General features: G+C 29.5%; 4 protein-coding genes and 1 long non-coding RNA gene across 6 annotated transcripts; 2 read left to right on the top strand and 3 right to left on the bottom strand.

Annotated features, from left to right (window-relative positions):
* Positions 1–4,384: 4,384 nt before the first annotated feature.
* Positions 4,385–97,381, top strand: LOC122505079. 2 transcript variants are annotated; one of them, XR_006301890.1, is made up of 2 exons: positions 4,385–4,522; positions 9,704–10,639. XR_006301890.1 is itself a non-coding variant. In XM_043616513.1 (2 exons), exon 2 carries the CDS (start codon positions 95,438–95,440, stop codon positions 96,458–96,460), a length of 1,023 nt encoding a protein of 340 aa, XP_043472448.1. In that variant the 5' UTR covers positions 4,425–4,522; positions 94,918–95,437; the 3' UTR covers positions 96,461–97,381. The 2 variants fall into 2 exon arrangements, 1 of the variants encoding a protein (XP_043472448.1); XM_043616513.1 differs by lacking the exon at positions 9,704–10,639 and adding an exon at positions 94,918–97,381 and having other exon boundaries at positions 4,425–4,522.
* Positions 18,291–22,395, bottom strand: LOC122505080. The gene is made up of 5 exons (XM_043616514.1): positions 22,149–22,395; positions 21,887–22,060; positions 21,635–21,790; positions 19,182–19,334; positions 18,291–18,744 (listed from the first exon to the last, which is right to left on the bottom strand). The coding sequence occupies exons 1-5, from the start codon at positions 22,384–22,386 to the stop codon at positions 18,512–18,514; spliced, it is 954 nt and encodes a 317-aa protein (XP_043472449.1). The 5' UTR covers positions 22,387–22,395; the 3' UTR covers positions 18,291–18,511.
* LOC122505071 (uncharacterized protein K02A2.6-like) lies at positions 26,703–27,335 on the bottom strand. The gene has a single exon (XM_043616491.1). It carries the CDS (start codon positions 27,333–27,335, stop codon positions 26,703–26,705), a length of 633 nt encoding a protein of 210 aa, XP_043472426.1.
* On the top strand, positions 29,884–30,394 carry LOC122505081. The gene is made up of 2 exons (XM_043616515.1): positions 29,884–30,167; positions 30,259–30,394. The coding sequence occupies exons 1-2, from the start codon at positions 29,884–29,886 to the stop codon at positions 30,392–30,394; spliced, it is 420 nt and encodes a 139-aa protein (XP_043472450.1).
* LOC122505082 lies at positions 61,865–63,385 on the bottom strand. Its single transcript, XR_006301891.1, has 3 exons — positions 63,176–63,385; positions 62,348–62,492; positions 61,865–62,034 (listed from the first exon to the last, which is right to left on the bottom strand). It is a non-coding gene; the product is annotated as an uncharacterized LOC122505082 (long non-coding RNA).
* Positions 97,382–121,896: the final 24,515 nt, after the last annotated feature.

The following is a 121,896-nucleotide window of genomic DNA, read 5'->3' as shown; positions in this document are numbered from 1 at the left end:
TTAATTTTGCTTATTTTGAATATTATTTTGAAGTTAGATTATCGCTAGTATTGTTACATTATTTCATTGAAATTGAGATTTTTTTATGTTATTATGAAATTTGGTTTGATGTGTGAGTATTTTATTGAACGAAAATTATTAATTTACTATTTTGTTAAGAATTGTAATTTTCAAATTTGAATGAATTTGCCGCCGCGGCGCTGCCTCGAAATAATGGCGCGCGCGACCGCCGTAGGTCAGGTTAGCTAGGAAACACGACGCTACCGGCGAATTAATGAGAAAACGTGACAAACACCGGCACTTGCGTTTTGGACTCGCTCAGCGATCATTTATTTTGTGGGCTTCTCCCTTTTAAATTTTGTACTTTTGTGAGATCGACGATTAAAAGGTGTCCAGGACGAGAAGACGACCCGGTTCTGAGTTGCTTCCCGTCCACGTCTAGTCTCGAAATCGGTGAGTCGACAGTATTGTTTAAAAGAATGCATATTCTCAATTTTTCGTTTGTTTTCTTTGATTAAATTTAGATTATTTCGCGTAGAGAATATAAATTCTTGCTTTCTTTTCGAAGTGACGCCACTTTTCGACCTCATGGTCTCTTCTTTGCGACAATTTTCGGTTTTGTCATTTGATTTCTAATTTCAAGCTTAAATTAAAAGGCTTCATTCCGAATCATTGTTCCAATTTTGTGATATTATTATGTATTTTACGAGTTTGTTAAAATTTCGTAATGCCTCGCGGTTTCCCTCCAAACTTTCTTGCTGTGATTAAATTCAAAATGTCGCGTATTAATTAGTTAGAAATAATTAGAGAATTGATTGTGTGTAATGAGTGAGTTTAGAACCAAGTCATTTTGCGTTAAATTTAGTTTATTTTGCGTATTAAATTTTGTTGAGTAGCAGAGATTTTTTTTGTTTTATAATGAAATTTCACAATTTTGTTTGATTATTTTGCGTACATTTTTGTAATTATTTGAGACGAATATTAAGTTCGAGAATTATGTCGGAAATTATTAGTTTAGATTTTATTTTGTTATTTTGTTTGAATTGAGCGAATATTTTGTTCTTTTTTTGTAAACTGAACATGATTACTTATTGAATATATTTTTTATTGTCAATTTTAATTATGTTTCTTTATTTTTGCCTTGAAAATACTCTCACCAAAGCCCTAGCCCAATGCTTCTTCATTTTTGAGTTAGTCCGAGCAACATTTTGCTGTGAAAATCCGGTAAATCATACTTAAGTATTATTTTGTAGATTTTGACTAAATTCCATTTTGATGCTTTGATTTGATATTCGCTTCTGTTCGATGATTCGCGAATTTTGTTTGATTTTGTGATTAAGTTTTGAAGTAGAATTTGGTGAAGAGAAATTAGCCTGGTGGTCTTGTTTCCTCCAAAACAATAATTTTGCTAATTTTGTTGCTGCTGACGATGGCTCATCGGTGAGCCTGGCGCCCAACAATTTTGTAGTTTTTGCCCCTTTTCGCTTAAGTATGATTCCGAAGGTGATTGCGCTATATCTCTGAACGGCACTGAGATAGCAATTATTAAGAATTTTGCAAATTTTGAATTATTTTGATTTATTTTTGATTTTGTAAATTATTTAAGCCATTGTAAAATTTTTAATCTCACAATATTATTAGAGGAAAATAAATAACAAAATTAAGTAAACAAAAATATTTATTTAAATGAACCAAATACGTTTACTAAAACTGTTTATTTGAATCAAACAAATCTTTTCTCTTAAAATAAACAAATTTTTTAGTTATATTAAATAAAAATTTTTGGTTAAGTGTAATAGCCAATTGCGGTAAGACAAACAAACGTATTGGAAGAAATTATTTGGTTGAATCAAACAAACGTTTGGTTGACTGTATAGCAATGCATTTATTTGGTTGATTCAACCAAAATTTAGTTGTTTCGAACAAATTTTTTTCTGAGTGCATGTATTATTTTGCTGTAACTCGATTCTGTTCCGAACTGCAGCGATTTTACGGATTTTTTTTATGTCGAAAAAACGAAGGGCGTAACTATTCTTGCAGCTATTAATGATATAAGGATTATTAATGATATAATTTTTTTTAAAATTGTTTAACGTTTTTGTTTTTGTAATCAAGAACAAAATGTTCTTGATTAGTTTATTATTTTATAATATATTAAAAAAATGCTGCCTAAAATTCTTTCAGTGTAATTGAAAATAACATGCATTTCAGTTAAAATATCTAAGGATGCCTGTCGTCGACGGGCGAAAGCTCATAAATAAAATTTTTTAAATTATTAAAATTATGGATTTTTATAAAAACAATATAATATCACACTAAAATTGTAAATCCAAACAAAATAACAGCACAATATTACCCAATGGAAAATTGCCAATGGTCACCATTGGCTAAATAATGGACCAATATTGGCTGCCAACAGTTTTTTCTTGGTCAAACATTGGCAACTAATATCGGGCTATTATTGCCAGAGTCTTGGTATGATCACGACTTTGCCAAGCATTGGCAGCCAATATTGGATCACTATTGGCTGCCAAGGCAAATGCCGGACATTCCAAGCCTTGGTTATTCATTGGCAACAAAGATTGGACCAATATTAATGACCAATGCTTTTAAATTAAATTAATGCTTGGTTATTACTTGGTTACCAATATTGAACCAACGTTTGAAATCAATATTTTACAAATACCAACACATATCAAAAATTTTTCAAAAAAAAAATTGAATTACTAATCTAGAAAAGGAAAAATAATTAATTTAATTAGAATACTCTGTTAAAAACAGAATGTGATAAAAATCAGACAAAGACAAAATTTGTCTAAGTTTGAGAATGCAAGCGTCTCTTCTTATATAGAACTGGTAATACAACTTGCTAGTGAGTGAAAGAAGCTCTGGCGCACTCTGGTGTTCGATTTTGAAATGTCCCGCGCTGCTTCAAAGTATATGCTCGAAATTATTTTGAATAAGTGCCACCAGGGTGCGCCAAAGTTTCTTCCTCTCGTTAGCAAGTTGTGTTACCACTTTATTAAACATTGCGGAGTGGTTTAAAAATCGTTTTTGAACTTCAATATTCTAAAACGTGTCTCGAGTTAAGACAATTTACACGAACGTCTCAGAGTTACTACAGAATACCAGCACGCGTCAGAGTTGAGATAATGTCATTCGGAGCCATCGAAATATTCAAGGAGATAATATTTCTATCCCTTTACCTCCAGCAGGGAGGTATAAAGCGGGATAAAAGTATGTAGTGACATTGAAATTAGTATATAAAGTTGTCTTTGGGTATAGAAAAGGATTCAATGGGATAAAATAAAGCTTATTTAAAAAGATTAAGAAAAAATATAATATAAAAGATGTGATTCATTGACATCTACAACTTTTGTCTAAAACATTTTAAAATATTTTTTATATTTACGAAGAGAATTACGAAAAACTATGTTTTTGGGTTTTTAATGTTTTCACCATAAAATTGTGCTAGTCGACAACTTTCACTTTAATTTTCGTAATCAGCAGCCAAAATTACGTAGGTATACCAAGTTCTAAAAAGATCAGAGGTAAGGCTGCGGTTACACCTCTGCAGGCAGCCTGCCTGCCTGCAGGTTGTCATGGTAACGTACAAGAGTAAGAGAGTCAGTGACTTCAAACTTCTCCCTTACTCTCGTTGCTCCTGCCTGCGCAGGCAGGCAGCCTGCAGAGGTGTAACCGCAGCTTAACTCGCTTTCTGAAGTATATCCCCGGCTTTTGTCTAACGTCATAAAAACTTATCTTTAAATTTCGACTGTTTTTTAAAGTTTGACTCAAAAGTTGACTGAAAATTGCATGGAAGTTTAAATTTTCTTGAACTCTCATGCAATGTTCAGTCAACTTTCACGTCAAACATTGAATAACAAGCGGTCATTTAAAGAACAACTTCAAGTTTGTCGGAGTCCATGTACTCCACAAATATCGCTTTCCTAGAGAGGCAGACATTGGGGAGCAGGGTAGAGTCCCGAAACAGTCTCCTCAAACTTAATATCAACAGCCACCCTAAGTTGGTCAAAATGCTTCATCGGCATTGCGACTCCAGCTCTCGGCAATGACGGCCCAGACAGAGTGAGACGTTTTTAATACATAAGAAAAGGAAGAGGTTTCTACCTCAGAATATTTTTTTGCATAAAAATCCATTTAAAAACACTACGTCTATTGACAAATCTATTGACAAAAATCATACAGAGAAGTGTTGTACATACATTTACTTATGGAATTTTAATATATTTACATTTTCCTATTTCAAAACAATACCCACAATAGTATTTGAATTACCTATAATTTATTAAAATATTTTCAGATTATGGCAAAACCTTCAGCTGAGACTTTACAGCATGCCATTAAGAATTTAAAGGAACCTGTTTTATTCCGTAATATACTTAAAACGTTCAATGGAGAGCATATATGGGAGATTCTTAATTGGGATTTAGAAACATTTTCTGCAAAGTTTGGAGAGAAAGTTTTACCTTTTAGAACAGGACATAAAGCAAAAACTACGGTAACAATTTAAATTTCTCTTTGACTAAAAATGCGTTTATAGTACAAAATTTTACCAATATATTTTACATGAATCTGTAATTAGAAGCTAACATTTATAAAATATATTGAATTCTTAAGCTAATTATAAATTACTTCAACAGTTAAAAAGGGTCCACAGTGGGATAGATTTCAAATCTCTCTCACCTTCAGTAAACGAAAGGTTACATGCTTTTAAGGAGGTTCTATCGCTTGACGCAGCTAGTCAAAACAGTGAGAAATATTTAATGTTTTGACTCACTTGGTAACGTCAAACGTTTGGCAACGTCGAATTATTTCTAACCTGTGATGAAAATTATCATTTAAATTTCGCGCTCAAATTTAATGTGTATAGTGCATGCAACGTTGCCAAACGTTATAAGTGTTGTTTATATTTTCAGATGAAACGTAAATTTTGTTTACAAATTGATTTATTGTAAATCTCACAGGTACCTATTGACAATTGTTTTAACAGATATGTAATTATTGCATATCTGTTTAGTATTTAAAAAATTTAGATCAATATCTGTTCATTTAATACTTTGCAGTTTGTAAATATATATGACAAACTACTCAATTCCCATAAGACTCAATGTTAAATGTTGAAAATCAAAAATGTTTATAACTTTTTTCATAGGTACCTAGAGGTAACAAAAATTTAACTACGCCTTTATATTAACTTTATCTAGCTGCTCATCAAGTTTTATCAAAATCTGTTCATTAAATCAATTATCGATAGAACCTCCTTAACTGGACCACATTGATGCATCCTGACTGTCGGTTTTTAACTCTTTGAGTAAGAATTTCTTAAACGTGCCACCTAAAACTTGAAAATTTTTTCCTGAATATTAATTTTCATACAGCATTTCATATGAAAAATCACAATGTAAAAGGATTTTGCAAAAAAAATACTCTTGTTATTATCAATTGAATATTTTTATTTTTTTTAAATAAAATTTCAAAAAAACTTGTTGACCAATCGCCCTGGCAAACCTCACTAACGGTCCAATAGCATCCTCTATTTCCTTTTGTGAAAAGAAAGGAATGACGCCGTTCGGATCGGGAGACTTGACAAAATCTTCAAACCGAAGATTTTGTCCTTTAAAATATAATTGAAAAAAATATAATTTACTAACTTTATTCCTACATTATATGTGTCAGGAGAAAATTTCCGAAAAATTTTGTAAGGACAAAATCCTAGGAATACTTTTCTAACAAATCCAAATCCAAGGTCATTTTGCACTTGAACAAAGATAATATAGTTAAAATGCTTTTGACAAACGTTTTGTCCAGTCCCAAACAATCAGCAAATTTTTTAGGTTGATCAAAACATTTTCTTGTCAAGTTCATCCCTGTATTAGTTGTACCATGGCCCTGCAGAACTTGGTCGACTCTTATTTCAAAAGAATCAGACAAACGTTTCTGTATTACAGTTTTTTGAGTGACAAATATGTCTAGAAATATACAACATTTATATGCTTTATTTACAATATTGCTATTAATAAATATTTTTTGTAGATAGAACGATTTGTAACTATAAATTTTTTTAAATAATTCCAGAAATGAATGTTTCAATTTTATGCAAAATACGAATACAAGACAATGCATCTCTTTATGTATTAATTAGTAAATAATTGATCTCTAGATTAAATTATTTAAAATTTCTATAATTTTGAAAAAAATTTGAAAACTACATAAAATAATGAAATTTTATTAAAAAGTGTATTTTTACTTTAAAAATAACTTAAGTATTTAAAAATAGTATATGTAATATCCTGAGGAATAAGAACTCAATAGTTAACAATATAGTCTTTATTGTTTGTACATAACTTGTGACTAGTCAGTAGGGTGTCCCAAAAAAATAAAGTTTTTTTTATTGGGTCTCATCCCCTAAAATTCTTTCAAATTGTGTAAAAATAAGAACACAATATTTGGAAATAAAAAATTTTAATATTAACCCGTGGTTCAGAGCCTTTGAACCATAAAAACGCTAAAAAAGTAGTGTTTTTTCATTTTTAACATAAATATAAATGTCAAAATATAATGAATGTCATTGTAAAGATAATTAAATTGCCTTTCGATCCATATGTCATAGTTTAAGATTCAATGAAAATTAAGAGTGTTACAGTCGATTAAAGATCAAATTTTATGAAAATTTTGATGATTTTTATTTTTTAGAAACTTAAGTAACTTGTACTTTTTTCACATTAAACAGTAAAAAATATTTAGGTTTTAATTTTTTTATTGAGAGTCTAACATTACGAAAATTTTTAGCCCTTGCCCAGATAGCACCGTGTTTTGCAGGAAGTTAACGGGAAGTTAACCATGTTAAATTCGAAACTTAACGCGGTTAACTTCCCGTTAATTTCCCAGAACCTCTAAATGTCCTCCGATTGTTATTTTCCGGTGTTAACTTCCTTGACGTTCTCCCCGTAAATTTCCTGAGAAATTACAAGGGAAAATTTATACAGTTTTAACGTGTAAGTGTACAAAAAAATTATTTTGTATTTTTCTCTAAACTTATATTCGTAAAGAACCCTAAAGAATTATAAGGAAATTTTCCCTAAAATAAATGTTAACTAACATAGTTTATACTTATATTTAAAAAATATGAAAAAATTTATTTCTTGAGTTTCGAATCTCATATTTAACCTCACCGTTTTTCAAGAACCTAACAAATACGAAAATATGTTTGAAAATAAATTTGGGGGAACCGAGAATCGAACACGGGTTCGACGGACGCAAAACGCAATAACCTAACCAACTGAGCTAAACTACCAATCGTTAAGGAAAAAAAAAATCTTGCCCTTAAGCTACAAGTACATTTATTGGTTGAAAAAAGCCGGTAAATTCAAATTGCTTTTTTATTTAAAATCATGCATTTATTTTAAATTTTATGAACTTTCTTTATTTTTATTTTTGTGTATATTTTTGTATACATTAATTTTAATCTCTTAAGATTAATGCATAAGATAAAACATATTTTTAATAAATTTTGTTAATTAATCATAGAATGAATTTGATCAAAAATAATTATCAACTTGAATGTAAAATATTTTTTATTAAATAAATCAACTTTCGAGTTCCACTGGAACAATCATGTTAATAAGATTAATTCTAAATTTGTTTAAATTCAATCATTTTGTCTAAATTTTTGAGGAAGAATTAATTATTCAAAAATACAATTATATTTCAAAATAATTTTTAAAAGAAAATTAATTAAAATAGAAAATTTTACAAAACTTTCAATTGTTTCAATTGAAATAATTTTCAGAAATACAAATAATTTTTAAAAAAATTTTATTTAATTTTTACAAGAAAGAATTTTTTTCCGAATTTCTAAATTAAATTATTCAAAATTTCAATACTTTTTGCTAAACAAAAATTTAAAAACTTATTCTTATTTACTTTTACATAGGAATTAGAATTTAAAATAATTACAATGAAAATTTTATAAAAATTGCAAATGTAATTCCTTCAAAATTTAATTATTTATTTAGAATTTTTGAATAAAATTATTTAAAACTTTAAAGATTTCTAAAGAAAAATAATGTAATTAATAATTGTTTGAAACAAAACTTTATATATATATTTTTATACTTTTGCTTCCTTTAACTTTTCAAAAAATTTAATTTAAACATTATTTCGAATTTAATTAATTCCTACGATTTCTTTTATAATTCTTTATATAATCCATTATTTTCTAAAATTTTAACTGAATGGTGTTTTTATCTATTCCTATCAAAATTAAATCAATTCTTGAAAATATAAAATTTTACAAAATTTCTAATTGTTTCAATTTTTTAAAAATTATATAAAAACTATTTTCGGGAATTCAATTATATTTTTTTAAAAACTAATAATTACTATTTTTGAAAAACCTATTTTTTCAGAATTTACAAATTAAATGTTTTAAATTTCAATAGTTTTTGTAAAATAAATATTTAAGTAATAAATAGTGAAAATTAACGATCACTCCGAGTCATGGAAAATAAAAATAAAAGAAATTCAATTCTTTTTACGTTTCGGCAGCACAGCTGTCCTCTTCAGAACTATAATTTATTATAAAAACAAAATATTAAAAAAAAAAGATTTTTTACAATTTTTTACAATTTTTTGATTAACAATAAAAAATTAAAAATAAAATATTTACCGAAAAAAAAGAAAATTAGATAAATTAAAATTATAAATTAAGATAGGTACATCTTTGTCGCTACGATTACAATATGACACTAAACAAATATACAGACAAGTACGAGTGAACGATGTACAATTTTTCAGGGTCAATGCCCCATCGATAAACAAAACTAAGAAAGAGAAATGTCAAGGTAAACTGAAAAGACAGCTGATTATAAATCCTTCTTTTCATTAAGAAAATGAGTATAATAACTACTAAGTTTTAATGTGTCATCTTTTTTATTAATTGAATTTTTTTGTAAGTTAATGTGGATCATTTCAGAAATTAAGCGTTTTTTAAATGAACCTTCTTTATCTAGTACTAAAAATCCATCCCAATCAAAATCATGACCAAGTGAATTGATATGTTCAGCAACAACATTTGTTTTTGAAATTTTGTGCTCATTAATACGAACACCCACCATTCTTTTCGTTTGTCCAACATAAGATGCAGAACAGTTTTTGCATCCTATTTTATATACCGAGTTTGTGATTTCAGATTTTTTACTTATATCTTTTCCTTTAATTACCAAGTTATGATTCATGTTCTTATTATTGGTTGGGATAGTTAGAATACTGTACTTATTTAGGAAAGATGAAGTTTTTTCATAAAGATTGGGAACATAAGGCAAGAAAACTTTCGGTAATATTTTGTAAACCGAATTACTTTTGTTACATTGTGAATTTGACTCAATGGAACACATGCGTTTCTTAATGTGCTTATTAATAAATTCGATGGGTTAATTATTATTAATTAATATTTTTTCGACAAATTTAATGTTTTTCTTATGGAATTTTTTATTCGAAAGTTTTATTGCCCTATCGACAAGATTGGATACTATGGCAATTTTTTGAGAAAAAGGATGTTTCGATTCATAGTTAATTGTTCGTCCGGAGAAAGTTGGTTTTTTATACCAGTCAGTTATAAGTTTATTATTTTCTTTAATTATAAGAACATCTAAGAAGTTAATTGTATTATTTGTTTCAGTCTCGTATGTAAATTGTAGTCTCTCGTCATAATTATTAAACGTGTCAATCATCTCATGAACTCCATTTTCCGGTATGCAAGCAATAATGTCGTCAACGTACCTAAAAAAGAAAATCGGTTTAAACGATAATTTATCATTACAAACCGTTTCAAGGTCATCCATGACAATATCTGCAAACAATCCAGAAATGGATGAGCCCATCGGTGTACCATATATTTGATGATAATATTTGTTGTTAAATTTAAAAAAAGTGTTGTTAAAAAGAAATTGACAAGCGTCTAATAAGTCATCTAGAGGTATATTTACATTTTGTGCAATTACTGAATAACGTTTAATGATAGAGTCACATACATGGTTGGAGCCAACATTCGTAAATAAAGAAGCGACATCAAGGCTAATCAGAATGTGACCGTCAGGAATATCAAGATTTTTTATTCTTTCTATGAAATCAAAACTATTTCGTATATGAGATTTGGCTTTTGGAAAAGAATCATTTAATATGTTATATACATGCTTGGAAAAGAAAAATGTTGGGGAACCAATAGTGGAGACAACAGGTCTAAGGGGGTTGTCTTTTTTGTGTGTTTTTGGTAAACCATAAAATTTTGAAAGATTTGCATTAGTTTGTGTAAATTCAATATCATTATATTTCCTATTCAAAAAACCACTATTGTTCCAATGTTTTAAAATTTTATAAGTTTCAGTTTTTAGTTTTGGTAACGGATTTTTTTAAAAAATTTTATAAGTTTTAGTATCGGATAATAAGTTTTCAACTTTACTAATATAGTCTACCTTGTCTAATGCTACCGTGACATTTCCCTTATCCGCAGTGGTGAATATAACATTCCTATGATTTTTAACAAACATTTTTGCATCGGATAACTTTTTAGTATAAATACGTTCGTTTATATTAATATGTCGTGGAGTATTATTTTCAAAATAACGTAGATTTTTAATTAGTTTGTTTCTTACATCATTAGAAATTTCATCATTTAATTAAAGAAATTAATTTTAATTTCAAAATACTTTCAATGTAAAAACATTTGAAAAATTGTTTGGATAGAAAAGAATAAATCTGTTTCAAAGGATTTAAATAAACTGCTAATATGAAGACTTTCAGAAAAATACATTTAATTACTTAATCGATTTGCTGAAATTGTTTTTTAAAAACTTTACAAACGCTAAGTACATCGTCAATTTGAAAGGAAAATATATTGTTTTAAATTAATATGTTAATATTAATGTTTATAATATGTTAATGTGATTGCAAATACATAAAAATGAATTAAATTTAATAGCCATACAATTTATAACTCTGTTTCTTCATCGCTTTTATCATCCCCATCGTGTGCACCGTCGTCGGAGTCGTCTTCCAATTCCAATTTCTCTTCCACTGCTCTCCTATTTTGTTTCTCTAATTTTTTCCTATTATAACAAATATTTAAGATAATCATAGAAGTATCGTTAATATTATAAAGTGCGAAACTATATTAAGAGAACCTTCTCTGATACTTACTGTAAGCGACTTTGACTATTTTTGCAGGTATATAGCCACCTTTTAACTGCCTCATCTATTTCCTTTCGTGTAAATTTTTCTTCGCATAGTTTGTTTATTCTGCCGTACTTGGTAAAAACTTAGTTAAGTCATATTTTAGTGAATCCGAGAAAATGATGAAAAACTGTTTGTATTAATAAACCTAATGTAGTATAAAAAATTATTTAATTTAACTTCACTTCCTAGGTAAATTGATAGAGTTCTTTTTAATTCTGCAGTCAAAAATTAATTATTTAAACAAATTATATTAAAAAATGGACTTAAGTGTTATTTTTTAAAAGCAAAACTTAGTTAAATTAACTTAAGGAGTGCTCAGCGAAAAGGTAGTCGAGTTCAGGCCGCCGATCAGAAGCAAGAACTTAGTTAACTCCACACGTGGCGTGGTGGGGGAATAACGTCTATATAATAAAATTAATACGTATATATTTAACAATAATTGTAAGAATTTCAGTTTAAAGAATTAAATTCTAAACTGATATTACAGGTTAAATTAAGGATTGGGATTAGCTGAAATTTGTTGCTAAAATTATTAAACAAAATAAAAATTAAGTTGAAAAAAAATAAAAAATTAAAAGTGTTTCTCAAAAACATTGATTTTAAGTTTAATTTTTAAGGTATTTTCATTGCAGATATGTTATTTTTGATTCCATATTTAAAAAATTAAGGAAATTTTCTATAAATTTTATGCAGTTTATTATTTACATTCTACTGACATTAAAGGAAAAAAACGCGTTAGAAAATTGCTCTGTTTTCGAAAACAGTGTAATTCTAATTTTTGAATTAAAATATAATTGTGGAGGATGCCCCATAAATAACTGTTGTAAGTAATTAAATTTAAATCAAAATGTTTCAATGTACAATTTATTGCGGATAAAAAGGTGTGGAAGGATTGTAAATGAAAAAACTATATTATGAATAGAAAAATATGGAATATATTTTTTATTGTAATATTCACATGAATGAATTAATTAACATAATTCAATATCCGAAAGAAATAAAATTCGATGAAAATTTTGTACTTTTATTCATTATCGTAGTTATCAATTAAATCGAGACTATCAGAAGTTTTCAAATTTAGCCAAAAAGGACGTCTACTTTGCGGCATAAGAGGAAGAAGTTTCAGGACAATATCATCTTTCTTTTTTTGGGAAATTCCACGAGGACAACCGTAGGGTTCAGGAAGGGAAATACCGTTCTTTATTGATTTCACTTTTAAAAAATTAAACTCTGGTAGAGTTTCTTTTTCTTCATAGCTTAAATTGTAACTGAAGCTGTTGCTTCCCCGAGTTACTCTTATTTGTTTGATATCGTGCAGATGAGGCCTAGTTTTGTTATTCAATTTAGTTTGGGATGAATGGTCTTCCCATTTTCGAAAATTTGAATGACTTTGGGATTTTACAATTACTTTTCCGGAATTACAACTCTGCACTGCATTTAAATAATCATCAAAATCGTAGACTTTTTTCATTTTTTTTAACGATTGTTCTACTTGATGGTGAAACGCATCTGCCGACATGAATGTGTCGAATCTGTTTCAAAATAATTTAACTCTATAAAATCCGTTTCAACTTCAATAGAATTGACAATATAAATTAAAAATGAAATTAGACACCAATTTTTGTTTTGGCCTGTGCAGTTGTCGAGGCAAAGAACAATTCGCTTCGAGTCCCGTAATTTTAAGAAAAATGAGTGATAACAGCTCACAATGTCCTCCTTCTTGCGGCCTGATATTTCCTCGTTCCAAACAACTGCTATGGGTGCCTGGCTCTTTTGATTCGCACCAATAGGAACGAAACTTTGGTTAAATGCAATTATACGTCGCGTGAAGGCAGCAACTTTAAACTCCTCCATCCGTGGTAACATTATCACCTTTTGCAGGTCCGCAGAAAAATAAACAGTATCTGTTGCTGTTAAAGATTTTTCATTATCTTTATTATATTTTACTCGAGCTTCTTTCACTCTTGCATAATGATTTTTCCACTCTTGACAATCATTGCAGTCCGGATTCAAATTTTCCTTAGAATGAGTCTTGTCGTGAAGTTCGAACTTTTCACATTTTTCACATTCTTCATGCCCCAGCTTAGTAAATGAAATATTTAGTTCCTGAAAAACGGACCTATATAAGTCGTAACTACAAGATTGAAATGGATTTTTGTCCGTATAATCTTTATGCATTTCGTTAATGCTTAAAGTGTCCGGCAAATAACGTCTATTGGGGGCATGAGCGCGACGATAATGTGAAACGTTTGGATGGAACGATTCTACGTGTTCTTTTATTAAAGTATTCCGAATATCCTTCCTCGTATCTGTTGATTTTCCTCTCCTGTCAGGCTGTGCTTGTGAAGTGATCGGTTAAATATTCTTTAACGCGTTTTTAATTATAAAATCGTTTCCTCCCTTTAAACCCAACGTCGCTAAAAAAATGACTTACAAACTTGTTTGTCACATTTATTGATCTTACTGAAGAAGAAATAGTTATAACTGTTATTTCGAACAGATTCTGCAGTAGTTTTTCGCTGTTTTACAGGAACGCTTTTGACGTGTTTTATTATAAAATTCCTTCTTTCCAAAAAATTTAATCCCCAAAAAGCAGTATTAACTTCTTCTCGCTCTTCGTCAGTTAGGCTTTCGGTACACTTGAGACGACACTTATTACAAGGAGGAAGGATATCATGTTTTTTAAATTCTCTCACTGATCTTGTAGATTTTGATTTAGTGGTATTTACAATGTTACTAGATTCGTCAGTTATATTTTCATTTAAATTAATATCACAAGTTTGTTCCGTATCCTGTGATGAGTGACTAACACTAGAGTTCTGTCGAATAACCTGCTCATCTTTTGAAGATAAATTTATAACTTCGGACTCATCTTGATTATCTGGTGGTGACTGACTAACACTACAGTTTTGGCGAATAACTTGATCATCTTTTGAAGATAAATTTAGAACTTCGGACTCATTCTGATTAAACTCGCTATATTTAACATTTGATGAATTGACAACTGTGTCATTATTTTCGAATGATGGGCACCAGTGATATGAAGATTGTGTAAAAATATCGTTATTGGTTGACGATTGTAAACTTTCAAAATGCGAAGAAGTATTTCGCATTTCTTGCATATTATAGTCAATCAAACTAGAATTTGAATTTGATGTAAAGTTGTTGCTCGAAACAAACGTATTATTTGCAACTGATGAACTTTTCGACGTTGATCCCAAATGACCATCATATGTTTCTACAATGACAATTAATATTTATTGTAATAAAATTTAATATATAAAGTAAAATGATTCAATGCATTTGAATAGAAAATAAATCAAAGAATGAGCTTCAAAATTCTTAATGTGCAAATTTGAAGTATATTTGTTCATAGTAAAAATATATTATCATTAAATAAAAATTCCACTAATTTGTTATTAAAGAATTTATAAACAATCGTATTTATTTAAGTGACAAAATTATTTTAATTTAAATTGAATATTTTATATTAAAATAATTTAAGGCACAAAAAATTGTTGTCAAAAAAATTCGGAAATTTTCTATTCTTGGTAGTAACAAACCAACATTTTTGATAATATATATACTTCAATACAAAAAAATCATTACATACCATTGATATTTTTACAAATCGTTTCATTCATATTGTGAGTTCCAGGTCCATTATATTCGTTCCACTGATAGCAGTAATTCGAAGGTTCCGTGTAATTATCGTTACTGGTTGACGATTGTAAATTTCCAAAATGCGAAGAAGTATTTCCCATTTCTTGCATATTATAATTATTAAAATCATAATTTAAATTTGATGCCAATCCGTTTCTCGAAACAAAGGTATTTGCAACTGAAGAAATTTTCGACGTTGACCCTAAATGACCATCATATGTGACGCGACACGAGAAAAGGGACCTATCGTTAAAAAAATCGATTTTGAGATTATGGTGCTATTCGACAGATTATTCTTTGCTCTTTCACGTGAAAAAATCAAAAGTTGAAAAACTTAAATAGTGTTAATAATATAAAGCCCGAATTTTAAGCATGTACGCGTAATATATTTACGCGTATTTACGCTCGAAACAAATGTATTAGCGACTGACAGGCTAGTTGACGTCGATTCATCACACTCTGCTAAATTAATAATTCAACATTTTATAAACACTTTAGAATGTAACATTTATTTTAAAAAATCACTTTATGTAAAAGTTTATATTTAGTTACTATGTAATGTGCAAACTGCATTATTTGAAGTGGAAATAAATTTAATATTTATTTTAGTCAATGAACATAACCTTAAATTGAATTTTACTAAAAAGTCAGTTTTGTCTAAAGAATTAATAGACCAAGCCAAGTTAAATACTGTGATAAAATTAATTCCTTTCAAATTATTTATTTTATTCATTATTTTATTCTTAAACTAATACAATATTTGTAAATTACACTAATTTATTTTCACCAATTTCATTTTTACATAAAAAATAATTACTTACCATTTAACAAACTCTGCCACATTGTGTGTAGCTCTTATTTATTATAATACACAACAATTCTCTATTATTATATTATAAATATATTTATATTTATTATTATCTTTTTTTAAAGTGCCGGCAAAACTTTGCAAATACTAATATAACGTGCCGGCATGAAAAACGACGTGATTCCGAATCGGCCCGACGAGAATCCGAATTTAGACGAAGTTGACTTAAGGAGTCTGCTTTCGAAACACAGTGTCTGGCTCATGCCACTTTTCGAAAGAAGAACTCAGTTAACTCGACTTAAGGTTTTTGCTTCGAAACGAAAACTGAGTTTTCACTATGTTTTTGATACACGGTGGTCTTCAAGCACTTTTAGGTTTACCTAAAATGAGTCAAAATTGTGCTAACGCAGTTTTATCTGGAATCGTCCCAAGATTCCAAATTTTCATTTCCGAAAATCGTAGCTGATTCTTTTTTCGAAAAAAACATATATAGAGTAATGTCACCTTGAGTGGACCGCTGAAGCTTTTTTTCTAAAAAATTCTGTATAAAAGCAAATTAATCGGAGGTTTCTATTTCAAGCTTTAGTTTAAATCCCTAGATAAGTGTTTATACCATAATAGCTTTGATTTTTTTTATTGGAAAAAACAATCGACTTTTAAAAAAAGCTAATTTTTAAGGAATGAAAAAAGTGTAACCTTGAGTTGACCACTCCTAAAAAATTGTAAAAGTTATTTTAAATTCTTTAATGTATATAATATTTCTGATATATTGAAACAAAATTTATGCTTATGCAGCTTCAGACCATGTATGTGTCGCAATGTTTACAAGTGAAACCATTTTTAATAATTTTGTCACATATCACATCAATATCACAAAAAAATTAATAAAGAACATAAATCATAGTTTCAAACTAATTTATTGTCAATTTATATCTAAAGAAATGTTAAACTGACATTAAAAATGGAAAAAGCAGGCAGTCCACTCATGGTTATAAACTGTGGTCCACTCATGGTGACAAACAACTTTTTATGGCAGCCACCACAATTTTTTTTGAGTCAAAATTATCACTAAATTAAACTAAGACAATCAATTTCAATGTCCAAAGTAGTAGGAAAAAAATAAGTTACCTTTTAAAACTTAAATTTTACACTACTTTCACACTTCTAAATCACTTTACTCATTGAAAGAGCGACTTCTTTTTTGGTTTGTGTTCTCAAAAATGCGTTACATCAAACGGTAACGTATATGATTATCGCGGAACTTAATTTCTTACGGTTTCTAGGTGCGGTGCTGCTATTCGCACTATTTATTTCACGTTTCCGCTGTCAGATAACTTAAAAGCTCAGGCGGTCCACTCAAGGTGACATTACCCTTTGGGAAATTCCACGTGAGATTTTAGTCGATAGTGGGATTTTTTTACAATTAACTTTTTAAAACTATCTACAGCGTAGACCCTTTAATTTAAAACAAAGAACACAAATAGATTAAAATTTATACGCTGCAGACAGTTCTAAAAAGTTAATTGTAAAAATATCCCATGTGATGCTTGCAAGTGATTTTTGAAAATGTTTTAAAACTCATTTAACACATCAGGCCCATTTCGGTACTTTTTGGAAACTTCCTCTATATTATAAGGTATAAATAAATTTAAAAAAAAATTTTTTAAATCCGGCCCAAAGTTAAAAACAATTAATTTGTTTATAAAAAAAATTTTTTGTTTACATTTCTTAAAACTCGAAAGAAAACTAAAACTTTCATTCTTTGACAACTTTTTCCTAAACTCAATATTTTCGGAATTATAAGCTACTGAATATAGGTCTTCAATTACAAGTCAAAAATTTCGAAAATTTATAACTCGAAAATTTGTACAATTAAACAAAAATAAAAAAATACGAATCTAATTTGTTTCGATACAGAATAGAAAAAGAAATATTTTTTGGCCGATTTTAAGAGGTGGACTTAAATCTCACGTGGAATTGCCCATATATATGTTTTTTTTCGAAAAAAGAATCAGCTATGATTTTCGGAAATGAAAATTTGGAATCTTGGGACGATTACAGATAAAACTGCGTTAGCACAATTTTGACTCATTTTAGGTAAACCTAAAAGTGCTTGAAGACCACCGTGGATAGCAGAAATACTTATGTCGACTTGACTAAGTTTTTGTTTCTTATCTTATGCTCGAGCTCATTGCCTTCTACGATTTTTACACTACGTAACTCGAGTTACTATACTTTTTCTCAAGTATTTCCTTATTTTCTCGATTATCGCAGATTTTTAATAATTATTTTTTGCAATAAATAATTAAAATAAAATTTTTTAATAACATAATTAGATGCAGTTTTTTTTACGAATCCATTGATATAAAAAACTCATTTTTCACAAAAAAGTGACTTAACCAAGTTTTTACCAAGTACGGCAGTATTGCCCCTAGTAGAAAATAACGAAATATAGTTTAAGTAAATTGTTTTCTTATTTTATGATAAATAAGGAATTGGGTCATTGAATTCAAAATAACTATAAATTGTAGTTGATATTTACTTCGTATTACGGTATTGAGTTTTAACTTGTTAAATGCTTCTTTTTTATTTGATCTTCCTGTGAAGCTATAGTTTTGTCCAACATCATAAGTTAAAAGTTGATTCATCATGCCTCGTACAGTTATAAATATATTACAATTGAATCCTAACTTAGCAACAGCTCCAATTTAAAAAAATATTTATTATTTTACAAATAAATTATGTATTGAATATCTGTATTCATATTTAAAATTATGCAGTGAATCAGTGTTTATAAGAGGTACAAACCACTTTTTGAAGAAAAGTTTTTGATGACTTGAGTTTATTTTCAATATTCTCAACTTCTTCTTTAGTTTTTGCAGGAAATATTGACAAGTCATTGTCATCGGAATCAAAATTTGCACAATTGTTTGAAGTTCCTTCTTCATTGGTAGATATAGCTTTTATCATCATCTTTAACTCATTTAATGAATTTAACAGCAGTCTTGAGTCAATCGCTATAAGAAAAAAATGAACAATAGCTTGTTGATATTGACAAATATCATGTAATAATACGTAAAAAAATTAGTTTACCAACTCTAAGCTATATAATTTCAGATCGAAAAATAAATAATTCAAAAAAAATCGAAAATCGTAATTTATTCTTTTTAATGTTTTTCAGCAATAAATAAACATTTTATATGAAAAATGATTTAAGAATATAATAGATTTATTAAAAACAAAAAAATTTACTTTTACATATTACGTAAAAACAAATTTAAAAACTAATTTAGCTTACGTGCCTCACTTTAAGTTAATTTTACCTAAATTCATTTAAATTATTTGTCAATAAAAATTAATTATTTTATGCTTAATTTTTTTTAATTACTCGGTTTACTATCATTACACAAATTTTCTTTGTGAAATTTTAAAATTTCAATGTTATAAAGCATACCATCTGTTTTCTTGCTTCGTGATTTAGATGTACCAGAAGCATCCAAATTCTCGGAAAGATTATTACGAGCGTTGATCTGTCTCGATTCATTGAAAGAATTAAATTCATCCAAACATGTTTGTAAAACATTCTTTCCAGATCGGTTTGAACGATCTGTAACAAATTTATATAAGAATTAATCCATTATTTATCACCAAATTTTGAAGTATGCCTTTACAAAAATTCAAAAAAAAAAAAAAATTCCAAAATTTCAATAATATTTTGTTAAATTAATATTTGAATACCTACTGTTATTTTTTCCAAAAGAATTAAAATTTTAAACAATTGGGACTTAAAAGCTCTTAAAATCTAATTACAACTCAGCAATCCTTCCAAAATTAAATTACTTTTTTGAAATTTTTAATAAAATTATTCAAAACTTAAACAATTGTTTGTAAAACTAATTAATTATTAATCTTTAAGAACAAAAATTACAAAATTATTATTCTTTACAGGAATTAAAATCTTTAAAGATTTTAATTTATTTTATTCTTATTTTTATAAAATAAGAAATTTAATCATTTTTAACAATATCCACTACTCAAATTCCTTCATTATTCAATTAACTTCAAAAATTTTTACACAAATTTAGAAGAATTTATTTTTTGAGAGTGTTTTAAAGTATTTTATTATTTTTAAAGATAATTGAGTGTTACAAAATTCTAATAAAAAAATTTATATTGAATTTGTATTTGAAAAATATTAAAATGCATTTTTTTAATTATTAACCCTTTAACGCCCAGTGGTACATACGCTGTACCACAAATGCATTAAAGTCATCATAACTTTGAAACTAATACATATTACTAAAAATTTTAAATTCTTAGCTCTAGTAAAACTCTTCTAGCAGATAATTTAAAAAAACAAAAGTAAAAAAATAATAATAAATAATAAAAATAATAATAAATAAAAAAAGTGTCAAGATACATTTTCTCCTATGACGGACGAAAAAATTTTAAAAAATTAATCAGATTCTTTTAAAACTTGTTACTCGGGGGTTTTTGGGGTCGCTGATTACGAATATGAAGTTAAAATTGCAAAATTCAAAATGGCGGATCCAATATGGCGGACGAAAAAATAAAAATTAATAGGATTTATATGAAACTTGTCACTTGGGGGTTTTTGGTGTCGCTGATTACGAATATGAAGTCAAAATTGCAAAATTCAAAATGGCGGATCCAATATGGAGGACAAAAAAAATAAAAAATAATGGGAGATATATGAAACTTGTCACTCGGGGGTTTTTGGGGTCGCTGATTACGAATATGAAGTCAAAATTGCAAAATTCAAAATGGCGGATCCAATATGGAGGACAAAAAAATAAAAAATAATGGGAGATATATGAAACTTGTCACTCGGGGGTTTTTGGGGTCGCTGATTACGAATATGAAGTCAAAATTGCAAAATTCAAAATAGCGGATACAATATGAAAAACAAAAAAATAACAAATTAATGGGATTTACATTAAATTTGATGCTTTGGGTTTTTGGGGTTTCTGAGGTTAAAATGTTAAGAATCATAATGGTGGATTTAATAGGGCGAATTATGTTTAATAAAAGTAAGAAATTTAATCCATTTGTGAAAGGAAACCTGGAACGCTTGACTCAAACGAAAAAGAACAAATGATAATCAGCTGGCCAATCAATAAAAACAATTGACAACCCTGGAGCGCATGACTTGAATGAAAAAGAATAAATGATAGTCAGCTGGTAACAATATTCAAGTAAATCCTATTTAATTTTTAATTCTTGTCCGCCATTTTGGATCCGCCATTTTGAATTTTGCAATTTTGACTTCATATTCGCAATCAGCGACCCAAAAAACCCCCGAGTGACAAGTTTCATATAAATCCCATTATTTTTTATTTTTTTGTCCGCCATATTAGATCCGCCATTTTAAATTTTGCAATTTCGACTTCATATTCGTAATCAGCGACCCCAAAAACCCCCGAGTGACAAGTTTTATATAAATCCCATTATTTTTTATTTTTTCGTCCGCCATATTGGATCCGCCATTTTGAATTTTGCAATTTTGACTTCAGATTCGTAATCAGCGACCTCAAAAACCATTATATACCAAGTGTGGTTGAAATCGAATCGGTGGAAATAATTCGGGCTTTAAAGGGTTAAATTTCTTAAAAATACTTTTAGACAATTTAAAAATCAGTCAATTTGTTTTGAACAGTGTTAATAATAATTCTAAAAGAAGTAAATTTTTAAAAGTAATTTAAAGTAATTATTTAAAAAAAAATTTCTATAACTCAAAAGTTTTTTAAGTAAATAATATATATTAAAAAATTAAATTATTGTCAAAAAAGTTTTCGTTTCTACTTTTTTATAAGTTTTTAATTAAAAATAATAAAAATTTAAATTAGCAAACATACTTTAAGGATGAATTAAAAAGTTTTAACATACCTAATTGATTTGGCATTTTTGATTGCTCAATTGCATCATCACCGGACAATTTCTCTTCGTTACTGTCATCTGTGACAGTTTTAGTGCGTTTTTCTAATCCTGAGCTAACTGATGATCCACTTACAGTTGGTTTTAACAGTGAATTTTTGAAATCCGCTAAAAAAATTATTAAATTGAATTAACTTTTCAGAAATTAAGAAACACTATTTTTTAACAAACAATACAATAATTGAATACAAAAACAATACGTACTGAAAGGGTTTAGCTTTTGAATTTTCGTGCCGTCTGCAGCATCATCATCTCCTTTCTTCATACACCTGGAGTGTCTGCTTCTTTTCAATTTCTCCATATTTGTATCGTCGTCACTGCTAATTTCGGATAATTTAATTTGCAAATCAACCCTTTTATTTGCTTTATCGAGGTTATCTACAAAATAAAATTACCTTATTAAATTATATTCTCTTATTGAAAATTATTCAAAAATAAGATTGAAACATAGTGAAAATATACGAACTGTCAAAACCATGTACTTTGCGTACAAGATACGGGTTTCCATCTTTATCAGACCATGCTTTCTTATCAAACGTAGTGGAATTTTTTGAATTCAATAATAGTTTGCGAAGTTGAATAGCAGTTACATTTGATGGAAAATAACTTGAAATTATTTCTCGGTTCTCGTCATAAAGGACCCAATCTTTTCGCACTACTTCAACGCCATCATCAAATGAAACAATTACATACGTTTTATCCATAATTAAAACGAGTGAAGTATCGATTCTCTTCTGCAAGATCAATATTTGTAAATCACATTATCAAAAATTTTTTAAATCAATTTTAGTGCACTATTTATATCAATTTGTATAAATATTTTCATAAATTAGTAAAATAACAAAATAAATAAATTTCTGAAGATAACTGTCCAGTAAAAAAGGATTTTTTAATATAGCATTTTGGACGATTGAGCAAGCCGTCTGCTCAATTGTCCAAACGGCATTTGGACAATTGGACTGGTTGCTCAATTATCCGATGCATTAGGTCCAATCATCCCAAATGTTTTTCGTGGCTAAAAAACTGCTGAATTAAGAAAAAAAGTACTGAAATGTTACAGAAACTTTAGAGAATTCTTAATTCCAGACAAATACAGAAAAATTAGGTATAAAAATACCTCGAGTGAGGAAAAAGAACAAGATTTTTAAAATATCACTTTTTAACTGACAGTGCAATGCTGTACTTGAAATTTAGTTGGCAAAGAAGTGAGGATTCTGATAAAGAGAAAAACTTCATTATCCATTTTCAATACTCCTCATGTGGTAATATGTATATTTGTAGATTTTCAATAATAGTGTATTAACAATAATATTTTATTTTGCTGAATTATCTCTTTTTTAAAATGAGAAACCGAAATCTACAATATATTACCACATGAGGAGTATTGAGAGTGGATAATGAAGTGTTTCTCTTTATCAGAATTTTCACTTCTTTGCCAACTAAATTTCAAGTACAGCATTACACTGTCAGTTAAAAAGTGATATTTTAGAAATCTTGTTCTTTTTCCTCACTCTAGGTATTTTTATACCTAATTTTTCTGTATTTGTCTGGAATTAAGAATTCTCTAAAGTTTCTGTAACATTTCAGTACTTTTTTTCTTAATTCAGCAGTTTTTTAGCCACGAAAAACATTTGGGATAATTGGACCTAATGCATCGGATAATTGAGCAACCAGTCCAATTGTCCAAATGCCGTTTGGACAATTGAGCAGACGGCTTGCTCAATCGTCCAAAATGCTATATTAAAAAATCCTTTTTTACTGGGTGCTTACATTAATAAGTAAAAGATATACATAATGTTTTGAAAGATTTTATTTTAAAAAGTTGATAAAATTCATTATAAACTATAATTTGCAAAATATGTAAAATTAATTTGAATGTAAGAATCACTTGTAAATATAGTTTTTAAAATCTGGAACTCGAGACATGATTCAAGGCATGAAAAGTGAAAATTCAACATACTTTAATAACAAATTGAGAAAATCAAGTTTATTACACATCTACATATAACATTGTTATAGCAAATGTTTCAGAAACAAGTAAGGTTCATATTTATGTACATTTATATAGAATTTAAAAGCACGTTTTAATGTAATATTCTATAAAAAAAATAAAACGTACAAATTTAAAGGACACCCAACTATAATTAATGAAAAGAAAACAATTACTATGCATCTATATAAAATAATGTCGCATATCAAATTTTCTCATAGATTCCGAAAAATCCTTAACACATGCAGAAGAAATATAGAAAAAGTTACTTACTTTTATCACTCACTTTTATTGAAAGCACTTTATTTTAGTAAATAATCTTTAGTACAAATTAATAATAATCCTTATCCTTATATAAAAAATAACTGAAAGTAATTTTTGGACGAATAAACACTATTCTATAATAATTAAATAAACTGTAACCGACTTCTCAAATGCATGAGGCACATGAATCGAAGCACAAGTAGTACAATGGAGAAGTCCGCCAATAAGAAATCTCATTTGCTACAAAGTCACGTGACGTCCGCGTCCGTCGCCAAATTATAAAATTCCGATTTAATCTGGGTGTCACTATGATAATCACTTGCTTCCATAAGGCTATTCAAGTTGGGTGGGGGAAAATTCAAGATGGATGCTAACTGGTGCACCAACATTGTATAGAAAGTGTATGGGATAGAGTCTAATTTTTTAAATATCTCGCTTAAACGAAATTTTTAACCATAAGTTTATTAGGATTTTATGTTTCATTTTTAAAGAACTATTTTTTGCAATAATAAAAATCTATTTTATTTTTTTAATGATTTTATTATTGCAAAAAATAGTTCTTTAAAAATGAAACATAAAATCCTAATAAACTTATGGTTAAAAATTTCGTTTAAGCGAGATATTTAAAAAATTAGACTCTATCCCATACACTTTCCATACAATGTTGGTGCACCAGTTAGCATCCATCTTGAATTTTCCCCCACCCAACTTGAATAGCCTTATTATTTTGTGTGCATGCAGAAACGACACTTTAAGATATGGTATATATGTAATATATTTTGATTAATAAATATGCACTTCAGAACGCTGCTAGACAATACCAGAACATAAAATCTTCAAAAGCGATCGAAAGGTAATTTTAAAAAAATTCGAACCTTACTTCAGGTTGAAAAATGTCTCGCTAGTCTATATATCGATACTTGATGTATATAAAGGTTTTTCCACAGCTCGTCTGCGCCTCGAGACGCATGCATATCCCCTAATCGCCAAGTTTTCGAATGATCAAATAGTCAAATGCCAAGTAATCGAATGGACAAAACGTCGAATGTTAAAAACATCGAATCGGCATTTAGTCGAATGCTAAAAACATCGAATTGTCAATACGTCGAATGTTCGAAACGTCGAATTATCAATTCGTCGAATGATAAAAACATCGAATCGTCAACATGTCGAATGTTCAAAACGTCGAATTATTAATTTTTCGAATGCTCAAAAAATCGAACTGTCAATACGTCGAATGTTTAAAACGTCGAATGCTAAAAACATCGAATCGTCATTTAGTCGAATGATAAAAACATCGAATCGTCAATTCTTCGAATGCTAAAAACATTGAATTGTTAATTCATCGAATGCTTAAATCATCGAATTTTCCATTCGTCGAATGTACAAAACGTCGAATGCGAAAAACATTGAATTCTCAAATCGTCGAATGCTCAGAACATAGAATAGTCAGGGCGTCGAATGCTTAAATAGTCGAAACGCCATCTGTTCGAAATGTCAAGTAGTCGAATGGTAAAGTTGTCGAAACGACTACTTTACCATTCTACTACTTGGCAATTCGAATAGATGGCGTTTCGACTACTTTACCATTCTACTACTTGACATTTCGAACAGATGGCGTTTCGACTATTTAAGCATTCGACGCCCTGACTATTCTATGTTCTGAGCATTCGACGATTTGAGAATTCAATGTTTTTCGCATTCGACGTTTTGAACATTCGACGAATGGAAAATTCGATGATTTAAGCATTCGATGAATTAACAATTCGATGTTTTTAGCATTCGAAGAATTGACGATTCGATGTTTTTATCATTCGACTAAATGACGATTCGATGTTTTTAGCATTCGACGTTTTTATCATTCGACGTTTGGAACATTCGACGTATTGACAATTCGATTTTTTGAGCATTCAACAAATTGATAATTCGACGTTTTGAACATTCGACATGTTGACGATTCGATGTTTTTAACATTCGATGAATTGATAATTCGACGTTTTGAGTATTCGACGAATTGAGAATTCGATGTTTTTAGCATTCGATTAAATGAAGATTCGATGTTTTGAACATTCGACAACTTTACCATTCTACTACTTGATAATTCGAACAGATGGCGTTTCGACTTTTTGTCCATTCGACTACTTTACCATTCTACTACTTGGCAATTGGAACAGATGACGATTCGACAACTTTACCATTCTACTACTTGACAATTCGAACAGATGGCGTTTCGACTATTCGAGCATTCGACGAATGGACTATTCGATGGTTTTACCATTCGACTAAATGACGATTCGACGTTTTGAGCATTCGACGAATTGAGAATTCGATGTTTTTAGCATTCGAAGAATTGACGATTCGATGTTTTTATCATTCGACTAAATGACGATTCGACATTTTTATCATTCGACGTTTTGAACATTCGACGTATTGACAATTCGATGTTTTTAACATTCGACGAATAATTTCCTCGCTAAATTTGGAATGAATTTCGCATAATAATTTACCATTCCTACAAAGGCTTTAACCTGCGTTACATTTTTTGGATCTGACATTTTAACAATTGCATCCACTTTACTCATATTTTTTCTTAAACCTTCTCTATTAATGACATGTCCCAAGTATTCCACTTTATCTTGAAAAAATTTACATTTTGCTAGATTTAATTTAAATCCTGCTCTTTGCAATCGTTTAAAAACTTCTACCAAATTTTTAATATGTTCTTCTGAATTTTTACCCGTTACAATTACGTCATCAAGAAAATTTTTAACCATATCTAAGCCTTGCAAAACTTTTGTCCATAATTCGCTGAAATATTGCTACTGCTGGTTTAGTACCAAAAGGAAACCTATTCATCGCATAAATGCCACGATGAATACTCCACGCCAACAATAATCGCGTTGTTTCGGAAACTTTTAATTGATTATAAGCTCTCGACAAATCTAAAATCGTAAAATGCTCACCTCCCTGAAGCGTCGCAAATAATTCGTCAATTCTAGGCAATAGATATTTAATATCCTCTAAAGCTTTATTAACAGTCATTTTATAATCGGCACCAACCCGTATTTTTCCGTCAGGTTTTAAAATAGGAACCAAGGGCGTTCCCCACTCCGCATTATCAACCTTTGTAATTACTTTCAATTTTTCTAATCGGTCCAATTCACTCTCTACAGTACATTTAAATGCAAACGCTATAGGTCGTGGTTTCATAAAAATCGGTTTAACCCCTTCTTTAATCTTTAAGTCAATTATTTCACCATTATATTCTCCCAATTCGTTATTAAAAAGTTCTTTATACTCCTCCAATAATTTGTTTACTTTTTCATGTTGATTAATCATGTTAATTTCTGCAATATAAAAACCAAAAATTTTCATCAAATCACGTCCCATTAACGCCATTTCTGTTACGACCCGAGCTAAGGTTCAGATTAGTTTACTAATTTATTAGTAAAATGGAGACAAGTTGCTGATTTGTCAAGTTGGTAAGACCTGACATTTATTTTTAAGTGTGGATTCGTTAGACTTTAAAGAAACTACGGGTTTCCGTTAATTAATTATATGCATATTCCTTTTTATAATATGTGTTTATTAACAATATTCAAATTAAACGTTACATTTACTTACAATTTTGAAGTTTGTCGATGATGAAATTACAGAATGAGCGGCAACCGGTAATACGTTGTAACGCTGCAGGTTGCAATATTTTATAAGATTTTCAGTTCGTTTTTAGACACTTTTAACACTAAAAACAACTATTTTAACATTCAATTTAACAACTCTAAGTGTTCTTTTTGACACTGGACCTTAATACCAAAAGAAAACTTGTTTTCTTAGCGTTTCGAAAGAACTTGCACTAATTTTAATAAACTAGAAAGAGAATATTAAAATGAACTGTTATACGACGAAAGTATTAATTTAAATTGTTGAACCCTAGTGCAATTTATTCCTTACAAGAAAACAAGTCTTCTTAAGTTTTATCACTGATTCTAACAATACAATTAAACAATCGAAGGGCCGACTCAACGATACCGTTCGGGCAGAAACTCACCGGAGTAATTGACATTTTGGCTGTAAGAACAGGGGTTTATATAGTAGTTAAAAGCTACTTGATTGGGGATGATTTTGCTTAAAAGGCACGCAATCGGGCCAAAATCTAGAAGTCACGTAGTCACGTATTCTGGCCGATTTCTAGAAAGCACGTATTTAGTATTAATTTCGTTTATAACAATTACTAGCATCTATTATTAACATAGACAGTAATATGACACTCGCCTTTTAATTAATTAGTCATGCGTTTTATACATATTTTCTATGTTTCATCTAAGTCAAGAATAATATTTGAATCTCTAGTCTAGTGTTTAAATTGAGAAGCTTCATATAGTCATATCACTTGTCGCGATTCATGATAAGTGAACGATGGAAGATTAATTACCATGAGAGTAGGTAATCAACCGGCCGCCGACCACTTATCGCACCGCTCTAGATCACGGTCGATTATAACTTCAATTATCTTAGGTGGTAACTTATTCGTGCAACTTACTAATTTATCATACAGGGTTTCTATGTTCATTCCATGTGTGTATATATATATACACATGCATAGACAATTGTTAATTATAATGCAATATTATAATTATAATTATGTTTCTTTTGATAGATTTTACAACATATAATATATTATTTGCAATAATAACAACTATTTATAAAAATTATATATATATATACCAAAAGGTTATATCTGGGGATGTAACAGTCCTCCCCCCTTAGATTATTCATCGCCCCGATGAATTTTGAATTTCGAAGAATTTTACAAAGTATTTAATTTTTACAATGGAATTTCTATTTTGATTAAATGGTGACATAAGAAGTGTATGGTGTAATGTGATCTGTTCATGTTTTTGAAATAATGAAATTGTGCCTGTGATGTGTTTTGTCTGAGACGTGATGTGTAACTTTTATCCGTTCTTCTGAGGTAAGTATTTTTGATCTTTTCTGTACTTTGTTCTTTTCTCCCTCTATGATCTGTGAATTTGTCTAGGGTCATCAATTTGTGATCACGTAGGCATGTCTTCCCTTCCAAGGTGCAGTCTAAAGACGTCTTCAGTCATCATCGTGGGCTCTAAAAGTGTTGGTCGCGTTTTATTAGAAGTTTGTTACATTTTGCGTAGAGTTCCCCCTTTTCTTTTTTTTTTTTTTTTGTTTTATCATGGAAGGAGAATATTCGTCCTCTGCTTCTACTGTCCTTTACGAAGATCGCAAGGAAGGGGATAATTCTGGCACTATAAATGGAGATCTCAGGATTCCAAGTGAGTATTGTTTATTGAATTTTAATGGTGTTAAGTTGGTGAAACATTGTCGAAATCCTTCTTCTTTAATTGTGATTAATGTGATAGTTTTAAATGGAAGATAATATTTCGGATAATTGTCCTGGAGCAAGTAATGAGAATCCTTGTGATGAGTTTGATGACTTTACTCTTTACATTCAAAGTTTTGATTTATCCTTATTAAATTTTTCTAATAGTGGAAATGAAACATCTGATTCTAAAAGCAATGTTATCGATACTTCCATTACTAAATTAAACGGATTAGCATGTAGATTGCGCCGAATTGAAGAACATTTAGGATTTTTCTATGTAGCTTTTTGGAAAATTAAAGTTGAAGATGCTGTGAATACTATTGTTACAGTGTGTCGAGAACGTTTTAATTGGGATGTTTCGGTGAATGATTTTGAAGTAATGCAATCTCTTGAATGTAAACGTGCTGGTGTTTTGTTGCGGGTATCCTCCATGTTGTTAAGAGATAAAATTTTAAAATCTTCATATCTTTTTTTACGAGAAGGATTTCACGTGTCTCGAGATTAATGTAATAAAATATATATATAAGCTTAACATAATTGTTGCTTTCAGACACACGTGATTTTGAAATTAGAAGACTACTTGGCAATATCATGGATTTTTTGCTTTCTTTGATATTTGGATTGCAAATAGCTAATACTATACATCAAAAAACGGTTGAAGAGAGTCATCAAAAACGAAAAAGAGGTCGTCCCAAAAAGAATGCTCATTTCCTTCCTGCTCCTGTTATGAGGAATATTCGACAGGATCAATTGACGCGCTTAATAACGAGTAACATTATGGATGCGGAGAGAATTAAAGAATTATTGACGGAGCTCATAAATTTGTCGCAGTCAATTAATATATCTTCTACAACTGAAATTCCAGATTTTCAATGGTTTGTTTACTGCCGAATATTTTTCTCTTAATTTTTTATTCTTGTATTTAAATTTCCTTTCACCATTTTCTTTCTCTTCTCTTTTTTTTAGTGCTGGGACCTCTCGTTCGCAATTTTGTAGTTGTGGGCGTGTCCTCTCCGTGGATGATGGCATGATTCGCTGTGCTTGTGAGGCTTCTATTACAAATGAATCTTCAATAATAAAAGAGGAATTAGATTTGGATTAATTTGTAAAATGTAATTTTTGTAAAAATTTTTTTTTTTTTTTGATATAATGTTTGAATGATTCTAATGATTACAATCATAATTATGCTTAACCATTGTACTTGTCTTGTAGGCGTGTATTGTGTTTTGATATTAATGTATTATTATCAGTCTTACAGCAAATGCCATTATAAAAATTGATTACTTTGAATTTTTCTTGTCATAATTTTTATTCTTTGTTGTAATAAAGTGATTTATTCTGTATTGCATATCATGAATTAATAATTTTTGTTAACTTAGAATAAAACAATTAGCAATTGTTATACCAATTTTAATTTGATCATCAATTTTAGTTTTGAATATTTTAAAAATTTTTGTTTGTTTATTACATATATACATATATCTATATATATGTATACTTAATCGATTCGTTATAGTAAAGATATAATTTTAATGATACTTATCATTTATTAATGAATTTGATATTTTAATTATTCATTATAACTATTGAATATAGTTTTTCTTTTATTTGTTTCCCCTTTTTTTTATTTATTTTAATATTTATTTTAAAGTCATTACATGAGTTAACGTTTAGTTGTTATTATTGTCGTGACAAATAGCACGATGATCGATTAGGTTTTACTTATAGGTAACGTCATAATGTCGCGTGAGTACAAGGCGCTGTGATCTATCGATAGTCGCGGTCGATGTACGTATGACGTCAAGGACGGTGTGCGCACAGTGATGCAGTCGTTGATACGCAAGACGGAAAGTGAGACAGAGTATAAGCGTCGAGGCGTGTCTTGCGTTATACTAAGTCAAGAATAATATTTGAATCTCTAGTCTAGTGTTTAAATTGAGAAGCTTCATATAGTCATATCACTTGTCGCGATTCATGATAAGTGAACGACGGAAGATTAATTACCATGAGAGTAGGTAATCAACCGGCCGCCGACCACTTATCGCACCGCTCTAGATCACGGTCGATTATAACTTCAATTATCTTAGGTGGTAACTTATTCGTGCAACTTACTAATTTATCATACAGGGTTTCTATGTTCATTCCATGTGTGTATATATATATACACACATGCATAGACAATTGTTAATTATAATGCAATATTATAATTATAATTATGTTTCTTTTGATAGATTTTACAACATATAATATATTATTTGCAATAATAACAACTATTTATAAAAATTATATATATATATATATATACCAAAAGGTTATATCTGGGGATGTAACAATTTTTCCCTTTCTTTGCACAACAATTATTGAACAACCATTTTTAATTTCTTAATACTCAATTTCAATGTTAATCTCTCCTACAATTTTTAAAGGAGTTTCATCATAATTTGACAAAATTTTTGAACATTTTTTTAACTCAATATGGGAAAAATACTTTTGATATAAAGTCTCGGGAACAACAGATAAACCGGCTCCACTATCTATTTCCATTTTAACATTTTTTCCTGACATTTTAACTTCTACCACCGTTGGTAATACCTTGTTTACTTTATTTTGATTAATCGAATACAATTCATATTTACTTTCGTCTTCCGACTCATTTTCGGAAACGTAATTATTTCTACTTTTATTTTCAGAATTATTTTCTTTCTGTGGTTTCGTACAAACTGATTTCAAATGACCTACTACCTTAAAATTATTACACTTGTAATGTTTATACCTACATTTTGAAAACTCGTGATTAATACCTCCACAATTTTTACATCTCATCGCTGACCTTGAAGCTGCTTTCGATCCTTCACCAGTATTCCGTTCCTCGTTCTTTGATTCGTTTGACCTTGCCTTGATTGAAATTTTATTTACACTCATCGATAAATTTTCCGTTGGCGTTGACTCTATGGTGAATTCCTTTTTCAAAGCTATTTCTAAAATATCTTTGAAACTCGTTTGATGACTCTCTTCACAAACACGATCTAAAACTTTCCCTGGCTTTAATCCGGTTACAAATTTATCTTTAAGTCTTTCTTCCAAACTGGATCCAAATTTACAATTCACAGCACTTTTTTTTATTCTAGCATACCAATCACTAACAGTTTCATTGGTCATTTGTTTCAGTTCATGAAAATTTCTTCGCTCTCTAAATACTGAAATTCGCGGTGAAAACTGTTGTTTTTGGCACTTACACAAATCCAAATAAGTCTTATCCTTTGGCAATACTGCATCACACAGATCTCTTAATGTTTTATATGCTTCCTCTCCAATTGTTGTTAACAAAACCGACACTTTTCTGTCATCATGCACATAGTTTGCAATATAATATTGTTCCAGTCTTTCCACATACACATTCCAGTCATCTCCAGGCCTGAATTCCTTGATGGTTTTAACTGCTACACCAACATTAATAACCGATTGAAAATTATTACCATTCACTGCTGGATTTGCCATATTATTAGAATTCTGTTCCACTACTTGGATTCTTTCTAATATTTGATTATTGTGTAAAAGACTCTGTTCTACAAACTGTCCGGCTTGCAATGACAACAATCCTTGTGCGATCTCTGCTAATTCGTTCTCACGCGAGTAGATAAATTATTCCTCTCCATTCTCTATATCCATCCGGTTATCATCTTCTGACATCGTATCTTAACGTGACACATAATTACAGTTTAACCTCGTCGCCAAATGTAATATCCTGAGGAATAAGAACTCAATAGTTAACAATATAGTCTTTATTGTTTGTACATAACTTGTGACTAGTCAGCTTACAAGCTTAACAGCAACTGACTTGTGAATACATCTTCTCAGTCTCACATGTAACACGCAATGAACTATTATAGGTGGCAGCACCTTACGGACCATATACACACTATACTACAGTATATAATTTTGATGTTACCTTTTAAATGCTTATTAATATCTCAAATTTTTATATCTTTTGTATTTCTATATGCTCGATGTAACAAATGCTAAAAAGAATTAATTTCGCAATGCAAGAGATCCAGTCCTAATTTTAAGAATGATAAGGTTGAAGTAAAATCATCTTCTGAATTTCCAAATGCATAATTTGTTCGGTTACATAATGGAAACATAATAATTACTGCAATTTCGATTTCTGATACTTTATATTGAGATTCTTCAAGTTGACATTTTGTCATAGCTTCAAGAAGTTTATTATAGCAAGGATATAAATTGCAATTTCTAGATAAACTATTGGCGACTTAAGTATTGGATATTCAAATTATTTTTCACATAAAAAGCAAAAGCACTTTTTTCAGAATGTCTTAAAATCTTATTAGCATCATCATTTTTCATTTTGTCAAAATTTTCTGTTTCAGCATTTTCTTATTGTTTACATAATTTTAGGGTTAATTGAACACAAAGCTCGAATCATTGTTTGATAATTTCATTAAATTCAATGCTCTTCTGTATTTTGTATACGTCTGGAAACTTTGTCAAGAGCAACTGCCCGTGTCGAAAAGGAAGTATGGGCAAAGTCCATCAAAGTACAGAATAGTATGGGCAAAGTACAGTAAAGTACGGCTTATGAGCGTTTCCCAAACTTTGGAATGTACATGGTTAACAACGATATTTAAAGTACGGGGACAGTTCGGCAAAGTACGGGAACAAGAAAAAAGGGTTTTCGGGAATATTTTCGAATGGAGAAGTACACCAAAGTATTAGAGCCAAGTTTTTTGAGAAATATTAAATCAGAAAATTCAAAATCTGAATTTTTGGAGTTCGGCAAAGTACGGGAAACTACAGCAAAGTATGGGAGAGTCAAAAAAAATAGTATTTTTTAAAATCTTAAATCTCAAAATTCAAAATCTGAATTTTTGAAGTTTGGCAAAGTACGGTAAAGTACAGAAAAGTATGGGAGAGTAAAAAAATAGTTTTTTGGGAAATATTAAATCTGAAAATTTAAATTTTGACTTTCCGGAATTACATAAAGTACGGAAAGTACAGCTAAGTATGGGTGAGTAATAAAATAGTTTTTTGGGAAATATTAAATTTAAATTAAAATTTTGACTTTTCGGAATTACATAAAGTACGAAAAGTACAGCAAAGTATGTGAGGCGGTCTTTTCTTTTTGGATAAAAGGAGAAATTTAAATTAAATAATTCATGTTGATCTCCTTCTATATAGTTATGTACGTTGAGAAGATAACATTTAGGGACGTCTCATGTGATCGTCGAGTTGGTGGGAAAGACGTTGGTTTTTGGGAAGACGGACGACGATTCTGGAGAATTTGCGTATGACCAATTACTTGGTCATCGTAACTCCATACCGACGTACGGATCCGCGCCACGCTTCTGAGTGCCGGCCGAGGACACTGAGATGTAGGAGTTTTGTTGAATATTTCTTTCTTATAAATTAACGGTTGTTGTTTCTTTTTTAAATTTCATTTGGTTTTTATAATTGTAACTTTTTTTATAATAAGTAAAATCGTTGTTTAGTATGGCGATTTGAAGTGGACGGGTTTTAAAACAAAATAAGGACGGAATATATGATTTATGATTTTCCCTTTTAATAAAAATAAAGAGAAAATCGTTACATATGGGTGAGTAAAAAAGGTTTTTTTGAAATATTAAAACAGAAAATTCAAATGCTGTCTTTTTAAAGTCCGTCAAAGTACGGGAAAGTACATCAAAGTATGGGAGAGTAAAAAAATGGTTTTTTTAGAAATATTAAATCTGACAATTGAAATTTTGACTTTTCGGAATTACATAAAGTACGGAAAAGTACAGCAAAGTATGGGTGAGAAAAAAAGGGTTTTTTGGAAATATTAAAACAGAATTTTTTTTTTAAAAGCCTTTTTTTAATCTTGCATACTTTGCTGTACTTTTCCGTACTTTGCCCCTGGCGGTCATGTTTTTCTAAAAATATACCGAATTGGGTATACGTTCGGTATAGGTTCGGTAATTGGTCGAATAATTCAATATAAAAGCATAGAATGTTGAAATAAACTATTGAAAATAATAAATGGAGTATTAAAGTGTAAATTTATCCAATATTTAGGGTAAATTGTGTTGTAAATAATTAAATATTAATGTCTAAAGTGTAAAAGTGCTAATATGACAGTTGAAGTAGTATGTGAAATTTATTAATTTGTAATGAAAATAAGAATAGAATGCTAAAAAAAGCCATCAATATATATTTTTTGATATTTAATGTATTTGATTTATTACATAGTTTTCTTAATTATTGCATACTAGCAAAATCCTTTAAAGAATTATCACGGTAGCAATTTACCTGCCTGTCTTACCACAGAAAAAGTACATACGGGAAAATGTTCATGATTAATAAAATGAAGAATATATTTCAGAACTATGGATACGGAAAATTTTTTAAAAATCCTACAAAACCGTAGGTTGAAAATGTACGGAAGAAATTTTTCAGGGAAAGTTCTCGAACTGTACCTGAACACCTGAACAGTGAGAAAAGAACATGAGAAAAAGTTGGGGTCTAATCCTGCATTACACTAAAGAAATTCTTGAACTTTTTAGGAATCTACTGTGTAGAGCAGGAGAAATTCTCGAAGTTCACGGCAGATTTTTGAAAAATTCAGGGACATCTTTAGGTACAGTTCGGGAACTTTGACTGAAAAAATGTTTTCCGTGTGCTAAGAGTTTTCGATAAAAATTATAATGAATTTAATGGAAACTTTCTATACTTTAGATAGAATAATTGTTGAACTACTGAACAATCGCAAAATTTTAAATTTTTTCTCAGTTTTCCCTTTTTTACTAATTAATATTGGTATATATTGTAATTTTTTGTAACTTCTCTAAAAAATTTTCCGTATTCACCATTTCAGAATAAATTCTCGATTTTTGTGAGACAACATTTTTCTGTGTTCCTTTTACAAATTGAAACATATCGATTATAATATCGATATGTTTAAAATTCTTTTCAAGAAATTTATTTAAATTTTTTGAAAATAATCAGGGGAAGTTAGTCACCATAATTATAATTTTATTTTTTTAAATTTCTTTACAATATATTTAATTATTTTCATAAATAGTAAAACTCATTGCAGAATTTCAATTATTTTTAAGACAATTTTAATCAAATTCCTGGAAAAATGTAATTATTCTTAAAAATTTTATTAAAATTCGTCGAAAGAATTATTCAATTATTTCTAGAAACAGTAAAAAATTTTCTCAAGAATTTAATTATTTCTATAAGTTGCAAAATTCTTTAGATTTACTAAATTCTTTTGAATACTTTTTTTTACTTTTCTTTTTAATACTTTTTTTCTATAAAATTCTAAAAAACAACTCAATTATTTTCAAATGTAATAAAATTCTTCGCAGAAATTCAATTATATTTAAAAATTTGTTTAAATTCTTATCAAAATTTTAATTATTTTTATAAATAATTAAATTGTTCTGTACAATTAATTTTTTCAAAAATTTTAATAAAATTCTACGCAAACATTAAATTATTTTCATAAATAATAACATTCTTTGGAAGTATTCAATTACTTTCATAAATAGTAAAATTCTTTGCAGAAATTCAATTATTATCAATAACATTTTAATAAAATTAAATAATCAAATTTTCATTTAAAATTATTAAAAAAACATTTTCAAAAAATTTTAAGAAACTCGCCAAAATAATTATTTATCATTCATAAAAACTCTAATAGAAATTTTTGAAGCCATTTGTAGATTTATTTATATTTAAAATCAAATAAATTTAAATTTGATTAGAAAAAAAACCGGAAATAATTAGGACAAAGTCGTGAAAAAACCGGGAATTTTGTTAAATATAGCGCACAAAAAAATTATTATTACAAATTTTTAATTCCTTAAATTGTCAATATTTAGGGACGTATGACTCTCCCCAAATTTAACTCTATATCCTCCTTAATATGAAACGAGTAGATATGCAAATTTGGTAAAGAGAGACATTCTTATTTATATTGTCTTTAGAGAAAGAGAGAAACCAGAGCCGGCATTACTGGCGCCGTTACCCAGACGTTACCTTTTGTGTTTCAATTATAAAAGTTTATATATATATCCTTATTAATAAAATCAGACTTTTGTCTGTACATTGCATAGAATTCAAAATTTCTATTATATTCCTTCTTTTTACACTCTAAGGAATGCGAAAATACTATTAAGAAAATTATGTGTGTATGTGTATATGTGTGTATGTGTGTATGTGTGTATGTATGTCCGCAAATTTTCGATCGCGTATCACGGAAAAACGGTTCGATCGTTTGAAGTGAAACTTGGCAGTCTTTTAGGCATTAGCCTAACTTAAAATCCTAGCGATAGTAGATTAAAAAATATTAATATGGACGAAAGTTATGCCATTTTTTCAAAAATTCGAAAATTCGAAATTTTTAGTTTTTTCATATACTTTAGTGAATTGTACTTAAACTTGGTACAGGGTTAATTTTAGTGTTTTTTATGAAGATTTAATCGTCAGAATAATAAAATTTTGAATAACAAATAAAAAGTGTTAGATTTAAATATTGAAAAATTAAAAAGTTTAAAAATTGAAATTTTTTTGTAATTAATTTTTATACGGTTGTATTTCTTAGGTCAACAATAAAAATTTGTTGTTGAAATCATAAGTTTACTTTCTTAAAAGAATTCTATTAGGTCAGAATATTAACAATATCCATATAATTAATATGAGACTTTTGTCAGTATGTTGCACAGAATTCAAAATTGCTATTATATTTTATTAATTAATGATCAAAAAATGAAAAACTCAAATTTCATTCTGATGACTAAATTGTAATAAAAAATACTAAAATTAACCCTGTATAAAATTTAAGTAAAATTAATGACAATAATTATTTCAAAAGATAAATTTTGAATTTTAAAAATTTTGAAAATATATAGCACTAGCTGTCATGTCGTACCCGTCTTCGACGGGTTTTAGTTTCTACCAATACATTTAACAATGTTTCTACCAATCTGCGGAAAATCAAAAATACCCGGGATAAATTAATTAATAATTAATAATTAGTTAATTAATAATAATTAATAATTAGTTAATTAATAATAATTAATAATTAGTTAATAATTAATTAATTAATAATTAGTTACCATTAGCTATTTCGGTAGTATAATTATACTATTTGAATAGTCTCCACCCTTTAGCAAAAAATAAAAAATTATCAAAAATTCGAGAAACCGAATTTCTTAAAATTTAACATTTTTTTCTTCTCTTTTATATCATTAAGCTTCATTATTTTTGTACTCTTCAAAAATACTTTACTTATATTTAATAGTCTCCACCCTTTGGTAAAAAATCTAAAATTATGGAAAATTAGCAAAAATTCATAAAACCGAATTTATTAAAATTCAACATTTTTTCTTCTCTTTTATGGCTTTTGGCTTCATTATTTTTGGGCTCTTCAAAAATACTTTACCTAATTTGTTATCTCCACCCTTTGGTAAAAAATCTAAAATTATGGAAAAATAGCAAAAATGCAAAAAAATGAATTTCTTAAAATTAAACATGTTTCCTTCTTTTTATGGCATTTAGCTTTATTATTTTTGTGCTCTTAAAAAATACTTTACTTATTCAATAGTCTCCACCCTTCGGTAAAAAATCTAAAATTATGGAAAATTATCAAAAATTCAAAAAACCGAATTTCTTAAAATTCAACATTTTTCCTTCTTTTTTATAGCATTTAGCTTTATTATTTTTGTGCTCTTAAAAAATACTTTACCTAATTTGTTATCTCCACCCTTCGGTAAAAAATCTAAAATTATGGAAAATTAGCAAAAATTCAAAAAACCGAATTTCTTAAAATTCAACATTTTTCCTTCTTTTTTATGGCATTTAGCTAATTATTTTTGTTTAATGTAGCAAATTTTTTACTTTACATACTGATCTTTAAATAAAAAACTTTAATAACTTTTCCTGAAAAGCTTGCTTAAAGATTAAAAATCACTATTTTCTTAGAAAAAAGTTGATCTAAAAAAACGAAAAAAAATTTCAAAATACATCTTTTTTAAAAATTTTATCGTAGAAATGGGTTGTATTTATCTGAAAAAGTTAGCTAAGGATAGTTTTTTCATTCATTTTACAAAAGATAAAAAATTTGCATTTTTTTGTTTTTTTGAATTTTTTGGAAAAATGTCATAACTTTTGTTCAAGTTAATATTTTTTAATCGGATAAGGCTATGATTGTAAGTTACTTTAATACCTAATAGACTGCCAAATTTCACTTTAATTGGTTGAACCGTTTTCAATTGATGCGCGAACAAAGTTTTGCATACAGACAGAGACAGACAGACAGAAATTTTTTTTACATTTTTAGAATTCTAATGTCTCAAAACGAAAAAATATATAAAAATTTTCAAGTTTGGAGCAATGTACAGATAGTAATCTGATTTTATTAATATAGATAATGTTCGTTCACATTAATAACTTTTAGTTTACTATAGCTACACTAAAAAAAGTTATATGATTCAAGTAATTATAATTATTTGAAAAATAATATCTTATTTAAAAAGTTTTTATTTCGATCTAATAAGAATTTATTTCGTTTAAATAATTTTATTTAGTTGAATCAAATAAATCTTAATTGGATTAATTAAATAAATACTTGACTCTAATAAATAAATTTATTTAACACAAATCATTTCTAAATTTTATATTTTTTCATGGATTGCTTCTAAACTTTCTATAGTTGAGTATTACATGTTATTTAGTCACATTTTAGCATAATTTTTCAAAAATACTTTCTTATAACGAAGATGTAAGTATAAAAATGTTTTGAATATCAAAAAATTGAAAAAATTATAATTGATACCAATTGCTATGAAGCTTAATTCAGTAGTATTTGTGGGCTCTCTGATTTAACTTTTAGAGATATCTTGATCAATGTAAAGACAAAAGTTAAACACGGTGTTTATTTTGGTTTAAAACAATTTCCGGCTTTGTCCAAATTTTTCCTGGTTTACTGGACGGGTTTTTTTTAATAATACATTTAACAGGGTGTTTACCAACCAGAAAAGACGTAAAATATCAGGGAATTTAATGTAACCGAGAAAAACTGGATCTACTTGCTATACAATTAGTTCGAATTAGACTGTACTATAACTCAAAAAACTGGAGGAAATTTTAGATTGATTTTAATACATTATATTGATTGAAGTACTACAAATTGAGAAATATTGTTTTCTGCATTTGAATTAGTTAAAAATAACTAATTTGATAATAAAAAGTCGGTCACTGTTTCAAATGGTATTATTTTCCTAATGCAATAGACAATAGTAACTAATTATTATTTTTTCCCTGTCAAATCAAATTCCCGGCTATTTTCCGGTTTTCTAGGTTGGTAGATACACTGTTAAGTGCATTATCAGAAACTACAACCCGTCGAAGACGGGTACGACAGCTAGTATATATATATATATATATATATATATATGTGTGTGTGACTGTCCACGAGAAAACAAGACTTAGCTCCCAAACGTGAATTTCACAGGGCGAGCGATTGAAGTACTACGATTGAAGTTAACTACGCTTGACATACCCATCTTTAAAACGATATATTGTCGAAAGTAATTGATATTTTTAACTTCTGACTTTTGCATTTGAAAAAGCAACATAAAATCTGTCGATTACCATAAAAAACTCAAATTGATTTTTTCGACCTAAGCCGTGTTTTATCGTGGAGAGTCAACGATTGAGGTTAACTACGCTTAACATACCCATCTTTAAAACGATATATTGTCGAAAGTAATTGATATTTTTAACTTTTGACTTTTGCATTTGAAAAAGCAACATAAAATCTGTCGATTACCATAAAAAAATCAAAATTGATTTTTTGGACCTAAGCCTTGTTTTCTCGTGGACAGTCACATATATATATATATATATATATATATATATATATATATATATATATATATATATATATATATATATATATATATATATATATATATATATATATATATTGACTTTTATCTATAGTTTTCCTTGCGAAGAAGGAAGAAAGAAAATATTATTACCTGGGTCCCTCATTTACAAAGGCTATTGTTCAAGGGTTCGTATTGTTTGTGGTATTCGTAGGGTCTAATACAGGTCTAATATATATTTATTTATTTATTTAGATATATATATTTATATAATATATTGGCCTCAGAATCAATCTGCGAGTGCGAAAAAGACACTCACGCTTAGGGCCCACCACCTAAATATAAGAACGAATATTTTTTTTTTAATTTAAAAATCATATCGTAGATTATTTTCCTCGGGACACGTTCTACGTGTCTTCAACGAAAATTAAATTAAAAAATCTTTATAATTCACTGGTGAATTTACTCACTATATGTGAGTGAATATAAAGTTAAATAAGTGAATTACCCAGTAAAAAGAAAAGTATTCAGAATAGAGAAAAAGTATTGGTGGAGACGTTCGGTGAATGCGTTTTCCCGACAAAACCGTATTGGTGGGTTACGGTAAATAGATTTTGCTTACCGTGAATACTTTTTTTTTAAAACTTTTGATTTAAAGATTCCTAAGCAAAGTTGAGAATATTTATAAAGAGCGTAAGTGATCTGAAGTATGAAAATGACTATTGTGAGAAGGAAATAAGAAATTTTGGGAAAAAACGAAAAATTAAATATGACAAACAGATTGTCAAATGTTGATCAATTACCATATGCTTTTCTGTGCCTACAACGTATGATGATTAAAAGGAACTTTGACGTTACCGACGGAACTTACTGTTTCACATACATTTACTTGGATTTCTCAAGTTTCTGTCGGTATCGTCAAAGTTCCTTTTCATCATCATACGTTGTAGGTTTGTCACATTTAATTTTTAGTTTTTTCTCAAAATTTCTTATTTCCTTCTCGCAATCGTCATTTTTATACTTCAGGTCACTTACGCTCTTTATAAATATTCTCAACTTTGCTTAGGAATCTTGAAATCGAGAGTTTAAAGAAAAAGTATTCACGGTAAGCAAAATGTATTCACCGTAACCCACCAATACGGTTTTGTCGCGAAAACGCATTCACCGAACGTCTCCACCATACTTTTTCTCTATTCTGAATACTTTTCTTTTTACTGGGTATTAGTGAATACATCGTGAATTAGTAAATAGTGATTTAGTGAATAGTAAGTATTAGTGAATATAATTAGTGTTAATAAGTGAATAGTAAATTATAATAGAATTACATTAAGATACTGCTTTCTAAATTTTTTCAATCATTAAATAATTAATTGAGTTGTGTTTTGTTTTTGATGTTAATTATTAATAAAGTTAAAAAATTTGTTATAATTTTTTTGATGTTTATTAATAAATTAAAAATTTTGTTATAATTTGAAAATCGTCTGTAATTGGATTAAAGGCAAATTTAGAAATTGGGTTATATTGGATAAAAGTCAAAATTAAAAATTGGTTATATTGGTTAAAAGGCAAAATTGGAAATTGGTTCTATTTGATAATATATGAAAGCTGGAAATTGTTTAAATTGGATGAAAGGAAAAATTGGAAATTGGTTATATTGGATAAAAGCAAAGCTGGAAATGAGTTAAATTGGTTAAAAAAGCTAGAAATTGGTTAAATTGGATAAAAGGCAAAATTAGAAATTGGTTATATTGGATAAAAGGCAAAATTGGAAATTGGTTCTATTGGATAAAAACAAAGCTGGAAATTGATTAAATTGAATGAAAGGTAAAATTGGAAATTGGTTATATTGGATAAAAACAAAGCTGGAAATTGTTTAAATTGGATAAAAAAAGCTGGAAATTAGTTAAATTAGATAAAAGGCAAAATTAAAAATTGGTTTTATTGGATAAAATGCAAAATTAGAAGTTGGTTATAATGGATAAAAGACAAAATTGGAAATTGGTTCTATTGGATAAAAACAAAGCTGAAAATTAATTAAATTGGTTAAAAGGAAAAATTGAAAATTAGTTAAATTGGATAAAAGGCAAAATTGGAAATTGGTTATATTGGATAAAACAAAGCTGGAAATTGGTTAAATTAGATAAAAGGCAAAATTGGTAATTGGTTATAGTGGATAAAAACAAAGCTGGAAATTGGTTAAATTGGTCAAATTGGATAAAAGGAAAAATACTAAATTATTTATATTGGATAAAAACAAAGCTGGAAGTTTGTTAAATTGCAGAAAAGGGAAAATTGTAAATTGGTTAAAAATTGGATAAGAGGCAAAATTGGAAATTAGTTAAATTGGATGAAAGAAAAAATTGGACATTGATTATATTTGATAGAAGGAAAAACTTGAAAGTTTTGAATACGGAGAGAATTGTAAATTTGTTGTTATTTTCTATAAGAGGCAAAATTTGGTTACATTTGATAAAAGGAAATTATAAAATTTATAATTTAATGTATAAAACTTGATGTTAAAATTCTAATGTAATATTACTATTTTTAAAATTATAATTTCTTGATATAAGGAAATTTTATCAAATAAAAGAACAATATCTAACAAAGGAGAAACTGTTAATTCGACTACTCATGATTTAAGTATTGTTGTCACTGAAGGAGCAATGCTAAATAATAATCATATGTATGAATTTCAAAAGCTATTGGGAAGACAATCAAATTTTTCTTATAATATGCAAAATACTTTGTGTTTACAAGCAATTGATTTGATAGTTCCAATCGAGAAAAGTAAGCAACACATTTAAATACTTTTTAGTGGATCTTATAAATCTGGTCATTGGATTTGTACTTATTATGATGGAATAAGCCTTTACATTTTTGATAGTCTTAATAGAAAATGTTTAAATTATGATCAAAGAGATTATTTAATTAGATTATATCCTTTTGAACCACCAGAAATTTTCGCAACTGTTGATCAACAACCAGAATACAGTCTTTCTTATGGAGTATATGCAATAGCATTTGCAACATCGTTGTTTTTTAATATTCTGCCCGACTCTGTCAATTATTTTATTGTAATATTAGAAATCATTTAATGTTAATGTTCGAAAACAATAGTTTATGTAAATTTCCCTCTGCACAACTTTCTAATAGTAGATCTTGCATAGTTGTGTATGACTGAAAGTGCCTTTTAAATGAAAAAGATATTCAACTTCAGTATGGAGAATCAAACTTTTCTAAAAACTCTATTAAGAAAGAAATTTCTTTCTCGAGAATAATAAATGAAATAAATGAAGGAAATATTGCATCAACAACACTTAAACAAAGTAGGGCTGAAATTCAAAAAAGTTATCGTGAGAGGCAAAAATTAAAACGTACAATTGATAACGTAAATTATTAAGTGAAAAAACACACTTTAACTAAGAAAAAACTTCAAGTCGAATCCAAAATAGAATATGCTAAGAAACTTAAATTAAAAATTAAAAATAGTGATACAAGTTCTTTGTCAAAAACAAAGAATACTCGATGTCAAAGAAATTATTGTGAAGGAGTATTAAAGCATCAAATTCAAAATGAGTTGAATGTTGAGAATTATCTAGGTCCGATAAATAATTACTGCACACATTGTTAAGCTAAACATTTTAAAGATGAAAAAGTTATTGGTAAAAAAGTTAGTTTTAATGACTGCTGTAGTCATGGAGGTGTTGTGTTAACTTTAATACAATGTCCAGATGAATTAAGGCTTTTGTTAGAAGGGTTTCGTAAAAAATCAGGTCATTTTAAAAAGAATATAAGGCTGTATAATAATTCTTTTTTTTGCATCTTTAAATGCTAATGTAATTAATTTTAATGGCAGAAGAAGAGGACCATTCTGTTACAAAATTCAAGGTCAGATTTACTATCAAATTAATAGTGCTTTTTATCCGGATAAAGGTCAGGATCCATGTTTTGGTGAATTATTTATTTATGACCCAGAGGAATCAATCAGATACAGATTAAAAAGTAACGAAAATTTGGATGAAGACGGTTTAAAATCTATAGAAAATATTATAAGAAATTCTAATGCACACTGAGAAAAGAAATTATTTGATTCAAACAAATTTTGTTTAAATCAAACTTAAAATATCTTTGCTATACAGTCAAACATATTTAACTTTAATTCAAACATATTTTCTGGTTCAGTTTAAGAGATTATATATTAAAATCAAACATAAATTGTGATTGATTTTAAATTATCTGTAGTCAACTTTTAGGTTTGATTCAAACATAAAATTTTTAAACATAATTTTTGTTTAAACCGTATCAGAAAATATGTTTGAATTAAATATAATTATTCAAACAAATAATACTTTTAAATCGATGCAGTAGATATTTTCTATATATTGAGATTAAACTTACAAACTAATTTCAATTAAACAAAATCGTTTAACATTATTTTTGTGTTTCATTTAAGTATAATGTTTTCTCAGTGCATACACAAAATCTCACATGATGATGTCAGATGTAATTTAAATAGATGCTGAATTAGCAAGACAAATAATGAAGAAATTTCTGAGTTATAATTATTGTTCACGTTAAAAAAAGGCTTTGATGAAAATAGATACAATTATCAAAGTATTAATGAAGTTGCTGCAATTTTTAATACAAACTCTGAAGGAGAAATACCAGAATCTTATGAAACGGTTTATAATAAATCTACAACCCGGCTGAAAATCCTTGCTCAAGACCATACGTAAGAACATGTGCAAGAACGTTGATAAGATGATCTTGCACACAAACTTGTGTATGTTCAGCCCAAGGATTTGGAACAAAGAACATGTGCTAGAACATGCATAAGAGTCTATACCGAGAGTAAGTAAAACTATCTATTAGACTCATGAACTTGTACAAATCATATATAAGTTCATATGCAAAATCCTGTACAATTTAATTAAAAACTTTAAAGGCTGCGCAGTAGTTTTCTATGGCTTCTGCAGCTGCGCAGTTATTTTTAGATCGTACATGTGGAGAGTGACTAAAGACAATGTTAAAAATTTCATTCTATTTTGTATAAATAAAAAAGTTAATAAAAGATAATAATAAGATAATATTATTAATTATACATGAACTTATAGATGATCTTGTACGAGTATACAAGAGAGAACTCGTGTTTTTCGTTATCTTGAGTTATATTTGCAAGAACATTTGCATATTCTTGTATAGGTTCATTGTTCCAAATCCTTGGGCCGAACGTGTGTAAGTTCATACAAAGTACTTGTCAATGTTCTTGCATAAGTTCTTACGTATGATCTTGTACACGGTTTTTTAGCCGGGAAAGGAACTAAAATTGGTTAGTAATTTAGATCCGAATGATGAACCATGGATTTATCCCATATTTTATCCACTTGGAAATAAGAGTTATAATATTAATATGATTCGTAGTGATAGTGATTACAGAATTAGAAATCATACTATTTCTAGGCCTGCCTACATTAAATACAAAATTGCTGTAAGAGATGAAGAATTTAATTAATTTTTATATGGAGGTAGATTGTTTCAACAGTGGGTGGTTGAAAATGATGTAAAAATAGAAAAATATAGATTAAGATTTTGTGCAAATAATCAAGCTAAGTGAGAAGTGAAAGATATAGAGGACTGATGGATTATTTACACAATCATGTGTTGGAAAATGATGTACACGTGTGAAAAACGCTTATATTGCCTTCTACTTTTATAGGATCTACTTAAAACCTATTGTTGATAATAACTTATTTGGAGAAGTCAAATCTTATGTTTATGTTATTGAATTTCAAAAGCGAGGATTGCCACACATTCATTTGTTAGTTATATTGTAAGAAAATTCTAAAATATTAACAGTTGAAAGTGTTGATCGTTATATTTCTGCAGAAATTCCTGATGAAAATATCAATCCTATTTTACATAAAATAATAATGCAAAATAATATTCACGGACCTTGTGGAGATTGGTGTTAAATTGATGGAAAATGTTCAAAAAAATTTCCAAAAAGTTACTAAGAAGAAACTATAATTGAAGAAAATTGCTATGTTCATTGAATTTATTGTTGATAATTCTAATGTTGTTCCTATTGCCCTAAACTTTCAGAAGTATTTAATTGACATATTAATGTAGAAATAGTTTCGAGTATCAAGTCTGTTAAATATTTATATAAATATATTCTCAAAGGGCATGATGATGCATCTATTGTTATCACAAATGCGAATGGTGAGGTAACTGTTAATCATAATGAAATACATCATTATGAAGAAAATAGATATGTTGGTCCAGTTGAGGCACTTTGGAGAATTCTAAGTAAACCTTTAGAGAAAAAGAGTCATAGCGTTAATCGCTTACCCATACATTTGCCAAATGAACAGAATGTTATTATTCTAGAAGAAAAAGATAGTAACGGCATTTCTTTTGATTTAAATACAAAACTTTTGGATTATTTTAAACTTAACCAACGAGATAGTAATGCTCAAAATTATTATTGTTCAGATATACCAGAGCATTATACATAGGTAACAAAATCTCTTGAATGGAAACAAAGAATTCGTAAAGTAAAAGTATAGGGAAGAATGTATTCAGTTAATCCACATCAATTGGAGTTATTTCATCTTAGATTATTGTTGCTTACATTAAAAGGAGCAACTTCTTTTGAAAGTTTGAGAACAGTTAATGGAGTTGTTCATGAATCTTTTACAACTGCTTGTTTGGCATTTGGACTTGTAGAAGATGATAGTGAGTGGATTAGGACAATTAAAGAAGCTGCATTATGGATGATGCCTCATTCACTTCGCCAATTATTCACAAGAATTTTAATTCAATGTCATCATGTACATCCGGATAAACTATATGTGGGAACAATTTAAGGGTCAATTGTCAGAAGATTATTAAAAAATAAACGACATTGAAGCTGAACAAAGGGCTTGTAGAAATATTAAAACAATGTTATTTAACGAAGGATATAATTTAACTGACTTTCAGGGGTTATTAGATATACAAGATAAAATTTTTACTGAACAAGTTAATGACATAAATATTGCAGAACATATTAACATAGGAGAACAGAATTATGCTAAATTAAATGTAAAACAAAAACTTGTAGTTGATTATGTACTTGATGCCCTAAAGGATTCTTCTTTTGATGGTTCTATGGCAATTGTTAAGAAGTAAAGGAATAAATGTTTGCAACATGGCATTTACAGGTATAGCTGCGACTCTACTTCCTAATGGAAAAACTGTTCATAAAGTTTTAGGCTTACCCGTTCCATTATACAGTGATTCATCTTTAAACATTAAAGTTCAATCTTTAGAAGTCCTCTGAGGCATTTCACGTCAGAAATATCACGATTTGTAAAGGGTATGCCCATTTTTGCAAAACTTTGTGGGATTATAGTTCTATATAAAAGACTTCTTTCCCCCAAATTTTTTCAAAAAAAATTCAAAATTGTTGAAGATACGCCATTTTGAATTTTAATATTAATTTTATAAAAATTTGAATTTCTCGAAATATTGTTTATGGATTTTTATGAAATTCACACATTTTTCAGGAAAAAGTATGTACTTTAAAATGCAAATAAAGTTAATAAAAAAATTTAATTTTTAATTAAAAAAATTTTAAAAAAATTTTTTAACCAATTTTTTGTTTATTTACTCCTTTCTGAGAAAAATGTTATTAACATATTTGGATTCCTTGTGAATTCACCTTTAATTTCGTAAAAAAGAATTGATGGAGACTCAACTGGTTCCGGAGATATTGAATTTTTTGTAAAAAAAGCGTCGCCGCGCCATAGCACCAAACTGCACAAGTCGCGTAGTACGTTACCGCAGTCGTGCATTGCTGCTGTAACTATGACTATTTTTTACAAGAAATTCAATATCTCCGGAATTAGTTGAGTCTCTATTAATTTTTTTTTATGAAATTAAAGGTGAATTCACAAGGAATCCAAATATGTTAATACCATTTTACTCAGAGAGGAGTAAATAAACAAAAAATTGTTTAAAAACATTTTTTAAATTTTTTTATTTAAAAATTAATTTTTTTTATTAACTTTATTTGCATTCTAAAGTACATACTTTTACCTGAAAAATGTGTAAATTTCATAAAAATCCATAAACAATATTTCGAGATATTAAAAATTTTATAAAATTAATATTAAAATTCAAAATGGCGTATCTTCAACAATTTTGAATTTTTTTAAAAAAAATTTGGGGGAAAGAAGTCTCTTATATAGGACTATAATCCCACGAAGTTTTGCAAAAATCGGCAGCCCCTTTGCAAATCGTGATATTTCTGACGTGAAATGCCTCCTCTTTTTAAAAAATATAGATGTTTTTATTTGGTATGAAGCACCAATGGCTCCAAAATATGCTTTAGAAATTATGGATTATCTATTCCAACGAACCTTTTGGTGGTAAAATTGTAATTCTAGGCGGAGATTGTCGACAAACTTTACCAATTAAAGAACGGGGTACTAAATCAGAAATAGTAAATTTATCAATAAAAAATAGTAAACTATAGAAATATTTCAAAAAATACATATTAACAGATAATATGAGAGCTTTACCACAAGAAACAGAATTTTTAGATTTTTTACCTTAAGTTGTCAATGGTGAATTAAATGATGCAGATGATAATGTTATATTACCAGAACATATTATTCAAAAAGGGAATAGGTACACAAAATTTAAAATAAAATTTAATCCTTTAAAAATAAAATGTTTTTAATAACTATGTGTGTATCTTTAGAGTAATATTAGAAACTTTTCGGTTTAAAAACATTTCTATTTTTAATAGCAGAAAGAAAAGGGGCGTGCGTAACGCGCAAAAATAGTGACTAGTAATTGTTATTTCATGGAATTTTAAACTTTATAATTATTATTTACTCAAAAGGTAGATATCTAAAATTTAATGATAACATTATTGCTTAGTTTTTATTTTATGTCACTGAATACGTAATTCATAGAATATTCTATGAATTAATGAAAATCTATTGTTGATTATATGCAATAGAGATTATAAAAAATTAAATCTTTCATTAAATTAAAATTATGTAAAATATTATTTCACGTATTTAAATTTATGTTATTTGAAAAATATCCTGTAAAACCATCATTATTTCAAATAAAAAAAAATAATTCATAAAAATTATGAGAAATAAATATTATATTTTTAACGATTGTATTTAAAAAATAAAATATTATAGCCATTAAGTCATTACATTATAGCCACTCACCTTAAGAGTAATTGGTGTTTATAAATTTTAAAATTCTATATAATTATTAACTATGATAATCGTCGTATTGTGTCCATTCTGTCCAGTCTGTCCTGGTCTGTCCAGGTCTGTCCAGTCTGTCCACACTTGAAGTTAGACTATTGTGCATGCTTTTGTTTTTTGATATATTCTGATAGATAATATTATACGTCATTATTTTTTCACTAATTTTTTAATTTAATAATATTATTTTTATTTCTCAAATAATTCAAAAATATTTTTATTAATTTAAAAAAATTATTAATGTTATTATATTATTCATTATTTCCTTTGTTTCTAAAAAATAAATCTTACAAAATATTTTCTTTTTTTTATATGAAAAACTTTTTTTTTTTTGCTTAGGGACTTTTGGGAAATCTGCCTACAGATACCTTGGATTCCGCACTCCAAGGTTATGTGGGGTTGGTATGATAAAAAAAACAAAAGGAAATATAAAAAAAAAGAAAAATAAATAAATGTTATAATAAATTTAACAAACTGGCGACCTACTACCAGCCCGACCCACTAAAACCCGTAACCCTTCTTTTGGAGCCCTTTACCCTCCCTCGGAACTGTCGTAAGACTTTAGCCTTCGAGGGTGGCGCTCCAACTCTTTCGCTAATGCGACTTTCTGCTTTTCTCTGCGGTTATCCTGCGTTAATAGTTGAAAACTTAAAACTATTTCAATATAAAAGCGGAATTAACAGCACAGCAATAATAAAAAAAATGTTTAATCAAGTGTAAACAGTCAAAACATAAAATTGCAAACGGATATATGAAAAAAAAAACCGCGTATATAATATTAAAAACATAAAACGGAATAAATTAAAATTGTATAAGGACAAATAAATCACAAAATAAATTAATAAAAAACAAACAAAACAAATTAAAAGCTGTTTAAATTACGCTTTTTTGGCGCCCGTCGAGATCTTTTCTCGACATAACCGAGATTATAAAGTTCTCGACTTGCCGCCAATTCTCTTCTGACTTGGTCATCAGCGATACCATGTTCTCCGGTGTAACTTGACTGTTTACACTTTCGAACATGGCCCGCCTCTCCAAGTCCCATTTCTTGCATGAGAAGAGGGTGTGCTTTGCGTTGTCCTCAGGGAACTGGCAATATGCACACACCTCGTTCTTGCGTAATTTAAAGCGACACAGGTACGAGTTAAAACACCCGTGACCTGTGAACGCCTGAGTCAAGTAATAGGAAACCTGACCGTGTTTCCTATTTATCCAGGTGGCGAGTGCCGGGATAAGGCGATAAGTCCATCGACCTTTTTCCTCACCATCCCATCTTTCCTGCCATCTTTCTATGAGCCTGTGCCTCGCTTCTTTGCGGATCCGGCCCTTGCTTGGTCTTATTTCCTCATCTAAGGAACTGCTTTCTTTAGAAAAGAGAAACATTTCTTCCCTTTCCCTCGCCAAAAGATCTGCTGGCGGGACACTTGCAAGGACCTGGACAGCACTCGTAGATACCGTCTTATATGCAGAGATGATACGCGTTGTTATCGATCTCTGCGCAGACAGTACCTTTTCACAGATGGTTACACATCTTTTACTCCTTAGGGATGGGACCCACGCTGGTGCTGCATAGAGCATTTTAGCGTGGGCGACACTCGCCACCAGTCTCCGTTTTTGTTCACGGGGTCCGCCAACATTTGGCATTAGCCGTGAAAGATTAGCCGCACACTCGATCGCCTTATTTGACGCCGTAGCCATGTGGTGGTGGAAGTTTAACCTTCCATCCAATTCCACACCAAGATATTTAATTTGTTGACTCCACTTGACCTCGAATCCGTCTATCACGATTCGTGGAAGCTTATAACCACGTCTGTCTGTGACTAGCAGTGCCTCGGTCTTTTCCAGGGCCATTTCAAGACCTCTGGTATCCAGCCAGCTTTTTGCAAGTCGCAGACATTCGTTCACCAATGTCCCAAGAGCCTCCTCACTTTTGGCAGTGCACACGAACAACGCGTCGTCCGCAAAGCCGATGATCACCGCACCTTCGGGCAGATCCATTCGCAGAAAATCATCATAAGATACATTCCATACAAATGGACCCACCCTCGAGCCTTGAGGAGCCCCACGCTGCATCTCTTCCCTGAGAGTGCAGGTGTCTCCCTCATATATAACCCACCTGTCGCTAAGATAATTATCCATTATCCGCAACAAGTAGGGCGGCATGTTTTTCTTTTTCATCGACTCGATGAGATCTTTTCATCTTGCGGAATTAAACGCGTTGCGTATGTCAATTGCTACCAACGCGCAGAAGCTCTTCTTTTTTCCAGGTCCCAACTTGTTTTTTCCTGCTTTGGCTATGTCCACAACTGCCTGGATGGCATCAACTGTGGACTTGCCTTTACGGAAACCAAATTGGTGATCGGATAGACTATTCTCTCCGGTCAAGTGGCTTTGCATTCTCTGCAGAACCATATTCTCTAGAAGTTTACCCATCGTATCCAACAGGCATATAGGCCTGTACGATGAAACCTTATCTAGAGGTTTTTCACCTTTCCTTAGGAGGACTAACCTCTGTCGCTTCCAGTCGCGGAAGAACTCTCCTCTCTCAAGGCAAAGATTGAAGCATCGAAGCAGAATCTGGGGTGAAGTGTCGATTACCAACTTTAGGATCTCGTTACTTATCCCATCGATTCCAGGCGCTTTGCCTGTTTTCAATCTTTTGCCTGCTTTTTGCAGTTCACTAAGTGTGAAGAGTTCTTCCTCTTCGACTTTGCAAAAACTCCAGTCCCTTCTAAGGTATGGTTCCGCAGGAGGAAACAAAGAATTTATTATCTTTCTGACCCAATCGGGATTGTCCAAGCCGGGGGTCTTTTGCCTCGTCGCTAATTTCTTAGTAACGATTTTAAAAGCCAGACCCCATGGGTCCTTATCGACTTCCTCGATTAGGTCCTTCCAGCTACGGCGTCGCGACTTGCGGATCTCTTTCTTGAGGTTCTTTTTCGCCTCCTTAAAAGCCTCTTTCAGCAAGGGATCTCCCTTAGATCGGGTATATGTCCTTCTTGCTTTGAGGTGACTATCATGTTTCTCACCGCTCGCACCTTCCCATCCAGACTGCTCGGCCTCTTCACCCAGCCCAAGTCCTCAATCAAAAGGGCTTCTCTTAGGGACCGGCCGAACTTTTCCTTGTCGAGTCTCTTCATATTCCACGAGGAGGTTTTGCGACTAGGAACATCCTGTCTTTTTTCTCCTCGTGTGTCCCCCATCGAGACTGAGAACTCAATGTACTGGTGGTCACTTGCGGTATATTCCTCTGAGACCCGCCAGTCGCTTATGCGGCTAAATAGTTTAGACGATGCGATCGTTAGATCTATAATTGATCCGATCGCACCTCGTCTAAAAGTCCATGTATTGCCTCGGTTCACAGCTAATAAGTCGTTTCTGGAGATCATTTCTCCAATACGAATTCCTCTCTTGTCGAGTCTCGTCTCACCCCACTCTGGCGACTTTGCGTTAAAATCGCCAGTGATGATGACATCCAGCCTGGATTCTGTGAGGCTCGCTTCTAGGTCTTCGATATTGGCTTCGAAGTTTGTCAGTGGGACGTTGGGTGAGAAGTAGCAGCTATACATACGTATATTAGCTACCTCTATCCACACGAACCCACTGCTCGTCTCCAGAAACTTGTCAACCCGCAATTCTGGGTTGCACAGCTTTATGGCGGCTCTCTTCGCCTTATCCTGATACCAAGGGGCGAGGTCGCTTCCTTGATACTGCTCACTGCAGAGCAGGATATCGACCTCATTTTCCCTTGCCGTTTGCATTAGGAGCAACTGTGCATCCTTACTTGTATGCAGGTTGACCTGCAAAAATTTTAAGGATTTGCCCTTTTAATCTTTTGCAGTTCTTCCCAGTAAACCGGGCAGGCTCTCTTTCCGGACTCATGATTTGTTTCTGGCTTTCCCAGGTCCAAGCATGTAAGGCACTTCGGCTTAACGTTACAGCTCTTCGCGAGGTGTCCCTCTCCGCCGCATCTCCGACAGTTTTTACTTCTGTCGGGGCCTTTGCAGAATAGGGTTCTGTGTCCGTAACCTATGCACTTTTGGCACCTAGCTACTTCAACATGCTCGCGAATTTGAGCATATATGAAAAACTTAATTACTTGACCAAATTTTGACTTCTTTCTTAACCCTAAAGAAAATTCTGATACACTCTAAAAATGATTAGACACTTAAGAAATGTTCTATTACATTTATTTACCAATTTCTGAAATTATTTAAAAGAAACATCAATAACTTCTTTTCTAAATAAATTTTAATCATTATTATTTTCTCACAGGAATAAATTATTTTTAATAATTTTTGAAAAAAGTTCTTTGAGAATTTTAAAATCCATTTGTTTACAAATCAATTTTACGAAATTTAAATTATTCAGAAATTCTTCAATTAAATAGGTACGAATTAAAAAATAAACATTTCAAATAATTTCAGGATAACATTCAATTAAACGTTTTTAATATAATTAATTCTACAGAATTGTTAGTTATAATTATGAAAAATACAAATTTTCAAAGAATTTGATTTGAAACCATTTTAAATTTTAATTATTTCTTAAAATTCATGCTATAATGCTTTTAATAATCAATTATTATGTAAAACTTTAACTGAAATTCATTTTAAAATAAATTTTTATTAGATAATTCAATAATTTAAATGCAAAAATAAATAATTTATTTAATATTTGAAATTTCTTAAAATTGAAGTCTCATAAAGAATTTTATCAAAACATTTTTAAATCATTGATTTCTTTTAACGATTTTTCATAAAATTTTTAAGAACAATTACATTTTTCGATGAATTTGATTAAAATTGTATTAAAAATAATTTAAACTCTGACATGAGTTTGATTTATGAAAATAATTGAATTCCTAAAAGAAATTTTATTATTTATAAAAATAATTAAATTATTGCGAAGAAATTTATAAAAATATTGTAAATAATAGATTTCTTATTAATTTTTTTAAAAATAATTGACATTTTGACGAGAATATTAAAAAATTCTTTTTCTGTGAATTTCTGTGAAAAATTTTATTACTTTTGAAAATAATTGCATTTATGCAATTAGTTATAAATTTTCAAAAATTCAATTTATTATTGGGAGGCTTAAAAATGAATTTTGTGCAAAAATTAATTTTGAGCAAAGTTAGCAAAGCATTCAAAATTTTTGCTCACAATTTTTTTTAGTTTTTTTGTTATTTGTAACAGGAATTTGTCGTAAATTACTGAAGTAACATTTCAAAAAACTTTAACTAATTCATTTTTTCACCCCGAGTCAACAACCTGACTCAGGGTGATCGATAATTTCAACTCTATTATTTAATTAATTCATTTTTTGAAGGCACAAGTAAGGCACTTATATAATTTTATGCAAAGTTAGCAAAGCAGTGATAAATTTTGTAAATTTTAATTTTTAACGAAATTTATTTTTCTTACTAAACGAAAAAGTAGACATAATTTGATAATTTCTATTTTATAATCATAATTTTCGCACAGAATTTTGTTTTTTTTAATATTTGAATTCATTTTTGTGATTACACATGTGTAATCCCGTTTTTATTGTTTATGGCTGCGTCTACAATAAAAAAAATAATGTGTAATTTGTAGTGTAATGTATATTGTTTTTGGCATTGACAACTGTAAGGGGCAATTACACTATACATTACACAATTTTCTACACATTATTTTTTCTGTTGTAGACGCAGCCTATAGGCATTATTATTAATTACACAGTGCAACATTTTTGAGGTCATCGAATGAGCACTAAGTTTTGACTTCAGTTTCTGAAAGTACTTATCAAAACTAGCAAAAACCTATTTCAGTTTTGCTAGATTAGCTCGGATTTGAATTTTATCGACATTTGAATTTTTTTTGAATTTTCACATTTTTCAGTTTTCTGATACGGGCGGATGGGAACACTGGCTATTAAAAGTTTATTAAAAAAATTCGCAATGGTCACAATTTGAAAAGTAATAATCCCTTTTTAATTACAGAGAAAGAAAAAAAATTTAGTCGAAAATTGTTCCAGTTACGAATTTTTTTTGGCTTTTTTACATTTTTTGGTTTTATGATAAAGCGGGTAAAAACGCTGGCTATTAGAAGTTTATAAAAAAATTTGTAATGGTCACCATTTGAAGAGCAGTAATTCCAACCTAATTTCTAACATTGAAAAAAAATTTGGTCAAAAATTATCCTAGTTATGAATTTTTTTTTGTAATTTTTCAAATTTTTCGGTTTTTCTAATACGAGAGGGTGGGAACACTGGCTATTAAAAGTTTATTAAAAAAATTCGCAATGGTCACAATTTGAAAAGTAATAATCCCTTTTTAATTACAGAGAAAGAAAAAAAATTTGGTCAAAAATTGTTCGAGTAATGAATTTTTTTTTGACTTTTTCACATTTTTCGGTTTTTTGATAAAGCGGGTAAAAACGCTGGCTATTAGAAGTTTATAAAAAAAATTCGCAATGGTCACCATTTGAAGAGCAGTAATTCCAACCTAATTTCTGACATTGAAAAAAAATTTGGTCGAAAATTATCCTAGTTATGAATTTTTTTCGTACTTTTTCAAATTTTTTTTGTTTTTGATCCGGGCGGGTGAGAACGCTGGTTATTAAATTTTTCTTTTTTAAAAACGCAATGGTCACATTTTGGAGAGCAATACTTCCTCTTTAATTTCTGACAAAGAAAACAAAATTTGGTCAAAAATTGTTCCACTTATTAATTTTTTTTGACTTTTTCACATTTTTCAATTTTTTGATCAGGCGGGTGGGAACCCAGGCTATTAAAAATTTATAAAAAAATTTCGAATGAACACAATTTAAAGAGCATTAATCCGTCTTTAATTTCTGCCCAAGATAAAATATTTTATTCGAAATATTTGGTTTCGAAAAAATTAAAAAAAAATCAAAACCCTCGGTTGCACAGTTCCGCGGGTATACAAATGTACAGAAATAAATATAAATAAATAACACGAATAATTTTCTACTAATTTTTTTTCTTTTATCAGAAATTAAAGAAGGATTATTGCTCTGCAAAATGTGACCATTGCGTTTTTAAAAAAGAAAAATTTAATAACCAGTGTTCTCACCCGCCCAGATCAAAAACAAAAAAAATTTGAAAAAGTACGAACAAAATTCATAACTCGAACAATTTTTGACCAAATTTTTTTTTCAATGGCAGAAACTAGGCAGCAATTACTGCTCTTCAAATAGTGACCATTGCAAATTTTTTTTATAAACTTTTAATAGCCAGCGTTTCCACCCGCTTTATCAAAAAACCGAAAAATGTGAAAAAGTTAAAAAAATTCATAACTCGAACAATTTTTGACCAATTTTTTTTTTCTTTTTCTCTAATTAAAGAGGGATTATTGCTTTTCAAATTGTGACCATTGCGAATTTTTTTAATAAACTTTTTATAGCCAGTGTTCCCATCAGCCCGTGTCAGAAAACTGAAAAATGTGAAAATTCAAAAAAAAAATTCAAATGTCGATAAAATTTAAATCCGAGCTAATCTAGCAAAACTGAAATAGGTTTTTGCTAGTTTCGATAAGTACTTTCATAAACTGAAGTCAAAACTTAGTGCACATTTTATGTGTTGCACTGTGTTATCTATTCCCAGGTTAAAATCCCCGTACAGGATCCTTAAAGGATCCTCTCGGGATCCTTTGCAGGTCCTGTGCAGGTTCCCGACCGGATCCCGTACCCGTCCTGCACAGGATCCCGACCGGATCCCGTGCAGGAAATTGGAACAGGGTTCCTGTGCAGGTTCCGATGCAGGAACCTTAGCTATCAAAGGTTCCTGTAAAAGTTCCTGTTCAGGAACACTTTCAGGATCATGTACATGAAACTTTTTAATTTTTTTTAATTTTTATATGTTAAGCAACATTTGACATACATAGACTTCATGTTTCAATATGTTAGGCTCGTATAACAATGTTGGACAGAAAAATGTATTGCGCATTCAAGAAACTCATAGAAAACTACTGCGCAAAAGTTAAAGATATAAATAAATTAATTGAGAAAACTGTGTAGGATCCTTTACGGGTTCCTTACAGGATCCTTTATACTTAAGTACCTGCAGTTTACAAAACTGTAAAGGTTCCTGTGCAGGAACCTTTACAAAGTTTCCTGTACATGATCCTGCAAGTGTTCCTGTACAGGAACTTTTACAGGAACCTTTGATAGCTAAGGTTCCTGCATCGGAACCTGCACAGGAACCTTGTCCCAATTTCCTGCACGGGATCCGGTCGGGATCCTGCACAGGACCTGCACAAGATCCCGAGAGGATCCTTTAAGGATCCTGTACGGGGATTTTAACCTGGGTTGATACTAAGAGAACCTACACGCGCGCTTTAGCGCGCGTTTGTTTAGCTGTTACATATACAATAATTTAAAATTCGAGTGACATTTTATGTGGAATTGCCCATATACAAAGAATTGTAATTGTTTTCAAAATGTTTTATAATAAATCGTGCATAAATGTTAATCATGAATATTAAATAAATATTTTCTATCGTTGACTCTTTAGTTTTCTTGATAATTTATTCTATTTTAATGGTATTTAATTAAATTGTAAACTAAATATTCAGACAAGGAAATTGTGAGTATTGCCACCTAGCGTGTGTTGAGCGCGGCTACCTTTCTCTACACTCCATGTTATCGACACTTTACATTGGAAGAAAAATTTATTATTTTAATTAATGTTTTTATTGTTAATATGCAATAATTAAGAAAACTATGTAATAAATTAAATACATTAAATATCAAAAAATATATATTGATGGCTTTTTTTAGCATTTTATTCTTATTTTCATTACAAATTAATAAATTTCACACACTATTTCAACTGTCATATTAGCACTTTTACACTTTAGACATTAATATTTAATTATGTACAACACAATTTACCCTAAATATTGGATAAATTTATACTTTAATACTCCATTTATTATTTTCAATAGTTTATTTCAACTTTCTATGCATTTATATTGAATTATTCGACCAATTACTTTCCCGTACTTTTCTGAACTCCAAAAATACAGAATTTTAATTTTCTAATTCAATATTTCCCAACAAAAGTTATTTTTTTAGTCTCCTATACTTTGCAGTACTTTCCCGTACTTTACCGAACTCCAAAAATTCAGAATTTTAATTTCCATATTTGAGGCTCCGGATTTAAAAGGGCACTTTCACCATATAAAGTCTATGCGGAAAGTGCCCTTTTAAGATCTGAAGCCTCATTTAATATTTTTAAAAAAAGTATTATTTTACTCTCCTATACTTTGCTGTACTTTCCCGTCCCGGCAAGAATGCTGAAATTGAGTGGAATTAAAAAAATGAATTCCATTTAATACCTGATTTTTCCTATATTTCGTAACTCTACGTAAAGAATAGAAAGCAGCCAACTTGAATTCTTTTTTATTCCGTTCAAGTAAAACGTGAAACGGAATTAAATGGAATTGAAAATTTTAAGGATTGAATATAAACAATAATATTTTTAATTCTTTATCAATAAACATTTTTCAAATAATAAAAAGTATTTTAAAATGAATTTAATAAATAACAACTGAACTTTAATTTATGAAGTAAGTAAAGAAAAATATAAATTTTTATTAGAAAATGAAACAGTTTATACATTTATTAAATAATAGTGTGCATATTACACAGCCACACAAAAAAAAAAGTTCTGATCTGGGGGTCTCACTATGTAGACTTTATGTTTTTTGGGTCGCTGAATCCGAATCCGAGGTCCATTTAACCCCATCAGATCAGGATTTTGACATAACCTCAAAAAACCAATATGGCGGACACATTTTTGAAAAGTTCATTGGATTCGCTTCAAATTTGTTACTCGGGGGTTTTTGGGTTCGCTGATTACGAATTTGAAGTCTGATTTCAAAAATTCAAAATTGGCGGATCCAATATGGCGGACACGTTTTTGAAAAATTCATCGGATTCGCTTGAAATTCGTTACTTGGGGGTTTTTGGGGTCGCTGATTACGAATTTGAAGTCAGATTTCAAAAATTCAAAATGGCGGATCCAATATGTATGTGTCAGCCATATTGGATCCGCCATTTTGAATTTTTGAAATCAGACTTCAAATTCGTAATCAGCGACCCCAAAAACCCCCGAGTAACGAATTTGAAGCGAATCCAATGAACTTTTCAAAAATGTGTCCGCCATATTGGTTTTTTGAGGTTATGTCAAAATCCTGATCTGATGAGGTTAAATGGACCTCGGATTCGGATTCAGCGACCCAAAAAACATAAAGCCTACATAGTGAGACCCCCAGATCAGAACTTTTTTTTTGTGTGGCTGTGTTATTCTTAACACAATTTTATCTGAATTCCTCGAAAAATGTAATTATTTTCAGAAGTTTTATTAAAATTCTTCAAAATAAATCAATTATGAATTATAATTCATAATTTTAAAAGAAAATTCAAATAAACTTTTTCAAAAATTTAATTCTACAAAATTGTTAGTTAAAATTTTTAAAAATTAAAATCTTCAAAGATTTTAATAAAATTTTCAAAAATAATTATATTTTTCGTGGAATGCGATTAAAATTGTATTAAAAATAATTGAAATTCTACGATGAGTTTTATTATTTATGAAAATAATTGGATTATTGTTTAAAAAAATTTATAAGTAGTGAAGTTTCTGTGATCTTTGTATTATTTATAGACATAATATAATATTAAATATTAAAAAATGATTAAATTATTTTGAAAAATGTTATTAAATTAGTAGATTTTGAAAATCATTGACTTCAGACAAATTTAGGTATCTGAAGTTGGCATCGATAACTATTTTTTTAGTGATAAAATTTTATTATTTTTAAGGATAATTGAAATTTTGGTGAGAATTTTTAAAAAATTTTGTACACAATTGTTAATATGTGGAGAATTTTATTACTTTTTGAAGTAATTGAATTTCTGCAGTCATTTTTAACTTCTCAAAAATTAGATTTTTTTAGTGTTCTTAACCAAAATTTTTCTTTAAATCTATTATTTTTAATAATTAATTAACTTTATTTTAAAAAGTTTAGCTAATTTCAGAAAAATTTTAATTATTACAATTAAAATTGAAATCTAAGTCTTTTCTATAGCAGCAGAATATCTAACAATTTAAATTAATTTTACTATTTTTGAACAAAAACTGCCCAATACCGTGCACGCTTTTATCCATCCACTTTTAAGAAAACTAAACTTATTTATAAAAATTATACATATCTATATGCAATATTTTTGAAAATAAAAAAAAACAGTTTATTTGTAATATAATTTTTTAAAAATAATGATCTTCACTTTTGTTACGATAACCAAAACAATGATGTATTAATGGAAAACAATGATTTACACATTCTGTTAGAGAAAAGAATTATATTTACTTACTGAAGTCTCTGCAGGATCGACTTTATACTTTTTACTTTGAGGTACTTTTGAGAGATTAGCGTGATCATTTGAATTCTTTGTTTTCTCCACAGGAAGTAAATCTGTACTATTTTTAGTAATTTTATTTACATTTTCTTCCTTTATTTTCTTTATTTTGTCGAGTCTATTTTGTAGACTTTTCTCGATCTATAAATTGAATTGTTAAACAAAGATATTTAAAAAATTATTGTTGAATAGTATAATAAGCAAAATATATTATAAAAAAATGATTTTACAAAACATAAATCTTAATTAAAATGTCACTGATGAATAATTTTTAGTCTAAAATATGTCAAAAAAAATTAATGATTATGAAACAAATTGAATTCATGCTTTTTGAAAGAAACTCTTATTTTATTCGAGAAAAAATGTGCTATTTTTATTACCGCCAACTAAGGCTATTTTGTGTTCGCGAGGTTTTTAATGAATAAAATCTCAAATATGACAAGAATAAAATTACCTTTTTCATATTGTTGTTAGCTATTGAAGGATCAGGAACATCGTTTTCGGTGTCGCTAGTGTCTATTGGAGGAATTAGAAATTTCGCACATGGTTTACTTACTCTTCTATTTTTTTCAGAATATCCTCTACTTCCTTTAATGAATCTAAAATAAAAGAATTTAATAAGTTCAGCTGTCGTTTCATATATTGAATTTATTATTTCTAATTGAATTAGCATTTTAAAATATTGTTTTAATTTTAATAGTTAATTATTTTATTTGTTATATTACTATTATATATTTGCTACAAAAAATATTTAATTAAAAAACATTAGCCCATTATATTTTTTAAAGATAGCTGTATATGAGAAAGAAAATTACAGTCCATATGTCACTCGCATAGCTTTTTTTCTCCAAAGAAAAGAAATAAAATGTTAAAATGTTATTAATTACTTTGTGAAAATATTAGTTTTTATACAAAATTAGAATTTAGTAATTATATGAAACAAAGTTTTAATTTAAAATATTTTAAATGGATATTTATTTTCTTTAATTATGTAAAATATTATTTTAATAATTTTTTTTAAATTTAAAAAAAATTATTGAAGAAAATAATAAATAAATAAATAAAGTTCTTTCTGAAACGGAAAAACATATCATATGATTTAGAAGATAAATGTTAATATTCAAGGGAAGAAAAAAGTTATTTCTGAAAATACCAACCACGTGGTCATAAGCAAGTTAATAAATCTATTAATTTTATTGACAAAGTACATCTTTTTATTGAAAGAACTTTACACTCAAACTATGAAATAAATGTTTATTTTGAATTTATATATAATACTTACTTGCAATAAAATTGACAGTTCCGTACAAGACGGAATCATTTACATCAAATTTATATGATTTGAATCGTTCGTGTTTTTTTCATCGAAATGATGAACAGATTTTAATGGGACTGTGTGACAATTTTCTGACCCACATTCCAACATCACAACATATTTATTTTCCATACTGATTGTGATAATGAATATTTATTTGAATATAAAAACACTTAACTGATATTTTTTAAAAGTAAACACACGTATCAAAAACTGCAAAAAACTCAACAGGTTTCAAGCACACTATCAAGGCGATCGCACAGCTCTGCATGCATGTCAAGACAGGCATAGTTGGCGTGGTAACACATGAGAGTAAAGAAGTCAGAAAATTCAAATTTAATGTTTTTTCTCTCTTGCTCTCATGCAGGCACTAGGGCTGTGCGAGCGCCTTCTCTTCAGCGCGAGTCTACTTTTTTTCGCAAATACTCTGCGCAAGACTGTTTTGTCATTTGTCTAACTCACTTTTGCATTTTCGTTTGCTTTTTGGTAAATCGAAAGCGAGTTTCAGAAGTGACATGTGAGATATTAAGCATGATTATAATGGCTAACGTAAACTTGTATGCACATTTCGAACGTCTAACAGTTAATTCTTCCCCTTTCTGAGTGTTGCGGAAACGCCGCAAACGTTTATAGGTTAGACTAATTTTGATTGGCTTTCCCATAGAGAACTTTAAAAAATTTCCACAATTGCAAATTTTCTATGAGAATAGCCAATTAAATGTTATAAAAACCTTAGTCTATTTCCGAATTGACTAAGAAAACGTGGAGGTACGCAAATAACCGTCTTTTATATGTGTATATCAAGAAGACTAGAGAAAAATATATGTAATTAAAGTACATAAATAATATCATTATATTTATAATCCTGATAATTCAGGTAAGTGTTGTTTTTACATAAAAACCTCTATATTATATGGGTAAAAATAAAAAAATTGACAACTTTTTGAAAGAAAATAAAGTTATACAAAAAAGTTTATAGCTATATTTAATTTTCTATTTTTAGTTAGTTTAATTATTTAATTACTGAATTTTCCTGATAAATAATAATAACATATTATTTAGAATGTTAAACGTTTTAGAATATGAATATTTAAGACTATTTTTTTGATATCTAATGAAATAGATTTTAAAAATTTTGATTCGCCGTATCGTAAAAGAGCACGCATATTTTTCTCGGTCGAAATCTAACTCCCCTGAACACTCAAAATTCAACTTCTGAATTTAAATATTTTTAATACACATCCTTATAGAAAATTTCATTGTACATCTTTTTTTCTTGTGAAATTTTGTTCTATCTATTACCGTTTTCAAAATATTTGGGAAAAACTAGTTTTTTTTAAAAATGTAAATTTAATGACATTTTTCATTTCAACTCGCGATATTTCAAACAATTTTAAAAATTTTTCAATGAAACAAAAAATAAAATACATTTTAAAGTACATTCTACGAATGATAAAAAAAGAAAAAAGTTGTTTTCTTTATAAACAAAATTGTTATTAATTTTTTTCTTTAATACTGTAAAAATCTTGAACTACAATCTTCACAGCTCTCGTTTAACGGACGAATTTTGAGTAACAGATAACTTTCAGTGAGAAAGTTGTTTATTATGATCCAAAAAAGTTTTCTGGAAAATCATAGGGCTAATAATTAATTAGTGTCGAAATGGTGAATGTTTCAAGTCGCTAGCGACCAAACATATAGTACGCGTCACTCGCCATAGGTGCTTTGGGGTGTTGTTTTATAGGTTATGGCCAATTATACTCTGTAAGATGTTTGTATTTAAAATCATAAATTTTTAACAACGAAATTATTAATTATCCAGGACAAGATTTAAACAATTTTTTTGATTTGGCCCATGTACAATTGAAGGGCTACATAAAATAAGGGGACGAACTCGTGGTTGAAAGGGATAATATCAGTCAGGTAGCAGCAAGCCGCTCAAGGCTTGTCACTGCTACCCGACTGGTAGTATCCCTTCCAAGCCTCGCGTTCGTCCCCTTATTTTATGTAGCCCTTCAATTGTTACAATTTTTTGAAGAAATTTAAGTTCAAACTAAAAGGCAAGGTTACACAGACCCTGTATGTGTTCCGAGGGATATAATAAGATATATAAAAATAATGTAAAATATAAATTTATAACCATGTATAATTTACATTTAAAATTTTCTTTAATTTTAGTCATGGATGAAAGGAAGAGGAAAAGGTTCCACAACTTACCATTAGATCCCGATTACAGGACGGGGATGATATCTAAAAGGACTCAAAGAGCTTGGGAAAAAAAACCGGAAAGTGCAAAACAAAAGTAATATTATTTCTAATAAGGAATTAAAAAAAAATTTTTTTCTGTAATTATGTTTGTTTATATAAGGTTACTTATTTAATATTTAAAACATAGAAATCTTTTTAAAGATATATGTGGTCGTGCGCATCAAAATAGGCCTATTTTTCTGTTCTAGTTTTCGAGATAATCTCAATTTATTATTTCGGCAAAAGTCCTGATTTTTTCAGTATTATTAATCTACACTTTCATACACAATATTTAGACAAAAATAGACATATTTTATTCAGTTTTTTTCATTTCTATTTTTCTAGCTCAACAGTTTGATAAGAATGCGACATCATGTAGCGAAGAGCAGCAACCTCCTGCACTTCAACAGGAATTGGATGAATTGCATCCCGACAATTTTTATACCAGCTCTTCGTCTGACAGTGATGAAGAAATCCAGGAACAGAATATACAGAATATTTCGAATTTCGAGAACTTGAACGATTCATATTCACAGCAATCATTACCAGAAGAGGATAATGAATTTGAACATAAAATCATGTTCAGTGCATCAGGTCAAACTGTTAATGACGTTTTGGAAATGGTTGTTGCCTATAATTTAAGGTTTGGCGGTTCGTTAGAGTCACGTAATATGCTATTAGAAATGTTCAAAATTTGTGCTGGGCCTGATTTTCAAAATTTAAATATATGGGAGAGTCTCCAGTTGTGAGACACCTCCAGTTGTGAGACAGTCAATTTTTTTTAACATGCAATATTAAAAATCCGATTGGTTTATATAAAAACATTTCTTTTTACATGAGCCAACTTTTTCGTGTACGCCGAAGCGGATATATTAACTGTTTTTGTTAAATACCAACACTGTGTGTGACAATCGACTAAAAAGCGTTTTTTCAATAAATGCAAAGTACTTTTTTTCCAAGTTAATTAATTGGAAAAGGTAAATGTAATGCATTTTCTTTTAGTGTTTTCCTTATATTTTGTTATGCAATATTGCATTGTTCCAATCGACGGTTGAAAATGATTTAATTTTCCTTTTTCAAAATAGCGCCAATTTCTGGGTGTGAGACACAGCATATCACCAGTTGTGAGACGGTGTCAACACCCATCTGGGCAGCATAAAAAATACGACTTTGCAGGGATACTATTTAAATGTTGTTTTGATTTTTTTTTCTAGTATTTTTGGGCATGTCAAGTGGAAAAAAGTTAATTGATTCAGAAGAAATCAATTTTAATGCTCTTGTTGAAGCTATTAAATTGTGTTTATTTGATATTCATATTTTGGCGAATAAATATTATTATTTAGTATATAATAATATATATTATTAATATATTTAATTATTTCTACTAAACATAACGTTTTATGTCAAACTTATTAAATTTTAGCAATTTTTAATGAGTGTCTCACAACTGGAGACATTTTTTTTTTTTTAAAAAAGCGATGTGCTCGGAAAATGTATCGTAAAATTTTTTGAGTTCATCGAAACACTATACTTTCTTTTAATAAAAGTTGCGTATTTCTGTTACCTTTCGAACGGTGTATTTTATTTACAATTTCGTTTACCTGTTTACAATTTACGGGTCAAAAATGAAACCCGTCTCACAACTGGAGACTCTCCCCTAATTACAAAATTTCGAAAATTTTCGATATACCACCAGAGAAAGTAAAATTTCATTTTTATTGTGAGCAATGTATGAATGTTTTAGATTCTTCTATGAAACCAAATATAAAAGGTCAGACAATGATTTGCTTCGAATGCAAAAAAGATTATATAATGAATCTTAGCAATAATAATAATTTCCTCACTGTAGATTTAGAATATCAAATTCAAACGTTACTCGAGAAAGAAGATCTCAGACAATATTTCATAAAAAAGGAAGCTGATAATGATTGTTTAATGGACACAAATATTATTCGAGATATTGATGATAGTTTATTGTATAAGAAAGCTATTCAAAAGTGTCCAAATCATGTAACTTACATTGCAAGTACAGACGATGCACCATTATTTCAAGTATCTAAAAGAAATTTTTGGCCTCTGCAAATAATGTTAAATAATTTACCACCAGCTATGAGACATAAATTTGTATTATTAGGTGGCATGATGGTTGTAAATACTGAACCAAAACCTGCCTTAATGAATGCATATATTGATGAATTTTCAAAACAAGTAATTAATTTATGTTCAAAAGGGATAAAACTAAAATTTCCAAATAAGGATCTTGAAGAATATCTGTACTTCACTCTAATTTTTGTTGTCGCAGATTCTGTTGCGCGAGCTATTTTAAGAAATTGTCTACACTATAATGGTTATTGTGGATGCGGTTATTGCTATCATCTAGGTAAATATATTAAGGGGTTACGTACACTTAGGATTTTCAAAAAATCGATTTTTTTTAAAATGCATTTTCTAAAAGTATACCATTTCAAAAGTATTCTCTGAAAATTTGAGACAAATCGGACTATTATTTATGGAGATATAGAATTTTGAATGCAGCCGACTCAGCCGTTACTTTGGCCAGGCGGCGGTATTCAAAACTTTGAACTCGTTTTTCTCAAAACCATGTTTTGGGAGTCGGTGATCACTGTAACTTGAGAACGGCTTTACCGATCGGTTTTAAATTTTTACCACTTATTTGTTATATAGTTGGCCGGTACTTGAACGAAGGATTTTTTTTTTGACAATAATTTTTTTTTGTAAAGCCGAAAATGTGAGTAAAATTTTGGTCAAAAAACAATTTTTGACTTTCAACATCCGCCATTTTGCGAAAAATCAAAATTTTTTAAATCCCTTCGTTCAAGTACCGCATTATATTATTACCTAACGATTTCTTCTTCACGATTTGATTTTAGATGATCTAGTCAAGAGATAGCGTGATCACCGCGAAACCATTTTTATTTAAGGAGCTCACGCAAATATTCTATCATTCGCATATTTCTTTATATTTATGGACTATAATTTCAGAAAATTTTCTTGAAATATATATATTTTATGTGGAAAAAGATTTGTTAATAATTATTTTAATGTGTGTCCACAAAAAATTCCTAAAAAACAGCTTTTTTTGAAGCTCTAACTGTACGTAGCCCCTTAAAGAAAAAAGAGGAATAAGGTACCCATTTTTGGAGGAAGCCTCACCAATTCGTACCCATGAACTTCATCTCCAAGATGTAAAAGACGCGTGTGCTCGTGGTTCATTTGTAAATGGGGTCAAAGGGAAATCGAGCTTTATGAATATAGGAAGCATTGATATGGTCTGGGGTTTCCCTTTAGATTATTTACACAATGCGCTGTTTGGAGTATGCGAGCAAATTTGGGATAATTGGCATCATATTTTAACTCCTAAAGAAAGAAAAAAAATTGACGAGTTACTTCTTAAAATACAACTTCCTCGAGATTTGAAAAGAAGTCCTGAAAAAATTTCTAGTAAAAGTATTTGGAAAGGAACTCACTGGAAAGCATGGTTACTCTATTATTCGCTTCCAGTATGTTCGGAAGATATTCCTTTACAATTATTAGAACATTTTGCTCTATTTGTGAATAGTATGTTTACATTATTGAAACATGAAATAAGTAAAGAAGAATTAGAAACATGCGAAATAAATTTATTAACATTTGTTGCAAAATATGAAGTTTTATACGGTACACAAAGCATGACTTTTAATGTTCACTGTGTACAGCATCTTGTGCAAACAGTTCGCGAATCAGGTCCGCTTTGGGCTACATCTGCCTTCCCGTTCGAACATAATATTCATTTTTGTAAAAAAACACTAAATGGTCCAAAAAGCCCAGATCAACAGATTGTTAATAAATCGTTAAATTTGCTTAAATACCGCGTTCGTCCACCAGTAACGAATATTTCCGCTAAAGCAAACAAATTTTGTGAAACCATTTTTTCATCGAAAATATTAACAAAAAGTGGTTTAAAATCTAAAAATGTGACATTCCTTGGACCACATCACAAAAATATTTTTGAATCCACGATCAATAAACGGTTTGAAAGGTGTATATATGAAGATCGTATATACAGTAGTATTGATTATTGTCGTACTAAGAAATTTAACGACACTGTTATTGTTTAAAAAAAGGATCGTTTGCTCAAATAACTAGTATTTTATTGATGCCAGATGGCTCATGTTATTTTACAGCTAAACAATTGCTAGTCAAGCCATTGTGTGTAAGAGATATAACTTTAGTACACATTTGGGAAATTGTAAAAAATGTTAATCATCCACCTATATCTATTTTCGAAGTATTTTCCAAGTGTGTAGTCCTAGACTTCAGTGATGTACAATATATTTGTTGTATTCCAAACACATTTGAAGCACAATAATTTAATTCATAATAATAGGAATTATCGTTTATTTCAACAATTGTTTTATCTATCAATGTATTGTGCATTTCGTTGCAATATTTGATGCCGTTTCTTTTATTTGACATTTTCTAAAATATTTCAATCTTACGAATTATCAATTTGAGACAATTTTTTTTATACAACATTAAATAGACTTTAAATCGAGCAATTTTTGCACTAAAAAATTCCAGAAAATATTTCATACCTTTAAACAATGTCTACCTTTATCGACTTTTAAATTTTCTATAACATTTATAGAAAAATGAGCGTAGCATAATAATTTTTGTTACTACATCATTAATATATGTATTATGGATATATATCTTACAATGTTAAAAAAATATGTATTATGATTCAATAAATACAATATAAAAAGTAGAATTAATTATTAATTATAATTAATTAATTATAATATACTATGTGTATAATTGTATTACAGAACATAGTGAGCTAAAATTAAATACCAAAAAGAAATTTTTAGTTTACAAAAAATAAAATAAAAAAATAAATTTAAATCAATAAATTTAAATCATCCCGTGTGGAAAAAGCCACGTTCGGGCCCCACTGTTCAGAGGCTCCCGTCGGGGCCCATGTGGAAGATCTATGAGGAGGAATCCACGAGGACCCCGCTCTTTCCCCTTACGGTTGCCCTGCTCAAAAATTTATCTCAGTTTCAAAAAAATATTTTTTTATTAAAAAACTTTAGTTCAGAATGCATTAAATTACATTTCAAAGCACCCGAAATAAATATTGAGTGACATTTTTCCGGAAATCCTATCACAAAAATATGGAAATTTACGAGGACACCAGCAGGGCCCCTGCTCTTAGCCATTATGAATGCCCTGCTCAACAATTTTTCTAAGTCCAAACAACGAATATTTTTTACAACAAAAAATTATTGTTTACAATCATTTTAAACAATGAAAAACACGTTTTTAACAAATATTTATTCACACTTTTTTGAAAATATTCAACTCACATAAGGGGCAAATCCTTGAGGGCTCACATCATTGATTAGCAAAAATTTTTAAGTCCAAAAAGAAAAATATTTTTTTAAATCAACAAATTGATGTTTATAATGATTTTAAACAATGAAAATCGCGTTTTTAACAAATATTTAATGTTACTTTTTTGAAATTTTTCAACTCATATAAGAGCAAATCCTAGAGGGCCCACATCATTGACTAGAAAAAATTTCTAAGTCCAAAAAAAAAATTTTTTTACTTAAAAAAATTAAAGTTTATAATGATTTTAAACTATGAAAAACGCGTTTTAAACACAAACGTTTTGACATTTTTTTTGAAATGATAAAAATATTAATTTATGAATATTTATGGTCTATTAATATATTATTAATATTGTTATTATTATTAAACTATTTAATTATTTGTCATGGTGTATTAGTGTAAATAAATGATTTATTGAATCATCAAAAGCAAGTCAGCAAGTCACCTACAATAAAGCAATATTTTTCAAGTAGGTCCCGTAGCACAGTGGTAAGAGTGTTGTCTGGTAGTCAGTTGGTCGTAGGCTCAATTCCCGCGTGCGTCAGATTTTTTTTTGTCACGATTTGATTAAAAAAAGTAAACATTGTTAAATAAGAATGTTATTATCAATAATTGGACTAATTTGTTATTAATAAATAATTAATTTATTAATTTAATTGAAAATAAAGTTGTAGGCATTTTATGAAATCCACAAGGGCACCGCGTGGAAAATCCATATGGAATCCATGAGGATTTTCCATGAGGGCACCCATGAGGGAAAGCATATCACGCCTTTGAGGGGCGTGAGTTTGAGATTGCAAGAGGGCTATTCACGAGGGCTTCGCCGGGGGCCCTTGTCATTTTGCTGCACGGGAAGACTCCTTCTTAGTTTCAAAAAATTTTGTTTTTGAAATTTACTAAAATTTCTTAATTTTTTTAAATTTAATTATTGTTTAAATTTCCATTTAAAAATCTTTCAAAAACACGACCATATTTCAAAATAATCTTAAAATGCATAAAAATAAAATTCCTTAAAATATAAAATTTATTTCAATGAAATTTGAACATTGTTAAAATTATTTAAAATTATTTTTGGGAATTCAATTAATTGCGAAAAATTTTAATTACGATTTTTTAAACATCAAATTTTTAAAAATTTATTGATTAGACTTTAAAAACATTTGTTACAGAAATGTTTAAAAACATTTATTGCTTATTTAAAAAAAAATATTTCTCAACAAGAATTAAAATTTCAAATAATTCCACTGAAATACTTTTTTACATTTAATTATTTTTTAAAATGACAACTACAATTCTTCTAAAATTTAATTATTTTTAAGAATTTTTGAATATAATTATTATTGTTTCTGCAATATTTAATTTTGTAAAAAAAGTTTATTCAGAATTACTGTAAAAATACGATTACATTTCAAAATAATCTTAAAAACAAAACAAAATTCCTTAAAATAATATAAAATTTATTTTATTAAAATTTAATAAAATAATAATAATAATAATAATAATAATTTAATTTAAATTACATTTTTTTTCAAAAAACTTATTTTTTTAAATTTATTAAATAAATTTGTCAAATTTCAAAAACTTTTGTTAATTTTAATATTTATATAAAAATTTCTACTTTAAGACTTCTAATTTCTTCTAAAATTTTAACAAAAAATCTTTTAAAAATCAATTTTTCATTTGAATTTAACTACTAGAATTTATTTATTTATATTCAAAAATAAATAATTGATAAAATAATTAATTATTTCTAAAAATTGCAACTATACCTCATTATTGTGTTATAGAAATTTTTAAATTGAGAAAAAAATTGAAATACAATTCAAGGTTTTAAATAATTTGATATTTTTCTACTACTTTGTGTTAAATTTCCTTTTTTACAAATTAACTATCACGTGAGAACAGAATATCTCGATTATAATATTAGTTTTAATAATAATTTATTTATTTACTACTATTATGATTATTGTACATTTTGCAAAACAATGAATAAATAATTAGCAAGAAATGCAAATATCTTATTTTATAATGAGAATTGTTATTCTATAAAATACGCTGTTTAAAATGTTAAGTATTTAATTGAAAAATATAGAACTGCTTAGTTTAATTTAGAGATTTCCTATTCTTCTGAATATGCTTCTCAAGATCTAACGTAATCAATTAAAAGAAATAGACATATCTCATTCACCTTTTAAACTTCTCATTCATTTCAATACGCTTCTTAAATATCAAAGCAGTCAATTCAGAAGAATAGACATTTCAAATTTTCTCTTCGAATATTCTATTATTATCAATTGGCTACCTAGATTCATAAACAGTCAATTCAAAAGAATAGAACTCTATATTTCTCTCTAAAACTTTTAAAACTGCAAAGCATAGCGCATTAAGAAAAATAGAAAATTTGAATTCTTTTCTATCTCCCGATCGACGCGAGCAATAGAGAAGAATTGATTTTTCTGAAATTTTGATGGTTCCCGTGGAATAGAGCTCCGAGGTAAATTCGCGCATTCAGAATTATTCAAATTTCTCGTTTTCAAGCATATTTTCAAAAAATTTAATTCTTTTCTATTCTACGCTTCTTACCGGGAACATAATACTTTTTGTAAGTTATTAAGCGATTCTTAAAACTAAATTGCGCAAATTGAAGAATAAAAATTATTAAATTTTTTGAAGGCTATAGAAACATTTTCATTCTATAGGATATTTTGATTTTGATAAATAAACGAATTTTCCCAATATTCACTTTTAACAAGTTTTACGATAACATTTAACATATAGGTTATTTTGATTTTGAAAAAAAAGAATTTCCATAATATTCACTTTTAACAAGTTTTACGATAACATTTAACATCTAATAAATTCAATACTTTTTGTAACATATTTTGCGATTCTTAAAACTAAATTTGCGCTAATTAAAGAATAAAAATTATTAAATTTTTTGAAGGCTATAGAAACATTTTCATTCTATAGGATATTTTGATTTTGAAAAATAAACGAACTTCCCTAATATTCACTTTTAACAAGTTTTACGACAACATTTAACATCTAATAAATTTAATACTTTTTGTAAGTTATTTAGCGATTCTTAAAACTAAAATTGCGCAAATTAAAGAATAAAAATTATTAAATTTTTTAAAGGCAATAGAAACATTTACATTCTATATTTACGAATTTCCCTAATATTCACTTTTAACAAGTTTTACGATAACATTTAACATCTAATAAATTTAATACTTTTTGTAAGTTATTTAGCGATTCTTAAAACTAAATTTGCCCAAATTAAAGAATAAAAATTATTACATTTTTTGAAGGCAATAGAAACATTTTCATTCTATAGGATATTTTGATTTTGAAAAATAAACGAATTTCCATAATATTTAGGGTAATGTCACCTTGAGTGGACCGCCTAAGCTTTTTTTCTAAAAAATTCTTTATAACAGCAAATTAATCGGAGGTTTCTATTCCAAGCTTTAGTTTAGATCCCTAGATAAGTGTTTATATCATAATAGCTTTGATTTTTTTTATTTGAGAAAAACAATTGACTTTAAAAAAATAGCTCATTTTTAAGGAATGAAAAAAGTGTAACCTTGAGTGGACCACTCTTAAAAAATTGTAAAAGTTATTCTAAATTCTTTAATGTATTTAATATTTCTGATATATTGAAACAAAATTTATGCTTATGCAGCTTCAGACCATGTTTGTGTCGCTATGTTTACAAGTGAAACCATTTTCAATAATTTTGGCACATATCACATCAAAATCACAAAAAAATTAATAAAGAACATAAAACAGTTTCAAACTAATTTATTGTCAATTTATTTCTATAAAAATGGTAAACTGTCATTAAAAATATAAAAAACAGGCAATCCACTCATTGTTATAAACAGTGGTCCACTGATGGTGACATGCAACTTTTTATGGCAGACACCAAAATTTTTTTTTGAGTCAAAATTATCACTTAATTAAACTAAGGCAATCAATTTCAATGTCCAAAGTAGTAGGAAAAAAATAAGTTATCTTTTAAAACTTAAATTTTACACTACTTTTACACTTTTGAATCACTTTACTCATTGTAAGAGCGACTTCTTTTTTGGTTTGTGTTCTTAAAAATGCGTTACATCAAACGATAACGTATATGATTATCGCGGAACATAAATTCTTACGGTTTAAAGGTGCGGTGCTGCTATTCGTTTTATTTATTTCACGTTTCCGCTCTCAGATAACTTAAAAACTCAGGTGGTCCACTCAATGTGGCGGTCCACTCAATGTGACATTACCCTACTTTTAAAAAGTTTTACGATAACATTTAACATCTAATAAATTTAATACTTTTTGTAACATATTTTGCGATTCTTGAAACTAAATTATGCAAATTGAAGAATAAAAAACATAAAAAATATTATTTTTATTCTTGAATATCTTCAAAGTTATCTGTCGAATTCAATAATAATACTTCGCCGACAATGCTTTGATCAAATTCTGATAAGTCTGCTAAATGTCGATCATTTTTTCAACATCCTGTGAAATTTGATTTTCATTAGAATTTGAATAATCTTCAGAGTCTGCTTCATCATCTCCTTCTGCTTGAGAATTAGATGGAGATTCTATTTCTTGGTGTCTTTCTAATTCTTCCTGAAGTTGCGATCCGTCATAATTTTCTTCTTGAGGCTCAATTTCTGATTGCGAATAATCGCCACTGTCCAAAGTTTCTTCAAGTTCTTCAAGATCTTTGCTTGTGCTGCCCAAAAGTTTTCTACCAACTTTTCGAGGTTCTACAAAATGTAAAATATTTATTATTTATTATTATTATTTTAATATTATTTTATTGCTATTTAAACAAAACTTTTAATTAAATTTTAGATAAAAAATGGCAAATTCAATATGAAGCAACAGTAATACTTACGTTCATAAATCTCTTTCAGTTGAGCTATTTTTTTTGTTATGTACTGGTTTGTTTTGTCCGCCTCTATTTCTGCATCTTCAGGTGTCATTTTGAATTCGTTCTCCAAGAAATATCGATATATATCTACAATTGATTATTTAATATAATATGTAATAATTTAGTTCATATTTTAATAACTATTTACTTAATAATGAAATATATGTTTAATAATAATGCAATAAGAAAAAAAGGTAAATACCTTTCACAGCTAATAACTTTGTAGGATCCAAAGCTTCTGGTTTTTTCTTGTTTTTACTTCTGTTACTGGTATTTCCACTGATTGTACTAGTAGCCAAAACATCGTGTCGAAAAACAGCTATTAAAACATTGCGGACAAATTTTCTTCATTTTTTAATAATTGTTTATATAAATTAATAACAAACTCCCCAAACATAGAAAAAATAATCTAAGTTTTCAAAATAGCAACAATAAGTACATGCTAATTCTAAACAAATTTCCTATTAATACGGCGGTCTTTCTTTTTCTATTCTTTCTTTCTTTCAATTTCTCACAATTTGAAATGCCTCACCTAGTTTTGCCAAATGTCAAATTGACAAAACCAGTTTTGGCAAATGACAAATTGACAAAACTAGTGTTGGCAAAATTTAAATTGACAAAACTAGTTTTGGACAAATTTAAATTGCCAAAACTAGTTTTGGCAAATGTCGATTTGCCAAAACTAGTTTTGTCAATTTAAAACGGCCAATGGCCGAAGTGAAACGTCCAAACCTAGTTTTGGCAAAACTGCACTTGCCAAAACTAGGTTTGGCTGTTTTTTCCGGCCATTGGCCGTTTTCGGCTTTTGAGCCTAACATATATACCTTTTCTGAATATTCATATCCTACTGGTGGAGCACGCATTTCGTCCCTTTCTTGATCTTTCAGCATTTCGTTTACATCGACAAACATTTGTAAAATAAAAATAAAATTTTTACTTTACTTTATAGAAAATATTGATCATTATTACTCATTTTTATTTAAAAAATTTCTTTCGAATATTTAAAAAAAGTAAAACTTACTTGCAATCATTTCACATTTATTTATGGCAGCGTCTTGCCATTTTTCATTTAAATTCTTAACTCTTTCCAGTTCTAATTTAGCTTTGCTTAATTCTTCTTCATATTCAAGCAAGAGTTCTTTAACTTCTGTCACTGTTTCTGATATTTTGCTCTTTTCAGAACACATTGTTTTTATTCTTTCATCGCGAATTTTTAACTCCTTTTCAAGAATACCAATTTTTTTGTATGCCTCAACGAGTAGATTATCTTTTTTTAACCATATTTTCAATAAATAGGTTGTTACCTGTTTTTTCTATATGATTTGTAAGGTCACGAAATAAATTGTTATTTCCGTCATCACTTGTTAATGTTAACGATTCATTAATTTTATCTTTGTTTGTTGCATTTTTGTTGGGATAAATTGTTATTGGTTGTTTTATGGTGAGACATTGGATGATTTTTGGTTTATTCGACGGCCTGTCAGTAGTAACAGGTTTTTCCACTGATTGTTTGGCGTTTAAATTTTGTGAATGGGTGATTTTTGGATTCTTAATATGTGGGTTACTGGTTTTAGGTTTTTCAATTAGTATTTTAGCTGTCTCGTTAGATGTTAACACATTTGTTATAGGGTTTCCCACTGATTGTTTTGTGGTCAAATTTTCAGATTGGAAGTTATTTGGATTTTCAATTGGCTGAATAGTAGTTTTAGGTTTTTTAATAGGTGCTTCAACGGTTGAATTTTTTGAATGAGTGATTCTGGAATTGATTACTTGAATTTTACTTGTTGAAGAATTTCCCACTAATGGTTTTGTTATTAAACTTTCTGATTTACTGATTTTTGGATTTTTAATTGGCGGATTATTGGTGTTAGGTTCTTCACTAGGTATTTTGTCTGTCCCGTCAGTTGTTAACAATTTTGTCATAGGGTTTCCTAGTAATTGCTTTGTGATCAGATTTTCTGATTGTTTTGATTTTGTGTTTTTAATGTGCAAGTTAGTAGTCTCTAGAGGCTCTTGCAGAAGATTTATTGTTGTTTCATCAATTGGTAGTTCCAACATTGGAAGAGCTAAATTTTGGGTAGAAGATCCTTTCATCGCTTGTTTGTCTAATAATTTTTCTAGTCTGGAATCCAGCTTTTCTTTGGAATTGTTTGAACTCTGCAATAATTATACAAATTTATTAACAAAAAAGTTAATTATACAGCTAGTAAAGTGAAATTTTGAAATTATTTATATTATATATATAGATACAATTTGTTTTTACTCAATAATTAATTTAACTAATAGATACTAATATTTAAGAAAAATATCTTTTACTGATTAGTTTCTAAAACTTAAAACATATTTAAATTAAAAAAGTTGTGTTATATTTATTTTAAAATAGTATAGATAAATACGTACCTTCATACTCTCTATTTTTATTTTCTTGTTAAAATTAACTGTATCATTGTCACTTGTATCAGAAGGAGACAAAATGTATTTATTAGGCGGCCCTCTCTTTCTTTTTGAGGATTTTGAAGTTTCGTCCAACTCTGGTTCAGAGTCTGAAATAATGAAATTAAGAGTAATCCATGAAAATATGTTGACTATATTTTATTTAGAATATTTCAGAAATGAACTAATATAAATTTTCAAAAGTTTTTTTAGATTTAGAGAAAATTAACAACATCAGAAATTAAATAAATGTATGGGAGAGTGGGGCAAACCGGACTGGTGCGTAAACCGGCCAGGTGTCAATATCTCCGAAATGGCGAAATTGTTAAAAGTGCTATTTAGAAATTTGAAACAACCATGTGTAGTATACCTTATTTTTTCCATTTGACATTTTTTACTTTTGTTTGTGCAACGCTGGGAGCAAAAGTTTTTTTTGTAGTTTTTTTCTTCACTTTTACGAATTTTTTCCTAATGAAATTCTGAGGAAATCGTGTAATATTTCCAAATATTAGGTCTTAGGTTTTGAAGGTACACACCTCAGGAATATTTACCACCAAAAACTTTGATGAATTTGCAAAGCGTTTCTTTTCAACAAATATTTATTCTCAAAATGAGCCTGTGGGGCAAACCGGCCATAGGATATTTTCATTGTATTAGAGTTTCAAGAAAAATATTATTAATTAGAATGTTTTTTTCATTAAAATATTTACTTTCAATGAAAAATAATTGTCATCCAATAAGAATTAGACCCTTTAATATTGTTTCTCTGATAATTTCAAACATTTTTTTTGTTATTTAAAAAAATTATTTATTTAATTAAAATTCAATCCTGTATTATTATTTACATTATTACAAGCATTGTTCGCATGATTCTTTATGTTTGTTGTTATTGTAAATAATACAAATGCAATATTATAGATAAAAAACGTAGGTGACCGGTTCGCCCCATGGGGGTGGCCGGTTTACCCCAGGGGGTGGGGAAAACCGGCTCGTTTGCAAAATTTTTTAAAGTTAACACAGCAACTAAACAATAAAAGATAAAGTATAGGTGTTTCTGGAAAAAAGTTGCGCAATTAAATGACCTTTCAAACAAGCCATTGAACAATGAAATCTGTTGATTCGTTTAGTCACAAGAGTAAAAAACCGTAGGTATGTCCGGTTTGCCCCACTCTCCCCTATTGTTTAGTAATTTATTACCCAATAAAAGAAGAAATAAACAAAATTTTACTCTGCAAAAGTGAAAGTAGTCAACAAATCATGAAATAATTATTTATTTAATAAACATTGAAAAAATTAAAGTTTAGGTTTTTTTAACTATAATGAAATGTTTTTGTTAAAATACACATTCCACAACAAATGTTAATGTAAGTAATATTATTTTCCTTATTTTTTATACTTACTGGCAACTTTGTTGATCGTTCCTATTAACACCTTTCCATTTGGCAAATCAAATTTATACGATTTTAATTTGTTGTGAGTTTTTTCATTAAATCGGTGAACACTCGACAGTTTGATTCTCCATGTAGTGTGATTTCCACATTCTGAGATGGACACAAAACGTTCTCTTTTTGTTTCTTCCATTTTACAATATTATAGGGGAGTGTAAGGTATGGTGGCGCACTTGTCAAATCTGGCATGTAACGTCACATCTGAAGCGCCTTATCACTATGGTCGATGTCTTTTATCGTGATGACATTTTATATGCAGTAGTATTAATGATCAAACGCGTGCTTTGTACTTTAAGTGATTTTGAATAAAAAAGTAGTGAAAAAAAGAAAAAAAGTTTTATTGGATATGTGTGTTAACAGTGCCAGAGTGAAGATTTTTTGAAAATTGAGTCTGGTAAATGTATGGAACGTATTGTTTAGACCTTGGACAACAGTTTTTTGTATTTTACATTTTTCTCAATTCGCGCTGTATGAAAGTAACACCATCATATTTTCATCAATAGCTTGTAAGGTATGATGGCGCAATTTTTGCAACGTACAGTGGCGGATCATTTTTTGCACGAGTTTCAATTGTCTTTGCATTTTTTGTGTACTAATGCCTCATGTGCTCCAACGCAACAATTCTCGAATATGTGACACTTGCGGTCTTCTCTTATTCTAGTTGCGTTAAAACAGCCACCAGCTACTTCACATGTCCAAAATTGTAACCATAACTGAAGTGAAACTTTTTTTTCTATAATGTAAAATCATCAGTTTTCTCTACTTTTGTTATTTTTCATCATTTCTAGTAGTTTTAAAAAATAATTTTAACATCTACATAATATTTTAGTTAAATACACCAAATGCGCCACCATACCTTACAGCTTTCAAAAATAAAAAAATCAGTTTTTTGCGCCAAGAGCTGTAAAATTTCACTGAATTTAAATTTTAACAGCCGCTTCTGACAGAAATACGCTTAATAGATGTCAGCAACTGCCTGCTTTTGAAATTTTGAAAAATATTGCTTTTTGAGAGAGAGAGACGCAAAAAAGAAAGTGTCCGCCACCATACCTTACACTCCCCTATATTATTTCGAATAAAAAACACTTGAATAAAACACACTTAGAAATTAAACAATAACTTTTTAAGTTAAATATGTAAAGCAATGCCGGCCGGCAACATCGTAATAAAACACACGCAACTGCCTGGAAAATTGAGACTGCGAAAACGTGACAGCAGACAAACTGATCAAGCGATTAGCAGTTGTTTTCTTGCAATTTCAAAAAGTCCGGTATTCCTTTGCGCACGCTCTTGCACACGCGCAATCTATAAAATTGATCATGCGTTTGCGCTAACTGGTATAATAAAGTTCCTGTCATTAGTGAAATGATTTAATGAAATTGATTTGAACAATAATTTTCAATATTTCACATTTTCTTGTGAAAAGTAAATAAAAACACTGTGACAAATGACGTGTTCATGTGTGTAATTTTGTAGTAACACTCATTTTACATCTACCTTACAAGAAATGAGGTAAATATATAATTTTGTGTACACTTAACCTCAAAAACATAGAATTTCATGGTTATGAGTTTTTATTTATTTGCATAATATTGACGGTTACATATTTACAAAAACGAATAAAAAAGTATATTATATTGAACTTTCTCACAATATATCAAATGTTCAAGTATACAGGGTAGGCATTTTTAATTAGTTGTCATTGTGTAGTATTTTTTATATTGTATAATTACAAATTTCACTTGTTAAACTAAAATAAGTAATACTAGCAATCTAACGCGCGCTAAAGCGCGCGTCTAATACTTCGTTTTGTGATTTAGGCATTTTGAAATAAAGATTATGGGTCAGTATTTCTTAAAACGATCACGTAAATAAATAAAAAAAATTTAATTTTCAAAGTTTAATAATTTTGCTTCGTCATGAGAAAGTATTATTATAGTAAAATTTTTCAATCTCTATTTGTTAATGTTTTTATGACCCTTACAAAAAGCACTAAAAATCGCTTCGATTGGACTATTTTTAAATCTAATTAGATTAGAAATTACGAAATTATTGGTATTTTAACAACCAAAAATATTAAAGAAAATCTTATTTTTTAAATTCTAAAAAAAGTTGAAGTAAATTTTAAATTCTCATATAAATAACTTGTAGAACTTTAAAAATTGCTTTGATCCAAGTATTTTTAATTTAATTCGATAAGAAATACATTGTTATTTGAAAAAATAAAAATTATAAAAAATATTATTTTCAAATATTTTAATAAAAAGAATTTTATAAAAGCAGAAATGCAGAAAAGCAGAAATTTCCACAATTTACTATTTTTTACACAAACCTCAACAATATGAGTGCGACTACCATGCGGAACAATTGGCAAAGTTTGCCTAAAATCACCTGAAAGCAAAATAACTTTACCTCCAAACGGTTTATTACATTTTGTAATATCTCTTAACATGGATTCCATTGCTTGTAAAGCATATTTTGGGGCCATTGAAATTTCATCCCAAATAATAATTTTTGCACTCCTTAAAAGTTCAGCATGTTTCGACATTCCACTTATATTACATGTTGAATCTTCATTGATTGGTATAGGGAATTTAAACATAGAATGTGACGTTCGTCCTCCTTTTAGAAGATTAGCCGCTATACCAGTCCAAGCAACTGATAAAACTACTATTTCCTCACTTTCGACTGTAGTAATAATAGTATTGTGTAAATAGCTTTTACCACTTCCTCCAGGCCCATCAAGAAAAAAATATCTACTATCATATTCATCATTATGTACGGCCATCATAACATCATTAAAAACTTGCCGTTGTTCATCATTCAAACTTTCAATAAGATTATTAGCTTCTTCTTTTAGCAATTGTAATGTTAACGCATTACCTTTCTTATCAACAGAACTATAATCTTCAAGAATTTTTAGATCGATGTTTGGTAAACCAAATTGATGTAATGTAAATCCATGAAAATTAAATACTTCATTAATTAAAAGTAATGATTTTTGAAGCGATATTTCCACAGGTAAATTATTATCAAAAATCATGTGTTCTTTAAACTTATTCCATAAATCAACAGCATTCACAGGTAAACCAAACACACATATGTATATATGCAAATAAACGACATAGTTCTTTAGGAAATTTCATACTCACGGCTTCAGTCAAACAATTATCCCACTCGTTATCGTCTACCATCAAATTTCTTGCACGTGCTGCTTCTGTATAAGTATTATATATAATACCTTCATATGTTCTCACATCTTCAAACGATTTAGCACCACGTACATAAAGTAGTAAAATTCTCAAAAAATATCTTTCAATGTCTTTTGGACTTACAAAATACATTCGGCAAATTATAGGTTTTGTAATTCGTTCTCGTTTTTTCCAAGTTTTAGATGACTCAACAAAAACATACTTATGTGGTATTTCAGAGTACAAATATTTGCGTGCTTCAGGATCTTGTCTATTTAACTGAAACCATGCTGTCAACATTGTATTTTTAAATTTCTCAATTGCAGTTTGTTCCATTCCTTCTTGAAAACATATTGATTGTTGATTAGGCAAATGTACAGCTAATCTATATGTTGCATGTGATTGCTCGTGCATATTGAATTCATAAAGTCTATGCATTGCTTCTGGTGGACACACATACCGTGTATTTAAATAATTTTGAATTTCATCATAATGCATTACTTGATTATCATCTTTATAACCAACTATTGCATAATCATGTCCCTTATAACAATATTTAAATAAATATTTAATACCACCTGTACTACCACATGCTACTAAGTTAATATGACATGCAAATTTTTTACTTAAATACGGATTATATGATACAATCATCGAATTGTCAGCAGTGCATTTAATTGACCCGTCTCTATTATAAAAAATAATTTTTTTGCCATCATTTCTCCGTCTATACTCCGGATAATTTTTTGATTCATAATTTGTTTTTGGAGAAAATGGTTTAGGATAATTTTTCGTGCATAATTTTGTTTCAGGATTCATACAAGGAGAATGTACATTTTGCTTTCCACAAGGTCCATGAACTTGAAACTGCTTCACAATTTTATAAAGTTCTGGATTCTTTTTCTCATCAGGAATTTCTGCACATATTATTTTATCTACAGTTTCTGCATCACGAATAGCAAACTTTTTATCTAAAAAAATTATTGAATGTACATGAGGCAATCCACGCTTTTGAAATTCTATTACATATACATAAGCAATGACTGGACCAAAAATTTGTTTATCTTTTAATTCACACATTAATTCTTTTACTTTCTTTTGAAAAACTCGGGCAACAATATCTGGTCGGTCAGATGCAGTTTCCGAATCCAATAAATTTTCCATAATCTCAGGCCATTTTGGATTACATGTCATTGTAATAAATAAATCTGGTTTTCCAAATTCTTGAACTAATCGCATAGCGTCCATAAAACATTGTTGATAAGCGCGTGGTCCTCCAGTAAATGTAGAAGGTAAAATAATCATTTTCCCTGGTCGAATATTTTCTTGTGTTGCTTTATTATTCATATAATCCATTAATCCACAGTACATTTCAGCTCGAAGTTTTTTCTGTTCAAAACGAATATATTTTAAACGCTCACCTTCTACTTTTGACCAACTATCAACAATAAATTGTTGAGTTAATTTACCCATTTGTAAACATGGATTAAATGTTCCTCTATAAGACAAGCGATACATATAAAATTGTAAAGGAGTAATATTACGAACACCATCAGTATGTTTCATATTTACAGTCCATCCTGGATCACCTGACGGAAACATTAAAGGATATGTCATGGGATCGGCATGTGTGCTAAGACTACTAATTGGAATACTTTTAGAACCCCTTGGATGTATACATATATCACGTTCAATTGGAGGCTCACCATCTTCGCTAACAAATATAACTGCTACTTCATTGCAAGACGGAACATTATATTTGCTTTGAGAAAATTTTGGATCACGTTTAAACCACATTTGAATGCTTCTCGGACACTCATTCATTAATTTTGCCCTTGCTTCTTCTTCCAATTCCAATTCTTTCATCATTTTAAATGACTTTGCATAAATATTAATATCTCTAAGTAAAATATCTATTTCAGTCATTAGTAATTGTAAACATTTTTTATTACATTCATTATTCAATCGTTCCATCACCGCTTCATCAGTATCAAGAATATACAATTGACCATATTTTCGATTATCTCCATCATCAGGATGAAGAGAGCATGTATCATGATACACTTGTCCATGTATACGAAATACATAAGGACCATATCCCTTTGGAACGTCTAATTTAGCTCCCATGCTAGCAAATGCACACGAACTATTATAAGATCGAATATTTTCCTTATAATTCTTACTTTTAAAGTTATTATCAAATAATAAATTTTTCAAATACAAAGGATAAGGTTTTAAATCATACAACTTTACTTTTCCTTTATGACAACAACTACTAAATTTTTTATCCTGTGGCCTTTCACACAAAAAATGTAACGCGTCACAAAACATACATTTGACATTCATTACACCTAAATAATTTTGTGTAACTTTATGTTCATCAAACTCTTCAGACAACATAATTCCAACTCCTAAAGTTTCCATCATTTTTCCATTTTTTTTATTCATTTTACATGTTAAATTATTTTTTTGTCGATTTTTTTTGTCATCGTCCGTTTCTAAAGATAATTGTTTTCTTTTATAATTTAAATTCTTTTGCTTCATTACATTCTTTTCATCTACATTTAACAATTTTCTGTAATTACGTTTTCTCAATCTATCATTCTCTAGTCTGATTTTTTTCTGTTCATCTGTTTCTTCAAGCCTTGCCTTCCTTTTTCTCTCCTTGTCTGTTATTGCATAAAATCTCTTTTTCTCATTTTTTTCATTTTCATTAAGCTTCTCCTCTGAATATTCTGAAGATATACCTCTATTAACATTATTGTCGGAAGCTAATTTAGATTCTCTTCTCAACAATTTTTCAAATTCAGTAATATGATTGTCATTTAACTTTTTTCCTTCATTATTTAAAATTTTACAATCCTTATTACTTAAATTTTGTTGACCTTTGGTTTCATTTTCTATTTTTAGAGATAATTTAATTTTTTTACTATTTAAATTGTTTTGCGTCATTACTTTCTTTTCATCTATATTTCTAGCCTTTTGGCAATTACGTTTTCTTAGTCTATCATTTTCTAGTCTGATTAATTTCTGTTCATCTGTTTCTTCGAGCTTTACCTTCCTTTTCCTCTCATTATCTTTTATTGCGCGATGTCTCTTTTTCTCATAGTTTTCGTTTCCATTAAGCTTCTCCTCTGAATATTCTGTAGATATACCGCTATTCACATTATTATTACTAATACTGATACTAGTTTCACAAATGGAAGACGAGTTTGGTATTTCTATGAGTTTTGTAGCTCCATCCGTTAAAAGACGTTTCCAATCATACTCAACAAAAAAAGGTCTAATAACGTTTGTCAATTCCACGGAAGGAAATGAAATTAAACGATTATTTTCAAACATAAAAATTAGATGTCGTCTCATTTCACTATGAATATAATTAACAGTATTTGGCAATTCATTGTAATATAAAGATGTTGCAAACGCTATTGCGTATATGCCACAGTCAATTCCATTCGGTTGTAGATTAACAGTTGAAAAAACTACCGGCGGTTTGAAAGGATATAATCTAAGTAAATATTTTTTTTGATCTTCATTTAGGCATTCCTTATTAAGACTATTATAAATATATAGCCTTAATCCATCATAATAAGTACAAATCCAGTGACCAGATTTGCAAGCACCACTAAAAAGTATTTGAATGTGCTTCTGATTTTTATCAATCGGAATAATGAATTCAGGCGTAATTAAATATAAAGTACTTTGCATGTTAAATGATAAATTTGATTCTCTTCTCAACAACTTTTCAAATTCAGTAATATGATTGTCATTTAACATTTTTCCTTCAGTATGTAGAATTCTATTATCTTTATCACTTAAATAAACTTTTTCTTCTCTGTTAGACATGATTTTTTAACAAAATGAACTAATAATTTAATATTTTTCAAAAACTTATTTTTTGAAAACAGACTTAAACTTAAAGCTTCTATCTTATAACTAAATAAATTAAAATAATGAATAAATATAAATAATTTTTTATAGTTTATTTTATTTTTTATATGAACATTTCTTTACATTTAAATTTATTTTATTTTTTCTATTTATTATATATTTAATTAATTAATAATAAATAGTCATCAAATTTCTCAAAAATCTCATAAAACACATAGTTTGCATAAATAATACAAGTCACATAAATCGCATTTTCTTCCCATATAAATCATATAATAATACGCATAATAAGTCGCATAATTTCGCATAAGTCACATGATTTCGCATAAGTCATATAATAAAGCACATCTAATAAAGCAAAAAACTCATGTAAATCATGAGCACATAAGTACAAATAAATATATAAAAAGTGCAATAATATCTTAACTAATATAATTGAAAAAAATTAAATCAAAAATTATCCCAAAACATTAACCAAAATAAATTTATTTACTCTAACAAAATATTTCACTGAGTTCAAATTTTCACAATTATTATTAATAGAAAATCAAATTCAACTGTAAAGTAGAAAATTTTAAAGATTTTTTAATAAAGATACTCTTTGAAATTGAAACCCTTACTCGTACTTCCGTTACTTTTCATACCTCGTTCTCTATCTTCCTCTCATTCACTCCTTCTGTCTGAGATGAGAAGAGAAAAATAATCAGCCAATAAACAATTAAGACCCCCTTTTAGTATTTTCGCTTAAAAGTGAAATTCCCCACTTTTCCTTCCCCTACCAATTCTTGTTGCACTCTTTCTATCTGACACAGAAAAGGGAGAAAACATGATACCTCTTTCTAAACAGAAAAGTAGGCGTTACTTTCTTAATTATTCACCTCTCCTTCGCTCCTACTCTAAACTAAAAGGGCAGGCGATACTTCCCTCTCTTTCTCTCTATCAATCTTTCTCTCTCACTGCGGACGGAATGTACACGCTCTGGACAGACTGAATGAATTCGAAGATTATTATAGTTAATATTTTTAGAAATTATACTGCATAACAATTTTAAGAAAATCAGTCATTACCTGTTCAAAAGAAAGTTTACTTCAATTATTGTTGTCATAGAAATGAACAATTCTCATGCGAATGTGCGTTACTTTTTAAAAATTCCGAATATCATCAATCTACATAATTATATTTTTAAATACGCTTATCATATTGACTTGTTATTTTTTGTAGAATTCTTCAAGTTTCTATTTTAAAGTATTTTATTTATTTCTACAATATGTTATAAAAAAATAATAAATTGTATTAAAATAAAAGAATAAGTAAATAGATATATTAATGAATCTACATCCTACGCAATTATAGAAAAATAGTATTTTATCTTATAAATTGACTAGAATCAGATAAAAATTATTTAAAATAATTTAAAAATTCAAATAACCTGACTTTATTAAATTTGACTCAATAAATTTTACATTAATTTAACATCTGTCCAGTACTCAGGCAGAAAAGTTGGAGATGTGCCAGCACTAACGACCGGCATGGTACCGAACCGGTTGTAAAGTCGGACTTATGCCGGTACCGGCCTGGTGGTAAATGTGGATTTGTACCGGTACTGGTAGTGTGTACCGGGCCGGTTGATAAAAAATATCTGGCCCAGCACCGGCCCGGTACTATAATTTACTTCTGTTTTTATACCGCCGGAGGAGATTTGCCGGTGATAATATTTTTACTGGCCCAGCACCGGCCCGGTACTGTCATTTTGCTCTATTTTATACCGCCGAAGGAGATTTGCCGGTGATAATATATTTACTGGCCCAGCACCGGCCCGGTACTGTCATTTTGCTCTGTTTTATACCGCCGGAGGAGATTTGCCGGTAATAATATATTTACCGGCCCAGCACCGGCCCGGTACTGTCATTTTGCTCTGTTTTATACCGCCGGAGATTTGCCGGTGATAATATTTTTACCGGACCAGCACCGGCCCGATACTATAATTTAGTTCTGTTTTTATACCGCCAAAGAAGATTTGCCGGTGATAATATTTGTACCGGCCCGGTACTACCATTTGGTTTTGTTGTTATACTGATGAAGGGGATTTGCCGGTGATAATATTTGTACCGTCCCAGCGCCGGCCCGGTACTACTATTTGGTTTTGTTTTTATACGGACGAATGATATTTGCCGGTGATAATATTTGTACCGGCCCAGCACCGGCCCGGTACTACTATTTAATTTTGTTTTTATACGAACGAAGGAGATTTGCTGGTGATAATATTTGAGCCGGCCCAGCACAAAAATTTACATAATACTTTCTACTGGCACAGAAGTTTTGCCGACAAAAATATTATTACTGGCCCAGTGTCGTCCCGGTTGTTTGCTAATGTTAAACTAGCAGAAAAAGAATTAAAGAAGAGGAAAAAAAATTCGAAAATTAATTTATTAATTAATTTAATTATTTAATTGTTAATAATAAATTAATTCGTTAGTTATGCCGGCAATTATATTAATACCGAGTAGGTTGCTTATTGGTGCCGGCCCGGTATTTACCCGGTGAATAGGGCGGTTATTATTATTTATAATTACTATTTTCATTTATTTATTTTTAATGATTTAAATTGAATTAAAATGAATTAAAAAATACAAATACTGGCCCGGTACCGCACCGGTTGAATATTAGTGCCGGCCCGGTACTGCTGCCAGGTGGAATGTCGGTTGGACTTTATAAGCTCACTTTGCATTTACTTTCCATATGCAGGTTTAGGTTAGCGGATGTGGTGTCGACTTTGCAGCCTCAGGGTCCTGAGTTCAATTCCTCGAGTCTTCAGATTTCTCTATAATTGTTTATGTTTCTGTGTTTCAGAATTTAATATATTCACTGTTTCCAATTTAAAATTAATAATAACATTGATAATAATAATAATAATTAAACAATTAATCAGACTGAAATGTAATTTTTTTAACCGGCCCGGTACCACACCGGTTGTTTTTTAGTGCCGGCCCGGTACGGTTGCCAGATACCTACCGAAGTTATCATCCGGCAATTTACCGGTACTGCGCCGGTGGAATGAACAGATTTATGCCGGTACTGGACCAGTATCTAGCCGGTTGTGCAGCCGGTAATAAACCGGCACTAAATGCCTTCCAACAATAACCGGGCCAGTACCGCCCCGGTGGATTATTCGGTACCGACCCGGTACGTATGCCGGATACCTGCCGCAGTTATCATCCGGCAATTTGCCGGTACCGAGACGGTAAAAATTACGGTCTTATGCCGGTACCGCCCCGGCACTTATAATCCGCCGTTTGTACCGGGCCGGTACCATCCCGGTCGTCAATTTCTACCTGGGTAATGCTGAGAAGAACAACATTATAATGAAGAACAGTAGTCCAAAACGAAAAAGGCGATTTTACTCGATGGCCTTAGATCCGAATTATAGAGATGGAATGTTGTCTAATAAAACAGAAAAAATTTTGGAGAATGCGTACAAAAGTAAGTTTTTCTTATAACAATCCTATGTGTTTCCTTTTTTTAAGCTAAGAAAAAGATATTCTTTAATCAATGGAGTTTGGCTTGAGCCGCGGTCATGGACTGACGTGTTTATAAACGGTCTGTAAATTTAATGATTTGTTTTATTCTGTATACATTTTTACGCAGTTTTCGTGGTTTTTGTTTTTTTTAATTGTGTCTGGTCTTGTTTGTGAGTGTTCCTTTCTGTTTGAGCAGAGTGGCAGAATATCACTTGATCATGGAGTCCAATCTTGCTAGTGTCATCACTCAACTATCGACCGAGATTAAAGCATTAACGGCTTCACAAGCAAAGTTGATTTTGGACGTGAATGCATCTTGTGCTGCATCGGCTGCTGTAGCAAAAAACCTGGGTTCTTTTACGGACAAGATTAATTCTATGGAAAGTGATCTTGAATTTTTCATGCGAAAGGAAAGAGCGAAAAACATTTTAATTTTTAATTTAATCGACAACGATGAAAATAATAGTGATTTGTTCTCAGTTGTTTCCTCGACCTTTAAAAGTGTTGGTTTAACAATACCAGACTTGTCCTTGAATGAGGTCTATAGACTGGGAAAAGCAATGAGTAATCGTCCCATTTTAGTTAAATTTATTTCTTCTCGGTGGGTCAAAACTGTATTTACGAAGGTGACTAATTTCCGCAATCTTAATATTTCTATCGCAAATGATCGTTCTCCTCAGGAAAGAAAAAAGAGGAAGGAAATGCTAAGTCGTATCCATACCCTTAAGGAAGCAGGAATCACAGCCACAATGAAAAACTCGAGTATCTTTGTGGATGGAGTTCGTTTATTGGATGATGACCCCAGATTCACCAAAATTTTGAAGGAAACTGGTTTCACAGCAGAGCAGGATAAACCACGAGATGATTTCCCTCCGAAGAAGGCGAATAAACCGGGCCCTCAAAAAAAGTTTTCCCTAGCAGATGAATCTGGAAGACATCAAGACTACCTTCAAAGAGGGGGATATTCTGAGCCTATGCGAAACCTGGGCGAAGTCTACCAGCGGTTTTTCGGGGAGATTTTCCAAGGATTTGCTGGTGTTCTGTTCCCCGGCTGTTAGGAGAGAGAAGAGGGGAAGAGCTGGTGGGGAACTTGCGATTGTGTTAAGTGGGAAATTTTATTCAGCTAATTTAATAGCAGTGAAGCAAGAGTATATCATTCTACAGGTAACCACAAATCATATGTCTTTCGTCATTTGTACAGTATACATTACTCCCGACAGCGACTTATCGTGTTTCCTCGATGATCTTTTCATTGTAATCAACTCTATTCGTTCGTCCTTTCCACATTTCCCTTTTTTCATCGGAGGCGATTTTAACTGTCGAATTGCCAATCTCAATTCTCTCAATGATAATATTTTTTACCCAAATACTTTTTTCTCTGCCAATCGTTTGTCAACTGATAATTTTATTGACTCAAGAGGAAGAACTTTAACACTATTTATGGAAACCAACGACTTTTTTATATGTAATGGAAGATCTTGCAGTGACTCCCCTGCCCAGTTTACATTTAACTCAATTTTGGGAAAAAGTGTAATAGACCATGTTTGGTGTTCCTTTGGCGGTTTACCCATTATTCGCGATTTTAAAGTTTTGCAAATTGCTACTCGCACTGACCATCTTCCAATTGTAACTTACTTCGATATCTTTAAATTAGAACCAACATCTTCTAGTTGTAGGGAATCACAAGGTGGCATGTCTCAACTTCGATTTAAAGATTCAGATTTAGTTAACTATAGAAATATTTTAAGATGGAAAGATGAAGTGGCACAAGTCGATGGGGAGATCAGTGATATGAATGATATTTTCATTTCTACAATTAGAAGTGCCGCATTTGAATTAAACATGTATTCTCCTGCTGTTTCCGTTTCAAGAATTGTTTCTCATAACAAACCCTGGTTTGATACTGAATGTCGCAAAATGAAAAAAATACTCGTCTATTATATCATCTGTATAGAATCTCTAACTTTGACAATGTTGCGGGTGAGACTTACAGAGTAGCAGAAGCGGATTATAAATGTATGATTCTCTCAAAAAAAAGATTGTACGCGAAATCCCAAACCGATGAGCTGGCAGCGGCCAGGTGTTCTTCAAGATTTTGGTCTTAGATTAACAAATTTCGACGCTTTCCGAAACCTTCAAATAGCATTGACAGCAACGCTTGGCAGGACTACCTCCATGCCGCCTTTTCTCTCTCTTCGGAAACTTTCACTCCCTTACCGGACGAATTTTTGACTCACCCCCTGCTTGATGGTTGTGTAACTTCGAACGAAATTCTTTTAAGTTTAAAAAAATGTAAAGACGCGAAATCAGCAGAGTGTGACGGTGTTGGCTACGATTTTCTTAAAAGACTTCCGGAAAACTGGTTGATATATCTGGAAGAAATGTTCAATAAAATTTTATGTAAAGAAGAGGTACCAAAATCATGGGGAAAGATAAAAATTTTAATGTTGCATAAAAAGGGAGATGAATCCTTGGTTGACAATTACAGGCCTATTGCCTTGATTAACTGCATAGCTAAAGTTTTTACGCAAATTCTTTCTCAAAGACTTTTTCTTTGGTGCGAGGAGTACAATGCATTACCTGAGTTTCAATCGGGATTTCGAAAGGGAAGGGGATGTCTCGATAATTTGTTCACTCTCTCATCCTTATTACAAATCCACCTCAGATTTCCTAGGCAGGCTGTTTACGCGGTCTTCATTGATTTTAAAAGTGCTTTCCCGTCAGTATCTCATCATTTACTTTGGTTAAAATTAAAAAAATTAGGCCTCTGTTCTAAGTTTTTGAAAATAATTAAGAACTTTTATGAAAATGCTTCCGCCTGCATCTTCTGTGCCAATGGACAAACAGATTTTGTTAGAGTTACGAGGGGGGTTTTGCAGGGGGAAGTATTAAGTTCACAACTTTTTTCCCTATTTTTGAGTGATCTGGAAAATTTTCTAATTGAACATGATTGTCGGGGCATATCTATTAACAGTGCTTTGGAGGTCCTCCTGCTAGCATATGCTGGCGATTTGGTATTGTTATCTGATACACCCGTAGAATTATCGAGAAAACTAAATGCCTTAAATTTATATTGTCAACGCAATTTATTAAATGTCAATGTACAAAAAACTAAAATTGTTATATTCCATAGGGGTAACAACTTATCGGTGAAGCGCTTTAAATCTTTTAAGTTTGGAGACAGTAGGATTGAGGTCGTCGATCAATATTTGTATCTCGGTGTCATTTTCAAAAATAATTGTACTTTCTGGGAAGCTGCAAAGAAAAATATAGATTCGGCTACCGCAGCAATAGGTGCGACTCTAAGGGTAATTCATGGTTCCGGGGCTGATTCGTGGTCTACTTTATTAAGGTTGTTCATTAGTCTAATATGCAGTAACCTTTTTTATGGAATGGAAACTTGGGGCTTGGGTCTTGATGACCTCTTGGAGCGGGTGCAGCTATCCTTCTTGAAGGGCTTGCTTCAGTTGCCTAAAAATACTCCTAACTACGCTCTACGTCTGGAAACAAGCAGATTGCCCTTGTCGTATTCGATCCTCAGAGCAGCATTGTATTGGTTAAAAAAAATTTCTCGGATGTCTATTTCTCGGTACCCAATGCAATGCTCTTTGAGGCTGATCGAGATAGCCAGGGTGGATGCAATTGGGGCGGGCTTTAATTGGTTTGAGCAACTGCGGCAATATTTTGTTAAGGGGAACATGGAGAGATACTGGGATCCCGACAATTTACTTACATTAGGTAATAACGCTGAGGAGATTCTTTTGCAATATTCACAAAATTTATTAAGGGAGGATGAGAATTCGCGTGCCCGCTCTACGAGTCTTCAGGTCTGGCCCTACGTGCAGTTATATAACTCGGTTCAGCCTTACTTAAGAGGTCGATTAAACTTGAGATGGATGAGGGCTTACGCGTAAATTCGCCTGGTCAATAATTTTTATTCCTATTTTGTTTTTGGTCGGTCTAGTTATAAGCTTTCCTCATCTAACAACTGCACTCACTGTGAAGAAACACGTGAAGACTTTCACCATTTCTTGGTGGAATGTCCATTTTATTTTACAATAAAATGCGAAAGCTTCCCGGAAATTCAGTCCTTGGACAACCATGAGTTATTCTGGGGTGAAATTTTGTCAACCCTGATATAGCGACTTTAAAGAAATTTGTTAATATGATTCACAAGATGTTAATTGTACGAGTACCAGGAGGTTGATAGATGTGTATGTGTGCTATGTTTACCGTATGATGTGTGAGATCTGCGTTAATTTATGGTTGTTGTCCGCTTCCGAGGGACCGAGCATTTCTTCGTTTTTGTTTTTTTGTATTTATCATATTGTCAGTTTTTTTTCTCTTCGTCGATTTTTTCTGTCTATCATTAATATTTGTTATTTTATGTATATGGACTGTTAGATCCAATAAAGAATTATAATATTCTTTAATCAATAACACAAAATATATTTTATATCATTTATTTTACTTAAAGAGATCAAGTCTCTTTTAATGTTACTCAAGTATATTTTTAAATGTGAATATGAAAATATTTTTATTTTCATTACATACTAATTATTATTTTTATTACATTTATTTTTCATTAATAGATAAGAATATTCTTATTTAAGTTAAAAAAATAGGAAATTGGTCGTTTTTCTAGGTGAAGTCTACAAAAATCAAGAGTGTGCCCACAGTTACGTCTCACATTCAAACGCGAAGGTGAACCGAAACAAGGTGAAGAAGAAGCAGACGAAGAAGAAATAAATATCCAACAAGCTTACGATTTAATATTTAATAACGAAGAGTCTTCTGAGGATGATACTGGAGATAATTTAAATAACTCTTTTAATAATTGTAAAACTTTCGACACGCTAAAAAAAACTTTTACTGATAATGACAGTAGAATAATGTTTGAGAAATCTGGACAGACTGTGAAAGATGTTATGGAGATGATATTTGCATACTGTTTACGATTTGTTAGTAGTCACGAAGCACGAAAAGCATTATTAGAAATTTTAAAAATTTGCGCTGGGCCATAATTTAAAGATCTAAGTGTTTCCAACAACAAATTTTCAGAAGTTTTTGATCCTCCTTCGGAAAAAATTAAATTTCATTTTTATTGCAATAAATGTCTTGATAAGGTATTGTTTTCCTCGACTAAAAAAGAAATAAAAAATCAAATGATTTTGTGCGATACTTGTAATATTAAACAATGTGTAAGTCTCAGTAACCCAAACAGTTTTGTAACAGTCGATTTAGAGTATCAGATACGGTTGTTAATTGAAAATGAAGAATTAGCAAAATTTTTTAATCCACGCAGTAAAGATTTTTATATGAATAATGTTAGTGGCGATAATATTTTACGAGATATACAGGACAGTAAACTGCACAAACAAATGTGCCAATCATCTCCGAATTGTATAAGTTACACACTAAGTACAGACGGTGCTCCACTATTCAACATGTCAAAGAGAAGTTTTTGGCCTCTTCAAATAATTTTGAACAATTTACCTCCGCAATTACGTTTTAAATACGTTCTACTTGTTGGGGTAATGATTGTTAAGAGTGAACCAAAACCGGAACTCATAAATCTTTATGTTGGTCAATTTTGGAAGGAGGCATCCAGTTTATTCTATAAAGGAATGGAAATCAAGTTTAAAGATGCTGGGGATGAAATTTTATTCTTCAAATTTATTTTAGTGGTTGCCGATTCATCAGCTCGTCCAGGGTTACAAATCAGAATAAAATATATGGGATATTTCGGTTGTAGTTACTGCTACCATGAAGGGAAATATATATGTAGAGGAGTAAAATATCCATTCTTGAAAAAGGAGCCTGAAATAAGGACACATGAGTCTCATATGTTAGATATTAAAATGAGCGAAGAGAAACAATCTTCTTTTCGCGGTGTAAAGGGAAAATCAAATTTCTGTGAAATACCTACAGTAGATATGGTGTGGGGTTTTCCTTTAGATTATATGCATAATGCATTATTGGGAACGACAGAAAGTATATGGGTTGATTGGTATAAAGTTTTAAAACCAGAACAACGGAGAAAAATTGACGAGTACCTGAGTCAGGTACAACCACCTCGAGATTTAAAAAGGGTTCCTGAACAAATATCAAATAAAAGTATTTGGAAAGCATGCCATTGGAAGTCATGGCTGCTTTATTACTCATTACCAATGTGTTCTGAGATTTAGCTGATGATTTTTTGGAAAATTTTGCTCTTTATGTCAACAGTATATTTACTTTACTACAAACGGAAATTTCTCAAGAAGAGCTGAATACATGCAAAAGAATTTATTAATATTTGTTTCTCAATTGGAAAATTTGTATGGAGAACAACGGATGACATACAATGCCCATTCCAGCGAACACTTGTCACAATCGTGTAAGTATTCCGGTCCTGCGTGGGCAACATCAGCATTTGCCTTTGAAAATAACATTTACACATTAAAGGAGAAAATAAAGGGAACAAAAAGTATCGAGCAACAACTAACGAAAAAATCTCTCAGTGCATTGAAATATTCACTTCGTCAACCGGAAACAAACATTTCTGAAGAGGCAAGTAATTACTGCAGGAATCTTTTCACCTCAAAAATGTGTACTCAAAGTCCTGTTACAGTACAAAACGTTACCTTCTTTGGACCTAATCCGAAAAACATTTTTGAATCGCAAATTAATAAAGAGTTCGAACGATGTATTTACAACAAAATTGTTTATAGTAGTATACAGTATACGCGATCCAAAAAGTGAAATGACTCGGTCATTCAATTAAAAAACGGAAATTTCGTGCAATTTAAAGCGATTTTTTTACGTCCAGATAAAACATGTTTTTTTAAAGTTCAAAAATTGATTGTTCGGCCATTCCACGCTGGAAATATGTTAGTAACACACATTTCGAAAGTAACAAACAATGCTGAGCATCCATCTATTTCTCTCGATGAAATTAGTTCAAAAGTAGTCGTTCTTCAATTTGCAAATAAGGATTATGTTTGCCGTATTCCAAATTCTTTTGAAGCTCAATAATGTAAAAAGCATAATGTGCAAAGCAATTATCCTTTCTTTATTAATTCACATTAAAAATATTGTACCGTATTCTTTAAATTTTCTGACCACGCTCACCTATTTATTTATATGGAAAAATTTATGTAACTATAAATATAAAAATTTTGACTTAATTAAAACAGATTTTATTAATTTACACATAATATCCTCTATTTTATTTATTCTTTAATTATTTAAATTTAAAATTATTAAAATTATTTTAAATTATATGTTTAACATATTATATTATATATATAATTGAATTAATACGTAAGTATACTTACGTATTAATTCAATATTAAAGAATTGAAAATTCACAAATTAATTCATGTTATCCTAAATAATTTTTTATCTGAGTTATGAATTATATTCGTTATAAACTATTTCTATAAGAAAATAATAATTTACCAAACAATAGAATTTTTTTTCAAAATTAATTTTTTATTATTACTTTATTTTTATGTATTATTTATTTTAAAGTTGAAAGAAATTAATTAAATTACATAAATAAAAAATTACTCAAATTTTTAATTTCTCATTAATTATTATTATTGTTATTTAAATATTTATATAATTTTATAATTAAGTAATTTGTATAGGTTAATCTATTTTATTTAATTAATATATAATACATATAATTTAACAACTTTTAACTGAATTTTAAAGAAATATTTCTTGATTAATTATTTAAATTAAATTATTCTTCTTGCATAAATGAAAAAGAATTAAAAAATACATAATCTATTCGTTTTAAAAGAAAACAAATTTACGACTAAAAATAGCTTTTAAATTTTAGAATTAAATGGAATTCATTTTGTTGACGATTTATCCTACTCCGTGAAACTAGAAAAAGTGGAAAAATCAGGTATTAAAAAGAATTAAAATGTTTCACTCCCGTATACAAACATGAGATAACTTTAATTCCATCCAATTCCAGCCTTCTTGCCGGGGTACTTTGCCGAACTCGAAAAATTCAGATTTTGAATTTCCTTTTTTAAGATGATCAAAAAAACACTTTTTTTCCTCTCGCATACATTGCTGTACTTTCCCGTACTTTGCCGAACTTCAAAAATTCAGATTTTGAATTTTGAGATTTAATATTTTTGAAAAAACTTTTTTTTTCTCTCCCATACTTTGCTGTACTTTCCCGTACTTTGCCGAACTCCAAAATACAGAATTTCAATTTTCATATTTAATATTTAAAAAAAAACTTTTTCATAACGCGGTGCAAAAAGGGCACTTTTTTCACCTTGTTATGAAAAATATCGTTCGTAACTAGTGCTAACAGTTGCCAATTTTTGAAGGAGCACTTTTTTTGGAACAAACTGTAGTGCTCATTCAAAAAGTGCTCATTCAAAAATTGACAACTGATCGCACTCGTTACGAAATATACTATTTTTTTGCTCTCCTATACTTTGCTGTACTTTGCCGAACTCCAAAAATTCAGATTTTGAATTTTCATATTTAATATTTAATATTTAAAAAAAAACTTTTTTTTTACTCTCTGTACTTTCCCGTACTTTGCAAAACTCCAAAAATACAGAATTTTAATTTTCAGACTGAATATTTCCCAAAAAACTAGTTTTTTACTCTCCCATACTTTGAAGTACTTTCCCGTACTTTGCCGAACTCCAAAATACAGAATTTCAATTTTCATATTTCATATTTTAAAAAAAAACTTTTTTTTTACTCTCCTATACTTTGCTGTACTTTCCCGTACTTTGCCGAACTCTAAAAATTCAGATTTTGATTTTTCTGATTTAATATTTCCCCCAAAAAAAATTCGAAAATATTAATCCGAATAAATCCGAACTCTATACGGTTTGTGAACAACTAGTAAATCCGGAGTTGGTCCGATGAAGTCCGAAATTAATCAGTTAATTTTAACTAATGAATCCGGAATTAGTCCGAAACAGTCAAAAATTAGACCGGACAATTTAGTGAATATTAATAAAAAAAATTATTATTACAGTAGAACCTCGATAAGTCGAAGAAAATGTCCATTCCCTTCCCTAGAAGCCCAAAAACCTCTGTAACTCGAACTTTGCAACCTCTATAACTCGAAGTAATTTTAATTTCCCTTCAATAACTTTTCCATGTATTTCTACCTCTATAACTCCAAGTTCAGTTTTGCAACCTCTATGTCTCAAAGTTAGTACACTGAAAAAAATTCTTAGTAAATTTGACTACTTTTTAACTACTTTCCTTAGTTCAATAAGTCCCCAAAGATATTTTTGAACTTACATTAATTATTAGACACCCTGTTGGAAGTACCTGGTAAGAAGCGTAGAATAGAAAAGAATTCAATTTCTAGAAAATATGCTTGAAAACGAGAATTTTGAATTATTCTGAATACACGAATTTACCTCGGAGTTCTATTCCACGGGAACCATCAAAATTTCAGAAAAATCAATTCTTCTGCATTGCTCTCGTCGATCGGGAGATAGAAAAGAATTCAAATTTTCTATTTTTCTTAATGCGCAAAGTTTTATGGCATTGCAAGTTTTTGAAAAAAATATGAAGTTCTATTCTTTTGAATTGACTGCTTACGATTCTAAGTAGTCAATTCAATAGAATAGAATGTTCGACGAGTAAATCTGAAATGTTTATTATTCTCAATTGACTGCATCGAATTTCAGAAGCGCATTAAAAGGAATAGAACTTTTGAGAAACAATTTGAAAAAGCCTAATTTTTATAATTGTCTGTAAGAGCTCCTCTAGTTATTGTCTTAAAATAAAACGCACCCTGCTTCAAAAAAATTATTAAAATGTATAGGATTTGATAACATTTCTATAAGACAGGAATTGAAATTTTAATCAAAATTAATCAAATACAAAAATTCCAATCATTTTGAATACTATGTGCGAATTTTAATTAAACTAAATCAAACATTTGGATAAAATTAGAATCAAATATAATACTACATGAAATTTAAATACTTTATTATCAAGAACGTCCGATTGAAATTCAATCAAAATCTATCAAACTAGAATTCCAATAAATTTTAATCAAATAAATAGATTAAAGTTCAATCAAATCCTATCCACTCGAAATTCTTATACTATTCTTTCGTATTGAATTTATTATCATCCTATCCAATTTTATCCTTCAAAAAATTATATAAATTCCTATCAGAAGATTAGAAAAGAATGTTAATCAAATCCTATCCACTCGAAATTCTTATACTATTCTTTCGTATTGAATTTATTATCATCCTATCCAATTTTATCCTTCAAAAAATTTTATACATTCCTATCGGATGATTAGTTTAGAGTATTAATCAAAACATATTCACTAAAAATTCTTATGCTGTTCTTCCATGTTGATTTTATTAACATTCTATCAAATCCTATTCTTTAAAAAGTATTATGTATTCCTATCAAAAGATTTATGTAAAATGTCAATCAAATCCTATATACTACTCAAAGTTACACTAATTTTTAGGCTCATTATTCTATACTGCAATTTTGCTATTAGTTTTGTTATTTTTATTAGTTTTCAGACACCAAAAACGTAGGAATATGAAAGTCTGTCCTCTGGGTCACGGAATTTTTATTTTGTTGGGTGCCTGTGTTATTGAAAAGAAATTCTATTTAAGAAATTTGTATGTATTACATAAAATTCACTTGGCCAAAAATTAATTGAACAAAATTTCTATTTTATCCAATTTTTATATTGTTTAAAAATTTGATAGAAATTTATCAAATATATTTATTTAAGTTTGAAATTTTGGGAAAGTGGAAATTTGCTTATATGAAAATTTGGTCAAATAAACGATGTACTAATTAAAATCTCTAACATATGAACATTCTAACAAACAGAAATTGTATTAAACAGAAATCCTGTTAAATTAAATTCTAGTAAAGTGCAATTTGTGGAATTTAAAAAATTGCTCTAATGGAATTTCTCTTAAATAATATTTCGAAGATATCAAAATTCGATTAAGAAAGAATTCTTTTTAATGTTTTTATGCATATTAAAAATTCTTCAAAATGATAGTCTGTTCAATAAACATTCTAGTTATTTTATTAGTAAAAATACTGCTATTTCAAATTTTGAGAAATAATTATTACTGAGTGATATTATTAAAAAGTAATATTAATTAAATAATATAAAAAGTTAACAATAATTTCTAAATTTCAATCCTCGTAAACAACTGATTTTCCACCTATAAGAGATAACCATTTATTCTAACTAACGTTTACTTACTGATGAATGAATGACTTTGTATCAATAGCAACAAAATGTTTTAAAATTTAAATTTATATTTTTATACAAAAAATCTTTTTCTATCGGTAAGCATCACTATCCTTTTAAGTAAATAAGTTAGAAAGTTTTATGGCTCTTTACAATTACAATGGTTGACATTGGACCGATATCATATGGAAGTAATCTAACGCAGACCTGGACTCGCTTTGGACTACCTGGCTCGTCGAAGATGAAATATAAGGAATTTTTTTGCAAGGGTTCTTTGAATTAATGAATTTTTTTACACCTCAAAAAATTGAAAAAGCAATGTTGTCAAATATTTATCTTTTTTCCAATGTTGTCACTTCTTTGAATTTGAGTATCATCTTGGTTTCAGAACGAAAACGTATTTAGTCTTAAGGGTTCTCTCCGAGGTTCTCTCTCTTGCAGTAAATGGTATTTCGATAGTTTGGCAGGCGTTTTATGTTTTATTTATGTTATTTTTGATTGTTTTATTTTTTCTATTTTATCAAATGACTAATAATAGTGTGTACAAGTGAAATAATGACGGTAAAAATTTGTTGATACGAAGTTTAGTGCAAAAAATTTAATAAAAAAATTTAATTTAATTTAAAAATTTAATAAAATAATATTTAACTCGAAAAATTTGTAATTTCATCATTTACCCAAAAAGTTTTTTTTACTAGTTGTGTACCAGAAAGTCCCCTTAATAAATATATATAGCGAGCATAAACAACATAAAACATGAGTGTAGATGTAGATTAATGTAGATTTATTGTATTTATAATATTATACTATATTGTTGTGTTGATTTTGTTGAACTAAATAACAAAATTTTATCTAAAAGTATTTTTGAAAATTTGATTGAAATAATATGTAGAAATTTTTACCTTAGCAGTTTGATAAACTTATTAAAAATTTAATTTAATTTTCTATTTAATTACTTAAAATTTTTTATAAATAGATAAATAACAGGTAATTGACATAAACTTATATTGACATTTCTTGAATAATAGTAAAAAGATTTATATATATGCGCGTATTTTTCCGTATGGGAGACTAGGTGCAGTTGTTACAATTTTGATAAAATCAGTTACAGTGATTAGAGTTTAACTCCAATTTGTTTTGTCAAACGATTAAATCAAAAGTATATTATCTAGTTTTAAAAGGCCGTAATTGATTTAGCTCTATATCTATTATTTAATTAACTAGAAGCATTTGAGTGACAGCGTGTAAATTGTAACAACTGCACAAAGTGAATGTCGGTTGTTACAATACCAAGAATCATCTATAACATTTTTAAATTGAAGACAAATAATTTCTTATAACAACTTTTATTAATTATTCATAATTTTTGACTCAACGTAATAGTGCGTAAGAGAGTGTCATAGAGATGGCAGCTCTAATATTGTTTCGAATTTTTTAAAAATTATCCGTTCCCATCATCACTTGTAACAACTGCACAACAGGTACATTTTCTACAATAAATCACTTTATTAAAAAAGTATACACTAAATAAGGACAACCAAGGCAGTTTGTTAAAGCTAAATCCTCATAGAATTTATATTGAAAAATTTATTTTGTTAAGTATTAACTATAATAATCTTCGTATTCTTTCATTCAGTCTGTCCAGAGCGTGTACATTCTGTCCGCAGTGACAGAGAAAGGTTGATAGAGAGAAAGAGAGGTAAGTATCGTCTGTCCTTTTAGTTTAGAGTAGGAGCGAAAGAGAGGCGAATATTATTATTATATCTATATATATTAAGTTAGTCTTTCCTTATATACTCTGTTCACAGTGAGAGAGAAAGAGATGGAGGGAGGTATTGTCTCTCCTTTTAGTTTAGAGTAGGAGCGAAAGAGAAACGAATAGTTAAGAAAGTAATTTCCACTTTTTGGGTTTAGAAGGGGGTACCATGTTTTCTCCATTTTCCGTGTCAGGTAGAAAGAGAGGAACAGAATTAGATAGGGGAAGGAAAAGTGGGGAATTTTACTTTCAAGCCAAAATACGAAATGGGCGACTTATTTCCTTATTGGCTAATTATTTTTCTTTTTTCACTCACAGATAGATTAAGGAGTAAAAGAAAGGCAGATCGAGAACGAGGTATGAGTGAGAGGTATAAATTTTATCGTTGTTCCATAAACCAAATGGACAATTTTTCATCAATTTTTGACTCCCACCCCGCCTCCAGTTGTGAACAATCGCAAATATTTTAAAAAACTAATTCGTATAATTATTTAAGATTCAATTATCTTCGAACAATGGGTAAGGCTTTCTGAAGTGTACCGATGGTTTTTTAAGCCTGTTACGCGCTGTAAAAAAGACATGGAGCGTGCAGTTTCACGTGCGGTTGCACTGCCGCGTTACATGCGTTGAATTGGTTTCAATTTGTTAGTTAATGCTTTATTTATTAAGCATTTGACACATAATTTCGAAAATTTTAATTAAAATTATATTCAAAATGGCGGATTTTTTATAGTGTCAAGAATACTCTCCTGAAATAATATTGCAAAATTCGAAGTAAAACAAAAATTATACATCCTTATTCTTCGCCATGTCAAAGATGGTTTTGTATGCGGATAAGCAATCGTATGATTTAAATGTTTTCTCATTTGCATTTTTTAAAGAAGACAAACAAAAATGTATTTGGTGTTGCTGATCAAAAATTAGATATCAAATTTTCAAAATTGAAAATGGGGGATCCAACATGGCGGAAAAGAAAATTTTTTTATTTTAATTTTTTTTTCGTTTAATTTTTTTTTCGTCCACCATATTGTATCCGACATTTTTAATTTTTAAAAAATTATGTCATATTCGTAATCAGCGACCCCAAAACCCCCCGTAACGATTTTCAAGCAAATCCAATGATTTTAAAAAAAGAATGTCCGCCATATTGGATTCGCTATTTTGAATTTTAAAAATCTGATTCAATATTCGTAATTAGCGACCTCGAAAACCCCCGAGTAACGATTTTCAAGCAAATCCGATGATTTTTTTAAAGAAATTTCAAAACTTCTGAACAAAAACTTAAAATGCGTTTTTCTCAAAATGTCTTTTTTTGATCTGGAAAGAGTGATATCTCGAGTTCTTCTAAAGCGATTTTAAAAAATCAAACGGCTTTTGATTCAGCGTCATCATGCCTATAAGTGGAACCTCAAAATCTGGAAAATTTCCAACTCTCTTTATTTTATAAGGTAAATTCTGAATAAAAACACCTTTTTTTGCATATTTTAGAGAAAAAGTACTCTAAAAAAAGGGGGGGGGGAAGAAAATTCCACTTTTTTAAGGTTCCACACCTAAAGAAATATCTAACGAAGAGAATGCCACTTCGTTTTTGGTTTTATCTGTTATAGAAAGTTTGGAATCGATCTTACCACCGAGAATGGGCATTTTCGAAAATGGCGTATATCGCCGCCATTTTGAAATAAAAATGAAATTTTTTTTTTACAAATTCTTAAATAAATTATTTTTTACATGTAAAAGAAATTTTTTAAATAAATGTCATAGTTATTTTAATAATATATACTAAAAAAGCCTTCTTTCTGCCTGTTTTGAACAGTCATTTATTTGTTCGACCGTATGAAAATAGCGATTTTTTTCCAAGGGCAAAAAGACAGTTGGTCCCATGCTTTTTTTGCCCAAGGTAAAAAAGGCCGCCATTTTCATACAAGTCGAACAAGTGAATGATTTTTACTCCCTGTCGTCTGCTATCTGAAATCGACACTTTTGTGCATTAGAAATAAAAAATATCGTATGTAATACGGGAATAAAGGCAGCCAATTTGTTCACGATGATTTTTGTGACACGAGTGGAGGTCTCGGGGCGCCCTCGACCTCGACTCGTGTCACAAAAATCACCGTAAACAAATGACTGCCTTTATACCCTTGTTGCTTAATATAATATTTTTACAAGATTAATGATTAGGTACAATTTTATTGTGTCATTTAAAGAAAAAGAATAGATATTAATCTTATTTAAAAATTTTTGACAGTCTTTATTGTGAAAAAATTGATGCAATATCCAAATTTTCATTTCGAAAATTACACAATTACACCTCCATTTTTAAAATAAGGATTTTTTTTGCGAATGACCGACAAAATGGGCCCTTTTCATTTTTTTAAAGAACCAATGAAATCTATCAGTTTAATTATCGATAAATTAATGAAAACCGCAAATTCCTGGTAATAAGAAAATGTTTAAAAATAAGGTATACTACACATGGTTGTTTTGAAATTCTAAACAACAGTTTTGACAATCTCGTCATTTCGGAGATATTGACATCTGGACGGTTTGTCCCACTCTCCCCAAATATTATAATATTATTTTAATGATTAACCCATTAACGCCTAAAATAAGAAAATTCTTTGCGCAAATTCAACCTATACTTTTATGAATAAAACAGATTATATTTTATACCGCAAGTATGTTTCTTATAGGTATTGAGTGTGCTCTTTTCGATTCCGGGAAGAAAAAAAAGAATTCTGTTTAAAACAAAAATTAAATATAGCGGTTTTATCTTTAAAAACAGAAAAGAAATTTCATTTTTTCAAGTTTAGTTATTTTTTTACCCATTTACCCATCCAAATATTTGGATTCAGTAACCTCAAAAACATAAAATATAATGATATCTGGCATTAAAAGAAATAAAAAAATTTAGCAAAGTTGTGACACGAAAACTTTATTTTGACTACTCTGCTAAGGAGTTAAACGTGCGTGAATAATATTCAATTCTCATCCATAGAGGCACAAAAATTGTATACTTTTAAAAAAAGTAAATTAGAATGTAAAATTTAAAGATGGCGGACCAAATATTGCCTAAAATATGAAGGGAACTTTGAAAGGGGTGGTGACTATTTTTCAAAATACTAAAATGTAATTAAATTCGCCTAAGTTTTCCTACTCGAAGGCTTTTGGGGTCGCTGATTACTAATTTAATGTTATTTTTAAGAAATTCAAGATAGCGGATTTAATTATTAGAACAAAATTTTTTAAAATTTATGCAATAAACCTTAATTTTGTCCTTCGGGAATTTTTGTGGTTGCTGATTACGAATTCAATTTCAGTTTCCCATAAATCAAAATGGCGGATCTAATATGGAACAGAATGTTTACTTTATGGAATTAATCTTAATTTTGTCACTCGGTGGTTTTTAGGGTCGCTGATTACGAATGCGATGTTTGTTTTCAAAATTTCAAATGACTAATATAATATGGGAAAGAGAAATTAAAAAAAATTTTCTATACGCGCTCGCTGGTCGTGAATCGACGCAAGTGCTAAAATAATTGTCAGTGAGCGCTCCTATGACATTTACAGCTAACTGACTGGTATTAGAACTCTCGAGTAACAAAATTAAGGTCAATTGCATAAATCTAAAAGAAAATTCTGGCATATTGAATAGACCATTTTAAATTTATGAAAACTTACATCAAATTCGTAATCAGCGTCCCTAAAAACAACCGAGTGACAAAATTAAGGTCCATTGCATAAAGTAAAAATTTGTGTTCCATATTGGATGGGGGGAGGGTTAAAAATTAATAAAAAATTGTCCTCGTGGTTTATGGACGGCTTATACCTCGACTTATATCATGACTATTAATAAATCTCGGTGTCAATGTTTTGACAAAGAAGGAAGAATACTTCAATAAAATAATTCTTCTGATGTATAATTAATATATATAAAGTTTTTTTATCGCTTGACTGAACTAATCAAAACAAAAACCATTATTTTGTAATTTGACTTGCTTGGTACTTTGAAACATCCGGCAACACCGTATTTATTTAGTCGTGTTGCAAGTGTTTGGTATGACTTGTTTACATTTAGTTTTGAGTAGAAAATTGTGTGCAATGTTTCCAGATGTTCAAACAGCTGTCCAATATACTGTATAAAACATGAAATTTTTTTACAAATTAATTTATTGCAACTCTCACAGGTACCTAATGACACTTTTTAAACAGATATTTAACCATTATATATCTGTCTCGTATTAAAAAATGTTTTATTAATTTCTTAATTTTAAGTACTTTGTGGTGAGTAAATATGTTTGAAAATGTACTGAATTCCCACAAAACTCAATGTTAAAAGTTAAAAACAAAGACGCTTATAACTTTTTTCACAAGTCCCCACAGGTCTAAAAAATTTAACTACATTTTTTAAAAACTTTTATCTAACAGTGGTACAAATTTCAACAAATTGGTAATGTTAATTCTATTTGCGAAAAAACCTTTCTATTATCTTGAAAAAATCTGTAATTGCCTTAACGTTTTATAAACATTTTACAATATAGCTCAGTGTGTTAAATTTAATTTTTGGTTTTCGTGTTTTATGTTTTTTAATTCTTCAAAAAAAATTGTAATCTTTTTCCAATATTTTAGAAAAAGAAAAAAACGGATCATAAGGTCTTACATTTTTATATACACACAATAAAATAAGGTCTTGAGTATCAAAAGACAGAAACAGAAATATCGCGCGCGCGTAGCTCTGCTAGTAAAGGTCTATTCGTCATTTAAAAAATATCAACCAGAGAAATATTTACTATTGGCCTCTAAAAACCAATGTGGCTAATTTTTTACTTGTAAAGCTTGCATATAATTTTTAAACATATTGCAACAAGTTCGTACTAAAAACTAAACATTTTTTCCTTTGGAATTCCATCGCTATAATGAACTGTCTCTGAGCTATTCCATTTGTAACAACTGCACACTGTAACAACCGCACCTAGTCTCCCCTTTCAAATATAAGTATCCAATTTGATAAACATTTTATTAATAAAAAATTTTGGTTGAAATTGTAAAGGAAATTTTTTTCATAGAAAGTAAAAGTGAAAATATTTTGCATGAAATTCAAAGTGAAATTTTTTTTAGTGAATGTGAAAATACTTTTTGTGAAATTAGAAGTAAAAAGTTTTTGATTCAAAGTAAACATGTGTTTTCTCAAATTGAAAGTCAAAATATTTTTTGGGAAATTAAAAGTGAAAATTTGTTTCCAAAAATAAAATTATGAATCTTTTAAAAGTGAAAATTCTTTGGGTGATACTGCAAGTAAAAATTGATTTGATGATATTTTAAAAGTGAAAATTTTTTGAGTGAAAATGAAAGTTACGTGAACATACTCTAGGTTTGGAGAACAGTTCGAATACGATAGAATCTTATTTAACTTTTTTCTATTAAATCCTATCAAATAGAAGTATTCATTCCAATAGGCTTATTTCCCAAAACAATTCATAGAATCTTATTCAATATACTTATATTTACGGATTCAGAAAACGGATTGTAAAGTATAGAAACTTCTTCATATCAAGTCCAATAAAGTACAAGTATTCATTTTGATAGACATTCTATCCAAAATAATTGATAGAATCTTATTCAATAAACCCAAATTTACGGATTCAGAAAACGGATAGTGAAGTATAGAAACTTCTTTCTATCAAATCCAATCAAGTATAAGTTTTCATTTTGATAGACTCTCTATCCAGAATAAATGATAGAATCTTATTCAATATGCCCAATTTTACGGATTCAGAAAACGGATTGTAAACTATAGAAATTTTTTTCTATCAAATCCTATCAAATTTTTTAAGCAGGGCAGTGACAGTTATGTTTCGCGTCTTGTGAATTTCATTGTAATTTCAGTGCTAAACAGCTAAACTATTAAAATTAAATATTAAAACTAGTGAAAATATGGTTAAAAGACGCAAAGTGCTTACGATAAAATATAAAATGCTCTTATTGAAAGAAATTTTTAAGTGTTAAATGTTTAAGTCAAGTTTTAAAACCTAACCTCACTTTCTAGTGGAATCTTGAGTGGCAGTGAGTTAATTCAGAGGAATAGAAATTTCTACTGATTTGCTGTACTTTCTCATTCTTTTGAATGCGCGTTTCATATTTTTGTAAAGTCATTTCAGAATAATAGACTTTTCTGAAATTTTGGTCGTTTCCGTGGAATAGAGCTCCGAGGTTGTTAGGTTTAAATTCGATTGTTTGAATTTATTATTAAAAAAAGAAAGTTCGTAAATTAAATCAAATTTAGACTTAACTGTATCGAAAAGAAATTTTTGATAAATTGTTGAGTAAAAAGAAAATATTCAGTATTTATATCTTTAGAAATAAAAAAACTTAATTCTTTAAAGTAATAATTATTATTATTATTAGAATTTAATAAAGGATCCCCCCTTTAAGTGCACTATTGCTTCAGTGCCTTCGGTTAGACGATACTTTAGTTGAGAGAAGCAAAAAAATGAAAAGGTGATAATAGTAAGGTGGAACTTCAATAAAACACTGAGTAATATGAGTAGTACAATATTACAAGAGTCTATTTATTCAGTATGTTTAAAAAGATTAATGTTAAATCTATTACATTTAATATTATCTTATTATTACTACAATGTATACCCTTTTAATTTATGATAATTATACCTTCTTTAAAAAAATACCTTTTATAAGATTACATTTGATAAAGCAAATCCTAATATTTAGAATTATGACAATAGAAAAATTATAACATATAAATATACTTCTATTTTAAAGAATAATTGATATTTACGTAAATTAACAAAAAAAGTGTATGTGTGTGTAAGTGTGTAAAGGTAATTGCAGAATAATTATTAATTAACTCACCAATTGTAACTTATTAAAATTTATATTCCTCTTTTTACTAGAGACAGAAAAGTCTCTTATTATTATGACTTCTAGTTACACCTGTGATAGTATTAACGTATCCACTTTTACTTCCTTTTTTCTTTATCTTTTATGCTCTTCTTTCAATGGTCTTTAAATATATTCCTTCTTTTATTTTTTTTGTTTATTAAATATTTTCTCTTTTACTTGTATTTTTTTTATTTTTAAATTTTACAAAAATAAATAGTCAAAATTAATTTTAATATTCAAAATTTTGGGGTCACCAAATTTTAAATTTGTAATTAATTCTGAAGTTCTTTATTAAACGTAGTATAAGAGAAATAAATCTCCAAACCGCAAAGAAACCGAGGTTCAATATTTTTATTTCTTTTGCCTTTAAAATTCTTTTTGTTAGTAATCTTTATTAATTCACTCTACTCTTCACACAAATTGTATTCTTTATTATTTTCACCTTTAATTCTATTTATCTCAAATGGATTCTTAAATATTTTCTTTAAATATTTATATTTTTTAATAACTCACTTTATTTCAATTATATTCTTCAACAATCAACTTTGAATAATTATTATTTTCACTCAATACTATATATTTTCACAAGAATAATTAATTAATTCAATTAATTCAAATTATATAAAAATCAACCCTCAAATTTGGTGAAATAAAATACAAAAACCTCCGCCTTTTTGCGGGAATAAATCACAAAATATAAAAAATGGTAACGTCCGCTCTGCGGGAAATACTAATTTAAAACTCGTCGATTCATTATAGTGGACAATCGGTCACACCCTGGAAAATCGACTCAAATCGGTAAAGTGGGAGAATCTGTTGCACACGGCCCACCAAACCTTGCTGTTGCCAAGCAAGCTTTTAGCAAACTTGCAAATTCCTCAAGAATGGCGTGATATAGTTTAATACTTTATATCCTGTTTCGCCAATGTGTATTCAATTTAGATATTCTTCACAATATTATTTTAAAAAAACTCCTTTCCTTAGAGTAATATCTTTTTCATTTAAGCGAATCGATAAATTCCCAAGGGTTGTAGACGATTTCCATACTTGATAACATTTATCTTGTATTCCCCAATCACCCAATATTTAGATAAAAACCATTGAAAAATATTTAATATCGAATTTAATCAAGTTTAGATATAATAAATAAAAAAAATTCGATGATATAAGTAATCAATTGATGAGAAGATCATATAAAGAATTCTTTTCATCCTATTTTATGTGTATGTGGTACTTAATTTAAATTACAGTTTTATCAATTTTTAAATAAAGTTATACAATAAAAAGTTTATTAAAAAAATAAAAAATGGTTACGTAGTCATACGTAACAAATACCCCCCTTTTTTGGCTGACGTCCCTTGGCAGCTTTATGTTAAACGTATGCTTTTGTAAGTTTTTTTTACATATAAGTCTTTCCTTTAAGTATTTTAAACAATTTGAAATGCTGGTATTGCTGAAAACAAATACTATTCAAACTGAAGCAAGCTTTTGGTTCTACTTTTTTTAAATAGTTCGTTTCCTCTTTTTTATTTTAGGAATATTTTTAATTGAATAAGGTTTGCTTAATGTTATGTTATTAATGTTATGTTTGAATTCAATTGTTTATAATTTAATTATTATTTATTAGAAAGATTTTATATTTTAATCGAGTTCAGACTTAACTGTATTAAAAATAATTTTTTAATATTTTTAAATCAATAAAACACTCAGTATTTAATAGTAAGAAATGAATGTTAAGTTTATTTCGAAAAAATACTGTTATTAAAAATTTAGGATCCCCTCTTTAAGTACGTTATCAGTTCAACGTCTCCGATTAGACGGTATTTAAGGTTTATGAAAGAATATTAAAAGATGGGTGGAAATAGGTTGTAAGACACAAATAATTACTCTAAAATATTAATGACATAATCTAGGTTATTTTATTTAAAACATAAGAATAAAGTAGCAATAGCAAGAAAAATACAGTAATAGTTACAATAAAATTATCCCTTGAAAATAATGTATATATGTATATATTCAGTATTAAGGATTATTAAAATTGCCCCCTTTAAGAATACAATAAATATTAGAAAAGGTCAGGTAGATCCAACTAAATAAACGAAAGAATACAATTAATAAGCGGTTTATTAGAACAATATACTAAAATGCAGAAAATGAAATGTGTCTCACAGGACAAACCAGAGCGATACTGCTCGAGTATATAAAGCACTTTGCACAGAACTGATATAGAGGGCAGTTCTCACGTCAACCGCGAATCGTCATTTGATTTGAATCACAATAACACTTCCAACACTTCCTCTCGAGATGCGGTTGATCACTCCAAGATTCCTAAACCAAGCTTCTTCAAGAAATATTGATGTTTTACTCGAGGCAATCCCTTCGTTAATATATCAGCAGTCATGTCAGTCGTTGAGATGTGATCAAGCATTACAAGTTTACATTTTAATGCATCCCGGACGAAATGATGCCTCACATCAATGTGTTTACTTCGTGCATGAAATGTTGGGTTCTCGGCAAGGCGTTGAGCTCCCATGTTGTCGGTATATATTCTGATACTTTCCATGTTATACAGACCTAATTCGTTTAAGAAATTCTTTAGATAAATAGCTTCCTTTGTAGCTTCGGCTAGGCTCATATATTCAGCCTCCGTGGACGAGAGAGCTACCGTTTTTTGTTTTGATGAATTCCAGGATACTGCACCGTTGTTGAGTATGAATACATACCCTGTGTAAGACCGACGATCTATTGGGCAACTGGCCCAATCTGAGTCCACAAATCCCTGAAGTGGTTCATCTGATGCATTAAAGATGAGTCCTAGATCCATCGTTCCCTTCAAGTATCGTAATACTCGTTTGGCTGCTGTCCAGTGTGATTCTCCGAAACAATTGTTGAATTGACCCAACATGCTTACCACGTGTGTTATGTCTGGTCTTGTTGCTATGGCCAGATACATAAGTCCTCCGACTAACTCACGAAATGGTAGTTTCTCCTTTTTCGATGTTGAATCTTCCTCTTCTTTCGTCAATTTCACGTTGATGTCGACTGGTGTTGACACTGGTTTGCACTCGGCCATTCCGAAACGATCGAGCAATTCTTTGATGTAACCTTTTTGATGCATGCTGATTTGATTTCCATTTTGCGAGAATTCTATCCCTAAGCAATATTTGGGACTTCCGAGATCTCTGATTTTAAATTTGCTTGAGATGAAACTTTTGAATTTTTCCGTGTTTGTAGGATTTTTCGAAATGACGAGAACATCGTCCACATAGACGACGACGAACATTGCGTCTTCTCCACGATTCAAATGATATACGCAGGGATCTGCGTTTGTAGGTAATAATCCGAATTCTTTCAGTATTTGATCCAGCTTCATGTACCAGGATCTTCCGGCTTGACGTAGACCGTATAAGGATTTTTTTAACAGGCATACTTTGTCTCCAGCTTCTAAATCCTCCAGCATTCTTTTTGCTTTGATTGATGTTTTGCTAGTGCTCATTTCTGTTTGAATGATGTTTTCCAAAGAGTCTTCCAGATAATTTGGAGTTTCCATAAAGACTTCCTCTTCGATCACACCATTCAGGTACGCTGTAGTAACGTCGAATTGTTTGATCGACATCCTGTGTTGAGCAGCAATTGAAATCAATATTCTAATTGATCCTAGACGGGCGACTGGTGCAAATGTTTGATTGAAATGAACGCCTGGCTTTTGAGCGAAACCTTGTGCGATGATTCTCGCCTTCCTTCTCTCCAGGGTTCCATCAGATTTATACTTATTCCTAAGTATCATGCGGCTGCCGATGACTTCTTTGTTATGAGGACGATTAACGATTTCCCATGTATCGTTAATTAAAATGGACTTTACTTCTGTTGACATAGCGTGTATCCACTGATCAGAATCCGGACCGCTCATTGCTTGTTTTATGGGTACCTCGGCTAGATGAGCTTCGTTTTGTTCGATGTTTTGGATTGGATCATTTTGCATGTGGTATTCTTTGGCTGGTCTTCCTCTGTTTCCTGTCCTTATTTTCCTCGGCCTTCCTCGACCTCTTCGAGGTAAGTTCTCGATGTTCTGGTCCGCATGTTCTTCAATATCGATGACGTTTTCGTCTTCTTCGTCTGGTTCAAGAATTTCAATATCAATTTGACTTGGAGGTTGTAGCACGATTTCAACTTCACCTTTTCCGGGACACTGAGTTTCTTTCGGGTCATCCTGGTTCACGTCTTCGGGAATGAATTCTTCGTAAATTTCCTTGATGCGACTTTCAGAATCCTGGAGAAATTTTACATCTCGTGTTATTTGGACCGTTCTCTCTTCAGGAATCCAAACTCTATACCCCTTTGATTTCGTGTCATAACCGATAAAGATTCCTTTCTTGCCACGTTCATCGATTTTTCCTCTTCCAGGTTTTTTGTTTAAAATGATCACGCTACTTCCGAACTCTCGAAAGTAATTTACGTTGGGTGCTCTTCCATGCCATTCTTCAAAAGGTGTTTTTCCATTCAGAGCTTTTGTTGGACATCTGTTCCTGATATAATTTGCAGTCAGAACCGCTTCTGCCCAAAAATACGAGGGAAGACCTGACTGGATTAAAAGGCACCTTGCCATCTCCATGAGCGTTCTATTCTTCCTCTCAGCTATACCATTCTGCTCTGGATTGTAGGCTACTGTTAATCTCTGTTGAATTCCATGCTTCTTCAAAAAATCTTCGAATTCCTTGTTAATGTACTCCTTTCCATTGTCCGATTGGAGGCATTTAATTTTCTTTTCTTTTTGATTTTCGACGAGAGCCTTATAGTCTTTAAAAACTTGAAACACTTCATCTTTTCTTTTAAGAAATCGCACTTCACACCAACGCGAACGATCGTCTATTAATGTTATGAAATACTTCGCTTTGCTATTCGATTCCACTCTCATCGGACCGCAGAGGTCGGAATGAACGATTTCAAGCAAACTCGTATTTCTTTCCGATTTCTTTGGGAATGGAGTTTTAACCATTTTGCCGCGCAAGCACACTTCGCACTCTAGTTTTTCCGCGAACTTTTCAAGATTTATTCCCAATAATAAATTATCACGCACTCCTTTTTGAAGGTCCTGCACATTAAGGTGTCCCATGCGTCGATGCCACACTTCTAATTCCGATAATTGTTTCGACACAGACTTCGCTTCATTTACGGTAACTGATTTACACTCCTGTTCACTGTCTTCGCATACGAAATATAAATCGCCAATCCGATTGGCAGTTAACACGGTTTCTCTATCACTTCCGATAACAGATGCTTCATTTTTTGTAAAAATAACATCATATCCTTTATCCGTGATCTTTGCTACCGACATAAGATTCGTGCGCAAGTCCGGAACTTGCAGAACATTACTCAAATTGACACTTCTTTTCACACCTTTCACATTTGTCGCAAGCGAAACGGTTCCAATTGCAACAATTTCGGTCGATGAGGTATCAGCGAGATTTAGTTTCCCACTTTTCGAACTATGTATTTCAGAGAACACGCGCGATTCTTTACAAATGTGCGACGTAGCACCACTGTCTAGACACCAGTTTTTCTTTAAATTGTCACATTCAACACGTAGTGCTTCTTGACCGTTCGAGTCGTCAAAGCTTTCGATAGCGCACAGCAACACATCTTCGGCATTCTTCGCAGTTTGTCGGGAGTCTTCGGGCTTTTTGACTTTGCATTCGGAGGCCTTATGTCCACGTTCCTTGCATCGATAGCATCGAAATTTAAATTCCTTGTTTTCAGGTTTATAATTTCCCTTCTTATCTCTACAAGCATTCCAGGATTTCTTGATGAGCATCGCATTTTGCACAGCACTTCGCGTTTCGTTTTTTCGGGCATCGTTTTCTTCGATTATTTTCACGCGAATAACGTCCGGCGGCGGCAATTCATCGCGAGACTCGATCGCGCACCTGAAATTTTCGAATGTAGGGGGTAAACTATAAAGCAACATGACGGTTAATAAATCGGGATCTATTTTCACGCCCATTTCTTCCAATTTGTCAATCACATCGAACATTTTCCCGACGTGTTCGCGCACATCCTCGCCGTCTTCCATTTTCGACAGAGTTAATTGTTTCAGAAGAGTGGCCTTCCGAGCTGGACCCTTGGATTGATAAATCCCTTGCAGCTTTAACCACACTTCATTCGAGGTTGCACATCCCTTTATTTGTTTCAGTTCACTGGGATTGATGGACAAAATAAGATCTGATTTGGCCTTGTTATCGCTTTTCAGCCATTCGGCCGCGCGCGCTGCTGCTGCTTCATCACCTTCTGGGATTGCCGGTTTAACGATATCACCATTCACAAATCCCCACGAGTCGGCTTTCACGAGCAACGCCTCCATCTGCATCTTCCACGTGTCGTAGTTATCTTTGTTTAAAGATTCGATTCTCACAAAGTTTGATGCACTCATCTTGTATCACAAATCACCACGAGGGACGCTAACCTAAAAATTGTACATTCACGAAACAACAGTTTTTCGACTCGAATTTTAGTCTGCGGGATCTGGGCCCATAACCTATTAGAAAAGGTCAGGTAGATCCAACTAAATAAACGAAAGAATACAATTAATAAGCGGTTTATTAGAACAATATACTAAAATGCAGAAAATGAAATGTGTCTCACAGGACAAACCAGAGCGATACTGCTCGAGTATATAAAGCACTTTGCACAGAACTGATATAGAGGGCAGTTCTCACGTCAACCGCGAATCGTCATTTGATTTGAATCACAATAACACTTCCAACAATAAACGATGTAAATTCTTTAACTTTCGTAACATAAACACTTTTATTAAACTAAGAAAATTACTATATTAACATTAATTCCACCTTGTGTGTGTGTGAGTACGTGTCATGAAAATTTATAAATGTGGAATTATTATGTAGTTTACTCACCAATTGTAAATTGTAATTTACAATGAATTAATTTCTTTTTAGTATGAGAAAAATCTTTTTCTCCCTTTTTTATTATATAGGGTAATATCGACACTTATGGATGATATCCCGTTTTTAATTTCAATTATGCTCTTATCGATATTTTATACTTTTTATAAAAACGTAATTTCGTTTTCATTGTTTTTCTTCTAATTAAATTTGTACTCTCTGATTGGTCTAAATCTGAGACAATATTCAAAAAATAATATTTGTAATGCTTAAAATTCGGGATCACCGTATTTAAACATTTATCTTATTTTCTGAATAAATTCCAGAATTTAAAGAGACTGAGAGTAAAAGGTCTTAGATCTCAAATACAAGGCTTGAATTTCAATATCTTGTATTCGTTTTTCTCATATATTATAACATTAACTGAACTTCACTTTGAGATTTAAATTAAATCACTCAGAAAAACACTATAGTTTAGAACTAAATAAATTTTACTTTCTTTTTTCTATTATTTCAACTCACTCTTTTAAATATTCACTTTTATATGTTTTACTTCTTTACTTGTTTTCTTTGTATATTTTGATATATTCTTTTATTTGATTCCTTTTTTAATTAATATTCTTGTTAAATAACAATATCAGATTTCTATAAATCTATCTTTTATTAAGAAAACACTTACTTCAATATTTGAATTTCAACCCTTGTTTTTGGGGATAAGAAAAATAATCTACTTCCGCCTTTTGCGGGAAAAGAAAAAACAAGGATATAGTAAACGTCCGCTCTGCGGGAAATACTCAATAAAACTCAATCAAACGTCCGTCTTGCGGGAAATGATTATTAAGACTCCTCGATTACTCCACCTGTGAAATCGGTCACACCCTGGAAATCAACTCAAAATATTAGAGGTGGGAGAAACTTATGCACACGGCCAGCCAATACTTTATTGTTACTAAGGAAGCTTTTTGCAAGCTTGCAAATTCCTTGGTAAATGGCGTGATAGAGTTCGTTGTTCTCTATTGGATTTTGCGCGTGTGTATATGTATTCTCCTTTGTTAGTAATTTTTTTATAAGTACTTTAAAGAGTCTTTGTGTAGGTATACCATCGAGAAACCATATACATTTTTTTAAGTTTAAAATCATTTTTTGTTTATTTCTACATTATATTTAATGTTTATGAACTCAGATTATTTTGAAGACTGTTTTACGTATACCTTATACTCTCTTGGCTTAAAATTAAAAAATGATATCAGTTTTTACATATCAGTTATAGTTCACGAGATAACTTATAATTTCTTCAAAATGAAGGTTTTGAGAATAAATTTTAGATATTTGGAAACACGAAATATCAAAGATTCTAAATTTTTAAATTATAAACTTCCATTAGTTAAATTGATCAAGTTTCAAGTAATAAAATTTTTGTTTAAACAATCATAAACCTTCAGAACAATGCCTTTTTTGGTCGCTCGACTGAACTCAGTCACAATGACGAATTCGCTACGCACCTTTCTTTAACAATAGATTTCCGAGTCTATTGTGATGATTTTAAAACAAGAATTTTATAACTTAAAACTTCTGCATTTTAACTAATGCAACTTTGTAACATAAAAATTAAGAATCTATGGTATTTTACGATTCCAAATATCTAAAATTTATTTTAAAAATCTTTTTTTTAATTATCACCCAAACCTTATAATTTATTTTAACAAATGTTTTTAAAAATAAATTTTAGATATTTGGAATCGTGAAATACCATAGATTCTAAATTTTTATGTTACAAAGTTGAATTAGTTAAAATGCAGAATTTTAAAGTTATAAAATTCTTGTTTTTAAATCATCACAATAGATTCGGAAAATCTATTGTTAAAGAAAGGTGCGTAGCGAATTGGTCATTGTGACTGAGTTGAGTTGAGTGGGCAAAAAAGGCATTGTTCTGAAGGTTTATGATTTTTTAAACAAAAATTTTATGACTTGAAATTTGTTTAATTTAACTAATTGAAGTTTATAATTAAAAAATTTAGAATGTGTGATATTTCATGATTCCAAATATCTAAAATTTATTCAAAAAAACTTCATTTTTAAGAAATTAAAAGATACGCTCAAGTATGGTCAGCCTGGTTTGTGAAGTGAAGTGAAAAGCTGATAGAGTTCTCACAAAACATCAAATCCATACTAAAAATTCTGTCAGAAATAATCAGAGAAATGACAAATTATCAGTCAAGAAGAAGCATCAGAAAATCTGACGAATAATCAGAATTCTGATGTTTTGTCTTGATTCCTTATTATATTTTAGTAGGGTTTCTAATGCTTCATTTTACTATCAATCGAATAACATAGATATTCCAAATAATATTTATATTTATTACATATCTGAATAAAATATTTAAAAAATTTGAAATGCTATATTAAAAGCAAAATTATAAAGCGCATAAAAGTTGGCATCACTGACGTCAGCGTTGTCAGCTGATCATAGCGTCCGACATTTTGAGATTCATTCAACCGATTACGTTCGTTGAGAAAAGTTGAAGGCTTTGCGCCAGACCATATGTGCAGTAATAATGTACATACTAAACTGTTGATTTAGAAAATGATGTTAACACCGTTAAAAATAATAAGTGATTAATATTTAATGCTGTTTAGAAACAAGTGCATTAAAACAAAAGAACCTCAAATGTCCAAGTTCTGCTTATTCACTTTTAAAAGTGAATTACTGTCATGCATAGCATGAAACGCCAATGATTATTAAACTGAGAAAATATTTTGTATAAACTTTAGTCAAAAGTTGAGTAAAATGGCTACACATGCGCTTTTGAATAAAGTTTAACGAACTGTAGTTCAAATTAAATTTTTAGTTAGTGAAAATAAAATTGGTCAGTTTTTAAAATAAACTTTATAGAATTTCAATAAGCAAAGCTTAAAGTTTAGTCAAGAGTTGAGCAAAATGTAAACGAGCTATTGGTAAAATATGGGGGAAGAAAATGGTAAGAGGATCTGGAAAAATTATCATTCTCACTTATCGACCGACGGTTAATTCTAGGATTAACTCCTGTCTTATCTACATTTTATAAATGAAAAAAAAATTAATTATCGATGGTTGATTTTCATTTATAGCACTAATTTTTGCATTACCTACACATTTTACATTAACATTACCACTTTTTCACTCATACACCTTATAATACACAATACACATATATACAACACTCATACATATAACCTAACCTAAAAGTTGGTGAAATATTAAATTGTTAGTTTTAGATAATTTTGCTTGGTTATCTTCTTTAAAACTATCTCTGATACACAGTAAAAACAAAGTCTTAAATTTAATGGTAAATAAATAATAAATAATAAATAATAAATAATAAATAATAAATAATAAATAATGAATAATGAATAATGAATAATGAATAATGAATAATGAATAATGAATATGAATAATGAATAATGAATAATGAATAATGAATAATGAATAATGAATAATGAATAATGAATAATGAATAATGAATAATGAATAATGAATAATGAATAATGAATAATGAATAATGAATAATGAATAATGAATAATGAATAATGAATAATGAATAATGAATAATGAAATGAATAATGAATAATGAATAATGAATAATGAATAATGAATAATGAATAATGAATAATGAATAATGAATAATGAATAATGAATAATGAATAATGAATAATGAATAATGATAATAATAAGAATAATGAATAATGAATAATGAATAATGAATAATGAATAATGAATAATGAATAATGAATAATGAATAATGAATAATGAATAATAAATAATGAATAATAAATAATAAAAAATAAATAAACATTATAAAAAATAAATTAATAATATAAATTATTGATAATTGTTTAATATGTATATAGAAGTATGTTAAAATATAGAGCCTAAATTTAAGAAATGAAATTTATTAGATAAATTACTATTATTATTATTTTCAATTTAATTATAACCTAATTATTAAATAAATAAATGTTTGTATTACTATTTCTTAATAAGTATTATTTAATTTATTTATTAATTTACAGATGAATAAAATTTGTTAATGTTAAATTGCAATTAACCTTTAAAGTTTATAAACACTAGAAAAAGTTTAGAAATTGCATTTTATATTTAATAAGAAATTGCGTTTAGAATTTATTTGAAAAAAGAATAAAAATAAAATTAAGTAATATTTAAACATTGATTATGAATTACTTCCATATTGCTTGAACCTGGGATAACCAAATACACTTCCTCGTATTCTTTTAAGTGGTTCTTCTCTAGATGACGCTTAACTCCTGTAGTGTTCCCAGCTGTCATTTTAATTGTTGTTATTTTCTGTTTTTCTCTTAAAGATATTTTGCAATTTGCATTTTTAGAATTTTCAGTAACAACGAAGTCAAAAAATTCAGACAAAGGTTTCCCATTTTTCTTTCGTCTCTTAATTGGAGGACGTGCAGTGCTCTGATTATCACTTCTAAAATGTCATTATTGACATACAGACACAGTTTAGTTCAAAATTTTATTTTAAATTATTTAAATAATTGTAATATTATAGTATTTTTAGGAAACAAAATTAATTACTTAGTACAGCTTGAGTTATCTCCGGACATGTCGTTTCTTTCATAAATGATTATTAATTGAACTAATTAATTAATTGAAATGTCAATGAGCGGTTTGTCAAAATTAAGAATTGTGATACGAATTGAGAAAAAATGAGTTGATTCTAACAAAAGAATGAACGAGATTCTCAAATACGAGAGCCTATTCACAATGGAAAAAATGAGCGATATGATTGAGATTCTCGTATCAAATGCAACTCTGTTTGAGAACTT

The sequence above is a fragment of the Leptopilina heterotoma genome, unplaced genomic scaffold (assembly GCF_015476425.1).
Source record: "Leptopilina heterotoma isolate Lh14 unplaced genomic scaffold, ASM1547642v1 Lhet_34, whole genome shotgun sequence".
Classification (NCBI taxonomy): Eukaryota; Metazoa; Arthropoda; class Insecta; order Hymenoptera; family Figitidae; genus Leptopilina; species Leptopilina heterotoma.
Note: the sequence above shows the minus strand (reverse complement) of the source record. Positions and strands in the feature narration are given on the sequence as shown.

Coding starts and splice junctions, on each gene's coding strand:
- LOC122505081 (XM_043616515.1), top strand. CDS start 29,884: ATGGATTTTTTGCTTTCTTTGATATTTGGATTGCAAATAGCTAATACT. Junction 30,168..30,258: donor GAAATTCCAGATTTTCAATG/GTTTGTTTACTG, acceptor TCTTTTTTTTAG/TGCTGGGACCTCTCGTTCGC.
- LOC122505071 (XM_043616491.1), bottom strand. CDS start 27,335: ATGGCGTTAATGGGACGTGATTTGATGAAAATTTTTGGTTTTTATATT.
- LOC122505079 (XM_043616513.1), top strand. CDS start 95,438: ATGATTTTGTGCGATACTTGTAATATTAAACAATGTGTAAGTCTCAGT.
- LOC122505080 (XM_043616514.1), bottom strand. CDS start 22,386: ATGGATAAAACGTATGTAATTGTTTCATTTGATGATGGCGTTGAAGTA. Junction 22,061..22,148: donor CAAAGTACATGGTTTTGACA/GTTCGTATATTT, acceptor TTTATTTTGTAG/ATAACCTCGATAAAGCAAAT. Junction 18,745..19,181: donor ACGAAGCAAGAAAACAGATG/GTATGCTTTATA, acceptor TTTTTCTTATAG/CGATTGACTCAAGACTGCTG.